The sequence below is a fragment of the Molossus molossus genome, unplaced genomic scaffold, assembly GCF_014108415.1.
Source record: "Molossus molossus isolate mMolMol1 unplaced genomic scaffold, mMolMol1.p scaffold_m16_p_10, whole genome shotgun sequence".
In the NCBI taxonomy this organism is placed as follows: domain Eukaryota; kingdom Metazoa; phylum Chordata; class Mammalia; order Chiroptera; family Molossidae; genus Molossus; species Molossus molossus.
In genome coordinates, this window is record NW_023425345.1 from 70,692,631 (window position 1) to 70,836,809 (window position 144,179).

At 34.7% G+C, this 144,179-nt stretch overlaps 1 protein-coding gene and 1 long non-coding RNA gene across 2 annotated transcripts; one reads left to right on the top strand and one right to left on the bottom strand.

The window, feature by feature from the left end:
- The first annotated feature begins 35,488 nt into the window (after positions 1-35,488).
- Positions 35,489-36,015, top strand: LOC118624340 (60S ribosomal protein L13a-like). Its single transcript, XM_036252522.1, has one exon. It carries the CDS (start codon positions 35,662-35,664, stop codon positions 36,013-36,015), a length of 354 nt encoding a protein of 117 aa, XP_036108415.1. The 5' UTR covers positions 35,489-35,661.
- Positions 36,016-49,200: 13,185 nt separating this feature from the next.
- Positions 49,201-100,620, bottom strand: LOC118624341. Its single transcript, XR_004958353.1, has 3 exons — positions 100,509-100,620; positions 50,477-50,697; positions 49,201-49,244 (listed from the first exon to the last, which is right to left on the bottom strand). It is a non-coding gene; the product is annotated as an uncharacterized LOC118624341 (long non-coding RNA).
- Positions 100,621-144,179: the final 43,559 nt, after the last annotated feature.

Here is a 144,179-nt window from a genome sequence, read left to right on the forward strand (position 1 = left end):
GGAAATCTAAATAAAGAATGGATTTGAGTTAATAATATATCAATGTTGGTTCACTGATTATAATAAATGTACCATACAAATGTTAAGATGTTAAGAATAGAGCAAACTAGCCATGGGGTAGATGGGAACCATTCACACTACATTCACATTTTTTTTTTTCCTGCAAATATAAATATAAAGCTGTTCTAAAAATAAATTCTTTTAAAATAGAACCCAGTTCTGAACATGTCATTTTCTGTTTAAAAGCTTCATTTAAAATCTAATTTGAAAGCTATCAGATTCTCAGTAAATATTACTGACACCAATTACCACCGACCATGATTGTCGTGCCCCTTGGTCTACACTTTCAGCTGGAAGGAGTTCCTGACTGACTCCCAGGGTTAATTCAAATGTTGGCAGAGATGGGAAAATACCAGTTGGACAATATCTGGAGAAACTTTAAGTCTGTAGAATTCCTGTTGTTACCAGCCTCTGCTGAAATATTCAGCTTTCCATTAGCCTAGTAGCACTTTCATCCTCATGAGGAAGAAGACATCTATCATTTTCGGTTTCCAAAAATTTATTTTCCTCTGTGACCACTCCTTCAAAGCCATTAATGAGGAAATCATATCTTAGGCAATGAACCTTAAACTAATTATGTGGTTAGTGTCAATATCGCATGAGAGTTACTGTCCTTATAATTTAAAATACTAAAATATTATGGAAGTATTTTTGTGCTCTAAATCCAGAATGCATTGTGATATTGATCTTATCACAGGTAGCAAAAGATCAATAAGCATCAGGGAATAGGAACAATATTGAGAAAGCTCTGAAAATGGGCAGGTGCTATCAAAGACAAATTTTGCTTACATCTTCTCATCTCACAGGCTTGGTGAGCCATGTTCTTGACCTTAAAATAAATGCTATTCATTATATTAGAGTCTTAAAAGCAGAACTCAATTTATTACATCCCAAGTCTTTTTACTAATTATGATTTAAAAAATCATTTAATACACAAGTTTTTTTTCGAGACTGTGGGTTCCTCTAGAAAGAGATTGTTTTAGTACTCTTAGAATTTCTCATAATGCCTAACATTGCCACATGATAAAGAAAAAAAAAAACAAAAAACCCAACAATATTATTTTGCAGAAATTTCTTTTTTTTTTTTTTTCACCCCTGCATCTTTCATCCTATTGAGGTGTTTTCAAATAATGCCTTTATTTGAAAAACCTAATTATCTCAGTATCTGGGTCACTTTGTTTATGAATAAATTTCCTGAAAGGTGTATAATTTAACAAATAAACACCTTAGCTGGTAATCTATCAAGATTCTCCATCACTGTATATGCTCTTTCTGCCTGTGTTGGGTCCTATTTGAGTGTCAGCTGACAACTTTAAGATCTTATGGCTGGCCGGGCGGTGTGGCTCAGTGGATTGAGTGTGGTCCCATGGACTGAGAGGTCCTGGTTTGATCCCTGGTCAGGGCACATGCCCAGGTTGTGGGTTTGAACCCAGTAGGGGGTGTGCAGGAAGCAGCTGATTGATGTATCTCTCTCACATCGATGTTTTTATCTCTCTCTTCCTTTCTCTCTCTCTAAAAAATCAATAAAAACACATATATCTATCTATCTAGTTATCTATCTATCTAAACTTATGGCTAGGTCCTGGCTGGGTAGCTCCGTTGGTTAGAGTATTTTCCAGATGCACCAGGGTTGTGGGTTCAGTCCCAGTCAAAGCACATACAAGAATGTGTATCAACCAATAAATGCATGGATAACTGAAAAAACAAATCTATGTCTTTCTCTTTCTCTTCTTCTCCCTTTCCTTTCTCTCTCTCTAAAAAATCAATCAATCAATCAATAATAATAATAATAATAAAAACTATGGCTAAATCTCCTTTGTTCTTGTCTCAAATAATTATTCTGGCTACACTGTTTTCCACAGTAGCCTTAAGTAAATCCTGGGTTTAGGAGGAGGTAGTATTGCCAAATGGTCAAGATTCCAATTACTAAGTTCAAATTGCCTGCATTTAAATTCTAGATTCATCTCTACTTATATGACTGAAATAACTTGCTAAATGTATCTGTGTCTAGTTTCCTAATCTGTACAATGGTGGCAGTAGTAGTGCTTACTTCATAGGCTGATGGAATTGAATAGCATTATGCATATACAGCATTCAGAACTATTCCTGGGACACACAGATTCTATGTCACTAATGAATGATCATCCCGATCTAATGCTTTATCATTCTAAGAACTGTGGTAAATATCTCTTCTTACTACACTTTTCTTTAAACATCTGGACTATCACTAAGACCCTGAATGTCTGTTTTCTTGAACTGTTTCTGTGTTGCTTATTGCTGAACTGCTATCATTGCACATGATGGTGTTTGCCTTTCTTTTTCTTATATAGTTAGCTTTTGGCTTCTGTCAGTGTTCTAAACATCACAATATTATCACGTACTCTGGTGAGGACACATTCAAACATTCAACAGATAAAGCCTTAACTATGTACCTACTCTCTATTAGATATTTAACTCTATGTGTCTTATGTCATTAAACAAATAATTCATGACCTGAGAACAAGGCCAATATCATTAATTTTACATTTTTGTCCTGATTAGACTACTCATAGGCAGTAAGATATAAAATCTCTTACCATTCAATATTTTCCTCATATCTAAAATCCATAGAAAGTGTTTGTGATGCAACTAGTAGGTTCAGTGTGTGCTTCCTTTTTAATTTTTTTTTAAATTTAGCCTTAACTTCAGAGAGAAATATTTTTTATGGTATAGGATATGTTCTTTAATAATATATAGTTACAATCTCACTTTTATATGTGAAATCTAAAGCAGTCAAACTCATGGAAGCAGAGTAGAGGAAGAGTTCTAGTGGCTGGAGGGAGGGGAGTGTGGTGTTTAATGGATATACAATTTCAGTATGACTGAGTCTAGAGATCGGTTATACAAGATCTTACCTATAGTTAATAATACTGTTGTGAACTTAAAAATTTTGTTAAGAGGGTTGGTCTCATGTTAAGTGCTCTTGCTACAAAAAACAAAGCAAGAAAACCAAAGGCACACAGGAAACTTCTGGCTGTGAGAGATGTTTATTTCCTAGATTGCAGTGATTGTTTCACAGGTGTGTGCATATGTCGAAACACGTCAAATTGTGTACACTCAATATGTGTATTTTTTGAGGCCAGGTATGCCTCAATAAGGCTGTTAAAATATAAAACCGTTTCTTTAAACAATGCTTTTATCTGGACATTATATCATCCAATTTTGTATTGATTCTCCTAAAGTCACACATTTTATTTCAAATTTTGAATCATTAGCACTATATTCAGGATTGTTTTTTGTCTATTAGTCTTCTATAGGGCGATGTTGAGTAAATTTTGAGCAATGACCACTGTTTTTGTTATTAGTATGCCGAAAGTACACAACTACATTGAGGTAATGAGAGGAAGCCTAAAAATCAATCTAATGTTGTTTCTGAATGGTCAGTGCTATCTCCCATAATGACACATTAATAAGCACTAAACCTCAAAATCCAATTCCTAAGTGAAAACATTTTCTTACATTTTCATTTTCTTTATGCTCTTTTGCTTAATTCAGGGAATTTTTAGAGCTTAAAATGAAATATAATGTACAAAAGGGACATGCATAATCAATCTAATCTTCTCAATGTAGAAACTAGAACATAAATCTATTTAGTATTTAAAATGATGTCTTAATCTGTTTGTGCTCCTATAACAAAATACCACAGACTGGGTAGCTTATAAACAACATAAAGGTACCTCTCTCAGTTCTGGAAGCTGGGAAACACAAGATAAAGGTGCTAGCACGGTCTCATTCTGGGGAAGGCCCTATCCTTGGTTCGCAGCCAGCACTTCTGACTGGGTCCTCACATGGTGAAAGGGCTAGGGATCTGTCTGGGGACTCTTTCAGAGAGATTAATTGCATTCATGAGGGTTTTACCTTCATGATTTAATCACATCCCAAAGGCCTCACCTACTTACTTATATCATCACCTTTGAGGGTTGGAGTTTCAACATATGAATTTGGGGAAAAACAAGCATTCAGACCATAGCATATGAGCTAACAAAATAAAAGGAAATGAGATAGCATGGTAGTGATTTAAACACCAAAGATAAACTCTTGCTTCCTTACTCTCAGTGTCACATGATGCCAAAGTAATGATGTTGGGTTAAATGCAAGTTCTGAAGAATTTTATTGGTTCATGCTAGCCTTTGAGTCATTTCTTTATTGTATGCATTCCAGCTGTACAGTTCTTCCTAGAAACCAGAAGTCTTCTGGTAGACTAAAGATTATAAACCCTAAGATCTAGAAATAATGTTGAAAACCACACTGCCAATGCATTCGCATCATATAGGAAGTCAGGTGCGTGGGTAGCAAGAACCAAGCTTTACTTGAATCTATGATTTCTACAATACAAAATATTTGTGCATATTTTAGAATTCATAAAATTCTGAAATAAATATATAGCCATATATCATCTTGGGCTCTCAAAATACCTGATAACCAGCATTACCCCAATCCTTCTAAAGACTAAGCTTATGAACATAGGGGTGCATATATTCTTTCTGATTGGTGTTTTGAGATTCTTAGGATATACTCCCAGGAGTAGATCGCTGGGTCAAAAGGTAGTTCCATTTTTAATTGTTTGAGGAAACTCCATACTGTTTTGTACAATGGCTGCACCAGTCTGCATTCCCACCAACAGTGCACTAGGGTTCTGTTTTCTCCACATCCTCAATAGGACTTGTTTGTTGATTCACTGATAGTAGCCACTCTGAGAGATGTGAGGTGATACCTCATTGTAGTTTTAATTTGCACCTCTCTGAAGATTAGTGACTTTGAGCATACTTTTATATTTCTATTGGTCACTTGTATGTCCTCTTTGGATAAATGTCTATTCAGGTCCTTTGCCCATTAAAATTTTTTTTTTTCTTTATTGATTTTTAGAGAGTGAGAAAGGGAGAGGGAGAGAGAGATAGAAACATTAATGAGAGAAAACATTGATTGCTGTCTACGGCATGCCACCCACTGGAAATTGGGCCCACAACCTGGGCATGTACCCTGACAAGGAATCGAACTGGCAATCTCTTGGTGCATGGTTGGTGCAATCAACCACTGAGCCACATCAGCCAGGCCCTTTGCCTATTTTTAATTGATTGTTTGTCTTCCTCATGTTGAGTTTTATAAGTTCTTTATATAATTTGGAAATTAACACCTTATCAGATGTATCATTGGCAAATATGTTCTCCCATACAGTGGGTTCTCTTTTCATTTTGTTGATGGTTTCTTTTGCTGCGCAGAGACTTTTTAGTTTGATTGGTCTTGTTTGTTTATATTTTTTTCCTGAGTTTCCCTTGCCCTCAGAGATATATCAGCAAAAATATTGCTGCAAAAGATGTCTGAGGTTTTATTGCCTAAGTTTTCCTCAAGGACTTTTATGATTTCATGACTTACATTTAAGTCTTTTATCCATTTTGAGTTTATTCTTGTATATGATATAAGTTGTAGCATTATTTACAACAGCCAAATTCTGGAAACAGCCCAAGTGCCCATCAGTAGATGAGTGGATAAAAAAGCTGTGATACATTTACACAATGGAATACTCTGCAGCTATAAAATGGAAGGAACTCTTACCCTTTGCGACAACATGGACTGGATCTGGAGAGTATTATGGTAAGTGAAATAAGGCAATCAAAGAAAGACAAAAGCTTATGATCCCACTAATATGTGAAATATAATGAACAAAATAAAGTGACAAGAACTAAAAGCATGGATACATGGAACAGACTGACAAATGTCAGAGTAAAGGAGTGTGCGGGATTAGATAAAGATGGTGAAGGAATTGGCTAAAGAACATACATGCATAGCCCACGGACACAGATAACAGTGTGGTGAAGGCCAAGGGAGGAGTAGGTAGGGGCTGGGTGAAGGTGGGCAAATGGGAGGAGGGGGATGGAGGACATCTGCAGTAGTGTCAACAATAAAAATTTAAATAAAAAAAGAAGAAGCCTATGTAAGAAGAAGAGACAAAAATTAGTATTTCCTGAGAACTAAATCAATGTATGCTGTTTTGAAAATAATAGATTGAACTAGAGACAAGGAAAACATTCAGTGACTTTATTGCTATTAGTATGCTCCTATGGGTAAACCTACGTTTTTCCTACGATGGTTATTATGACAGCCTTAGATAATTTAAAATTATAACATGAATATCAATATTTAGAAACTTCTGGAATTGTTTAGTCTTGTTACATTAAATACTCTTTGCAATCTTTAAAATACATATATTGTTTTATTTGTCCAAGTCAACTTAATAATTTCCCATTGAGAAAAGCAATCAATATTTTTATACATTTTACTTAATTTGTCTAAAAGACATTTTAATTTTAACTAAATATTAAATACATAGATTTTCATAAAATTGTTTAATGTTTTAAACTTTGTAATATGGCTCTTTGAAATTGATAGATTCCAGGAAAATGTGATTAAAATACAGTATATGTCAAGTTAATAGAAGAGCAAAAAAAACCCCTAGTATTTATAATTTTATTCAATAAATGTTACTTTAAATCTACATGTGAATCATTTCTATTATTGGATTATTTTATAATAATACCTAATATTTGAACTTTCAAGAGTATGGGTCTCTATTGGCTTCATGGTGATTGTTCATACTGCAGAATTTTTAGAAAATGTTCATTGGAGGAAGCTTAACTTTATAGTACTTTCCAAATTTAAATAAGAAATGAAAACATGTATAGATAAATAAGTACCATGCTTTTCTGTCTTAAGGAATGTCCTAGGTGACTGCAGTAAGGCAATTTACTTGGGTAATTTAAATTTTATTACTTTTGCTCTCAAAATTTGTTGCTATAGTATTAAATACAGTAGCACATGAATTGGTGCTTTTAAGGGGGTTCAAATGCCATTTTATAGAGCAAACCTATAGACCAAATTGAAACCTTACTGCATTGTTTTTACAAGCTGGTAATTATCATTCTAATGTGTGTGTGACATTTCACCTGCTCTATTTGCTCTGTAGCTGGTGTCAGAGTATCATAGAAAACGCTGTCTCATGTTTATGAAAGCATGTAAACTGAAGGGTAAAAAAACATTTATTTGAAATCTGTATCTATTCTTTTTTCATGATTATGTTAATCTAATATTTCTCATTTTATTTGTTGTCATGTCATCACTCATAAATTAAATGCAGTAATGAACTAAGAGACATTAAGTAAACAAATATATGCAAACTCACAATTTCCTCAAGTAAAACAGACTTTGAAATACTTTTTTGTTTTTCAGATAAGGATTGCCTGTTTAAAAATTTAGAACTTTTATGCATATATGAATTACCCATGGACACTAATAATAGGGGGTGAAGGCACATTTGTAACTGGGTTTTTGAATTGAGATAGAGTTGTAGAAGGCCTTACTACACCGTGGATATAAGTCCTTTGTCAGATATATATATATATATATATATATATATGAACATTTTATATAAATCTGAGAATTGCCTTTTCAGTTTTATATAAGTGTTTTTGAAGAACAAAAGTACTCTATTTAATTAAGTTCGACTGATCAATTTTGTCTTTCTTGAACTTAGCTTTATTTATTTTTTATCTTATCTAAGAAAACTGTCTACTCTCTTATCATGAAGATTTCCCTTATATTATTTTTCAATATTGTATTTTATAGATTAGAAAACTGTCTACTCCCTTATCATGAAGATTTCCCCTATATTATTTTTCAATATTGTATTTTATAGATTAAATTTTATATTTTTGTTTAAGAACAATTTCAATATTTTGTGTTTGTTGAAAGTTAAGATTATTTTTTTAACATATAGATAGTCAATGCTTTCAGTACTATCTGATGAAAAAAACTATTCTTTCCCCATTTAATTACCTGGTGTGTTTATAAAAAAAGAAGAAAAAAGCATATTTACCTGGTTCTATTATTGGACTCTGCTCTGTTTCACTGATCTGTATGAGTATCTTCATGCCAATAGTACACTGTGTTGATGACTGCAATTGTATATTAAGTTTGGAAATCAGGCAAATATCCTCCTACTTTGTTCTTCTTTAAAAAAAAAAAAAATGATTTTTAAAAAATCATTTAGCCCTTCTAAGTGTTTTATATTCCTACATACATTTTAAGATCAGCTTTTAAATTTCTTCAAGAAAATAAAACTACTAGAATTTTCATTAAGATTGCATTAAATTTATATGTTGATTTGGAAACAAATGACATCTTAATACTGAAATTTTCAATTGATAAACATGGAATATCTCAATATGTTTAGGCCAGCTTTATTCTCTCAGCAATGTTTTATAATTGTAAGTGTACATATCTTGCATATATTTTGTTAGGTAAGTTCTTAAATAATTTTTAACATTTTGATAATATTAAATGGTATTTTTGTAAAATTATTTTCCAGTTGTTTGTTGTTCTTTTTGGACGTTTAGCTAAATTCACTCATTAGCTCCAGTAGCTCTTTTAGAGTTTCCTGGTAATATTCTATGTAAATAACTGCAAATAGAAATAATCTTGTTTCTTTCTTGACAATCTGTATAGATCTTACTTCCTTTTTTTGATTCATTGCCTTTTTTAGGACAATGTTGAATAGAAATGGTCAGAGTAAGAATTTTATCTTGTTTTGATCTTAGAAGTAAAATATTTTGTCTTTCACCATTAAGTATGACATTAGCCATATGGTTTCTGTAGATGTTCTTCACCAAGTTTAGAGTTATATGCTTGTCTTACATCTAGGGACACAATCATATCATTTTTCTCCTTTATTCTGTTAATATATCACATTGCTATTTCTTGAATATTAAACAGATCTTGCATTCTCTCTGCTCTATGTGATCAGAACTCAAGCGTCTGCTAGGCGATGAGCTTCAGAATGTGTTCCTTTTATAACTTCTTGCTCTTTGCTAAGTCTAGTGTAGTCTCAGCTTACCCTGTAGATACTTCACCATCTAAAGACCCAGGGTGTTCCCTATACAGAGTTCCTTCTTGATTTGGATTTCTTCCCTCTATTATTCTACCTTCTAATTCTAGCTTTTCTAAGGCCCCCACAAATTCTGCATTCTATCTCCCCAGTTCAGTGACAGCATTACGCTCAGCTTGGGTTCTCTCTCTGAGGAAAAGAGAAACCGAGTTGTTTCCTTTCTCTCAGGGCTAATGATCCTGTGCAGCCTGTTGACCAATGTATAAACCAGCCTGTTCATTTATTTTGTCCTTTTTTTTTTTGTTTGGCATTTAGCCTCAGATAGAGCCGGAGGGAGAGAGGGGGGAAGAGACAGAGAGAAACATCGATGTGAGAGAGACACATTGACTGGCTGCCACTTACACGACCACAACCAGGGCCGGGGACAAACTACAACTGAGGTACATGACCTTAGTGGGAACTGAACCTGGGATTCTCTGGTCCGCGGGCTTACGCTCCAACTGCTGAGTCAAACTGGCCAGGGCTATTTTGTCCTTTTTTGAGAAAGGTATGATTGGTGTGCAAATCCAGTACTGGTTATTATTCCACCATGTCTAGAAGCCTAATTTCATTTGTAAAAAAACTGTTTAAATGAAAAATATACTTATTTTAAAATACTTTTTTTCATTCTGCAGAAGAAAGTCTAGATTAATAAATAAATTATTGTGAGTTCTTATTCAGATTTACCAAGTTGTATACTTCTGAATTTCAGAAAATATAGGCAAGAAAATTTAAATATCCATAGCTGGTTTCCAAATTCTTAGATTTTAAATTTATTATTATTATTATTTTTAATCCTCACCCGAGGATATTTTTTTTTTTTTTTTTTTTGCATTTATTTTCAGACAGAGCAGGAGGGAGAGAGGAAGGAAGAGAGAGAGAAAAACATCAATGTGAGAGAGGCACATGGAGTGGTTGCTACCCATAGGATACCAACTGGGACCAGGGACGAACCGCAACCAAGGTACATGCCCTTATCGGGAATGAAACCTCGGGCCTCTGTGGACTGCAGGCTGATGCTCTCTAACCTCTGAGCCAAACCGGCCAGGCAGATTTTTGTTTTGAGAGTTGTTCCAAGAGTGGTTTGTCTGAAGCAAGATGTACCATACTACATGACTAGATACATACCATCCCCCACCTAGAATTCTAGAATTTTAACTATACTTTATAGATTTTGTGTTTATTGGCCTATTTCCTTCATAATCTGTGTGTATATCAAGCTGTGTCATTTGTGTAACACATGCTCATGCATAATTTTTTTTTTAAGAGTAGCAGACCCACACTGGGCTGCAGATATTTACTGGAGGTAGATAAGAGTATGATTAGTTTCTCACAAAAATATGCATGCAGATTTTTTCGTAAAATTACTATAATTTCAATAACGGAAAAGGAAATTCTATGTTTTTACTTTTATTTTATCAGGAAAATTGACTATATTTTACCCTTGTGAAAACATAAATAGGATGTGAATAAAAGTGAATTATTTGGGGAATACTTTTTCAAAATAATTTGCAATTTATTTTAGTAGAAAGAAATAATTTAGAGAAGAAAGCACGTGTCCTTTGTGGAATTGATAACTTTACCAATTATTTGTGATTTCCATTCAGGAAGACTCTACTGGAGCTAACATAAAAAACTTCTTTAAATGTAGTTGTTTCTAATTTTTAAGAGGAAAAAAATACCCTCCATGTTTATTACTAGAATGCAAATTTCTATTGGAATGTACAAGTCATTTTATTCCGCATAAAACCATACAAGTTTATAAACATATGTGTTCAATTTTGTTCATTTTAGCATTGTTTGAATTTGTGAAAAATTGCAGAAACATCAAAAAGTTTATATAACTTAATAAAAAATACTAAATACCATTCAGTAGGGACTCTCTAAACAGAACCTGGTATACTCTACAGCAGTGGTTCTCAACCTTCCTAGTGCCGCGACCCTTTAAAACAGTTCCTCATGTTGTAGTGACCTCCCAACCATAAAATTATTTTTGTTGCTACTTTATAACTGTAATTTTGCTACTGTTATGTTTTAGGTGACCCCTGTGAAAGGGTCTTTAGACCCCTAAAACGGTCGTGACCCATAGGTTGAGAACGACTGCTCTGTAGCAATGAAAATTGATGCACCTCTTAGAACATATATTCAAAAATAATATTAAGTAAAAAGGGGTTGTAAAAAATATTTGTAGTGTGATATAATTATATAATTTTCCAGATATCATAAAACCATGTCATATATTGGTATATGTTCATACATATATACTATATATGTATATTACCTATGACCAAATTAATGGTAGTGTTTGCCTCACAGGAATAATAGGGATGTGTGGATTAATATAAAAGTAATCACATCTTTATCAATTTTATTTCTCAACAATTAAAATCAATTATTGAGTATATATCAATATTATGGTAGTGGACATTCAAATGTTTATTATAAAATTCTTTCCAGGTTTTTCAAACATGTTCCTATAACCACTAACTATGTATTTTTAAATAAGTAGGTATTTGCTACTCAAATTAACTAATTTTTTTTTTTCCAAAACTGGTTCAAATTAAAATTTGGGATCGCCACACTTACTACTTTCTGAAATGCCTTTTAATACATGACAATTATTGACAGTTATTATAATTTTCATTTCAGTTAGACTACTATGAGATAAATTTCTATGGCAATATATTTAAGATTATATGTAATATATACTAAAATATCAATTATGCTGGTAAAATTAAATTTTAGGATGGGGAAGGACTCATCAATGTAACAGAATATGTATGTATTCTGAGAAATATTTTAAATTAAAACAAGGAAAAATCATTCCACATAACTTGAAATATAGTTTCCAAGAGATACTTAAAATTACAACTTACTGATACTTTCCAATAATCAGTTTACCATCAAAGACTTATCTCTTTGTGCCATAATTTAATACCTATGTCTATAGCATTATTTTGTTCTCCCAACAATTCCATGAAACATCCCCAACTGACAGCAATGTAAGGAAATAGAAGCAAAAATATTTTAAGTAATTAGCTGAGAGTGACAAGATAACATGTAGTAGAACTAGTATTTTAACTAAGTTTCTTTAAAACTGACATCATGCTCTCAACTTTCATACTCTACTGCCCATCAAAACATGTCCAAACAAAAAATATGTACTCAAAAGATAACTGGCTTCAATGAGAGAAACAATTTCTTCATTTAAAGTCTCCATGTTTCCTCCTCTAGTCACATTCCTCTCCCAAACTCAGAAGAAATGAACTTTGGGACAATCATTTATTTGATTTTCTTTATGATATTGTGTAATTATTTGTATCCCTAAACTTCATATAGCTTAGTTTTGACAATTTCTATAAATTAAGCCATTCCTTATTTATTCCTCTATGACTTGTTTATTTAAGGTTCAATTTCATGTTCATCCATGATGATGTATAAATCTTCAATTAATTTTAACTGAACAAAAAGTATATATTTTTATTTTTAAATGATGCAAAGGCTAAGAACATTTTTATACACATTAACTGTTCACATGCACAATTTTTTTAATAGTGTATTTATCCAGGAGAGAAATTGTTAGTTTCTGGATATGGATATTTCAACTTTAAAAGATAATGCTGAACTATTTTCTATAGTAGCAGAATGATTTTCACTTAAAATACAATTTATTTTCACCTTATAGCTAGTCTTCATCAAAATCATAAGTGTGAAAACACTTATTCAAGTGTCTATCCACTGGCTTATGTGATTCATGATTCATCACTTTAGTTAAGCCATACTTTATTTTTTTTCTATAATACATGTATAATTTGAAAGTTGATAGCCTCTGAATTACTTTTTATTCTAGGTTTATCAGTGCCCTGTAATATTCATTCTTTTTAACATCAATGCACAGGCTGAGTAAGTAATTTTCTATATAGAATAACTTCAGGAATAAAAGAAATATCGTGGTATTCCTCAGATTCCCTCTATTCCAAGTGTGGATGTTTAAAATTATGCAATCATATTTAATTTCTATACCTCAAACTTTAAGTAATATTAGAACAAAAACCCAAAGGTGTTGAATGAAATATATGATTAGCTTTAATAGGACAAAGTTGTAAGTGCATGACTTGGGATATGTAAACAGTAGAACAGTGCCCATGGAAGGGAAATTGATAATACCTTAAGGATAAGCTTTGGGAGTTGAATATGGACTTGGCTTATTTTATGCTCAGTATTTGTTCTGAGGTTGAGGGTATTAGAAATCAGTATTTGTTTCTGTATTTTATTTATACCTTGCTTATTACTAAACATGTATATATTTTTCCCATATTCTCTCCATTCTTAATCTGTCCAGGAAGCAACTGACTACCTACTCTCTCAAACTATCAACATTACTAAAAAAGAGTTCCTGTTATTAATCTTCATATATGTAACCATTTGACTGAAATAAATATAACTTGCAATGCTTGAAACCAAAACGATGACTTACAAGTGAATAATTTAGGAACAGAAGCTGACAGCGGAAAAGCATTCTTTGAAGGGAGAAGAGACTTGCCCACTTTTCTAAAATGATGTAAAACTATTTTTAAATTATTTTTCTCACAATATAAATATAATTGTATTTAAATATTTTTATAAATTATCATAGTTCGGTTTCTTATGAGAACAAGATACTCAGTCTTATCATTATTTCCTGGAATAAATATAATTTCTTTCTCTTTTTTCTGTTTGCCTTTATGGTTTTCTTTATATCATTGATTTTAAGCAATTTCATTATACATTTTACTGTAATGTGCTTTGGCATTATTTTATGTTTTTATTCTGCTTGAGGTTCATTGAGCTTTGTGGACCATTGTATGAAGAAAATGTTTAACTATTAGTTCTTCACATTTTTGTGATTCAACCTCCCTATTCACTTACTCTAATGCTTCAATTACATCCACATCCAACTGTTTGACATTGTTCCATGGGCCTTGTTGTTGTTCATTTTATTCAACACCTTTCTTTTTATGTTCAATTTGTATAACTTCTACTTCCCTCTCATCTTTTCATTTGAGGCCACTCTTTTATTAGGAGCATCCAGTAAATTTGTCATTTAAGAGATTATATTTTTCCTCTCTAGAATTTTTGACTCTTTATTAAATCTTTCATTTGTCTGTTTATATTCCTGCTAGTTTTCGTACTATGTTCAGGTTTTCTTTTAAATTTCTAAATATATTCTTAACAGGTAATTTAAAGAATTTAATCATTCTAATATCTTTGACCTTTCTTGTCTTTCTATTTATTGATTTTTATCCTAATTATGGGTCACATTTTATGCTTCTTCTATTGTCTAATAATTTTTGGACATTATGAATGTTGTAATTATTGTTTTTCAAGAGACTGCATTATTGCTAAAGTAGAGTATTCTATTTATTTACGTGCAGATCAGTTTGATCCTCTAAAGGTATGTTTCTAAACTATGTTAGGATGGATCTAAAGTAGTCTTTATGTATAGATTAGCCCTATTCTCAAGGTATTGCCTTTCTGAATATACAGAATTCTTGGCATGCCAATGATATTTCTTTATATTCATTAGTTGAAAATTAAATATCTCACAAGTACATGTGAACGATAGTACTTGTTAAGTTTACAGGTTCCAATAGTTATTCTTTTATTGGCAAATGTTTACTTGGTAAATTGTCCTTGGGTTGGCCTCTGGGAGCCTTGCCTTGAACATGAGCAGCTTAGTATATAATGAGAAACTCAAAGGAATCCATATAAAATGTCTGGAACTCTTTTATAAGAAATCCCTCTCTGGCATACTTCTCATGAGTACCAGCTGATTCAATAGCCTCAAACTTTTATATCTTTCTCATGAAAAAGCCATCATGCTCTGGACTGGCGTTCTGTCTGGACAGAACTTTGACAGAAAGCCAGCACAATTATCTGACTCATCATCAAAAACTGTGATGAGTCTCAGATTCACCCTACTTAGAATCTAATCAGTTAACCTGCCATAGTTTCATGATTCCTATGGAAGACACCAGATTCCTAGGTCAATGACAATAGACTTTATTACCCATGGTACAGCAGGCACAGTGAACTTTATGTTCATGTGAGTTCTCATCCCCCAAGTTTATGGGTTATATGGAGTTTGTAAGCAAACCTGCCCAACCTTTGCCCAGAAGAGAATTACTCTCTCTGTTCCAAAGCTGTCTGTTATACAAATGTGCATAAAAAGAAGGACTGGGACAAAAGTTGCCACATTTCTGTTGACAACATGTGCAGAAATGTGAGACACTCATGGAGAACTGACTCCCACCACTTGTTCTACTCCTATTAAGGATCACCCTCCTCTGCTACTTTCTGTTCAAAATCTGAAAACAGCTATTTCATAACTTATAATTGATTTTCTTTTATAAGTGTTTTCTCAGGGAAAACTAGTCAGGTGACAGTCACATCAAAGGGGAAGTCCCACTTAATATAGTTTTGAGGTTAGCAATTTAAAATAATGTAAACTGCAGTCCAGATGATAAATATTTTGAAAAATATGACATGTAAGATAACACCAAGTGCAGTTAGTCTTCTTGCATGAATTAAATAATTTAAATCTATTTTAATTTGTTGTTTTATAAAAATGTATGTGTATATATCCACATATAATATTTATTAGATATAAGCTAATTATGCTTAGAGTTAGGAAATCTGTTACAGACTTATTAAAATTCTAATTTAAAAAAATATCTTTTCTTTCACAGAATGTTTTAAGCCTAGAATATCCTTCCCCATGTTTTCTACTCAGATAATACCTTTTTGTCCTTTAAGTTCAAATCTTCAAACCTAAATGTGACTTTGTTGATATAACACATAATTCGGAGTCTTTAGTCTCAGCCAGAATATAAGATTTCTAGGTGAATCTCATGAGATTCACTTACCTTTATGATGAAAGATATCTCTTGGATGTTAATAAGCAATACTCCATATTAGAGGCAATATAAAGAGTTATTTGGAGAGAATGTTAAAGGCAGTGCAATGAGTTAAAGGCAAGAGATAAGTAAATGCAACAATGGGATGCAGGTCAGTAGTTCTGAAAATGTATCTGGAGATGAGTAACAACGTGAATTGATATTTAAGAAAGAGGAATCCACTGGACTTAGGCATTGCTTAGATGTAGGTAACAAATGAGAGAAAAGACTACAGGGTGACTATGAGGTTTTACTGGTTCCCCAGGCAGAATACTATTTGTGCAGCTGTAAACTTTCCCCAACATATATTACAGAATAATATTTTAATTTATTTTATGTTCCCTTATCTTAGTTAATATTAAGATGATGATAATCCTAGGCACAGGCTGATGCAACCTCCTCACCTCTTTGTGCTGTAATGAAAAGACCAGGGACAACTTAGCTACACATTAACTCCTTCTTTATTCCCAACATATAACCATGCCACTTGAAGGGACTTGACATGGCCCGGCACCACTTAGTTTTCATAAATATAACTGAACGACCAGCTTTCATACTGTTGCCTTCATTTGTAACTTGCTAAAACCCAGCCTATAACATTTCCCCTTTGTTCCTTTTGTCCCTCAATCCTCACTTCTCAGCAATTATTTTATTACTATCCATAGGATAAAAAACTCAGTTAAATAGCTTTAATCCTGTTCTCAATAGAACATGAATCTTAGTTGCATTTCTTGCAGTGATAGTAGAGATTCCTAATGCTGCCTATAAGAAATATCTACAAGCCTTATATAGTAAATATGAAATCATGAAGAATAGGCTGACAAGAAAGTTCTTAAGATGTCAGACTGCTGAACATAATTCTCAGGAAGTTAACTATTTCCTTAGACATTACATCACTTCCATTCTTAAAACATCCACCATATTTCCCATACCCTCTTGCCCACAAACAACTAAAAAACAATAAATCTAGTCACCACAAAGAGTTTGGTCAAGTGAGCAGATTTCCCTCAAGCCTTGCATGTGGTGTTAAACAAGTGCCTAAAGTTAATGACTGTCAAACTACTGCTTAAAACCATATACTAACTACTTGAATTAAGTAAAATATGAAAGCCCAAAGAGAAAAATATAAAATACATATCTGCAGAACAATAGTTGGAATATTATTGAAAACAATGACCTTGATTATCACCCAGCACATGTCAATTATCCAAGTTTTATTGTAAAGAAGGACATCTAAGCAGCTTTAGGGAAATCATTTCCTGCAAACCTACAGGGAACACTATGTGCCTCTATTGCCCAACTCTCTCCAGAGCAGGTGTTTTTAAGGAAGGTGGTATTATGCTAATTGAAATAAGCCAGTCAGAGAATGACAGTATCACATGATCTCACTTATAGGTGGGATCTAATAAACAAAATAAGTGGATGAATAAAACAGAAACAGAGGCATGGAAACATGGAACAGACTGATGAACCTCAGAGGTAAGGGGCAGGGGCAGAAAGGGATACACCAAGGAACTTACTTGTATATGTGTGTAACACATGAACACAGGCTATAGGGTGGTGAAGGCCTGGGGTGGCACAGGAACCAGGAGGAGGGAGGCGGTGGGGTGGGGAGTGAGGGGTGGGGGGGAAACAAAGGGGAGCATCTGTGATACTCTCAACAATAAAGACAAAAAGTAAAAGAAAGGTAGTATAGAAGCAATTTAGGACAGGAGGTTTCCTGAAACCTATAATCAGTAGGCTTAGTTGACTACAGGGTCCAGTCACCAATTTTCACAGAGTCAAAAATTCTCTGTGCTAGAAAAAAGAAACTACTATTAGATTTTTTTTCCCAGTTGTAAAAAGTACTACTAAAAATTGCACTAGAATTGAAAATAAACATAATTACATACACAAATATTGTGTCTTATCTTAGAACTAAAAGGACCAATTTCCTCTACAATATAGAACATCAAGAGATAACAACAAAACATTTGACGATGACTAAAAAATAACAAAAGAAAAACCAAAACAAAAAAACAAAGAAACAGGGAACAACCTTAGTACTAAACTTTCAGAAGAATAAACGTCTGTCAATAGTTGTATGGCATGAGTAGCTTACTTTACTTTTCTAAACCTCAATCTCCTCAATGTTTCAGTGAAGGGTTTATCCAGAAAATTTCTTAGTTTTCCCCTAAAGCACTAAAATGCTTTGACACTGCCTGATTAGATCATTTTCACCTAGGAAATAAATTCAAATTAAGTCACGATTTTAGCTGCAATTTCATTTTGACTTGACTTAATAAAATTTTGACCATCTTTCATGAGTTGTCCTAATTGACACTCTTATTCTGAGTTAAAGTACTTGCCTTAAGTAAAATATGACACATGGGGAATGGAATAATTAACCAGTTTAATTTGATATATGATATAAAGTTTAAACTATAACCTCCAGTTTCCAACAAGAACTCCTTAGCTGCCTGCTACTCTTTCCTATCATCACCGAAGTTCATCTTCTAAGAACAGACACTGCCATATAGCCACACAGATTTATAAACATCTTGGACACCGCTTTCAAAATATATTGCTTTGATTCACACACACAGCTTGCTTTACACATATAGTGCTTTATTTTATGATGAAGTGTCAAACTTAGGGGATCCCTTGAGAAAAGTAAATAAATTGTTATCAGGGAAGTATGACTTAATCATTATTAATGCATAATATCCTTCCCTTTTATGTTTACTTAAAAATCCAAAATATTTCAAGCATTTGTCATTTTTTAACTTGAATAAGCATACAGTCATGGAAGACAAAGAATAAAAAAAGTGTTTCTTATGTAGCTGAAACAAGCTATTAAAAACATACATGGATCACAAATAAGTAGAAAGTAATTAGTAGTTTTATTGATTAAAAAGTAGATTTACTGCTGTCTTCGTTTGTCTAAAATTATCTAGAAAATTTATAATCTGACATCATTTAGTCTCTGATAAGAAATATTATTTTGAAAATGTCAGTTATCATTCAACCTATAAATTGTATGACCATTAGAAATAACATAAAGGACTTAAAGAAAAAAATACATAGAAACAGGTGGGTAAGCCTGGAGAGTGATACCTATAGAGAAAAAATAATATTGGAGTCTGCAGTGCATGGAGTTTATGAAAAGGGAAAACCCTGAATAAAAGAAAATGGTTAATATTGAAAAGACATAGAATTCAGAATCTAGATGTTATAGATGGTCAGACTGTTCATGGAAAAACTATCCGTATAAAACTAGATAGCACAGCTCTGGCCGGTTGCTCAGTGGTTAGAGCATCAGCCCGTAGATTGAAGGATCTTGGTTTTAATTCTGGTCAAGGGCGCATACCTGGGTTTCAAGTTTGATCCCCTGCCCTGGTCAGGGTCATGCCTGAGGCAACCAGTCAATGTGTCTCTCTCACATCAATGTTTCTCTCCCCCTCACCCCTGCCACTCTCTCTAAGAATTCAGTGGAAAAATATCCTCGGATAGGATTAACAAAAACAAACAAAAATAACTATATAACACAATGACTCTATAAAAGCCTAAACATCAAAAAAAAAAAACTTTATAAGATATAGCTCTGGCACAACAATGTTATATTTGCAACCTAACAGGTAGCTAAACTTATTTAAATCAAATTAGCAATGAACTCTTATTTGTTATTTGTTATAAAACAAGCAAAAACAAAGCAAAAGTAAAATCCCCAAAAGATCTCAAATAAACTAACAAAACTTTAAAAAATATATTGAATAAAGAGGTCTCTTACTAATTGTTATGGGGCTAGTTTTTCAAAACAAAAAAAATATGAAACAAAAGAAAAGATAGATTTCCAAATAAAATATTTGGATTTTTATGGAAAAAGTAGTTAAAATGATCTTTAATGATCAGTTGAAGAGGTGCTATTTACATTGCTGTTTATTAAATGCTTAAAGGTACTAATATAGTGAACACGCTTGCGTCAGTTTAGACTAGATAATTCCACAGTAATAAATTATCTCCCCAAATCCCAGTGGCTTCACCCAACATAGCTTCATTTCTTGCTTACATAACATGTCTGTCTTGGGTCGATGGGACTCTGCTGTACACTGTGACTCAGTTATGCAGGAAAGGAAAGCTCTGTTATGTTGAAACTGCACCATCTGAAATACATGGTCTCTGTGGCTGCTGGAGGCTCTTGTATCACCAGCCAACACTGGTCCAGAAGAACACATTATTTTTACACATATTTCATTGACAAGAACCAGATATTGAATCCTATATAAATAAACACAAACACATAGAATCTTCTCATGTGCTCAGGATAGAACAGTAGATATAGGTGTATGTTAAGATCTCTACTATGATGCTCAGACTGACATTAGTTAACAATAGGGTAAAAGAATATCCAATCCCAACAGCTGTGTTTGTGGCCTGATAAATCAAGAAGCTAGGAGTCCAATTTGTTTTGGATCGTGGTTTTCAACATAGCCACTTTTTAAGTGTACTAAGAAATATATGGAACACATTATTTTTTAAATACATGAAAGTGTCATCTTCTCTGACTATAAATTTCATGAAATTTAGGAACACTGAATCTCACCAGGTTTTCCTCAAGTTGGAATATTATAATTCAAGTGTTTTTAGATATGACTAATGCTTTATACTTACATAAAATTACTGAATTTTTTATTTTAAGATTGTTTCTAATGTCCTCTTAATGAAAATAATTTATGATGCTTTATATAAAAAAAAAATAAAGTCTTCCTATGGTGAATATTTAAGTTAGAAATAATTTATTAGAAACAACAAAAACAAAAGGGATTTTCATTAAACCAGGCGCTTTGGGCAATAGGTCTTAGATCTTACCAAAAAACTGACTCAGAGCAATCAACACCGATGTTGTTAAGCAAATTAAACAGAGAGCAAATTTTAAAAACATTATCACTTAATATTACTAAATATAATCTAGATATTAGACATATTTTTCAATGTTATATTTTCTTTAATTTGCCTAGGCAAAAATAAATTTAATAATTAACATAATTTTAACATTCTGTTTGATTTCTTTCTAACTCATAAACACAATTTTAATAATAAAATACTTAAAACTATATGTTTATACTCTTACATTTTATATATATAAACAGGGTGGGGCAGAAGTAGGTTTATAGTTGTGAGTATGCAAAACAGTTTATTCTTGTATTATTATTTATTAATTATCATACTATTTTCCATACAAATAACTGTAAACCTACATTTGCCCCATTCTGTATATACTGTAAAAAAAAAGCTTCTGAAAATAAAAAGACAGAAATAACCTAATGTTCCTGTGAAACATATATTTTCAGATTAAATTTTAGTTTTGATAAGTTTGTAGGAAAATTATTTTAACTTCCTTCCTCGAATCTTAACTGTAAGGTTACAGTTCAGATTTTCTTATGAGTGCATTTGTCTACATACATAAACTCCATTGTTCTGACCTGATGCTTTTGTTACCGGATGAGATGTATTCACCCTTCCTTCCTTTTCCTGGAGGATCTGAGCAGAAAGAATGCTGCTACTGTTTGTGGGTGGTTGGGTTTTGACAGGAGTCCTTGCTGGCCATGTTCTAAAAGCAGGATTTGGAAATCCTACTGGGCCTAAATTCTGGAAGGGACCCTGAGTAGTAGGTACTGACTTAGATATGACCATTTTATGCCCTGAAATCCTCCAGAATAACATTTACAGGACTTCTATCAGAGGGGTCAAAGACTGGTTGTCAAGCAACCAGGCAGCCCCTAGAAAAAGCATGAGGATGACACTACTCCGCTATGAGGCTGACTTGCCATGCTTTTTCGAAGATTTGGCTGGTAAGGCTACAGTAAGGCCAAATGAGTTTAGAAAGTTTATTATTGACACACTGGTTATACTTATTAATTTACTGTTTACTCCCTAATTAGAATGCAAGCTCCTTGAGAACTGAGACTTAGCCTGAGTCCCTGCAGTATCTTTGAATGACTTGATTAACAACCATATCTCCAAAGATCAGGAGATTGTGACTTCTGGATTCCGCCTACTGAGATGGTTAATTTTATGGTGTCCAGACATTTGGTCAAACACTATTCTAGGTATGGTGTAAGGGTATTTCTAGAGGAGAGTGACAATTAGATTAGCAGTCTGGCCGGTGTGGCTCTGTGATTGAGTGTTGACCCATGCACCAAGAGGTCACTGGTTCGATTTTCCGTCAGGGCACATGCCCAAGTTGATGGCCAGATCCCCAGTGGGGGGCCTGCAGGTGATGGCCAATCGATGTTCTCTCTCATAAATGTTTCTATCTCTCTCTCCTTCTCCCTTCCTCTCTCTATAAAAATCAATAAAGAAAAAAAAAAAACCAAAAACAATCGGATTAGCAGACTAAGCAAAGTAGATTGCCCTCCCTAATATGAATAGATCTCGTTCCGTCAGTGGAGGACATGGCTAGAACAAAAAGCCTGGGTGAGAGGACACTTCTGAGAGCTTAAAGTGGGACACTGGTTTTTTCCTGCTTTTGGACTTGAAATGAAAAGCTGCTTTTTCTTAGGTTTTGAGCTTGCTGGTTTAAGGACTGAAATTTACACCATTGACTCTCCTGAGTCTCTAGTTTGTCAACTACAGATTGTGGGATTTCTCAGCCTCCATAATTGCATGAGCTAATCCCTTATAATAAATCTCTTTACATTGGTCCTATTTCTCTGGAGAATTGTAATTAATACATCTCTATGTCACTTTGTAAAAAAAAAAAGATAAGGACAGTTTAAGGATGTTGCCAAACAGGAGAACAAATAGCCATCCAAAGGGCACAGGCACACTCAATCCCTTTTGATTCTTGATGAGTAAGAGTGTAGAACAGTAAAGGGCACAGTTCAATGATAACCTCCAAATCTTATTTTTATGCAAAATATCTTTGTCTTAAATATTTGCTGTTTTTTTAAACTTTGTGCCAAACACAGATTTTGCATATTTATGATAGGTTTATGGTCTCTGTAATTATTTCTTTCGAGCTGAAGTCTAAATTTTAGATTTAATTTCTTCTCCATGACTCAAGAGGTAAGGGTCCCTTCTGAATTATTTCCCTTATTGCTTGCCATAGTGTCAAGGAAAGCCTGAAAGATAGGCTCTGCTGTTTCTGATGCTGCAGAAAGGCAAAGGGATGAAACGTCAATAATTGGTCATAATATATTACACCTGAGGGACCAGGTACCGTCTAGGAGGAGATCATGAAGTGTCCCCGGTGTACTGGAGACCTCTTTTTGTATTCTGGGGATGAGCACCCTTCCTGTATTTATGATCAGTTCATCAGAAACAGTTCCCCAGGATGCAAAGTTCTTTTTTACTCAGGGGTCTTAAGTTCATTGATCAGAATTTTGAAAAATGCTTAGAGTTTACAAGAGGCTAGTTAAAGCAAATGGGTCACAGAAAAGTAAACTCTTCATGGAGTTATCTGCATTTAATAGCTAGGGAAGTTCAGTTTGTAACTCAAATATTATCTGAAGTGCTACTGAAATAGAGAAAGAAGAGGTGAATCAAAGGCAGGCATTAACTCATTACTATTTCAATTAAGAATGTACCCTCTCATTCACTGTCAGGTGCCTTTTCTTTAACCCCCTGACCTGACTCAGTCTTGTGAGGCTCTGAAAAGGAGGGGTGTAATGGTTTCCTCTCATTTCCTCCTTTCATCACTCAAAAGTGGCTGCTTCTGATCCCTCTATTGTTGGGCAAAGGGAAGAGGGAAAATTAAAAGAAAAGAGAACAATATTATAGGGAAAGTGCTGTTAGTCCTCTCATCAGAGCTTTCTATGCATCACACATCCAGATATTGGTTCTTTTGTAGGTATTTTAATGATGAGTTTCCATCATAAAATCTTACATTTGCTCTTCCCTTTTCTGGCTGGCTATTTACAACTCCTCATCTGGGCCTGACATCTTCTAATGAAACGTCCATAATCTCTTTTAATAGAATAATTCACAACTCATTATATCATTGGAAACAAGACTAAATTTCCTGAAGAGTCACTCAATAATACCACAAGGTCACAAATTAGTGTGCACTTGTCAAATTGAAACAAGCCATTAAGTTCGGACAAGTGGAATAGGGAAACTGAGACAGCTGAAAAAACTGACAGAGTAATTTACAGAGGATACAGAAGGTCACCTCCCTAGAATTAACATTAGGTCTCAGTTGTATTTCAGCTCCAGACCCAGAAGAGCACAAAACCAGGTAGACAATACCAGGACCAGCTGCATTGACTAACAACCCCCTGACACTAACCAATCATTGAGGACCATGACCCTGAAGGAGCTCACCTAGAAAACTGATGCCTATTCTGTTGAAACCCTCCCCTGAAACCTCCCCTAAGATTCCTGCCTACAAGAGAGAGATAAAAGCCTCAAGACAAGGACCCAGTGTGCTCCCCTTACTAGGAGCACACCCATCCCTACTTTTCTTCCCCCACATGCATGTATCTCCTAAACTCTAAGGGACCCCATGAGTCTGGCAACCAGGGCAGCCGTGGGCAGTGGCAGTTTATCCCTGGCAAACCCCCTGAACCCGACCCCAAAGCCCCCTTTTCTCTGATTTCTCAGTGAGTCAAGCAGACCCACCTAGGCTCATTTCCCCAGCTGTTTCTGTTTCACTGTCCCCAGCTTTAATGAACATCCTCTAAAATTCACCTGGACTTGTGTTGTGAAACTTTCTGCGCACGCAGTTAAGGACCCACACACTCCCAGCTGGCCCTAGGCAGACCCGTTCAGGGCTGGGTCCTCTTTCAGATAACAAAATAAATGATGAAATTAAATATAAAGCGAAAGTAACTGGTAGCTTTAAAAACACATACTATAATTACCTGACAACTAATAGGTCATTAACATTTTATATAAATTAGGACATTTCGTTGGGGTTTTACTTTTTTGTCTAGTTGATTTTGTCAAAACTGTTGACTGAAAAAATAGATATAAAGTTATAACATCTGTTAAGCAAAAAAGTTTTGAATCTGTATTGTAATATGATACCCTATTAAACCATGCTTTTCCACAGAAATATTTGGAAGTTGCTATGAGGTCAAATATAACTGTGGTTATGGTAATGTAATTTGTGACTACAGTAAACCATAGTAACAAGTCCAATATATAATTAATTTACTAATAAAAAGAATGCTCAGCAGTTGTTGATAGTGATTAAAAATTATGATTTAAGAAATCAATTCTATGCTGGTGTGGCTCAGTGGACTGTGTGTCGTCCCCGGTCTGAGAGGTCCCCGTTTGATTCCCAGACATGGCACATGCCTGAGTTGTGGGCTCAGTCCCCAGTAGGGGGCATGCAGGAGGCAGCTGATCAATGTTTCATCTCACATTGATGTTTCTTTCTCTCTAAAAAATCAATAAAAACATATTTTTAAAAATTAATTCCATTCTAACACAGGAAAATATTGCGAAGAAGAAGAATACTATGATAAATTAAGCTGATGTATATATAAAATGAATAAAAATTCTGGGTCCAGAAAAATTAGGCCAAAATTAGACTTTTTACAACTTTACCAAGATAAAACATATTTGGTTCCCGGGTAATAAAAATGACCACCATTTTGCACTGCCTTAACTATTTCTGAGAAAACTTGCTCTGAAGCTGTATATACCTTTGAATAAAGTTGCACCAATTAGACATTTCCCCCTAGGAAATACAATTTAAGAACACAACTTGAATCTGTCAAACTCTGATAAACATTGGATCCATAAAGTCTTATAGTCTTAAGACAAATGTCTACCCCACAACAATCCCCAACAATATGTAAAAAGAAATTATGGAAAACTAGAGACTTGTACCTTATAGAAGAAGGTAGTTGGTCTACAGAAAGGAGGATGAAGCAGCCTCAGAAAGGAGGAGATTGAGAGGCTTCTTATTGTAAGGATTTCTAGTTTCTGTGAAATCTCAATATTATTTTTAATAGGTTTAATAGTCTTAATCTAAGTGTCCCTTTTTTAAAAAAAAAAAATTGTCTTTGAATTTTAGAGAGAGAGGGAAAGGGAAAGGAAGAGAGAAATATCAATGTGAGAGTAAAACATCAATCAGCTGCCCCCTGCCCGCCCCCTACTGGAGACCAAGCTCATGACCGGGGCTTGTGCCCTGACTGGGAGTCAAACTGGCAACCCTTTGGAGCATGGGATGATGCCCAGCCAACTGAGCCACACTAGCCAGGGCTAAATGTCCCTTTTCTTAATTAAGTTTGAGTATATTTCTTGCAGATACTGTATTGGATGATATCTCAAAAGATAGTGAAAGGGAAATTGAAAACTAAGGAATTACAAAAGCAGTCTTCATAAATTTTATGTAAAGGAATAATAAAATGAATTTCATAAGTCTATTCTTACAAAGTCCCATTCAATATGACTTGTCCTTCAGTGTCTATCCTTTGAATAGATTCTGGTAACTGAGCACTCTGAACTTAATGACACAGACATAATCATGTGATATAAAATGTTATATTGAAAAGATTAAAAACTTGAATACTTGGTACTTTGGCTTTTGTTCTAAGAATATTTCATAAAGCTGTATATTTTTTGAAAAAAATTATCTTTTTAATTTGACCTTTACTGTGCTATATTTTTTATTTAACTGTGTTAAAACTTGTTTGTAGAATAATGCTTAAAATACTTGGTATTTGAGGCCAATATGTTAAATTTTTCTAATGAAACATACACATTTGGATGTGTTCTATCTGTACATTATCAGTCATTTTATGTACAGTCATGTGATTTAACACAATGTTACTGATCAAATCTCTCAGGAGCAGATGTAACTGACAACCTAAATTGATATTTTATGAAAATGTACTCTGGATATGCCTGAAAAGATGTCTTTGATATGCCATCAGTCATTAACCTGTTATCTTTGTAACTGATGATTTAAAAGTTTAAAAGGTTCAAATGTATCTCTAAAGAAGGCAGATCTCAAAATAACAGGGATGGTTTAAGTATTTCCTGATGGGAGAATCTTGATTCTTATTCAATTTTTTTCTTTCTATAGAAGAAATGTTCTCTTATAAAAACCAGTCATTGTAATTCACTTATTCTTAGTGAATTCTTAGCATTTATTACTCCTTTTCTTTTTCCTGTATTAGTTATATGATAATCTAGATGTTCTATATCTCAAACCTATAAAAATAATCAACCTAATTGATCTTCAAATTCGATTGTATTTTCTCTCTTATAAATTTCATATAACAAATATATACATTCAGTAATACTTTGTGCCTTTCATTTCAAAACCTACAGAGAGGTCATCTTCATAGATTTACATGAATAAGAGTAATTGAAACAATCCTCTTGAGAAGATATGCACATAGCCCAGCATATGGCAAAGATGGGGGGTGGGATGTATCTATGTATTTTCTGAAATTAAATGAAGCCATGATTAGATAACAGTTTGGCATCTGCTGTTTCTCTTTCTCTCTTGACAATCTCCACGGAGTTGGATAAGAAAGTGTGGGCCTGGATATGAGTTGGGGGAATTGAGAGAGTTGGATTGCTCTATATGTTAGATTGGAAGAAGTCAAAGTTCGAGAGGGAGGCATGAGGCTGTCTGTGAAAACTGGCAGGAGACTAATCTGAAGCACAAAAACAAAAGACAAAGATATAAAAATTAATAGCAGGTATATTGAACATTTTTATAAATTTGTACATTTTTTGTGAAATGGTCCATTTTATTTCATAGTGTAGCATCACAATGTGTCGTATTCATTTTGTGACTCACACAGATTATTCACCCATTCTGCTATTTGATGGACGTTTGGTTTGTTTCCAATTCAAAATTACTATTAGTAAAACTGCTATGAACGTTCTCGTACAAATCTTTTTGTGGACATTAATACTCACAATTTAAAAATATATATGTTTTGGAATACATTTGTGAGTTTTAGGGAATATGTTTAGAATGTAACTCCTACTGAAAATGTAACAGGGGTGCATCTGCTCCACATCCTCACCAACACTTAGTAGTGTCGCTTTTCAGACTGAGCCAATCTGCGGGGTGCACTTCTCACATGAATAATGATGTAGAATGTTTTTTGTTTATTTATTGGTTCTTTGGAAACCTGCATTACTGAAGTGCCAGTTCAAGTCTGTTCAAGTCTTTGGTCTATTTTTCTTTTCTCTTTTCTTTTTCTCCTTCCCTCCCTCCCTCCCTCCCTCCCTCCCTCCCTCCCTCCCTCCCTCCCTCCCTCCCTCCCTCCCTCCTTCCTTCCTTCCTTCCTTCCTTCCTTCCTTCCTTCCTCCCTCTCTCCCTCCCTTTCCTTCCTTCCTTCCTTCCTTCCTTCCTTCCTTCCTTCCTTCCTTCCTTCCTTCCTTCCTTCCTTCCTCCCTCCCTCCCTCCCTCCCTTCCTTCCTTCCTTCCTTCCTTCCTTCCTTCCTTCCTTCCTTCCTTCCTTCCTTCCTTCCTTCCTCCCTCCCTCCCTCCCTCCCTCCTTCCTTCCTTCCTCCAACCTTCCTTCCGTCCTTCCTTCCGTCCTTCCTTCCTTCCTTCCGTCCTTCCTTCCTTCCTTCTTCTTTCTTTCCTTCCTTTTTCTCTCTCTCTCTCTTTTTAAATAGAGTGAAAGGGAGGAAGAGAGGGAGAGAGGGAGAGAGAGAGAAACATTGATGTGAGAGACATTGACCGGCTGCCTCCTGCATGACTACCACGTAGGTCCATGCCCTTGAGGGGAATGGAACCCGCGAACCGACACTCTAACTGCTAAGCCAAACCAGCCAGGGCTCTTTTGTCTATTTTTAATGGTCTGAGTACATAGTAAAAAAAATAATTTTGTTAGATTTCTCATATATTTTGGATATGAGCTCTTTTTCAGCTATATATACTGCTAGTATCTTCTTACAGCCTGTAATTTATATTTATCTTAACTGCCTTAATGGTGACTTTTGATGAACAGTTGTGCTTAATTTTATCAAAGGCTAATCAATCATATTTCTTTTGTTACTGTTTTTTATGTCTTGTTTGAAAACTCTTTGTCTATATCAAAGACATGTATTCTCATGTATATTTATTTAAAAATTTTTAGTCTTACCTCTTAGAGTTTAATCTATGAGTCAGATGCTACCCAGCCAGGGCCAGATCAGATTGGTTTCTTTGTCATGCAAAGTACGAGATATACAATTGAAACAGCACCAATTTTGGGAAAAGTCTAGGTCTTCTGAATTTTCATATAAAACATAAAGCTAGGTGGTCAATTTATACACACATACACACATATGCACACCACAAACACAAAAGTTACATTTTGATTAATATTGCATAGAATTAATAGAGTATTTGGGTAGAAATAATACCTTAAATATATTGGCTTTTTAAAGAACTAAAGTACATGATAAATTCTTGTTTTTGTGTAGGTCATAATTAATTTTTCTCATTAATGTTTTATTATCAATATGGAAGTTTGCACACTTTTCATTATACTTATTGTTAGTAGTAAATACTTTTGACTATATACAGTATTATTTCAAGATTAACTTTCTAATTTTATTATTTTTTTTAAATCCTCACTCAGGATATTTTTCCATTTATCTTCAGATAGAATAGGAGGGAGGGAGGGAGGGAGGGAGAGAGAGAGAGAGAGAGAGAGAGAGAGAGAGAGAGAGAGAGATATCGATGTGAGAGAGACACATTGATTGGCTGCCTTTCGCATGACCCTGACTGGGGCTGGGGCGAACCGCAACCAAAGTACATGCCCTTGGCTGAAATTAAACCTGTGCCTCTTTGGTTCTTGGGCCAACACTTTAACTGCTGAGCCAAACTGGCTAGGGCTAACTTTCTAATTTTAGTTGCTAATTTATAGAAGAACGTTTAAAAATATTGACCTTATATCCAGAAACATGGCAAAATTTACTTATGATTTCTAAGTGTTTTTGATTCTCGTGGATTTTCCCTATACACAATCATACCATCTATAAATATGAGAAAGCATTTTTTTTGCATATGTGGATAAAATAATATTTTTTTTACTTTAGAAAATCATATTAAATGATATTTGAAGTATAAAATAATTTTCATTCCTAGAATAAATGTGGCTTTGTCATGATATAATTTTCTTTAATATATCTCTTTATTCTGTTAGTTAACAGTTTGATGATGATATTTGTGTCAATGTTCATGAGAAGTGTATGGCTTATTTTCCTTTCTTCTAATGTCAAATTAAGGTTTGGTATCAAATTTATGCTGGTCTCATAACTGTTCTCACTTTTGGTATGCTTGGAAAAACTTTGTGTAAAGTTTTAATTTATTCTTTAATATTTGAATGACTTCCTCACTGAATCCATCATGGCCTGGAATTTTTTTTTATGAAGGTTTATAATCATGGATTCATTGTTTCCACAGATATATGATTATTTATATTTTCTACTTCTTTGTGCGACAGTTCTGTTAAAATATGTTTAAAGTGACTTTCCATTTTACCTAAACTTTCAATTGCTATGTAATTTTTGTGTAATTTGATTATTAGGGCTTTATGAATTTTAATTAGTTTCAAAGAACTAACATGGGTTTGTTTATTTCTTTATTTTACTTTAAATTGATTCATTGCTTACCCTGGCTAGGTGGCTCAGTTAGTTGGAGTGTCATCCTGTATACCAAAAAAGGTTGTGGGTTCGATTCCCAGTCAGGGTATATTCTGGGGTGGGGATGAGCAACCAATGGATGTTTCTGTCTCACATCAATGATTCTCTCTCTCCCTTCTTCTCTCTTTAAAATCAATAAAAAAATATCCTCAGGTAAGAATTATAAAAAATTGGATTAATTCCTTTATTTGTTGTTATTATTACTTTATTTATGTCCTTCTATTTATTTCAGGTTTAATTTTGTTTATTTTTCTAGCTCTCTAATGTAGAAGCTTAGACTATTGATTTTAAACAATTCTTATTTGCTTCTATATACATTTAAAGCTATAAATTCCCACTTAGCACTACTTCAACTATATTTTACAAGTTTTAACATATTGTACTTTTATTATTTTTTAGCTATTCAGTATTTTCTAATATCTATTTTGATTTTTTTCTTCAAACTATGGATTATTTTTAATTCTTAAACATTTTCTAACAATTTTTTTCTGTAATTTAGTTCTAATTAAACTTCACAGTGGTCAGAGAACAAACACTGTATCAATTCAAGTTTTGAAAATTATCAAAACTTTGTTTATGGCCAGTATAAGATCTATTTTGGAAAATGCTCCACGTCCATTTGAAAAGAGTTTTTCTCTACTTTGATGTATGTGGACCTCAATATATTTTCAGCCTTGTGTAACCTCTGAAATCTCTCATAGGTATTCAACACGTAAGGTCGCTGTTCTCTGCTAAGCCTCAGAAATCCACCCTGTGTGTACTGGAATAGGAGCTAACAGAGAAACTATCAGAATGCTTACACAGATTTGTGAGATTGCTTTCCTACAAATCCCCCTTGTTTGGATTCTCACCCAGAGAGGATCCACGGCATCGAGCCAGACCTGACCTCCCACCTCTGCTTACTGAGTCCAGAGCGATGGCTGTGATGTGAAATCCTTGCTCCTGTTCGCATTTCCCGAACCATGATTGTCTGGAGATGCTCTGGGTTAGCAGAAGGAATCGCTGACTTTGTTACTTTTCTCCCTTTGCTTCACTGACTGTAGACTTGCCAATTATTGTCTAAATTTTGTAAGCAGTTGTTTCTATATTATGATTATCTTTTATAATTAGTTAACAGTAAGAACATTAGTAAGATTGCAGCTACTCCACATGGGGCATAACGGAAAAGATTTGCAAATTTTACGTTTGGACAATGTTCGTATGTTTACACTTACAGGAATTATCCAGCAGAATTATAAATATTAAAGATGTAAGAGGAAACAAAAGTTTCTTGGAATACACTATTTGAATAAATGATATAGTATAGGTAAAGAGAGCGACCTGAGCTATGAGAAAAAATAGTTCAAAAAAAGTAAATGGGTTAAAAGGAGAGAGATGTTGTGGTGAAAGATTCAGTGAAATAAGCAGCAATATCACCCGTTTGATGCGATGCTGGGCAAGGAAGGGCCGTATTTTGATGAAACAGGATATGTTGTGAAATAATTAGTAAAATGCGAATGCCTAAGCTCAATGGCGGTCTAATTGCCAACTACTTAAGGACACAAATAAGGTTTTTGATCATGAATTTAAGATGAAAGCAATCCATATGTTTTTCTCACCTATGTTTGCTCACATAGGTAAAGATAAGAGAGTAAACACTTAGGTTTACCCAGGATTGTGATTTAACTTAGTAAGGACTACGAAGCTAGAAAGGATTTGAGAGCTATATGTAATAAGGTGATTCTGATCATTTTCTTTGTGATGCAAGGTGGGTAAAGAGTGAAGTAAGAGTATAAAGCAGGCCATAGACAGTGAAAACCAGGAAGGATCTAAGGACTGAAGAAGGTCCAGATTTGGTATTGTTTAAGGATTGTTTGAGTTGGGCTATTAGAGTAGATGAGCTGGAAAGTAGAAGGTAATGATCAGACTATGACACCTTAAATGGATATAATAATACATTCTGCATCTTTCCTTGTCTCCTGACATTCCCTACACCACACTGCATACACAGTTGACCTAAAATAGTGGTATATTTGTGTGCTTATGTGTGTATGTGTGTTTATGGATGTGTACATACAAATTAAAGGACAAAGTTTTGTAGTTGGACAAATGTGGTGGAGAACAAGACAGTTCAAAGGTAATAGCATATGACTGCCTAATTGAACTAATTTAGCAAAAGCAAACTTTATAAGACATTGCCTCTTGAGAATTAGAGAGATCCTGTAAAAGTCAATGTATTTTCCAATACGCTGTAATAAAAGTTTAAGGACAATTTATTTCTATCTCAAATAGAATCAATTCAGTTGATACATGGAGTACATTTGGAATTTCCAACTGATTCATCAAAGTGAGTCACCGTATTTTTGAACAATAAAGCCCAGACAACAAAACACAGCTATAATTTTAAAAAGTAATTATGTTATCATCTGTAAAATGTCTAAAATTTTAATTAGAAGGTAGCTTAGCTATAGCTAATATTCTGCATTTCTTCATTTAACCGGAACATAAAGCTAGGGTTCAAAAATATTGGGAAAAGTTGTCATCCTGAGCATTTTTTACCAGATTTAATGGAACATATATTCAAACTTTTATCATTTAATAGGATACTTCAAAGTGGTTTTGAGTAAATTTTTAAAATTATAATTAATAATTAGATTATATGCATCGCATTGCCTGATGAAGAAACAGAGAGACATTGGCTACATCAAATAAAAAACTGCAATCATAATGACCACCAAAATTGTAAAATATAAGAAATGAAAAAAAGGAAGAAGGTAAATAATATACTATGTAACATACATAGCAGGCAAAGAGCAGTGTCCCTAATAAACAGTGGTTTTCTATCAATTGATGACATAAAGGCACACTGCATTATAAAAATAAGTAATTTAATGCTTATAGAATGATTTTTGTGGGGGGGTGATTTTGAAATTTTGATATAATTTTCACTAATTATAATTATGTTTCACATTGTTTTATATGTGTTTGAGAAATGCTTAATATGTCCACTATCCATGGTACTTTTGAGCTGTGTCCGTACAAATTTGTTGAATGCATTTTTATATACATTGATAATATTTTTAATTGTGTATTATGAGAATCTACTTTTATGATTTTAGTTTTCTTTAGTGTGTTTTTCCTTAACATAGAAAATTGAAATTCAATTAATCTTTCTTTATATGGATAATATTTTTTCCATTGCTACTTACTGAATAGATTTTATTTTCCCAACTTATCTACATGTCATTAAAACACTATACATGCATGGGTTCTCACTTATATTTGGTGAATCAGTTTATTATTCCTGTGCCTTATCATATTATCTTAAGTACAATAGGTTTATAACAGGTCATGGCATGTTATAAGGTAAGCCGTAACTTCCTCCTCTTCTTTTTAGAAATGTACTAATTAGCTAAGAAATACTGTAACACTTAGTAAAAATACAAAAATATCTTTAGAAACATTATGTATAATAGCAAAAACCAAGAAACAACCTATATGCACAAAAATTGATAAAGAATAAACTGAGAAAGGCAGCCCATAGACTATTATACAGCAGTCAGAATGAATTAATGAGGTTCTATGCAAATGCAATAGCTAATTTTTTGTGTTAACTTGACCAGTCGTTTTGTCAATCACTATACTAGATGCTGCTGTAAAGGTGTTTTGTAAATATGATTAACATTTACCATCAATTTACTTTAAGTACAGAGGATTTCCCTCCATAATGTGGGCAAGCTTCATCCAATCAGTTAAAGCCTTTAAAAGCAAAAACTGAGATGTCCCATAGAAAAAAGAATTATATCTTAAGACTGTATCATAGAAGTCATGACTAAGTTTTCAGCCTGCTGGCCTGCCCCATAGATTTCAGACTCAATACTGCAAATTCAATTCTTATCTCAATTTCCAGCTAGCTGACCTACCTTACAAATTTCAGACTTGAGTGATCCCATAATCACATGAACCAATTCTTTAAAATAAATCTCTCCTCTTTATATATATCCTATTGGTTCTATTACTCTGGAGAATACTGAAAAAAATATACTATGTATGACGATGAATCTTAGAAATATAATACATATGAATAAAACAAAATATGGTGATTCACAAAAGAAGAAATCAAAATAACCAATAAACTAAAAAAAAAAAAATGAAACCTCACCAGTGGTTAAAAAAGGGTCAAGTAAAGCCAATAATAAAATGACATTTCATATTTTCAAAAGATAATACAAAAACAAAGCCAACAAAACATGATGATCAATGCCATCTATTAGTGTTAGGAAATCAAGAAAAGGGGTAAAAAACTATTTTCCTACATTTTAGGGATACTGTGAACTATTACAATATTATTGGGAACAATTCTAACATGACCTATTAGTATTTGAGAAAATAACACAATGGTTGAATAAATAATATTTACTCTATCTATTATGTTATATAACTGTTAAAGCCACCTAAAAATTGGTGATTAGGGGGTGAGGGAGGTGGTGAGATTATTTGTTTTTCTTATACATTTGTATATTTTAGACAAGTAGCATTAATAATTAATTTGAAATTAAAAGTAATAAGAATTGCACACAGAACACTAAAGCATTTAAATTAAATGTTTAAGTAATAGTCTAATTAACAATTTATTATTGAAGAATATGCTAAAATGTGTTCAACTGAAATTTGACTGTATCCTCATCAACAGAAAGTTTGAAAAATATTGCCATCTTGAATTTGTATTTATCTTTTCTGTTTTTATTTCTTTCTTCTGTGAAAAGTATATAAATGTATCTACTTCAAAATAGACTCAGAGCTGCCATCCCAGAGGAACTGCCCTGCTCATTTTACTCTTCAAACCTTTGGAATGTTTAAACTAGACAAAATAACCCTTGGACTGGGACAATGCAACATTGTATTCCAAACAACTATTTGAAAAGCTAACAGTTTTCCCAGGTGGTGCTGAAGATGGCGGAGAGGCAGGTCCTGGTGCTTGATGGCTGAGGCCATCTCCTGGGCCGCCTCGCGGCCACTGTGGCCAAGCAGGTACTGCTGGGCTGAAAGGTGGTGGTCGTGCACTGTGAGGGCATCAATATCTCTGGCAACTTCTATAGAAACAAATTGAAGTACCTGGCCTTCCTCCGCAAGCAGATGAACACCAACCCATCCCGTGGTCCTTCCCACTTCCAAGCCCCCAGCCGCATCTTTTGGCGGCCGGTGCGAGGCTCGCTGCCCCTCAAAACCAAGCGAGGCCAGGCCGCCTTGGACCGCCTCCAGGTGTTTGATGGGATCCCACCGCCCTATGACAAGAAAAAGTGGATGGTGGTTCCTGTGGCCCTCAAGGTTGTGCGTCTGAAGCCTACGTGGAAGTTTGCTCACCTAGGCTGCCTGGCTCATGAGGTCGGCTGGAAGTCCCAGGCGGTCACAGCAATGCTGGAGAAGAGGAAGGAGAAGGCCAAGATCCACTACTGGAAGAAAAAGCAGCTCATGAGGCCATGGAAATAGGCTGAAAAGAATGTGAAGAAGATTGGCACGTACACAGTGGTCCTCAAGACGCTTGGACTCCTGGTCTGAGCCCAATAAAATTGACTGTTAATTTAAAGGAAGGAAGGAAGGAAGGAAGGAAGGAAGGAAGGAAGGAAGGAAGGAAGGAAGGAAGGAAGAAAGAAGAGAAGAGAAAGAAAGAAAGAAAGAAAGAAAGAAAGAAAGAAAGAAGAGAAAGAGAGAAAGAGAGAAAGAGAGAGAGAGAGAAAGAGAAGAGAAGAAAGAAAGAAAGAAAGAAAGAAAGAGAGAGAGGGAGGGAGGGAGGGAGGGAGGGAGGGAGGAAGAAAGAGAGAGAGAAAGAAAGAGAGAGAGAAAGAAAGAAAGAAAGAAAGAGAGAAAGAGAAAGAAGAAAGAAAGAAAGAAAGAAAGAAAGAGAGAAAGAAAGAAAGAAAGAAAGAAAAGAAAGAAAGAAAGAAGGAAAGAAAGAAGGAAAGAAAGAAAGAAAGAAAGAAAGAAAGAAAGAAAGAAAGAAAGAAAGAAAGAAAAGCTAACAGGAAAGCAGACATTCTAACTACCACATTGAAAATTAAAACATTATTTAGAATTAGCACTACCACATATAGCTGCAGAATAGCTTAGCTCATTTGTACCTACTTAAAAAAATTCCTTGAAGGATTCTAAAATGGTGGCAGAGTGAATGAAGCTACACAGACCATCTCCCAGGACCAAACTGGAATTACAACGTAAATAAAGACAAATTGTCAGGAAAAAAACAACAGAAAAGCAGCTTGTGAGGACCATATAACCAGGGACACTGAAAAGACTCTGGTAGGATTGCTGAGGTGTGAGAGGGGGGCTGGGGGCCCACAGATAGCAGTGGCCTTAGCTGTGAGCAGCACCTCGGGGTTAAACTCCCTGCTCCAGAGTGCAATACCAGGACAGAGCACTGAAATAGCCACAGCCACTCACCTGGGGCTCTGGCAGAGGGAGGGTAGACTGGATTGGAACTGTGTGGGGACACTCGGCATTTGGAGGATGCTTGGCATTTGGAGGATGCTCAGAGCTTTTGCTGACATGTGGCCACACAGGACTGTGGCCATCTTACTCCTTCCCAAGGCCCTGGGGAGAGGTGGTGGCCTCCCACTCAGAGATTCAACCCCACCCTGTAGGCCATTAAAATAAAAATTGAGGCTCATTAACAATCAGCATCTACCCCACCCTCGGGAAATCCCCTTACTCTGAATGCCTGAGGGATTTTTTCATTCAACTGAGAATCCCAGGCTCTTCAAGTAACCCACTAATAGCCTCCTGGCAAAAAGCTAGAGGATAACTGAACCTTTCCTGGGTTCGAAACTCTACCCAGGAAAGTAAGACTTGACAGTGATGTTTAACGTGGGCCCACCCAGGCTCATTCAAACCCAGTAGAGGGAGCCACAAACAGCAGAACACCAATACCCACAGAAAAAATTTGGCAGAATCCAAAACCCACTGAGATAGCCAAAATGGTGAAACAAAATAATAAATCCCAGATGAATGAAAAAGAGACCTCTACCGAAGATGAGACAAATGAAACACAGTTAAGCAAGTTAACAGAGCTAGAATTCAGAGCCATGATCTTGAGGAAGCTCAACAGCATGGGTAGGGACATGAGCCCCACGAGTAAAGACATAGAAACATTGAAAATCAATCAATTGGAAATTAAACACCATCAAGAAGAAATGAAGAATGACATAGCAGAATAAAGAACACATTGGAAGGACTAAACTGCAGAGTAAAGGAAGCAGAGGACTGGATCAGTGAATTAAAAGACAGGGTAGAAAAAAAATCAACCAATTAGAAAACTGAAAGGAAAAAAAAAAAATTAAAAAACAGGAAGACAGCTTAAGAGAACAGTGAAACAACCAGAAATGTAACAATATTTGCATCATAGGAGTCCCTGAAGAAAAAGAAAATGGACAAGGGTTAGAGGATATATTTGAAGAAATAGTGACAGAAAACTTCCCTAATTTGGTGAAGGAAGAAGGCATTCAAGTTCAAGAAGCACAGAGGGCCCCAAATAAGAAGAATCCAAACGGGCCCACACCAAGACACATAGTAGTTAAAATGCCAAAAATTAAAGACAAAGAGAGAATCCTAAAGGCAGGAAGAGAGATAAGCAACAGGTTACCTACAAAGGAAACCCCATAAGGCTGTGAGCTGACTTCTCAACAGAAACACTACAGGAAAGAAGGGAATGGCATGAGGTAATCAAGGTCATGAAAAAAAAAAAAAGGATCTGAATCCAAGACTACTCTACCCAGCAGGGCTATTATTCAAAATGGAAGGTCAAATAAAGAGCTTCTCAGACAGAAAAAGGCTAAGGGAATACATTCACACCAAACCAGCCCTGCAAGAAATGTTATAAGGACTGCTGTAATTAGTAGAAGAAATAGGAAGAAAAATATAACCACACTAAACAAAAATGGCAATAAATAAATACATATCAATAATCACGTTAAATATAAATGGATTGAATGCTCTCACAAAAAGACACAGAGTAGCTGATTGGATCAGAAAGTATGACTCATCTATATGTTGTTTACAAGAGACCCACCTGACAATAAAAGACTCATACAGGTTAAAAGTGAAGGGATGCAAAAAAATCTTCCCAGAAAATGGAAAGGAAAAAAAAAGCTGGGGTAGCAATACTCATATCTGATAACATAGATTTCAAAATGAAGGCCATAACTAGAGACAAAGTAGGCCACTACATAATATTAAAAGGATCTATCCAACAGGAAGATATAACCTTGATAAACATATATGCACCCAATATAGGAGCACCAAAATATATTTAAAATCTTCTGGAGAACTTCCAAGGAGAAATCGATAGCAATACAATCATAGCAGGGGACTTCAACACCCCGTTGACAGCACTGGATAGATCGTCTAGACAAAAAATTAGCAAGGAAACAGAGACCCTAAATGAAACACTAGACCAAATAGATTTAATAGATATCTACAGAGAATTATACTGCAAATCTACAAAATTCACATTCTTCTCAAGTGCACATGGGACATTCTCAAAGACACACCACATGTTAGGACACAAAATAAGTCTCTACAAGTTCAAGAAGACTGAAATCATATCAAGCATCTTCTCAGATTACAATGGCATGAAACTAGAAATCAATTGCAACAAGAGCATGCAACGACATTGGAGCACATGGAGGCTAAATAGCACGTTATTAAACAATGAATGGGTTACCAAGGAGATCAAGGAAGAAATTAAAAACATCCTGGAAACCAATGAAAATGAACACACAACAACACAATATCGATGTGATGCAGTGAAAGCAGTTCTGAGATGGAAGTTCATAGTACTACAGGCCTACCTCAAAAAACAAGAAAAATCTCTAATAGACTATCTAACCTCACAACTTAAAGAACTAGAAAGCAAACAAAGAGAAAACCCAGAGCATGTAGAAGGAAGAAAATAGTAAAAATCAGAGCAGAAATAAATGACATAGAGACAAAAAAAAAAAAAAAAAAAAAATTTCAAAGAATCAATAAAACAAAGAGCTAGTTTTTTGAAAAGATAAACAAGATCAATGGACCTTTAGCTAGACTCACCAAGAAACAAAGAGAGAGAACCCAAATATACAAAATTAGAAACGAAAGAGGAGCAGTAAAAACTGACACAACAGAGATATAAAGGATTGTTAACAAATACTATGAACAATTATATGCCAACAAATTTGACAACCTAAGTGAAATGGACAAATTTCTGGAATTACATAGTCTCCCAAAACTGGACTGGGAAGAGATAGAAAATTTGAACAGACCAATAACAACTAAGGAAATTGAAGAAGTAATTAAGACTCTCTCAGCAAACAAAACCCCAGGTCCGGATGGCTTTATGGGGGAGCTTTATTGAACATTCAAAGAAGAACTAACACCCATTCTCCTCAAACTATTTTTAAAAATTCAAGAAGAAGGAAGACCTCCAAACATGTTTTATGAGGCCAGCATAATTCTAATTCCAAAGCCAGAAAAAGACACTACAAAGAAAAAAGCTACAGGCCAATATACCTGATGAACATAGATGCCAAAATTCTGAACAAAATAGTAGCAAATCAGATTCAGCAAAACATCAAAAAAAAATTATTCATCATGACCAAGTAGGATTCATTTCAGGGAAGCAAGGCTGGTACAATATTCACAAATCAATAAATACCATCCACCATTTGTTGAAGAATAAAACTACACGATCTTAATGAATAATGAAGAATAAAAACCACATGATCTTATTAATGGATGTGGAAAAAGCATTCGACAAAATCCAGCACCCATTTCTGACTAAAATGCTCAGCAATGTGGGAATAGAGGTATCATATCTCAACATAATAAAGACCATATATGAAAGACCTACAGCCAACATCATATTCAATGGGCAGAAACTAAAAGCATTTTCCTTAAGAACAGGGACAAGAAAGGGAAGCCCACTTTTGCCACTCTTATTTAACATAGTACTGGAAGTCTTAGCCACAGCAATCAGACATGAAGTAAAAATAAAGAGATCTAGTGGGGAAAGGAGGAAGTGAAACGGTCATCACTTGCAGATGACATGCTATTTTATGTAGAAAACTCTAAAGACTCCATCAAAAATCGACTAGACTTAATAAGTGAATTTGGCAAAGTAGCAGGATACAAAATTAACATCAAGAAATTGATGGCATTCTTATACACCAATGATGAACTCACAGAAAGAGAAACTTAAAAAAAATCCCATTTACTATCGCAGCAAAAAAATTAAGATACCTAGGAATAAACTCAACCAAATAAATAAAGGACCTCTTCACCAAAAACTACAGGATATTGCAAAGAGAAATAGAGGAAGATGTGAAAAGTCGAAGCACATACCTTGTTCATTGATTAGAAGAATTAACATCATTAAAATGTCCATATTACCCAAAGCAATCTATAGATTCAATGCAATCCCCATAAAAATACCAATGACGTATTTCACAAAACTGGAACAAATCCTTCAAAAGTTTATATGGAACCAAAATAGACACTGAATAGCCAAAGCAATCTTGAAAAAGAACAAAGTAGGTGGGATCACAGTACTGGATATCAGATTATAATACAAAGCCAATGTAATCAAAACAGCCTGGTACTGGCACAAGAACAGGCATATAGACCAGTGGAACAGAACAGAAAACCCAGAAATGGACCCAAGACAGTATGCTCAATTAATATTTGACAAAGGTGGCAAGAGCATACAATGTAGTAAAGAGAGTCTCTTTAATAAATGGTGCTTGGAAAATTGGATAGCTACATGCAGAAAAATGAAACTAGACCATCTACTTACACCCTACACAAGAATAAACTCAAAATGGATAAAAGACTTAAATGTGACTCATGAATCCATAAAAATCCTAGAAGAAACTATAGGCAACAAAATTTCAGACATCATACGCAGCAGAATTTTCAATGGTACATCACTTAGGGAAACAGAAACAAAGGGAAAAATGAACACATGGGATTACATGAAACTAAAAAGCTTCTGAACAGCAAAAGAATCAACCACCAACATGGAAATGCAACCCTCTGTATGGGAGAGCATAATTGCCAATGATATATCAAATAAGGGGTTAATTTCCAAAATATATAGAGTACTCATACAACTCAACAAAAAGAAGACAAAGAACCCAATTAAAAAATGGGCAGAGGAACTAAATAGACACCTCTCCAAACAGGACATACAAATGGCTAAGAGACATATGAAGAAATGCTCAACATCACTAATCATCAGGGAGATGCAAATTAAAACAAAAATGAGATATCACTTCACACCTGTCAGAATGACCGCCATCAACAAATCATCAAACAACAAGTGTTGGCGAGGGTGTAGAGAAAAGGGGACTCTAGTACATTGCTGGTGGGAATGCAGACTGGTGCAGCCACTATGGAAAACACAATGGTGTTACCTCAAAAAATTTAAAACTGAATTGCCATTTGATCCAGTGATCCCACTTCTAGGAATATACCCTAAGAAGCCTAAAACACCAATCAGAAAGAATATACATACCCCCATTTTAATAGCAGCAGTATTTACAATAGCTAAGATCTGGAAACAGCCCAAGTGTCCATCAGTAGATGAATGGATAAAAAAGCAGTGGTGCATATACACTTTGAAGTACTATGCAGCTGTAAAAATGAAAGACGACATGGAGGGACCTGGAAAGTGTTATCCTAAGCAAAACAAGCCAAGCAGAAAAAGACAAATACCACATGATCTCACTTATTTGTGGAATATAATGAACATAACAGTCTGAGGAATGGGGTAGTCCCAGAGACATAGAAGTGGGGTACAGACTGACAATCCCCAGAAGAGGGGGTGGTGGGGAAGAGATAAACCACAGATCATATATTCATGTATGCATGAACAATGGACATGGATAACAAAGCAGGGGACAGGGCAGGGAGAGAGAAGGAGGGGGGAATCAGTGAGGGGAAAAATAAATTAATAAAAAATTATTAAAAAAAAATTTCTTCCTTGACTTATTAACACCAATACAAATTTCTTTGGTCTATTTGTGTAATCACTTCCCTTCCCTTTTTCATAAAAACACTGTGGCTTCATGCCCTAATCGGAACACTATTCTGGCTTCTGCCTGAGTCAGTGCTTCCCCAATAGTTATTCTTTTGGGTCTCATATAAAGGCTTGTTGAGTCTCACGATGGCTCTTCCTTTTTAGGTTAATACTCCTTACATTATTTATTTATTTATTTTTTAAATTTTATTCATTCATTTTTTGTTACATGCCCCTAGCGGGAACCAAACCCTGGACTCTCTGGTCCGCAGGCCAACGCTCCAACCGCTGAGCCAAATCAGCCAAGGCACTCCTTACATTATTTAAAAGTTGTTAGTCTCTTTAAATGTTCCACATTCCTTTTTTAAATCATCATTTTTATAGTAAAAGAGTCCTTGAACTGAGGCAGGAGAAGCAATGCAAAAATAAGATGAAAAATTACAGGTTTCTCAGATTGTGTAACATAGATGTAAACAGGCACCTTATCATTCAGATGTCTGTCTTCTCCAAATCAACACAAAACATTATGATTCTGTCACTTAAGTGCTTCTCCATCTAGATGAAGACTCTTGGGGCTATACCTGTTTCAGTAATAATTAGGAAAATATATTTTTAAAAATATTTGGATTTAGATAATAATTTGACCAGAAAATAAGCAGATATTTTATTTTTTTAAGTTATTGAAATATTTTCTTTATATAGAATACCTTAATGGTTTTTTAAATGTCTTATAAATATTCAATCTATTTTAGTGAAGGGAGAAATACATCTCTAGATTTTTATGTTAAAACTGTATTAGCATTGATCTTTTATCTTTATCTTTAGTGACTATAAGAAAAGAATCTCAAAAACATACTTTGTAAATTTCAAAACCTGTTTGAAAATTTAAAAAATATGAGATCCTTATAGCTGTATAAACTCTGAAATTTATAAAAACAAACTATATATGGTGAGAATAAGCAAGTCAAGTATATATGTCAGACAATTTTTGAAAATTGTGACTTGTAATATTGTTAAATAAAACAGCCCAATTATCTAATGAACAACAGATTAAACAATATATTTGAAACATCTAGCAACAATGTTTTATACAAACATGCTTTCCACTATGAAAATATTGATTATTATATAGACAATATGTAGGTAAGAAAATGTTTCAAATAAAGAAATAAATAATGCATCTTAGATGTCAGATTTTAATAATTTGGTGAGGAAAACATTGAACTATGGCTAGTACAAGTGACTAAGCCTTTAAAAAATTACAAATGAAAAAAGTATAACAGGAAGCTTTTGTTTAGAGCTGAAATATTACTGCTTTAAAATAGCCAGAGACAAGAAGGACCCCATAATAGATGTGTCCCTAGAATTTGTGGGAAGTGGCTCTTTTCTGCCTCAATTATCTTATAGACAATTTGCTGTGCATAATTCTGCTACCCTACCTCAAATATCTACTTCATCTTTAACATTTTAAAACCACAATATGTGTGTTCAAGAAGATTAAATTTATAATGGCTATAAAATGATTTATAAGTCTTTGGGGGTAGCCCTGGCCAGTTTGGCTCAGCGGTTAGAGCGGCAGCCTGCGGTCCAGAGGGACCCAGGTTCGGTTCCCGCTAAGGGCATGTACCTCGGTTGCAGTTTGTCCCCGGCCCTGGTTGGTTGTGTGGGTGGCAGCCACTCGATGTGTCCCTTTCACGTCGATGTTTCTCTCTCTCTCTCTCTGTTCTTTTCTCTCCCTCCCACTCTACCTGAACAAAAAAAAAAAAATGGAAAAATGTCCTCGGGTGAGGATAAAAAAAATAAAATAAAAAAATAAGTCTTTGGGGGTAAGGCCCATGTAAACACAAAGAATTGTGAACAATTATAAGCCTAGTTTTCCTCCCATCTCACATTTATCTCCCTCAGAGATAGTCAATTTAGAAAAATGAACAATTAGATTCATATATTGACAAATGGATGACTGATTTTGCTTCACAGAAAAGTTGTTTTTTGTGTGCTTTGTTTCAATTTGATAATCCAGCATCAATGGCATGAAATGCTATGAAATTTTATCCTGAAGGTCATAAACCAACCTTTCATTAAATTAAACCAATCGTTCAAATGGAGAAAAGTAGGTTTGTGAACAAACAACTTTGTCTTCCTACAAACCTCATGAGAATTCATTTGCGCTGACTTCTGATCTTAACATGTAACACAATCGCCAATTAGTGTCAAAGTTATTGGAGACATCACATTGCCAGCTGCATTAACCTTATGTACTGGTTCAAGGAAAATGCAACTATTAATTTTCTAAACTAATCACTAATTTTAAAGTTATTATTAACTAATTTAATCTTTAAATTAGCATAACCTGTCAAGCTACATGTCAAATTTATTGCTGAAGGTAAAGGAAGAATATTTGCTTATATGTATTAACAAAAGCAAGTGGAAAATAGGATTTTCTTAAATTCAGTTTACAGAGAAACTGTGCTTTTAACCTTGTCCAGGTCACAATCACTGGAAGCAAAAAAAGAGACGTTACTCATGTTCTGGAAGACGGGGCAATTTTTCTAATTCTATGGCATATTAATGACCAACAATGAGTAAGCCCCTTAAGTACCTCATTTATTGTCTTAAATATGAAAATGTTTTAGAGATTAGAGAGGAAATTGTTTGAATTAATTAATAGAATTGGCACTCAGGGGATCTAATACAAGATTTTCAGACAAAAGCTGAGAATTTACAATAACGACATTTCTTTCATGGTTAGAAAATATAGCACCTGTGGGATTTGGAAGCACTCTTAACATTTCAGCTGATGTCTGTTGAGGGTTGAAGAACCCTCTGTAACCATTTATTTTATTCATTGGAGACTTCTGTCAATTACATTATAAAAGGCATCACATTAAAATAGCCATGAGGTTCACAAATTTCATCATGTAAGTGGAATTGGATAACTAGGACAATGAAAATTCAGAATGCAAATGGAAGCTATTAAAGTAATAGTATCATTTGAAAAAAAAATTTTTTGCAGGAAAGGTAATGTGTAGAAAGATAAAAACAGAACAGTGTTGTACATGCTTAGCTTAATCACATTTTTATTTCTCTGTGGGTTATCAGTTGCAAATGAGACTACTCTGTGCTTAAGAGTCCATCCACATGGTGATTCTAACTATTGGCATGGCAATGGAATTTGAAAAAGCATTTGGTTTAATGGTATTATGTAAACACCTCAAAAATGTAAGCTTCAAGATTAGACTAACATGTGCATTTACTAATTCATTTATCTAGCTATTTATAATTATTTCCCAATTCCTACATTCAACTATTGATTTATCTATTTTATGTATGTATCCATCCAACCACTCACTAACTCATCCATCCTTTATGAACTCTATCTAGATTTATCAATCTATACTATATAAAAGCACATCTGATACCTGCATTCTTTCTAACAAATGAACTTTTAAAATGTGCTATATATTAAAGCAGAATTTGCCTTATTAGACCCAATTTGGTAAGCAACACTCAAGCATTTTCATGTGTCATTCCCCACTCTATAATGATAACTTTATCTTTTTCACATTCAAACATCTAAAGTTCAAAGACTGATATGTTCCAAAAATCAAATTTGTTCCAATTGCAAGAGTGTATGGAGATATGTTTTACATAAATTCCATATATTTAAAATCTAAATTTGATAAGTACTGACATGTGTACATACCCATGGAAATATCTCTGCAATCAAGACAATGCATCACCCCAAATTCCCTCATGAACCTTAATAATTCCTCTATCCCTCCTTCCCTACAATGTTCTCCTATCCCATCCCCAGGCAGCTTCTGATTTTTTTCTGTCGCTATAGATTATTTTACATTTTCTAAAAATTTATTTAAATAGAATTATACAATTTGCATTCTTTTCTCTTGCTTCTTTTAATCAGCATAACTACTTGACATAGGTCCATGTTGTAGTTTGTGTTTAAATAGTTCATTATTTTTCAGCTGGCCAGTGTGGCTCAGTAGTTGAGCACTGACCCATGTACCAAGGGGTTGCTGGTTCTAATCCTGGTTGTGGGCCCAATCCCCAGTGGGGAGCATGCAGGACATGGCCAATCGATGTTCTTTCTCATCGATGTTTCTCTCTCTCTCTCCCTCTCCTTTCCTCTCTCTCTAAAATCAATAAAGAAAAAAATTAAAAATAAATTAAATAAATAAATAGTTAATTATTTTTATTACTGTCCAGTATTTCATTATGTGCATATATAACAGTTCATTTACCCATTCACTTATTGATAGACATGGGACTGTTATTAGTTTTTAGCTATGAACATTTATATAAAGTTTTTATATAGATATATGCTTTTTTAATTATAATTTTAGGATTTCCATTTAGGTCTAAAATTCATTTTGAATTGTATGTTGAATATGGTGCCAAGCATAGATCAAAAATAATTTTTTTCCCTTATACAAACAATTTGCATAAACCAATTATTTCAGCAAATTAATTTTTTTTTCTTTATTACTTTTATAAAGAGAGGGAGAGAGAGATAGAAACATCAATGAGAGAGAACATCGATTGGCTGCCTCCTGCATGCTCCCACTGGGGATTGGGCCCACAACCTAGACATGAGTCCTGACCTAGAATCGAACTGGTGACCCCCTGGTGCATGGGTCGATGCTCAACAGCTAAGCCACACCAGCCGAGCAACAAATTTTAATAAGAAGAAAATCTGTAATACCTACAACAATGAAGATAATTTTTTATAAATTTAAGAGACTTTTCTTTCTCCACTGAAGTGCCTATAAACCTTTGCTTATATATCAGTTGCTCATATTGAATTCTGTTCCATGTTTTATTCATTTATCTTTGTATCAACATTAAACTGTTAAGCTATTTAGCTTTATAATAATTCTTGTAGCAGGTAATACTAGTTGCCGGTTTTGGTTTTTAATTTTCAAAGTTGTTTCGGCTAATGTGTGTTCTTTGCTTTACTACATTAATTTTAGAATCAGTTTGAGAATTTCTACCAAAAAGTCTGCTGGCAATCTGAGTGAAATCTTATTGAATCTATAGATCAATCTCTGTAGGATTTACATCTTAAGATGACTTAGTCCTCTAATTTGTGAATATGATATCTCATCATTTATTTAGGTCTTAAAAATCCAGTCATAGAATATATGTCTTTTTGTGGCTGCCTTTTTTCACTTGGTAAAATGTTTTCAAGTTTCGTCTAAATTGTAACATATGTAGGTAATTGATTTCTCTTTATGGCTGAATTTATATTCCATTTTATAGATATACCACATTTTCTTTATCTATTTCCCCAATGGCAGAGATGTGGGTTCATTCCACTTTTGGAATATTTGAATAGTGTTGCTAATGTCATCTGTGTACAACTAATTGTTTGAATACCTGATTTCAATTCTCTCAGGTATATGTACCTAAGTGTAGAATGTCTGGGTCATAGGTTTATTCTATGTTTAGCTTTTTAAAGAACCACCAGCCTGATTCACAGTAACTACACCATCATACATTTGCACCAGAAATGGACACAAGTTTTGATTTCTCCACATTCTTATCAATATGTGTTATTATCCATTTAAAATTATTATCATAGCCTTTCAAGTAGTATCTCATTGGGAGATACTGCTTCATTTGCATTTTTAATGACTAAGGTTTTTTTTTTCATATGCTTGTTGGCACTTGTATATCTTCTTTGGAGAAATGTCTATTCAGTCCTTTGCACATTTAAAAATTGTATTTGTTTTGTTATTGAGTTGTGTTTTTCATATATTCTGAATACTTGACCCCTCCCTATCAGATAGATGATTATAAATATTGTCCTCCCCTTTTGTAGACTGTAGTGTCTGTTGTTTGATGCACATATGTTTTTCATTTTTATAAAGTCCCATTTGCCTATTCAACATTGTTTTTTTCATGCTTTTGTGCTGTATCTAAGAATTAATCAACAAATCCAAGATTTTATAAACCTCTACTCTAAGCTTGCTGAAGTAGATTTTCTCACCCCTGTTTCTTTACTTCTTATTTTATTTTTCCTACAAAACAGCAGGGCTGATCAGCAAGCTCTGTAATCCATAATATGCTTTCCTGTATCTGCATCTATGACTGTACTGATATACTATTTCTGGAAGGAAGCAGTTATGATATAGAATGTTAAACCTGAAGCCAACAGAACACTAACAAATAATATACATTTAATTACTTAGTATGTTAACTTTAAAATGCCAATTTCCTGTAATCCAGAAATGTCATTTTTAGAGACATAGAAATCCCAGTCCGTAAAGATATCTGATGGCATTTACTGAAACAATCTTCATGGTAGAGGGAAAAATAGAAGACTGAATGAGTGGTGGATATAGTGGAATGAAGTACAGTAAAAAAAAAAAAAAGTATAATTTTAAAAAAGAATTAGTAGAATTATATGTATTGAAATGGAGCTATATCAAGAATTATTGAGAAGTTAAGAAAAAAAACAAGTTGTGCCCACCTGGTGTGACTCAGTGGATTAAGCATCATCCCATAGACCGAGAGGTTGCTGGTTTGATTCCCAGTCAGGGCACATGCCCAGGTTGTGGGCTTGATCCCCAGTATGGACCGTGCAGCAGGTAGCCAATCGGTGTTTCTTTCTCATTGATGTTTCTACCTCTCACTCCTCTCCCTTCTTCTCTATCTAAAAAAATCAATAAAAATACATTAAAAACAAAACCAAACAAACAAGTCGAGCAACTATTCTCAGAAGTTGTGAAAGCCCATCTAAAGTAAAAAATATTTTTATGTCAAAAAACTTCCATGTCAAAATGAAATACTTTTACTCGGTGGCATTGGCCCATGAACCGAAGGGTCTCAGGTTTGATTCTGGTTGAGGGCCCATACCTGGGTAGCAGGTTCAATCCCCCTTCCCAGTTGGGGTTGTGCAGGAGACAACTAATCAATGTGTAATCTCTCACACCGATGTTTCTGTCTTTCTCTTTCCCTTTCTCCTTTCCACTCTATCTAAAAATCAATGGAAAAATATCCTCAGTTGAGGATTAACAAAACACAAATGTTCAGTTGATCTAAAAAAGCAAAGCTTCCTGAAAATCAAAACAAAAAAGTGAAGAAAAATCAAGGAAGTTTAAAAAAACCTGGTGCCAAAGAGATGTGACAATCTTAGTGAAGAAAAAACTGGATTTCTGATACAGTGTATATTGTGAGAGTCATCGGATACTAATAATAGCAAGACAGAATTTATCAAGAACCTCAGATAATGTCATTATTAAACAGAATCTATAAAATAATTATGTTAAAGTACTTAAAATCTTGAAGAAAAATGAGAGTCCTATGCTCTTTCCACTCCCCCACATTGTCTCCCATTCATACAGGATTTGTCCTATACCCATCCAATTTTTCACTGAAAAAATAAAAATAAAAGGAACAGTTAAAATACTGTTATGATCAGAAAACAGGTAAAAAAGAATTGAGATGAACAAAAAATGAGTTTGCCACAAAGAGACAGAAAATTAAAGATTCACTTCAAGAATAAAAATTTGAACCCAGGAAGATATCAAAGGGGTATTTTGCCCTTTCAAGTACAATGGACAGGTAAGGTCTCACGTTGACTATAATGCATGAGGAAAGAAAAAATATATATAAGAAATGAAGAAAGTATGAGGATGACTGAGGAGAGTATTCCAAAAAGAGAGGCCTGGGCAGACAGGGAGGAGGCCTGAAGCAGGGCATCTAACTTGTTCTCGCTTCTGCCCGGCAGCTAGAAGGTCTGAGTGAACTGGGAAAGGAACACAGGGAATGAGGAGAGAGAATGGAAAGCACATCAAATCTTACATAATCTTATAGACCCAAGTAAAGATTCACTTCTTAACACTAGCATGGGAAGAGGTTTTAATAGTGAATGGCATTATTCACCTTTGAGAATATGCCACCAAGGGCACGTGCAGAGGACGACCAGGGAAGGAGACATGTCGTGTCCAGGCAGGGCAGGTGATGGCTGTGGCAGGCAGTGACAGGCAGTGACAGCGACAGAGGTGGGCGAGTCACATCCATACTGGATATACTTCCTCAGCAGTGATGCCAGTCCTTGTTGAGAAAGTGTGTCGTGTGTGAAAGATGATTCCAAGAGTTTGGCCCTGGCAAACACAAAAGAAAATACCGACTCAGATAGAGAAACCAGGAAGAAGAGCAGTTCTGGAAATAAATAGCAGCAGCTCAGTTTTGGGCATTTTAGTATTGAAATGTCTTCAGACACTCAAGTAGAGATTTGGGGCAAGCAAAATGAAAATTAGACAAGTCACCTAAAAGAAAGACCAATTAAAATATCAATGAGATAGTGTTTCTAATCCAGAGAATTGGAAAAAGCAAAAACAACAAGAATGGACAATTACCTGAATGATCCAGAATGTAAGAGAAAGCGGGATTGTTATTTTTACTCATTTGAAAAATAAACCATTACAACCCATTCAATAGAAATTGGCAGAATCCAGAAAGTTGCAGAAACTTGTTCTTCATGATCTAGGATTCCATTCCTCTAGCTGAAATACTTTGTAATGATATAAAAAATAAACAAGGACAACCTTGGAAAGAATCAACATTTAAAAAAAAAAATTTTTGCCTTTATTGATTTTTAGAAGGAAAGAAAGGGAAAGGGAAAGTGAGATAGAAACATCGATGAGAGAGAACACTGACTGGCCGCCTCCTGCATGCCCCCCACAGGGGATCAGGCCCACAACCTGGGCATGTGCCCTGACTGGGAATCAAACTGGTGACCTCTTGGTGCATGAGTTGACGCTCAACTATTGAGCCACACTGTCTGGGCAAGAGTCAAGTTTTAAAATATAAACACAATTAAACCTCTTTTAATTATACAGAATTAGTTGATATCACTTTTATAGAGAAAAGTAAAAATCTATTTTTAAGTATAGTTATCTGAACAAAGAAATGTCTTAGAAGATGCACATGACATATTAATTAGTGGTTATTTAAGATGGCAGATTGTGGCGTATATAGTAAGACACTGGATTTTTATCTCCCACTGCATTAATTGAAAAGTTGTTAATCATTAGGCATATTTAGGATTAAAAAATTAATTCTTAAATGCTGTATTTGCAACATAATTGCTTATAAATATTTTTAGTTTTATATTTATTGGCTCCCCTTGGTAAGAATTGATGCAAGCATTGAAAGAGATTACAAACAAACAGTATTAAATATTACTTCTAAATCTACTAAGATTATTTCATGTGACTAGCAAACTTCATTTCCAAAAAATATATTAGTTACTAGAGGTGGGATGCATTATTATTTATTCAACATATTTAGGTGTAAAATGTGATGGTTTTATTCTTAAAGTCCTATCAAAAGTTGTGTGTTTTTTTTCCCCCAATGAAATCAAATTTAGATTTTATTGAATACTGTTCATTGAGCACATAGGTCCTAAGGGATGTTTTGAAAAATAAACCTTTCTATTTGATAATGTATCAGAACTAAATTAGTTTGAAGAAGACAAATTGAACATAATGCTTTAAAATTTTTAAAGGAATAAAATTTCTTTCTCTTTCACTTTATGTTGACATGTGTAAAGCATTCCACAGGGAACGTCCATAGAGATTCATTGCGTGCTAAAAGGCAGGTTTTTGGTCCACAGCACTTGGAATTGAATAAAACATCACAGTCTGAGTGATATCTGTACAAGGAAGGACAGAGCAGGAAAACTGCACCATCCACTTCAGGGGAGTCGGCCAGACAACAACGAATGCACACCAGGTAAGACTGCATGACTGGAGCGCAATGAAATGATGGCCTATTTTTAGCTTATCTTCTTTTTCTCTATTTAAAAAGACATGGCTTAGCTTTATGGTCATGTTTCCATAAAATGATGGCTAAATAGCACCAGCTAGAGCCAAAAACAGAGAAGGCAAGCATCTCTCTGTGTCTCTGCCAGCAACGTCTCTGCTCTTCCCATCCTGGATCTGTTTTGAATAAATCCTGCCAAATATTCAGAACTGTGCCAGACTACACAGAGACTCTTTTATGAACCATTGACCTCTCAGACTCAGAATTATAACCATCAATGACTAGACTTCTAAGGCAGTCCCTCTGGTTCTAAGCTGAGTGAAAAGAAATACTGTCATATCAAGGAATCACTGAACTAGAAAACATTTAAAATGTCATTCAGTTCAATTACACTCTAATTTCTATTTTAAAAACCACAGGAAGGAAAATATAACACTAGTGTCAAATTACTTGGCTATATTGTATTGTTCTGTAAATAGTCATTCTGATTTCTTATAAATAAGAGAAACTTTCTTAATCTTGGTCATGAAATTATTGTAAATCATCTCCTTAATCTTAATCTATTTCTCCCAATCAATCAGTTACAGAATTAGATTCTTTGATCAAATCTCCTTTCTAAATGAGTCTCCCAAATCATGGACTAATTTATAAATATGTCTGTAATTAATTTTTTAAAAATCCATCAATAACATAGTTCACATTTAAATGTTAGGTAGTAATTTTTAAAAGAATAGTAATGTTTCATTTAAACACATTGAAATTGAAATTTTTTTCTCTAACCTTGAAGTTAAAATGCATCAAGTTGATGGCAGGCAAGTTATTTTTTTATTACACATATAAAATCTTTCTCTTTTACACTGTTTTTATGTCTTTGTAAATTCTTACATGTGGATCTCAGAGTACAGATTAACCTGAGAGTTTGCTTCAGTAGCATGTCATTGAGTGACTATAGGTGGTCACATGGCTATGCAACAAGGTCATGGCCATTAATAACTTATGATCACTGTATTTCAGGGAGAAAATGATCTGATTAGACAGATAAACATGTAGGTAAGTGGTCACAATCGCCATTGCTTCAATGAACAGTAAGGGACCATAAGATAAGATGTGAGGCAGGGCAGAATATGTCACTTGTTTCATCTGCTTGAGGAATTTATTTGGGGTTATAAATACGTTCCTGTTGCCTTTCATTGGAAAAATAAATGACAATGTGTTTATTCTTCCTTTCTTCTTTTAGAATGCTATGATGCCATTTGAAGTTTATGGTGGAGACAACAAATATTATTAAAATTAAAGTAATATTTAGAGCTCAGGATGGCTGGCAATGGCAGTCATATGAGCCAAATGTAAACAGACTCAAATTCAGTCATGTTCATAACATCATCGTGAATGTTCATGGATGAGCTAACCAAGGGAAGTACTTGGGTCTCAGACTGATACATGTCTGTGGCAACTAATGTGGCACTTCTGTACAAGGTTATATCTGATTTGTGACCTGCTGAAATATGGCAAGAAGTGGGCAATTAGAACAAAATTTAGTTATACTGAAGAAATGAGAAAGAGAAATTACTTAGGGGGAAGTAAAAAAAAAGGGGGGGTTGTGCCCTCGCTGGTTTGGCACAGGGATTAGAGCGTCGGCCTGTGGTCCAGAGAGACCCGGGTTAGGTTCCGCTGAGGGCATGTACCTCGGTTGCAGTTTGTCTCCGGCCCTGGTTGGGTTGTGTTGGTGGCAACCACTCGATGGGTCCCTTTCACATCGATGTTTCTCTCTCTCTCCCTCCCACTCTATCTGAACAAAATATTGAAAAAAATGTCCTCGGGTGAGGATTAAAAAAAGGTTGTTCTAACAAAACAGCAATTTTTACAGCTGTGTTTTCCAAAATATACTCTATTTTTGACAAAATATATGTTAGGAATAAAAGTAGAGTTTCATAGTCAAGTAACTTAAACACTGTAATAAACTCTGCTGAACGGATTTCTTTAGAACAAGATTGCCATGGATCTGTTATAATAATTTGGAGGAGAGTGATGACTTGGACCATGGTGGTAAAAGAAGCAAATGGTAAAATATTAAAAGCAACATACACTTGGAAGTTAAGAAGAATTTCTGATCAACACTCTGCAGAGGGTGGCCCCAAGGACTTTTCCCCTGAATCCATGGAAGGATGGTATGTTGTTTACAGAAGGAAGATGCGTGGGGAGAGATGTAGCAGGTGGAACAAGAGTCTGGTTTAGAAGATATCAGGTGTAAGTTGTGTATGAAACATCTAAGGGGAGGTATCCCGTGGTCATGGATGTGAATGGTGGTTTGAGAGAAATCTGTGAGGCAGCTGTGGATTTGACACGACCAGCATACACACAGGACTTAGAGCCCTGGATGGGTGAGCGCTCCTTCTCTGTAGCCCTTCTTGAAATGAGCAGAGAAGAGGAGCATGGCAGCTGGATCCCCAGGCCCTCCTAGGTTCACAGACTGAGGAGGAAGAATCTCTGAAGAAAACTGAGGGGAATCAGAGATAGCTGCCTCCCAGCAGCCGGCTGAAGAAAATGTTTTCGGAATAGAATGCTAAGCTTCTGAATACTTAATATTTCGTGGGACAAAACATAGGGAAGCCTTCTGCAGTGCCAAAGGAGGCTTGATCATTAGAACAGTCATTGAGGTTGCTGTGAAGAAGCAGACTGTTGTAAGGAGAGCTGGGTGACACTGTCCGGAGAGGAGCCCGATAAACGCATCCTGCCCTGTGGTCAAGGCATACCCACAGAGAGGGAAACCAGCAGAGGGGATAGGGCACTCACAAATCCAGCAAGAAACCAGTTAGTGATAAAGATGGCATTGAAGGGTATCCGGAGAGCAGTGATTAAGCGTTTAGGACATGTGTACCTAACGAAACATTTTTCCTTTGTGCGTACGACACCTCTAATTAGCCCACTGAATTTTACTGACTTACCGTTTTCGTCTATTCTCAGGAAAGTAGTGTTATGTGGGCTGTAAACATAAAGCCTCTGTTACTTTTTCCATCTTGCCTGAAAGTTCCCCTCACTCCCCCTACTCAACTCACACATCTGATTAAGTATCCAAGTTTCCTTGCACATGTACTCTAACGCTGCTGCAGTAAATAGGGAAGGGTAATCATAATTTTTCTCTCGTCAAATAAAAAGATAAACTATTTTATATTTAATTAACATATATATTATACAAAACTAAATATTATGTAATGAATAATTATATATCACATAATAATTATACATTACTCACTTGTAATTTTTCTGAGTAATGCAATTATGGGGTCTGAATTTTATCCTTATAATACAGATGAAGATATAAAAATGAAAGGGTGACAAAAGCTTCCTTAAAACAAATAAGTAGCAGTTGTATTTCATGATGAGATAAAAAACATAATATTGCATTTTATATGCAGAGTAAATATAATTCCCCCTTTTCATGGATATTTATGTGATGTCAAAAAAAAATCTCACTTATTCCTAAAGCAGTAGTACATTCTGTAAATGCAGGGATTTGGTTTGTTGTCTGGGCTTTTATAAGTGTGAGGCCATTTAACTTGGAGAAACATCCTTCAGGCTGTGTTCCTAAGTATAATGACTGAAATTATTTATATTTATAAGACAATAAATAATATTTTATTAAGCTGATGTATACTAGAAGGACATCAGAATGGTCAGGATCTAGCTATCTCCCAGTATCTAAGACAATTGTTTCTTTTTCTTTCTTGCTTTCATTCACTTATGGCAGATATTTACAATATAGTCATACACCACCTAATGACAGGAACACATCCCAAGAAATGTGTCCTTAAGTGGTTTTGTCGCTGTGTGAGCATCACAGGAAGAGTGCACTCACACAGACCTAGGTGGCATAGCCCACTGCTCACCGAGGCCAGATGGTGCAGCTCCTGGGCTGCAAGCCTGTATAGCATGTTCCTGTACAAAACAACACATCATTGAATCAAGCACAGGAGAAGATGATGTGATCAAGAGACACAGAAAGCACAAGATGTGAGTCAGCTCTGTGCAAGAGGGCACACTGTTTTACAGCCAATGTTTTTTATAAGTAGGAAGAGTATCCTCTAAAATAACAATAAAATATAGTATAGTGAATACATAAACCAATAACAGTCATTTGTTATCGAGTATTAGATACTGTACATAATTGCATGTTATGCTTTTACACAGCTGGTAGCACAGGTTTGTTTGCACCAACATCACCACAAACATGTGAGCAATGCCCTGAACTTTGATGCCATGACGGAGACAGTGTCACTGGGTGATAGGATTCTTTCAGCTACATTTTGGTCTCATGGAAACGGTTCTGTATGTGGTACTCCTTTGTCAGGCAGGAACATTGTTATGTGGTGCGTGACTACTATTTAATCTTGGAAATGATCAACATTCTTCTAATTTCTATCTTATATTGACAATTATAATTTTCTAGCCTTTTATTCCTAGGTAAATTTCAAAGTATAAGCATATATTTTTTGAATTACTAAATGAAAAATAATAATAGGGAATAAAGTGAGCACATCAAAAAAGAACTCCACTGTCAACTCGTAGCCATGTTCTTTCACTATCTGAATCTTCCTCCTTCTGGAGAGGAGCTCTGGGTGTGAGGGGAGGCGAAGGAGCCCGAGGCTCTTGCAGGGGTGTCCCCTCTGATTTGCCATAACATTCTCTAGTCTGTGGGCAGGCATGGCAGCCAAAAACCTCTTCATTCCCTATAGATTCCAATAATTCCTCCGAGAGAGTTAAGATTCTATCTTCTTTTCAAATTTCTCTTTACTATCACGAATGTCTGAGCTAATAGAAGTAAACTATTACTTTAAGCAGGGTACTTTTATACTCTTAAACTTATCTCTGATAAAATAGGAAAACTGTATAACTTGCTTAACTTTGAACCTATAATACAGGACAACCTAAATAAATTTGAACAGTAATTTATTGACTAAACAAGTATTTCGTGAGTACCTGCCCTGTGTTAACTCTTTTAGACATTGGGACTACGAAGTCGGCAGGTACTCGTTACACTTACATTTAGGAGTGAAACTGTATGCTAAGTAAGCAAATGAATAATTATTATAAGTTAAGAGAGTGTTAGGTACTATGTGGTGAATCGCAGACTAATGAACTAGATAAAAACTAGAAACAATGGGGTAACTATTTTGATTTAAGCATTCCTTGAAGGTATCTGATGAAGCGACATTTGAACTGAGACTTCAATGGTGAGGTCAAGATTTGTGGCACTATTATGCTTACTGCATTTGTTACTACAGATGGTTATTCATTGAGATTGACTAGACTGAAACGTTCATACTGAAAATGCTGGTGTCTTTTAAGCTCCAAAATTAGTGGTAAGTCATATTTTGTTATAAGCCATATTTTGTGGCAGGGGGGTGTTCTGCCTATGTGATTTATTTCAGATCTCCATAGTTACGTTTAAATGACCTTGGTTGCCTAATTTCAGCTCTTTGGAATAAAGTTTTTTGTTGTGGTTTCTTTGGGTTCATATTACATACTTCGTATAGTTTTTCTCTCAAGAAACTCTTACAGAACTTGGAAGTTTACAAACAGGAATATCCTCTGGGTACGTGGCAAAGTTATTTCTGTGTCCAGCACTGTTTGTGTCTCATGTCACATTATTAAGCACCTAATTTTTTTTTTTTCCCTTAACTCTGCACTTTTCAAAATAACCATTCCAGTTGTGCTGGGCTATAACATTTATAATTTTGATGGCTTAACTGACTGTTCAATGTGGTTTATGCCATATGAAAATAATAGATGAAACTCCTGTTTGGCATCAATACAAGTTCGAATAGCAAACTACCCATGGTGAGGCATTGTTCACCTGCAAATCTTTCCTTGGCCATAGATACAGACACTCATGATAAAGCATTCTGTTTACTAGCTTTGGCAAGGTGTCTTAGCTATCCAGGTGTCATTTTATGTTTATTTTTTTACTATAACACATCATTCAACAGCATGTTGTAAAGCCAGAACAAACCATTTACAGTTTTAAAACTAGGATTTACAGTGATAATATTAAAAGTTATTATTGATTGGAAAAGTTGATTTTTTCAAATGTGCCTCATAAATACATAAGCACTCAGATTAACTGTTAATTTTTAAGGTTAATTTTTAATTTTTAAGTAATTCCTTTTATAGTCAGATCTTCACTGTTCTCCTGCACAGTGGTTCAACTGAAACAATAAATGAACCCAGATAATTATAATGTTTCCACCATAATCTAACTTATTAATATATGATCCAAAATATTTTGACATCTTTAATCTAAAATCTGCAAAATTGCTTAATAATAATTCTCTATCTCTCTTTGTCCTTCTTTCTCATCCTTTTATTCAATGTCTTCTTTCCTCTCTGCTTTACATCTGTTATTCAAATTCTTCCTATTAACCTTCACTAATTGGTGGCCTGACATTTGTATAATTTAAAACACAATTAAATAAACAAAAGGAATCTAACTGAGCAGAAACATGTTATCAGGGGCTCTACTGACCTGGGCATTTTTATTTCTATTCTTATAATTTTCACTATAATAATACTTATGTAATGTAATACTTATGTAATGTAATGTAATAGTTATATAATGTAATACATACATTATATATGTATTGGAGTTAATGTATTTTAATAATGTGTTCAAGTACTTTTAACATGTACTGATTGGAAGTGATAAAATAATTTCTTATGGTAATAATTCCACATTCTGAAATCACATACATGAACTATAGAGAAAAAGTATTGATGAACAGTGTAATATGTTTTTTTCTCAGAAAAGAAATTGAAAACTCTTGGCATGAGTAACAGGATAGAGTCTCTCATGATAGCACCTTTTATTACTTGCTCTCTGGTCATCCCTTGTTATATGTTGTATGCAGTCTGGTCCCACAGTCTCTTCTACTGGGATTGTGTGTCTTTATATTTATGTCTTTTTTTCCTCCCTTCCTTTATTTTTATTTTATTTTTTTATCCTCACCTGAGGACATTTTTCCATTTTTTGTTCAGATAGAGCAGGAAGGAGAGGGGGAGAGAGAGAGAGAGAGAGAGAGAGAGAGAGAGAGAGAGAGAAACATTGACATGAAAGGGACACATCGAGTGGCTGCCACCCGCACGACCCAACCAGGGCCGGGGACAAACTGCAACCAAGGTACATGCCCTTAGTGGGAACTGAACCCTGGTCTCTCTGGACCGCAGGCCAACGCTCTAACCTCTGAGCCAAATAGGCCAGGGCCCTCCCTTTATTTTTAATCTTTATGGCTGCAAGTACTCAATTGACTTTTCTTATTGTCTTTTTGTTGTTGTTGTTGTTGTTTTTATCCTCACCTGAGGACATTTTTCCATTTTTTGTTCAGGTAGAGGGAGAGGGAGAGAGAGAAACAGAGATAAAGAGAAACAACGAAACCGCAACCGAGGTACGCGCCCTTAGTGGGAACCAAACCCGGGTCTCTTGGGACCGCAGGCCGATGCTCTAACCGCTGAGCAAAACTGGCCAGGGCAGTCTTAAATGACTCTCCAGGGAAGCTTCTTCCTACAACTCTATACCCTAAAATATTTGTAGCTACTCCTTGAGTTAATAAATTCCCTTCTCTTACCATCAATTTCCTCTCTCACATGACCGAACTAGCTTACTTAATTAGGGTGATGATTAGAGACAATTCATATAAAGCCCTAGAATAAAGGCATACAACGAATTGTCATTATCTCAATTGTTAAAGGAAGCAAAGGGTGAGGAAAATGGAAGTTGAATTTTACATAAGTGACTTTGTGCAAGTTAATCTGCATTGTAAATGAAGAGGATTTTTAGTATGCAGATTCTGAAGTAAACATCTGTAGTTTCTGAGATGGCACCAAAGGAAAACTATTTCAGGATACAGAATTTCTGCTGCTAAAGATGACTTATTAATTTATTTAAATATGTTTTATTGATTTTTTTTTTTTTTTAGAGAAAAAGGAAGGAAGAGAGAGATAGAAACATTGATGTGAGAGAGCAACATCGATTGGCTGCCTCCTGCATGCCTCCTACTGAAGATCAAACCCACAACCTGTGCATGTGCCCTGACCTGGGATGGATCCGGGACCTCTCAGTCCATGGGATGACGCTCAGTGCACTGAGCCACACCGGCTGAGCTAAGGATGACTTTTCAACCATTGAAATATTGAAGTGAGTTCAGGAGCAATGAATAGTGTAGCTGGAAATTTTTCTCCTTTTTTGCAAAATAAAGTACTACACATCTTTTTTCTTGTTGTTGTTTTGTTATCTAATAATAAGCATATTCAATTTACTTTTTAGGAAGCTGACTATACACATGCATAGGTACAGTGATCACAAACTGAAGTTATGTAACATTCAGTAGTATCAGCCCTGGTCTCTGCATGGCGTATGTGATTGTTTCTTGGGGCAGGTGGCTAAAACTGGGACCCTCAGGGAATTGGATCATTTGATGTGGCGAGTGAGCAATTTTGAGGTAATACCCTCTTAGAACAGCACAGGGAAATTTTTCACTGTGGATAAAATGAGTTGATGGGCTCCCTGGAGGTGAGAGGAGATAGAAAGGGAAGGTTAAGGTTTGGAAAAAGTTTAATAAAATCAAACTTTATCCATTACCTAGTTTTGCTAGAAACTATTTTCTATTGACCATCACACCTAACTTCTGAATCAGATAGAAAAATTTAAATCTACTCTACTTTAATTCTTTCAACACACTCATGACCCTTAACTAGAATGAAAACCTCAAAATGCTAGTTTAAAAATAAATAGAGCATATTTATTGGGCAACTGGATGAAGAAGAAAATAAAGGGTATGAACTGTTGATCCCTCATGTTTCTTCTTATGTGTGCTGACTCAGCATTCTCCCTAGCAGAGGTGTTCCTGATCCCTTAAAACTGGGTTAAGATTACAATGGCCTCAGCATGAGCTCCCTGGTAGATTAAAAGGACCTGAAGCTGGGAACTATGAGTCAGTGCTGCCCTGTCTTATCAACAAAAATCTATCATTCTTTATTGATAGATCAATATAAAATATAACTATGCCCCTCCCTGATATGTTTTAATTTCCAACTTCAACCTTTTAAATATATTTTTAGGGTTTTTTTTGTTGCTATTATTATTGTACCTTGTTTCTTTTATGAAAATTCAAAAATATTTTCTTTATTAAATTTTTTTTTCTTTTTTGATTTCTAGGAAGAGAGGAGGAGAGAGGGAAAGAAAGATAGAAACATTGACAAGAAAGAACATCGATTGGCCACCTCCTGCATGCCTCGGGCATCGGGCCCACAACCTGGGCATGTGTCTTGACCGGGAATCAAATCAGCAACCTCTTGGTGCATGGGTTGACGCTCAACCACTGAGCCACACCGGCTGGGCTCAAAAATATTTTAATAATCCAGCCCTGGCCAGTTTTGCTCAGTGGTTAGAGCATTGGCCTGCAGACCAGAGAGTCCTGGGTTCAGTGTCCGCTAAGGGCACGTACCTTGGTTGCAGTTTGTCCTCGCCCCATTTGGGGTCGTGTGGGTGGCAACCACTCGATATGTCTCTCTCACATCGATGTTTCTCTCTCTCTCTTGCCCCCTTCTCTCCTGCTCTATCTGAAGATAAATGCAAAAATGTCCTCTGGTGAGGATTAAAAAGAATATATTTTAATAATCCACACTCTACTATATGTTATAGTTCATGTTTTATCATTTTACTAGGCTATATTTTTACTACATTTTGTCAATACTCTCATGTAATCTGTTTTATTTTCATCATTTAGTAGATATTTTTATAAACTTAAATTTATTTTTAAAACATACTTTTTTGAGATTATTCTAAAAAATATTATAAGAATGCTTTGTTTTCTGAATATTTGTGGATCCAAAATGCATTTACTTTTTTTTTTTTTTAAACAAAAATACGTTTTTATTGATTTTGGAGAGGAAAGGAAAGGGAAGGAGAGAGAAACATTGATCGGTTTCCTCTCTCATATGCATCCAGCCACTGTGACCAGGGATCATGCAGCCTGGGCATGGGCCCTGACTAAAAGCGAACTGGCGACCTTTTGGTGCACAGAACAGCACTCAGCCAACTGATCCTCACGGGCCAGGGCCACCCTTTATTGAATGATGTCATAGCTATGTAATTTATTCTTAAATTACCAACTACTTCTTTCAATAGTCCACTATTAACTCCTTGATTTTTATTATACTCAGTATTGCATGTGAAAAGACTGATGATGTCTTGTTCTCTTTCCAAAGTATATTTTGTTGTGTCCTTCCGGTAGCTTTGGCTTTTATTTTTCTTAATTCTTTAACCATTTTATTAGAATATCACAATAGAAAACTTATGTGATACTTTTATGCACCCAGTATTATAAGGAATTTATATAAGAACAAATTTGTTTAATTCCTTTAAAATACTCTATCAACTAGATAAAGCAATTTTATACATGAAAACACTGACATACTGAGGCATTAAGGAATTTTCCAAAGCTCATAATGGTGGAGCAGAAAGTTAAACCTACTCATCAGGATGTAGAGTCAGTCTCCTTGACCATAGCAATACTCACTGGCTGAGCTGAGTTTCTTGATTCCCTTGCATAAATGGCTTGTGTTCCCTTTTTGCCTATTTAAGTCCGGTGTGAGATTACTCCGTCCTCAGGTGGTTATGCCTGTTGAGGTAGCTGAGGACTTGTGTGCAATAGAAGAGAGTAAGCTCTCTTTGTTGTTAAGTTTTATGGAATTCAGCGTGGGAAGCTCTGACCTCTGGTCGAGGTTTATAGGGGGCAATATGTCTACATTCAGGGATAAGAAGGGACGAACACCTCTCAGTACAAACAGCTGCCTGCAATCTGCCAGCATTGTTAGAGGCAGTAGAGGCTACAGGAACAATTCCGCAGAGAGAGCCCAGCCCAGTTCATGAGCACTAGTCCAAAGCATCTGAGTGATTCCCCCAAATCCTGCTCCTAATGGTGGGATCAGTGGTTTACCTACCTACTTCCATTCTAAGTCTTTATCTATGCTAAGAATGGTTGTTTCTCCCCTCTGGCCTATCTACCCCTTATGCACAATTGTCCTCCATATCAATAATATGCATCACCTACTGGGTCACACTTCAGCGCCCCCACAGGTTCCTTCCAGGTTCCGCCAGTGGCTTACTGCTGTTTTTGTGCCTCCAGCAGGATAAAGGAAGCAGGTAGTTAGGTTTATGGGTTCCTCCCAGAATCCCTATCACTCATCAGTTTTCACAGAGGCATTGGATGTAACAGCCTTGAAGTTCATAAATTTACATAATGCTTTATGACTTAACTTATTTTTCAGGAACATTTTATTTTTACTGTATGCTGGCTATAAAGACCAAGCCCCAAGCATTGTATTACACTTTTAAGCAGTAATATAGGTTTCCCATTAAAACAAAGTTATTCATTTCGTAAAAATTTACTGCAAACAGTGTTTCTATAAATCCAGGGCAACAAATAGTACAATCTCAAAATATTGCCTGGTTCCAGTTGCATAATATTTCCACTTGATTGTGAAAGATACATTTTTATTTACTTTCATGTTCTGTTTCTCAGGAGGTCCCATTTGTCCCTGGTGTAATTTTTTTTATAACAAGGAAAGAAACATGTCATTCCTCTTCAAGCATATGGCTTGCTGGGCCTGATGATCCGTCAGACCCGGGAGCTTGAGTGCTGCAGCTTCATGGTGTGAGTGTGGTTTTCAGGAGCTTCCAAGTAATCCTACTGTGTGAAGTGTCCGGTATCATATGAGTACGTTAGAGAAGAAATGATTCTTTCCTCAATAAGAGCTACAGACTTTACTTTTCACTCCTTTTTGAAGGATTCCTTTAAAATTTCTTCTTGCTTTGAACACATATTTTGGGTAGCAGGCATCATTTTAGGGTTGGGCTTAACACAAAGCGCTCAGGGGCTTCACTTTATGTAAGTGAATAATTATTGTCATGTTGGCAGTTCTCCATGGTGTTTTCCTTCGCTCTTATTCAGGTTGGATTTGTCCCCAAGCAAATACAACTGACCGGCATTGGAGACTACTTCTATATGGTCTACTTATGAAGAAGATACCAGATGGATTTATTTTTCTCTATATTTAGTACTACCAATTATATTTTTAACCTAAAATTTTCATTTGAACAAGAAAATTTCACTCAATTTACTGTTTTCCACTTTGGAAATTTCTGTTTCTGGTGTTTACTTTTGGCTGGGTGTTTACTAGTGACTCTACTTAAATATTTGGGAGGAGTTCTAGTCAAGTCAACATAGATTTAATGAGTGTTTACTTGGTTCTTAAAAAGTAAAGTAAAAAGTGATGTTAACCTTCCTGTTAGGAAAGAAACTATCATTCCAAAATGAGAGAGATATTAGCTTAAATTTGCATAAATATTATATTACAAATTCATATGTAATTATATAATGTATGTTTATATATAAATATATGATATACAATATATAACACAACATAATATACAAACATAATAGAGCATATGTTGTATATGTTATATATTTTATTTATAAATATAGTGATGCTTTTAAAAAATAATACAAGGGCTTTTAAAGAATAAAAATATAGCGTGAGCACAGGTCAACTCTGTGGGGAGAGCAGAGTAGGAAAAAATGAATGAGTTTTAATATAATTTTTGAAGATGGAGGTGTGTACGTGGACAAGAATAATAAAAACATTCCAAAAGGAGGAAGAGCAAACTCAAGCCCTAATGTATGAAATGGCACCAGAGACGTAGACCTGTGGCGTGCCCGGTCCAGTCTAATCAAGCTGGGCTACTGTTTCCTGTCCCTGAGGGATGCATCCTGTGACAGGAACCAGATGAAACAGATGGTTGCTTACATCAGGTCATTCTATCTTCCTGACAGAGCAGATATTTTAAGTGAGAATTTTATGAAAAACACATTTTTTTTTTGTAAGAAATGAAGTTTATTGAATGGAAATTATATTTAACTACCTTAAATTTACTTTAAGTATAAAGATCCATGCATCAGTTTTTAATACTAAATACTGTGATTTCATTATGTAGTTTTAATTTCTTCTCACTGACTACTGAATTGTATCACCTAACCCCAAGGCCAAAATATAGTTTCTTAATACAACAATGGAGGTGTGAACTAAAAATGGTTAATATGATTTCTGTGTTTGATTATAATTCCTTTATGCTAAGATTTTATACTTTTGTGCCTCCTTTTTATCAGAGCTCACATTCTAAATTTATCGCAATGCATTTATTCAAAGTTTAAGTACACGCGACTGTACATTGCCATGTAGTGCTTCTCCTCAGATCTTCAAATTTAGATTGCCTCTTCTATTAGTTACTTCAGGAATTGAGTTCTTTGTGTGGTGATGTGGAAAGTGAACATCAAAGTGTATCTTGGGAATAATTTACTATGTACCACAAGTTACATAAGCACACAACCTAAGCAACTAACTGTAATTCCAATAAATATTCATGGTCATCGAAGACCAGCTTGTTCCTCTATATAAATATAAGAGCTGTCAGTGAGGTGGTCTGTGAATCCCCTATCAACTCGGTCTTTATGGAATTAAATGTCTGTCTATATTATTAGATCTACTTATAAATCAATGTCTACTTTCATAGTAATGTCCTGCTTTTGTTGGGGGGGAGGGGTTACTTTTGTCCTGAAATACAAGTTGAAAGGATTCATTGGGCAGAAACATAGAAGCCTTAATACTTTCTACACAACTCTATTAAACAACCAGTTTATCTACAAAAACTCAGGCATTTTTTCTTGCTCACTCCTTTCAGTTCATTATTATTTATTCAGTATTAGCACTGTCTTGGAAATATATTTTTTAGCTGAGATAATATTGCTTCTTCCTGTTTATTGAATGTGCAACTTGACAGTACAGTGAATGTCCAAAGCTGCCAATATAAATGCACCACTATGCAGTAGTAATATCTAAATTGCAATGTGACTACAGTCATTAGATCACATTTATAACTTGTGAATTAAAAAAACTGATACAAGTCTTTGAAATGCAGTGCAGTTACTCATGTTTATACTATAGTAGTTTAAAGAGTAGCTTAGCTGTTGACCCCTCAGAAGAAAAAGGTAATAGATAAATCGACGTAGGATATCTTCAATAGAGAGAAGTAACTACTTTCAGGGGCATCATGAAATAGAGAAGGGACAAAAATAACCAAAAACAAAATGTGTAAGTGGCAAATAATAAGATTATCATTTATCTTATAGTAGAATAACTGTGTTTGTACTTAGGCAATTATCAAATAGTCTATCTATTGTATGATGTATGTTGTTTAAAACAGAATGTGAGATTTTTGTCTGCCCCATGCCAGATATTTTTCATTACAAGATTGAAAGAACAGTAGGGATTCAAGATGCTTTGACTGATTGTCTCACATTATAACTTATTCAATTTTTATTGAATTTCTTACCCTTATGTTTCAGAATATTTATTTCCTTGTCTCATTATCATTTATCCTTTATAATGAAATTTATAAATTTATCTAAATGTCGGTGCTCTGTAAATACCTCTCCTGTTATTTTTCTCTATAACTCCTGCATGTCAAGGGTTCCTAGAAAACGTTATTGTTGTGCAGTAAAGTCTTACATTTTAGAATTATACCTTCAATTCTGAGTTAGAGAGCTTTTTCCCCTGTTCTGGCAGGGTAGCTGATTCAGGATGTCTGATGGAAAATTATAGCTATTCATCAATGAAGGCGAGGGAGTCATCTTTTATCGTAAAACCTTAGGCTTCTGGATGATTGTAAACTATCACAGACAGAATTACTCCCATTGTACTCCTCAGGGGCGTCTTGCTTCTCAGAAAAGAAAAACAGAGATAGTAAAGTTTGTTTGTTTCTTAACCACTCTCTATCTGGAGACTTCAAATATGCCCTTGCTTCAGATTTTAAATCCTTCTCTCTCAGAAGCATTAAATTGTGGGATTCAAATCAGTATGACTTATAATGTGGTCCAGTCTACTGGTGAATGTACTGTGTGGTATGTACCCAGGAAGGGCTTTTGTTTTTGAATGGATGTTGTAGTTTGCTACTGGGAGATTAAAGGGACAAGAAAGAAGGTTTTCATTTTGCTTTTATTTATATATATATTTTTTTTCTTTAAGGGTAGGTGGCTTATATATAGCAATTTATCTGATTAGCTACCCAAGAACCATAATAAACCACAGTGTTTCTTCTACTTGCAACACTGAAGATAGTCTCCATTTTTATAGAAACTCTTGTATAACAACCTATTTATTCCTTTAATTGGCCTGGGAAAGTTAATGGTTTTGCTACAAATGATTGACATATTGTAGCTTAGTGTTCTTTCTCACCATATTTCCTCTCCTAGTCCCATCTATTTTTATTCTCAAAATGTGCAAATCTAAATTTTTAGTACTCGTAGGAAAAAATAAATTGTGTCATCATAATTCAAGAGAAATATAATTTAATATTAAATAAGTAAATATAACTAATTTTATGCCTGAAATGGGTGTCTCCTCTTTTAAAAGAATGTTTGGAAATTTGGTGTAAAAAAACAAATTTTATTTCAGGTTAGAAAATTTCTAAAGTCAAGACCCAACCAATTTTACTATAAACTAAAGGAATACAACTTTACTGATAATAACAATATTATCATATGTAATAAATGGTATCTTAAATTTTAATAGTTAACAAGGTTTTCCACTCCAGCAGTCCAGAGCCATCATGGAATAAAACTCAGTAAAACCAGAGTGAGAGGGAAAAAAAGTAAAGAGGAGCTGCTTTATATGTATCTGGCCAAGAAAACAAACTTAAGCTGATTGCAACACCATGGTCCTCAAAAATTCATTTAAGACAAATAACATTTATGGGTGTCATTTATCAACAGCTGACACACTTTTTCAGGTATTAGACAATTTCTAATATTTGGCTTTAGCCACACATATCAATTCAAGATTTGTTCTTCCTTATAGACATTTTTCAGACAAGAAATTCCTTTTTAAACATTTATTCAACGGCCCTGGCCGGTTTGACTCAGCGGTTAGAGCATCCGCCTGCGGTCCGGAGAAACCCGGGTTCGGTTCCCGCTAAGGGCATGTACCTCGGTTGCAGTTTGTCCCTGGCCCTGGTTGGTCGTGCGGGTGGCAGCCACTCAATGTGTCCCTTTCACATTGATGTTTCTCTCTCTCTCTCTCCCTCCCACTCTATTTGTGCAAAAAATGGAAAAATGTCCTCAAGTGAGGATAAAAAAAAATAAAAAATAAATAAATAAATAAACACTTATTCAACAAATATATATTGAGCACATCTTATGTTCCACTCAACCAAGATAAAAATAGATAACAATACCTTTCCTCAGGGAATTACATTCTAGGAGATGTAATAGGTATATATGTTTTTTCATGTACAAAGACAATTGTATAAGGTAGAGTTTATTGTTTCACATTGACTATGAAAAACATTATGATACATAATTTTGACATTTATTCTAGTTCTAAAAGTTTTTCATTCCCATTTCTCTTAATTCCTTATCACCGATTTTAATCAAGATTATGTTGAAATGCTTCTTGTATTCTTATGGACTGTTTTAAGTTATTTCTGAAACAAAGTGAGCTAAAAAATATAAACAAAATCCCTGTGAACAACATCACACCACTAATTTGAGAGTCAAATTAAATCAAATTAACTGAAAATTTATATTCCTCATTATCTTGGGCATTGACATTTTCACAAACTACATAAATATATATATTTATATCAAAGAGGCAGGATCATTCATGATAGAAAGCTTTACTACTGTAGAAGTCAAGAGAACTGGGATTGATTTATTTCTCTTTTATTGGTTTTATATTTAATCATGCATTAAGCATGAGCACTACAGGTTACAAATTATAAAAACCTATTTTTACCAAATTGAATGCATACATTTTACATACCTTTTTAGTTTATTGCTGATATATGCTAATTAATTTATTATTTTGCTCTTTTTTAGATGTCAAAGTTTCCCCAAGTTTCTTACACATATTGCTAACTTAATTGTATATTAACTAACTTAATTTTATTGATTATTAACCAAAAGTAATGCTAGGTTATAGACAGTATTATTATCTTCATTTGATAGATGAGGAAAGCAAGGTTAAGGGAAGCTAAGTCAGTTGAGTAGGTATCGCAATAGTAAGTGACAGTCCTTAGATTTGAACACAGACAAACATCACAGCTAAAATAATCACTACGCAGCTCCAATATTCACTCTGGGAGAAATGGGAATAAAAAAACATTTGTATTGCCCTGGCTGGTTTGGCTCCGTGGTTAGAGTATTGACCCGAGGTCATGGGTTCAATTCCCAGTCAAAGTCATGTTCCTGAGTTGCAGGTTAGATCCCTAGACCTGGTTGGGATTGTGCGGGAGGCAATCAATCAATGTGATTCTCTCATGTCAATGTCTCTCTCTCTCTCTCTCTCCCTCCCTTCCTCCCTTTCATTCTGTCTGGGAAGCAATGGAAAAATATCCTCGGATGAGGAAAAAAAATGTATGATATATTCAAATGCAGATATACTTTTAAAACATATGTTTCATACAACAGGTGACAAATGAGGCAAAAAAGTTTAGCCCAACTAAACTTCTTTAGAGTAAGAAGAGAAACTCTCTTTGACGATTGTCTAAAGGGGCATTGAGGGGCTGGGGAAAGTAGAACAAGTCTTCTCAGAAAGTTGAAAGATAATTAAGGAAGCAATATAGTTGAATCTGGTGCACAAGAGATAATGGTCTTCAACTGACAGCCAGCAAAGAAATAGAGAGCTAAATTCTACACTAGCAAGGAACGTAAATCTGTCAACAATCTGAATGAGCAAGGAAACATTCTCTCCTAGAGCTTCCAGAAAAGAATGTTACCATCTTACGTACTTGCTATCTCCCCATGTTGGACTTCCAACTTACAGAATTATAAAATAAGAAGTTTGCATCATTTTAAGCTCCTTAATTTGTGGTAATTTATTATGGCAGCAATAAAAATCTAATACACTACCTGAAGAACATCCCTTCACAAGGGCAGGTAAACTATTTGTCTCTTCTGTGTGTAAGGGATTGTATCTTAGATATGTCAAGTGAGAATTTTATACACAACATAGCTGGAGCATGGTTACTGCACTTGAGAAATTCCAGAATGAAAAGTAGTTATCCTGGTTTTTAAGATCATTTAGAAAAGACATTGCAAATCTTTATTGATATATATTCTAGCAAATAAAACTCTTATTAGAAAAAGCTTGTCTCAGTAAGAAGTATTTCAACTTTATATAATTAAATTTTTCATAAAATCATAGAATGTTTGAGCTGGAGGCATTTGATGATAATCACAGTCATTTCTGTAATTTTAGAGGTGAGGCTGTGGAGGCATAACAATTGTGTATGTAATCTTTAGTTATCCAATTTAGGAAATATGTTTTCAGATTCAAAACTGATTTTTCCTTAGTGTCTGTGTTTATTTATGTTCTATCATCAAGTCATATAGAGAGCTCAACTCTGCCTCAAAAGGGTCTTCTCAGTCCTTATCTATAGCCTAACTGTAGAACCACACACTAAAGAAAAGTGTGAACCATAGAAAACTACTGTAATGATTTATGGTGAACATGATTCATTATATTATCACAAAGATGGGAACAACAATCTGTATTACAAGGGCTATATGGCCTGCACTTCTCACGTCATATTTTAGGAACCTTAAACCCAAATTGTGACAGGTATGCATAAAGGGAATTGATTTAAACTCCCTTATAAATGCAAATGCATTCATAAATTTAAGTCTGCACATATATTTTACCACTGACTTGGACTTCTGAACAGTTTAAATTTTCTTTCAAACTTTCTTTTATGAATTTTTATACTTGTTTTATATAAGTGGCTCCGTTTTTTTCATTAGAGACGCAAATGCATCCTTAGGAAACTTACATAGATGGCAGAAGAGTTTAGTAAGTTATCTTTGACAGATAAGAAAATCTTTATAAAATAATAATGAAAAGACAGATGAGTATCAACATACTTTTTCTCTTAGTCTTCCTCAAATCACTGATAACAGATTTAAAGTACATCACTTATTCTTTCCTCCAGCTTATACATAAAATAGGGGGAAAGGTAGGGGATAGCATTCCAACTGTAGGATTCCTGAACCTCATCATTATTCCACTAATTCAGGTAGGCATCTGACATAAAACCAGATTGGAATCCAGCAGTAAATCATTTCCATGTTCATAAATGCAACTCTTTTTGAGAGAACTGGGTCAGGAAAAATTCTTAATGATAATTTAGGTTCAAAGTCCTTGGTGTTATAGTCAAAGTCACTGTAAGTGTATATGATTGTCGCCTTTTTGAGGCAGTATTTCTCTTTGAATAGAAGGCTGTGTGTGTGTGTGTGTGTGTGTGTGTGTGTGTGTTTTAATTAATCACAGTGATTTATAGATGCTGTGAAGTATCAATGCAACTAAATTAGAAAGTGACTTTGTATGACACTTGATAGTTCCCAAATTTTCTAAAGTAGGCCATAAGACAAATATACACACAGACATTTTAATATGTAAAATCATAATATTAAAATATACTACAGAAGTTGTTTGTTCCTCTATTATATTTTTTATAGCCAACTAATTATTAAAATGTTTTTCATCACAGAGAGTTAAGATGGAGGGAGAGAGAAAACGCAGTTTCTTCCAAAAGAGTTGGCTCTGTCATCTTTGTAATTGGTAAATGAATTCAAAAGCAATTAGCAGTCTGAGGAATTTTGATGTTGCTGGTGATCATAGAGCTATTTAATGATGATGATGATAATGATGGCAGCAGCTATTAGTTATGAAGTGCCCTTGTTAGGCCAGGCTTTCCAAAAGTTCATCTCATTTGATAGAGAATTCAGTCATGGGAAATATGGAATAAAATGACATTGATTATTAAGATAAAAACTAAGAAAATATCTTATTAAAATTTGAGACAATACAAATACTAAAAATAATCTCTGAAAGTAACTCCATTAATACAAAACTACATTACTAGCAATAGTTTTATTATCAAAGCAAAATCATTGGTGAAGAGAAAAATAAGCAAAATCATGTTAAATATTGAAAATATCAGGAGTAATAATCTTTTTGAAGTAGTATGGGAAATCATAGTGATAAAATCTTAGATTTTTCCAATAATAGGAAAACATGCATAATTTTCAAGTTATTGCTAATAAGGTGAATTTGAGGAGGGTAATAGAAAACAAGTAGGTATTAAAAGTAGACAGGGACGTGGATAGAGCCTCCACAATGTAGCAGGTATTGGACCTATCCTTCTGCATAAGTAACTAGGAAGCAAAGATGTATACAATCCTATAACACATCATCTGTATATTGTTTTGGGTGTTCACCACCCCAAGTCATTTAAACCCCCTTTACTTTCATCTCTCTCCCCCTTCTCCTCTTTCCCTAGGCAATCACCACACTGTTGTCTGTGTCTATGAGGTTGTTTTTTATTTATTTGTTTGTTTGTTTTTCTTAATCCCTTCACTTTTTCACCCAGCCCCCCAAAACCCTTTCCACCTGACACCTGTAGTCTGTTCTCTTATCTATAAGTCTGTTTCTATTTTATTTGTTAGTTTATTTTGTTCATGTTATTCTACATCTAAGTGAAATCATATGGTACTTGTCTTTCTCTGACTGGCTTATTTCACTTAGCATAATACTCTCCAGGTTCATCCCTGCTGTTGCAAAGGTAAGATTTCCTTCTTTTTTTATGGTTGAGTAGTATACCTGAAACCCATATAATTTTATTAACCAATGTCACCACAATACATTCAATAAAAAAAGAAGCAAAGATAGTAAGCATACATGAAGTATCTGTTTACTGGACATTGCGTAGCACAAAACTGTGATGCTTGAGAGAAAAAAAAACATAAGAGGTGACCTTCATATCCACACCAGCTTTCTGTGGGGGTCACAACCCTAATTGTGACACAGGAAATTGAAAACTAAACAATATAGAGACCTAGTTAGAAGATACATGGTTTGGGGCTTTGGATGCCGGGGCTGCTGAATCACCTGGAAAGTGAAGGACAGAATCCAGTGGAGAAGGAGCGGAACAGACAAGCAGATCAAGAACACCGCAGTCCCCCTGGAGGTTTAGTCTGACTAATAACCTATGTGTGCACTGGGATGGAGAAGAGCTAATGGGAGACAGTGAGATGAAGGCACATTCTGTACATATCACATTGTTGGGAAAATCTGCAGGTGTGGCTGGCAAAAATGGAGATATCTCATTAAACATCCTGGTATGCTATTGTGCCTTGAGTATGATGTTTTAGAAGTAGGTCATCTCTAGTCCCTAAGTAAGGAATAGATTGGCCCCTGCCTAGCAATGCCTGAACCCAAGGTTTCACACGATCTAGTTGATCTGCCTGTTTGCCAGAACAAAACTCAATAGATTTAGATGGACGCAATAAAATAAAAAATATAGGATCTACCTTGTTCAAAATTATGTAAAATAGATGCCAAAAATTTATGTGACAAATAGAGACGATATATCAAGCACCAGTAGGAGAATCACAGTTCAGACCAGGCGCTATTTCTCTCTCTCTCTCTCTCTCTCTCTCACACACACACTGATGGTTTAAATATATCTTGTCAGGTACTCTAAACATTTTCTAATGATTATTGTAAGTAGCTACTCAAAATAAACATCAGCATCTGTCTTTGTTGCTCTAAGACCTAAATTCATAAGTGGCCTACAATATAAATGACTTAAATCTTTCACACCAATTTTAGTGCTATACTTTTCAGAATATATGTTTCATAAGGGTTTCAAATGTATTGCATGCATTATTTTGTCCTGTGAATGTACCCTTTTTCATTCTTTATTTTGTTTATTTCTGTCTGTTCTCTTTTACACTTTCTTTACCACTGTCACAAAATGCCGTATCACTTCTTAATTTTTCTCATGTTCCTATCTCTCCATTGTTTTTCTTTACTTGATTGTTCATTATTTCTGGTCATATCACAAATAGTCATATTTTATTGGCTCTATCATTCTATAGAATACTAGTTAATTTCTGTGCAAATAAATTCAAAATTTGTGTTTAAATGTCCTTATTACTAAAGGGTTTAAGACTAATTGAAAGTGAAGAGTATATACCATTTCTTTTTCATCTACATGCTTGTTTTCCAAACAGAGAATAAGTAACAAACACCAGATTCTAAGAAAATTGAACTGTACTTTCTGTGGTCAGTTGTACTGAACAAACTGTAACTGCTGAAACAGAGAATTTTTTCAACTAATCTGAAAACTAAGGATTCATTTCACACAGACCCCTACGGTAATTTAACCTTATTTATTTTATTTAATGTTATTGTTATAGTTCTTTTTTTTTTATTGATTAATTTTTGTTACAGATGATTCTCCTTTTTTCCCCCCACTGATTCCCCCCCTCCCCTCCCTGCCCCTTCCCCAGATTGCTGTCCATGTCCACTGTTCATGCAAACATGTGTATAAGTTCTGTGGTTCATCCCTCCCCCACCTCCCCACTCCTTAGGGGATTGTCAGTCTGTACCCGCTTCCGCGTCTCTGGGACTACCCCATTCCTCAAACTGTTATGTTCATTATATTCCACAAATCAGTGAGTTATAGTTCTTTTTTTTTTTTATCCTCACCCGAGGACATTTTTCCATTTTTTGTTCAGGTAGAGTAGGAGGGGGAGAGAGGAACAGAGAGAGAGAGAAACGTCGATGTGAAGGGACACATCGAGTGGCTGCCACCCGCACGACTGACCAAGGCCGGGGACAAACTGCAACCGAGGTACATGCCCTTAGCGGGAACCGAACCCGGGTCTCTTGGGACCGCAGGCTGACGCTCTAACCGCTGAGCCAAATCGGCCAGGGCTATAATACCTTTTTAAAAGAACCAGGATATGATAGGGGTTATGCAGAGCAAATAAAAATAGAAATATATCAGGAAGAATTCTTCTAGGAAGGAAATGGGCTCCTTTTTTTCCGTTATTGATTTTAGAGAGAGCGGAAGGGAGAGGGAGAGAGAGAGAAACATTGACGAGAGAGAACATCAAATGGCTGCTTCCGCATGCCCCCCACTAGGCATTGGGCCCACAACCTGGGCATGTGCCCTGACCAGAAATTGAACGGGTGACCTCTTGGTGCCTGGGTCAGAGCTCAACCACTGAGCCACACCAGCCAGGTGGGAATAGGCTCCCTTTACACACATTCATTAAGTTGCATTTACTAAAGCTCAGTATTTGCATGGGTTGAAAAAGTTCCTATATAGAGGCTGTATCCTTGTAAAATTTGTGTGTAACTGTTATTGTAAACCACTAAGACTCAGGGCAGTAATCATAAAACAATTTTATTTTTGCTTCCACTGTTCTTTTAAGCCCCCTCAATTGTCTAGTTTTATATATGTTTCCAATGATAACTATCGTCTTCAATAATTTTATGATGTTTTTTACTTTAAAAAATAAATAAGCAAACTGAACAAATTAAAAAAAAAAAAACCTGTTTACATCTGAAAGCACAGTCTATGTTCAGTATTTACTATGTCCAGACAGGACTAATAATCTAACTGCAAAGTTAATTTAAGAGTAAGTTTCTCCCCTACCTCAGCTCTAGCCAGTTATAGGCTGGTGCCTGCAGTAGGGAGGATGGCGTGCCTTACTCTTTCCTGGGAGGAGAGTACCTTGCCTAAGGGTACACGGCTAAGTGAGTCTAGGCAGTCTGGTTCTAAAATTTGTGAATATAAGCACTACACTATGTTGTCTACTTAAGGATTTGCTCAAAAGTTTTTTTAACTGAGTTAGGATTTAAACCTGTCTCCTAAACACTCCCAGCCTCAACACAATGAGATTGCTATTTATTTTATAACCCATCATTCTTGATTACAATATGTATTATTAGTGTAACTATAACAACAATTCTTAATGTTTAAATTTTGGTCTCACAAGAGATCAGAGACACACATAAGAGTTTCTTCAAATTTTACAATAAAAATCGTTATGACAAAATATTTACAATAGCTGAAAATGACAAGTAACCGAGAACTAGAACTTGCCTAAGTTTTCTGGAACTTATTGTCTAAGAAAATCAAATTCCTATTTGTTTCTACTACACAAGTAAAAATAACTTAGATTTCAAAACTTAGGTTTCAAAGAAACATACACAACACAAAAAATTGGTGTCACGGTTGCAGAAAGGACTCAGTTACTGGTTCTCAACTTTCAGAATGTTTCTTATGTCTTTCACTTCAGTGAGTGGAGAATACCCAATAAGACTCTTTCATTCATACATCCATCACCAACCTAGATGCAATGCTAAAATGTCTGTTTCATCTTCTACTCAACTTATATCTAATGACAGATATGTCAGTTTGGCCTGCAATTTCACAGTGCAAAATTTTTAGTTTATTTCTGCTTTCTATTTATTGCTGCTCACCCATTTTGGGTGGCCAAATGCCCTAAGTACTAATTATGATAATGGACAAGTAAAATGCTTCTATGCATGGAGCAATCAATGAATGAAATTATTTGTATAAATATATGCTGCTTTATCACAGGTTTCCTTGTATCCTTTTCATATAATTTAAGATCGGTCCATTATGACTTTTGTTTTCCTGTCTAGTTCTCAAGCGAGATTCCAAAAGCTGGGCAGATTGCAGAGTCTGACCAAGTACAATTAGAATATGGAATACAGAATACGGAACAAACCTTGTACCAAAAGTTTTGTCCCTGAAAATGAAGAAGAGTCAGAAAAGGGTTCTAAGTAACATGAAAATTGCTACTTATTTTATAACTCATCATTCTTGAGAAAAAAATTCATATTAAGTATTATAACCCACTTATTTATTTATTTTTTGTATCCTCACCTAAGGACATTCTTGCATTTATCTTCAGATATAGCAGGAGGGAAAGATGGAGGAAGAGAGAGAGAGAAACATTGATGTGAGAGAGACACATCGACTGGTTGCCACCCACACTACCCCATCCAGGGCGGGGGACAAACTGCAACTGAGGTATATACCCTTAGCAGGAACCAAACCCGGGTCTCTCTGGACTGCCAGCCAACACTCTAACCACTGAGCAAAAACAGCCAGGACTATAACTCACTTTTAATATGATAATCTGTAATAGCAATATAAATAAAATCTATAAACCAAAGGGAGTGTTAGATTTATGGAGACAACAGTGTATTAAAGGTTTAATAGATACCATTAAAATAGAAAGTTTTTTTCATAATATGCACAGCTTGTTTTCAAGTCAATAATAAAACAAAAAAATGCTTATATGCTCTAGAAATACATTCTAAAATTGATATTTTACTTTAGAAAAAAACTAAATTTATTTGTTAATAATGAGTATAAAACAGAGAAGTGTAAAGTTACTCAACAAAAGAAAAAAATATTTTTGTTAACAGAGGACCAAAAGAAAATATATACAAGATCAGTGAATAAGAGATCATATAGCAAATAAAATGATTAAATAATGGCATGCTTTCACAATATAGACTCATAAATTTGCATTCAGTCATAGTTTACATATTAGTCTTTGATTTTCAGTACTATCAAACTGAGAATGCAAATAATAACTTGCATAATGTCTACAGCTTCACATCTGTCTTGCTTTCATTGCTTGAGAAGGCAAATGTGTAAAAAATGAAAACTGAAGAGATTACAAAAGTTTAATCTATAAATACTATCAAAGAGAAAAACTACAGGAAAGGAGTTTAAATTTAGATTAACATTTTTAAAGAAAAAAAAATATGTATATTGCATTGTGTGCCCACCACCCAAAGTCAAATCATCTTCCATCATCATATATTTGGTCCCCTTTACCCTTTACTACCCCCCAAGCCCCTTCGCTTTGCTAACCATACTGTTGTCTGTGTCTAAGAGTTTCAGTTTTATATCCCAACATGAGTGAAATCATATGGTTCTTAGTTTTTTTCTGACTGACTTATTTTGCTTAGCATACTATTCTCAAGGTCCATCCATGTTGCTGCAAGTGGCAGTATTTCATCTTTTCTTATGGCCGAGTAGAATTCCATTGTATACATGTCCCACATCTTCTTTATCCAAGCCTCTATTGAAAGATACTTTGGTTGTTATAGATTAAACTTTTAAAAAGCAAACATCAAGTTTAAAAAAGCAACACAATCCAAGTGGCATATAATTTCAATCAAGTCATCATATAAAGCATGTTTAAATTATATGTACATAAAAATAAATGTAGCTAGAAATAATCAAATATATTTCAGTGAACTTTGCCAATACATGTATAATTCTACAGATGAAAGCAGTGAGATTTATTTGTTATCATACATATATCACTTTTTTTTTCTGGCCACCCCCCAAAAAGAAATTGACCTTGCCAAGAGCCAAACATTAAAAATAATAAAAGTACTCATAGTGTTCTGAGTAGGGAAGAAACATGACTAGCACTTTCAATGTCATTTTTTATTTTGTTTTATTATGTTCCATCTTATTGTGTTTAAAAGAGAGGTTTTTATACTGCAAGGTAAGCCAGTGGTTTATGGTTTACTTTACTTCCATAAGATCTAATTTATTATTTGTTTAGTAAATTAGTTTTGACAGGCAACTTCTTCAATTTGGAATCTTTCATTTGTTGACAAAACTTGCATATTTGCAAAATTCCTCTTTTGCACAGAGTTTTACTATGATATATTTTTATTATTAATTATAATCTTTGTGTTGAATTTATTATATAATAAAAAGTTTAGTAAATAATAGTAAAAAAATTATTAATGTATAAAAGGAACAGTAGCCCTGGCCAGGTTGGCTCAGTGGTTGAGCGTCGGCCTGTGGACCAGAGAGTCCCGGGTTCGGTTCCCGCTAGGGGCACGTACCACAAAATAAATAAATAAATAAATAAATAAATAAATAAATAAATGGAACAGTAAAGAGCATGTCATCATCTTGAAGAGGCACTAAAGTTTATTATCATGAAATAACAAAGATATAAGGCAACAAGATGGGTTGTCTTTGCCCATTGATTTTAGTCATTCAATATAACTGCTTTAAATACAAGTTTTTTCATCAGTGGAACTTCAAGATTTTCTATCAGAAAGAATCACATATCAAAGAGCATACTTCTTTTTAATTAATCTTATCAATTCCAAATAAAAACGTCTACAGTTTACTTTCCAACGTAGTGTCACAGAGACTAGTTGAAGATAAAGTGCAAGTCTTATAAAGAGTTTGTATTAGACTTTTAATATCTATCTAAGGTGTTATTGTAGTTTCTGGAAATGGTCCCTGTAAGAATGGGGCCAAATTATTGTTATGGCAGAATAAGTAATCCAGACTTGAACATTTAAAAGAGAACGAGAAATATGCCGAGTGGTATATCTGTCTGTGCCAGTTTACACACTTCTTCCCCTGCCACCTGCACACCCATTAAGACAAGACTTGTTTGTGTCACCTCCTCCTGAAAACCAGGCCTGTTCTGCCAATCTGAAATGAATGCAGTTTTACTCTCATTGCACCGTACATTGTCTTCTATCAAAACAGTTGTTACAATGCAATCTGGCTTAACCCTTCTGGGAAGCTATATAAAATACCACAGACTGGGTAGGTTATAAATAAAAGAAAATATTTCCCACAATTCTGGAGACTGGAAGTCCCAGATCAGGGGTCCATGGTTTGACAGGGACTCTTCCAGGTAGAGTCTGCTACCCTCTTGCTGTGTCCTCACCTGGTGGAAGGAGCTAATGAGCTCTGTGGGGTCTGTTTTAAGAGCACTCATGCATTCATGAGCTCTACTCTAATGAGCTAAGCACCTCCGAAAGGCCCCACCTCTGAAAACCATTCCCTTTTGGGAGGGTTAGGACTTCAACATATGAATTTGGGGGGACACAAACATTTAAAGCTTTGCACCATGTTAAGCCATGTGAAGTTGCTATATGGAAACAGATTTTGTTTACAAAATAGCACTTCATATTGTTCACCCCAATATGTATTATGGTCACTGTCAATTAACTTTTCTATCTACATATCTATTAGACTAAATCCTACTTGAAGACATGGATATTGTCTTGTTTATTTTTCTATATTTAGCACCTTTAAAAGGTGCCCAAAGAAATTAGATATATATAACTGAAAAATTAATGAAGAAATACTCTATTAAAATGTTTAACAGCAACCTAGCAATTGATTACTTCCATTTTCCAAATACAAACACTAAAATATCACATTCATTCCAAGATTTCTCTAAAAAAATATCAGAGGAAAAATGGATTACATTGAGGCTAAATTGTTGCTAAATACAATGATTTAAAAACTGTTTTTTCCAGCCAGCTTAATCAAACATATTTTGTGATATTCTTTAATCATCTCTTCTCAACTTTTCTCTTGAAGACTTCCTTTATTACATCCTGATAACTAAATGATTTCTTCAAATAGACCTTAGCTACTTCCTAACTTTATTTTCAAACCATATTCTCTACTCTAGAGTTCCAAGAATATGTTCTTTAACCCCTGCTTCTCCTTCAGATGTTTCCTCACAGTAGGATAAAGGGAACATAACTTCTGTTCCTCTCAATATTTCAAAAGTCACTTAAGTCCCCTCCTATTAGGTTACTGTCTTTTTCATTTTAAAACTAATTTAAAAATGATTGAATCATTTTGTGCTATTTTTTACAATTATCAAAATGAATCCTAGGATGTTTTAAGTTAAAAAGATTTTTCACATTAATTATATATTTTCTAAATTAGGGTATGCTATGTAAAATCTTTAGAACAAATGTAATATAGCCAGTAATCTTACACACTCTACATAACTAAAGGTAAGTCAAAGGGATAAAGAGAGACAAGTGTCCAAAGATTAAATTGAGAAGATAAAAGATTTTAAAAGAAAGGATCTTCTCCCTTAAAAAACAGAATTACTTCAACTCTTCTTACATAGGTTTAAAAAAGCAATTGAGTTTCTTAATTTTTATATCTGGCTTCTCTTTACTAATATGTTATTTTGGCAATTACTCCTGTTTTTATTTATAAAAAATATAGCATATACAGAGAATATAAATATAATTCAAGATTCATTTTTTCTCAAATGAAATTTCATAATAGCTAGACAATTTATAATAAGTTAACTTAGGTACATAATTTTTTATTAATTAATTTATTATTGTTACAGATGTTTCTCCTTTTTTCCCCCATTGATTCCCCCCTCCCTCTCCCTCCCTGCCCTGTCCCCAGCTTTGTTGTCCATGTCCATTGTTCATGCATACATGCATATAAGTTCTGTGGTTTATCTCTCCCCCACCATCCCCTTTTCTGGGGATTGTCAGTCTGTGCCCCAATTCCACGTCTCTGGGACTATCCCATTCCTCAGACTGTTATGTTCATTATATTCCACAAATAAGTTAGATCATACAATACTTGTCTTTCTCTGTTTGGCTTGTTTCACTTAGGATGATACTTTCCAGGTCCCTCCATGTCCTCTCAAAAGATAAGAGATCTTTCTTTCTTATAGCTGTGTATTACTCCATTTTGTATATGTATCACTGCTTTTGTACCCATTCGTCTACTGATGGACACTTGGGCTGTTTCCAGATATTAGCTATTGTAAATAGTGCTGCTACAAACATGGGGGTACATATATTCTTCCTGATTGGTGTTTCAGGCTTCTTAGGGTATATTCCTTGAAGTGGGATCACTGGGTCAAATGGCAGTTCAATTTTTAATTTTTTGAGGTAACACCATATTGTTTTCCATTTAAAGAAGAGGACCTGATAGCTCTGAAATTGGAAATATTTAATGAGCTGGAAAATAACGCTTGAGTACTGTATAGTACTGGACCAAGAGATTTTATTAAGGTTCACAATTGAGCAGCAATGTTTTTAGAGTGCCCTTGCTTCTTTAGTTCATGCCTATCTTTCCCTTTTCTATTTTATTCATGATATGGGAGCCACGGAATTTATTCTTTCACTGAATACGTACTAAATATACAAACTACTATTATTCCTATTAATGAGAATGCAAAAATGTCAGAACAAGATTTAATTACTATTTTAAAGTCTTTCCACATAGATTTTAGAAGTAAACACATTTAATATATTCTGTTCCTATATTTTTTGGAAAAAAATAGTGTGCTTACCTTGAAAAATAGCAGTTCATAAATATGAGATGGAACATTATTTAATTGTAAGCTAATATAATGTCAAGTATTGAGTGTATATGATCCTTAATGGCTATATAGATTTGTTCAATTTGTTTTTATTGAATACACACACAATACACAAAATGTATTTCCTTAGATCTAAATGTTAATACATTTTACATGCAAAATGCAGAGTAAATAAGCTCCTCATTTGCATACATAAAAGTGTTTTTTAAAGAAAACAGTAATTACTAAGAGTTCCTTTTTTAGTGTACATTTTTCACTAAAATTTTAAATATTTCAATCCAAGCTATGTACAACACAAGTTTACATTCAATCTGATGATTGGGAGCCATTTTTGAAAATGTGATGCAATTGGAAGCAAATTTAATAAAGTAGAATTTTCTCTAAGTGCAGAATGTCATAAAATTGCTCAGAGTGCCCATAAAACAGCTGGCAAGCCTGTCAAATAAATTTTTTTCAGGTAGTTCAATATATTTATGAAAATAAACCAAAACAAAGAAAAGCAAAGCCACATCATAATGTTGTCCATTGATTTAATTACATCAAAATATTAACTAGCACACCTAAAACATAATAATGAATCGAAGCCATGAATATTTAATATGAATCCCAAATTATGTACTCAGTATTCACATCTTATTTTGCAATATGTCTTGAACCATTGGTCTATTCTCTCACCTTATTGACCTACTTCTTTTTGTTTGTTTGTTTGTTTTTTTATCCTCACCCGAGGACATTTTTTTGATATTTTGTTCAGATAGAGTGGGAGGGAGAGAGAAAGAGAGAAAGAGCGATGTGAAAGGGACACATCGAGTGGTCGCCACCCACACGACCCAACCAGGGCCGGGGACAAACTGCAATCGAGGTATGCGCCCTTAGCGGGAACTGAACCGGGTCTCTTGGGACCGCAGGCTGATGCTCTAACCGCTGAGCAAAACCGGCCAGGGCTTAACCTACTTCTTGAACATGATTAATTAACGTGCCATAAGTATAATCTGATTTTTTATCTTAGATTCTGTTGCTTACCTACAACTGAGCATGAACTGAATAGTCCTAGCAACTGCAAATCATGATTTTAGCCTGGCCAGTATCGTTCAGTGGATTGAGCATCATTCCAAGGACCGAGAGGTCCCAGTTCTATTCCCAGACAGGACACATGTCCAGGTTGTGGGTTCAGTCCCCAGTAGGGGGCGTGCATGAGGCAGCTGATTGATGTTTCACGCATTGATGTTTCTATCTTTGTAGAAAATCAATAAAAACATATTTAGAAAAAAATAATGACTTTACTGTAATATATTTCCTTAGAAGGAATTAGTTCACATGTAAATTCTCATTCAAAAAGTTTACTACGTAAGTCTTGTTCTCATTCTTGAGTTTTCATATTAGGAAAACTATAACGTATTAAATTGGAATGAATGACATAAATTATAAATAATTTAGTTATTTTAATACTAAGGATATAAAAATTCCAATGTAGGTTGAAATAACCACCTATTGGCACCTTTTCTACCTAAAAGTAGACCTTCTTATGAATTCCATCTATCTAGTGTTATAAGTAATTTGTTGAAATATTACACTTGCATATTATTCTTAAGTAATTAAAATTTTTTGTGGGTGAATATAGTATTACCATAAGCTATAGATTTTAAATACACTTATTTTTATTAAATAGTAGTATCCTTAATGTATTTAAAATTTAATCTCAAAAACATTTATTTTAGAAAATATTTTATTTATTTATTTTTCAATTTTTTTTTTCTTTATTGATTTTTAGAGAGAGAGGAAGTGAAAGGGAGAGAGAGATAGAAACATCCATGAGCGAGAACATCGATAGGCCGCCTCCCACACGCCCCTCACTGGGGGGGTCAGGCCCACAATCTGGGCATGTGTCCTGGCAGGGAATTGAACCGACAACCTCTTGATGCATGAGTCAATGCTCAACAACTGAGCCACACTGGCCGGACTTTAGAAAATATTTTAAAAATATATATGTATGTAAGTAGGCAAGAATATTTTAAAATGAAGGAGAGGAACTTTTAGATTACTTGCACAGCCTCTGTCTTGTTCACTGACATTTATGTAAATAGCAAATGTAGTACAAGCAAATTTGATATTCCACTAGTAATTACGAGAAAGAAAAGTATGATGGGAAGTTTGTATTCCCTAAGGAATCTTGTAAAAGTTTCTAATTGCAGAGACCTGGGAAACACAGTATGATGATATAATATTTGATGTGCAATATGATTACCAAAATTTGAGAAAGAGCAATAATATTCATAGATTGAATAAAGTTTTCCACAGGTATATGTTCTCTATGAAGTAAAACATCTCTGAGAAATACCATTTTAAAACTAATTTAACCACAGAAAGAATGACCAAATTTTCCACCAGCAAAAAATATCTAAATCAATTAACTTTCCACTAGTTTAAAAGCTAGTCCATCACTGTACAAACCTTAGGAAGGCATGAAAAGTGATCAATCAGATATGTAAACAACAGTAGGCTTTTAACATATCGTTATAGAAGGCAATAGGAAAATGTTGCTGTATATCTATGAAAGCAAACGTATTAGTTATAACCAATAAGGAAATATTACAATGCAGTACTAATTTGAGATTCTAAACTCTCCTGTAAAATGATTTAGATATTACCAAGTCAGAACTTTTAGGAAAAAGGTGAAGGGATTGAGTAGTACAAATTGGTTGTTAGACTGACAAACCTCAAAGGAAAGGGGGAAGGGGATGAGAAGAAATAAACCAAAGAACTTATATGCATATATGCATGGCCAATGGACACAGACAACTGTGTGGGGAAAGGCAAAAGGGGAGCAGGAGTGGGGAGAAGGGGGCAATAGGGGAAAACATCTGTAATACATTCAACAATAAAGATAAGTTAAAAAAAATAAATTCCAGCCCTGGCTGGTTTGGCTCAGCGGTTAGAGCGTCAGCCTGCGGTCCACAGAGACCCGGGTTCGGTTTCCGCTAAGGGCACGTACCTTGGCTGCAGTTTGTCCCTGGCCCTGGTTGGGTCGTGTGGGTGGCGGCCACTCGATGTGTCCCTTTCACATCGATGTTTCTCTCTCTTCCTCTCTCTCCTTCCCGCTCTATCTGAGTAAAAAATGGAAAAATGTCCTCGGGTGAGGATAAAAAAATAAAAATAAAAAAAAAATAAATTCCAACTTTAGATCAGTATTTTTAGACAATTTATTTTTAGTTTACGTTTCAATTCCATTTTGGTTTTTGCAAATCAAACCACAATGAGCTATCACCTGACACTTGTTAGGATGGCTATAATTTTTAAAAAGTGATGCAATTGTTGAGGAGGGTATAAAGAAAGTGGAACACTCACTCCTACACTGTTGATGGGGATGTACATGCGAAGCTACTGTGGAAAACAATATGGAAGTTCCTAAAACACTTAAAATAGAACTACCATATGACCTAGCAATCCCACTTCTAGGTATATCCAAAAGAACTGAAATCAGAACCTGCACTCCCATGTTCAGTGCAGCATTATTCATAATTGCTAAGACACGGAAGCAACCTAAGTGTCCATCCACGGACGAATGGGTAAAAAGAATGTGTGATATGCATATGATGGGATATATTCAGCTTTTAGAAAGATAGAAATCCAGTCATTTTCACCATGGATGACCTGGGGGACATTATGCTAAGTAAAATAAGGCAGTCACAAAGGCCAAATACTACATGATTCCTCTTATATGCAATATCTATAATTATCAGATTCATAGAAGCAGAGTAGAATGATGGCTGCCAGGGGCTGAGGAAAGGGGGAAAATGGAAAGTTGTTGATCAATAGGCATCAAGTTCCAGTTATGCAAGATGAATATGTACTAGAGAATTGCTCTACAACATAGTGCCTACATTTAACAGTAACATACTGCACGCTTAAAACTTTGTAAGAGGGTAGATCTCATGTTAGTATTCTTACCACAAAAACAAAAACAAAATCCCCCTATCATATCTGCAAATTTATCACATTTTGCCCCCGATTTTTGCAGAAATATTTTTAATGTTAAATACAACATTATAATTTTCAATGTTTTTGCTTTCTTGATCCATATAAATCTGAACAGTTATATGAGAAGATTAACATGAACCAAGACATAACAGAAATTTTATTGGGGCTTGAAAATTTTATTAGGGAAGCACTTCTGAAGTAGATGTTGACTCAGCACTTTCAACTTTATCCTCATTTTCAACATCTATGAAAACCCAAAACTCTACCTTGTCATTCAGTCTTTAGCCTGAAACAAACCTCATGTCTTATCTTACGTCTGATTTTATATTACCTACAGAGCGAACAAAAAATGGGCACTAAATATATCTTTGACTTTTCATAAAAGTCAGTTTATATCTGCATTTAGTCATGTAACACAGCATGCACTTAATATTTTTTCCTAATACTTTTGGAAATGTTTATTTCCTATGCAGTTGAAAAATTCACTCTATAAAACTGACTGTCATGTACTTATAGTATAGATTAAAATTGTATATTCTAATAACATAACAGTTCTGAATTGTTCCACCTTTTATTTTACATACATAATGTAGTTTGCAATAATCTGAGACAGTATTTGATACTAATAAAGTAGATACATACTAGTACATTTAAAAAGAGATGATAATTCTCATATAAAGTCAGAAAACCTCTGTAGTTAAAAATATAATTCTAAGCAATTTTTTTCCTACTTAGAGAAGTAAATGATACAAAAATATTGTTTTTCTGGGGCTAGGCTGTTTTACTTTGTGTTGTGTTTGTGCATCTGTGTGTACAATTTTATGTCTAGGGATGCCTAATATGGGAAGAAAATGTTCCCTTTGAAGTCACATAATTCTACATGCAACAGCTACATGGTAGATTATTATAAATACATTAAATAAATATTGTAAAGCACTCTAAAGCAAAAAGATGAATATAGTTTTAAACTTAAAAATACATTACAAAGAGCCCCCACTGGGTGGCCTGGTTGGTTGGAATTTCATCCCATACATTAGAAAAGGGTTGTTCATTCAATCCGATCATGGCACATACCTAGGCTGGGGATTACATCCGTGGTCAGGGTGTTTCTGGACAAGCAACCCATCTATGTTTCCCTCTCTTTTTTCCTTCCTCTCTTTCTAAATAATCGATACACATATCCTTAGGGGAGGCTTAAAAAATACCTTACTGTTACAAACAGTAATGTAACTTTACCAATTTTAAAATTTCACTAGTAGTTCTACCTAATTAGTTTCTTCCCAATTTTCTGACGTTTCTAGATAATATGTGATTGTCAAAATCTCAGCCTCTGGAGTTAAAGAAAATGTCTGGATTACCATACTTATGCTCTCCAATTCAACTTCCCATTCCAAGTATTATTAGTTATAATTTGGTATTCTGTCTAGTTAGAATCCAGAATTTTCTCAAAAGAAGAAACAAGTAAAGAAATTAGAGAAAAGCAAGGAAAACTCAAGAACCCTAAAATCAGTAATATAGGCCAAAAATAGAAATAGTGTGGAATTTAATCTAATAGCATTGAAATATTAATCTTTCGAGGAGAGAGACTAGAATAGCTATATTCTATTACATTTAGAGTAAAAGTTAAAATGCATTCAATTAGCCCTGGCCGGTTTGGCTCAGCGGTTAGAGCGTCAGCCTGCGGTCCTGAGAGACCCGGGTTCGGTTCCCGCTAAGGGCACGTACCTCGGTTGCAGTTTGTCCCCGACCCTGGTCGGTTTTGCGGGTGGCAGCCACTCAATGTGTCCCTTCACATCGATGTTTCTCTCTCTCTGTTCCTCTCTCTCCCTCCCACTCTACCTGAACAAAAAATGGAAAAATGTCCTCTGGTGAGGATAAAATGCATTCAATTATACAAATAATTAAAGGAAAAAAAACTTGCTGACTGGAAAATTATGTTATTTTCCAACATTACTGAAAACACTCTTTACATTGGTAAAGCTGAAATCCAAAAGCATCTACCTGACATAGTTTGGATTGAAATTGCCTTAGGAAATTATCTGCTCTGTGAAGAACACCATCATTGTCATTATCATAATCCTTGTTTTTTTTTTTTTACCTGTATTTATGATTATTATATTCTTATATTTATGTATATAGTACCATGTTATTTTCTTTTTTATTTCTTTTTAAAATTAATTCATTTTTGTTATAGATGTTTCTTTTTCCCCCATTGACACCGTCCTCCCCGCTCCCGTCCTCCCTCTTCACAGTATTGTTGTCTAGGTCCATTGGTTGTACATATGTGTACATATATGCACATAAGTTCTTTGGTTTATCTCTTTGCTTCCCTCCACCCCCCTCCTCTAAGGTTTGTCAGTCTGATCCCTACTTTTATTGTCTCTGGGTCTATTTTGTTCATCAGCTTATTTTGCTCATTATATTCCACAAATAAGTGAGATCATGTGATACTTGTCTTTCTCTGACTGGGCTACTTTGCTTAGCATAACACTCTCCAGGTCCCTTCATGTCATCTCAAAGGATAAGAGAACTTTCTTTCTTAGAGCTGCATAGTATTACATTGTATAAATGTACCATAGCTTTTTTATCCACTCTATTTCCATCGTCTATTGATGGAAACTTGAGCTGTTTCCAGATCTTAGCAATTGTAAATAGTGCTGCTATGAAAATAGGGGTGCATATATTTTTCAAAGTTCAATTAAAGATATTATGTTACATATTTTATTAATCATACTAAAATTAAGTTCTGGGTGGCAGATATAAAATCTAGATAGGTACATAAATACATATATAGATACACAGGTCAATTATATCAACAGAAAAGCTCAATAAAAGATGAAAACTGTAAAAATGTATGTCTAAAATGCTAACATAAAAGGCAAATGATCCAAATCTACCATAAAGAGCTGGAGAAAGTCTTTGGTTTAAATTAAAAGTAACTCAAAACAATTTTTCCCAAGATCTAAAGTGGTACCTCTTGACAATCATTTTATCAAGTATTTCTCAAAAAATACTAAAAAAAAAAGTTTATCTGAGGATAGTCCAGATACTGCATTTTAAAGAATCTTAGTTAGAAAACTCACTCACCTTTATTTTTCTGAAAATTTGTGTTTAAATAAGGCAATTTTGTGTTTTTACCATCTTTGTGCAAGGCAGAATTAGAAAGCAAGAAGTAGCTGTTTTTCTTTCCCTCAGAGAAATTTTAGCAATTTACAGATTTCAAGTAGCTGTCTGAAGGTTGATATGTCCTAGATGATATGCATATTTGTTTATCTAGCCATATGTATGTATATATAAATATATATGTGTCTGTGCACAAATATATGCAAATATGTATAAATATCATTTCATATATAAATGTTTTATTTATTTACTTATTTTTACTTTAAAGCATTACTTGAATGAGCTGGGCATAAAAATTATGTCATGTGTTTAAAATGTCTTTCATGGCAGATACAGAAATAACCGATGAGATGTAATTTTGGACATAGCTGGGGAAGCCTGACTCTAAAATCTTCCAGGCAAAATTAAAACCTAGGTTTTCTTTAACGCACACAACTCGGTTAATTGTTTAAAAATGAGTTTTCTTAGTCGATGTTAATCGACTTCCTATCAAGTACTAATATTTGAAAATCCTGAAAATTATTACCAGAGCTCAACACTTTTTCCCAATGATTATAACGTGTAGAAAAGTGGTTGGTAATTAGTCTGGTGGAGCTTTTTCAGTGTAAGGTTGGTGGTACAGGCTGCCCTGATTACTATTCTGCTATTTTTGTTGTTTAAAAATAGTTTATGCTCCAACATTCATGTTTGGATGACTATGACAATTTAATTAAAGTTTAAACTCTAGTAGCTGTTGAAGATCATACATAATCCAATTATTTTGCTTTTTATTCAATTAATTTAATAGCAAACCACTTTGCGATAATTACTGCTAATCTCATTTTTTTCTTAGTTATTTATCAATTGTATCTGAGCTATCATGGAGGAAATCATTTTGGGACACAATTATCAGCAGTCCCAGCTGGATTTAATGACTAAATAGTATTTAATTACCATGAATTCTATCTCTACAACATTTAGAAAACAGAGACAGCAGTAGTACAGTTAAGAGACTTGCATTTAGTCTGACTTGAAAGATTTAGGATCCCTGGACTTAACAACATCACTAGCCCAACTTCAAATCCAGTGAACATGTAACTAAAGTACCATATCCAGATGAGGGTGATGTAATGGTACCTAACACTTCATATACAAACAGACACATTGGCAGGGAGAGCAAGGGAGGTTTTCCTCACTCCAGGCATATTTTAAAATTTTATGTACTATATATGAAAAAGACATATTCCCCCTTTGTTACCATATTTTATTTTTAATGAAATTCATAACAATTTTCCAGCTCTAAAAGTACTACATATCAATTTTTAGAGTTACATTATGTACTGATAACTACTGTCAAAAATGTTGATTCATTTCTTTCCCATCCCCATGTACATGTTTATTATTATTTAAAGGAACTGGGGTAATGCATTATTTAAAATTCTATATTGCTTTTTCTCTTTATAAAAAATATTTATATCATTGACTATTCCTTTACAATATTAGTTTAATGGCTACAATATATTTTATTTTATGGGTGATGATTTATTTTACCAATCTTCTACTTATGAATGTTAAATTGTTTAAAAAAATTATAATCATAAAAATAACTGTTCCTTTGAATATTTTGTTTTTTGTTATTTTTTTCTTGAAACTAAGATTACCATGTCAAGGATTGTTTTAATACTTATAACATATATTAAAAATTACCCTTCAGAAATATTGTACCAATTTATATTCCCTCAGTATTGTATGAAAGGCTAGAGCTCTAAACCCTAGTTACTAATTTTATATCTAACAGTAATTTCTGATATTATACTACATGATACTAGAATTAACACAAGATTATTGTATTTTTTGTAATCCAATCTGTAATGCCTATGTGCTTGTATAACAAAAACACTGAATTCCATCTTTGCATTAAATTATTTTTGGAAATATGTTGTTATAAATCGTAGGCTAAGTTATATTACGGTGGAAAAAAACAATGAGCCCCAAATTTTGATGGCTTACATGTGAACAGATTTTGCCTATTCTCTTTTCAGTATCCACTTCACTCCAAAACTAGGCTAAGAGAGCACTCGTGTCTGGAATATTGACAGGTTCATGACTGTGGGAAGAGACAGGATGGTATCATGCTAAGACTGTCAAGGCTTCCACTTAGAATTTCCACATGACACTTGCTCAAACATTCATGCTCAAAGGCAATAAAATGTCTAAGCCCAATCTCTTTGAGAAGGTAAATATAATTCTCCCAGAGAAGGAATCCGGGTAGAAGAAATAGTAAATAGTTTGACAATACTATAATCTATCACATGTAGTTCATGAAATATAATAAAAATGTATTTACTACTTTTTACTACAATGACTAGACCATTTAAATAAATGGAATTTTGATCCAGTGGTTTATAACTTATCAAACATCCCAAATAAATAGAACCGGTCATTTAGAGAGCCCTGCTGCAGTTTCTTCTGTGAATTGTGGATCTAAATTAGGAATTTCCACAAACATATATTGCAATGATATCTCACTGAAAAAATAAGTGAGAATCAAATGAACTATGTTACTGTATTGTATGAAATACCTGCTTTGACTGAAATAGTTTTGCAAGGTAATTAACCAAACTAGACCCACATTTATAGTCACACACACCCTATAGATGTATGTGTACATTATAATTATTATTATAATTATATATTACAGACAGTAAATTTCCTATTACTAATACTTTTGCCTTCCTAAGTAAGATAAATCTCATTGGAGCCAATGATCCTTTTAATTCTCTTAGGTCTTAGCAGTAAGTGAATAATGTTTCTGATGGAAGAAATTTAGAAGACGAAAGTAAGAGGTAGAACTACTTCTGATCAACAGAGGTAAGGCTATTAAAAAAAGAATTACAAGATAATTTAGCACCATAAATTGGGTCTGAGGTGGTCGTCTCACTACATTCTAGTTATTCAGAAGATCTTCTGATACAAAGTACAATTTCCTCAGCTCTCCCCAAATAGAAACCCTGATGCAATTTCTAACCAGCTGAATCAGAATACATAAACACTATTCTCTCTTTTCAACTATCACTACCCTGAACAAATCTAATAAGGTCAATATTTTCCTCACTTGAGCTCTGAGACACACATTTTCACATAATCATGTTCCTAAGAAGAACGGTCTATACCTAATTGTGCTGACAAATTCTAACCCATGATAAACCACCCAAGAGAAATAGGCTGACAACTGAAAGGCTGAGAAGCTATATTATGTAGAACAACGATATGCATAACCCAGATGTGGTAGCAATCTAGCCAGTGTATCTATTATTTTTCTAATCAAATAATTTGACTGATCTGTCGAGAGACTGTGTCATACTAATGTCCCTAAGCTTTCCAGAAAGATAAATACTATTTTTGGGCAAGAATATATGAGTTCCTTTTACGTCAGACTCAAGACTTTGGCTGGTCAGCAGTACCAGGTTTAGGCTAACTGGTTGACCAATGATATAACTTAGATCCTACTTTGCCAGACACTGTTCTCTTATGTCACTTAACCCTAACATCGATATTTTTTTTCTAGACTACCAACACCATAGCTTCAGAATTCTCTGTGTCTCCATCTTCAAAACTTTGAAACTTTGGACTTTTAGGGGGCAATTTCCTAACTTTACTAAACTTCTTTCTTTGAAATAAAATATCAATCCATGTTAATGTCACCATTGTAGATAAATTCACTGATGCCTCTTCATCTACATCATTATGTATGAAACCTACTTCCTTAAAATTCATGTTAGGTCAACAAGAAACATTTACCTAAAATAGTATCATTTATCATTCTTCTTAATTTTTAATAATATGTTATTTGGGGCAATGTACATGCAACACTAACCTTATTTACCCTCTGGCTCTTGACAGCAGCAACATCATCACCCTTCTTCCTAAGTGGCTTCCAATATCCAATATGCCATACAACAATCAGTGTAAAATAATAGTTTTTACAGGCCAATACCATCATATTGGGCATCAAAATGTCAACATATGAATTTTGGGGCAACACTTTCAGATCATAGCAGTAGATATAGTCATTATATAAGATCAAAATGTAGGCCTTTTCTTCATTTATTGAATGAATTCACTTTGCTAAACACTTTTTGAGGACTTTAAGAGCATTATCTTATTTAATGCTCAGAACAAACATTTGAAGAAAGTGTTACTACTATCCACATTTTTCAGATAAAGGAATAAAATTTCAGATAAGGTTAAATAATTTACAGGTTCACACACTTGGTAGATGGCAGAACTGGAAGATACAAACAGATCTATCTGTCCAATGTCAGAAACTCCTTTTGATAACTAGATAATTTTACTTTAGGGTTTTTAATTAAATTAATTAATTAATTAATTAATTATTTCCATCCTTACCTGAGGACATGCTTATTAATTTTAGAGAGAGGAGAAGGGAGAGAGAGAGGGAGAGAGAAACATCGATTAGTTGGCTACCCATATGTGCCCAAACTAGGGGTTGAACACATAAACTAGGTATGTGCCATGACCAGGAATAGAACCTGCAACCTTTCTGCCTATGGGAAGACATTCCAACGAAATGAACATCTGCCAGGGTCATTTTAGTTTCTTTTTTTTTATCCTCACCCGAGGATATTTTTCCATTTTTTGTACAGATAGAGAGGGAGGGAGAGAGAGGAAGGGAGAAAGAGAGAGAAACATCGAAGTGAAGGGACACATCGAGTGGCTGCCACCCGCACGACCAACCAGGGCCAGGGACAAACTGCAACCGAAGTACGTGCCCTTAGTGGGAACCGAACCCGGGTCTCTCCAGACCGCAGGCCGACGCTCTAACTGCTGAGCCAAACCGGCCAGGGCTAGTTTTTTTTTTTTTTTAATACAATAATAATCAATCCATTTTTTCTGTTCTCAATGTGTTCCAGTGACCTAAATACACACAAGTTCAAGAATTATTATTTAATTTATTACTTTCTTTTTCTTTTTTTTTTTTAACTTTCGGGAATAAATTATACACATGGACCATAATTTCATCAAATATTAACAAATTTAACAAGTTATTTGCAAAGGCGTATGCAAATTTATCTGTATTAAAGTGAAGGATTGATGGACAAAAAGCTATTCTAGCCCACTGATACAGATAACAGTGTGGTGAAGGGAGCGTCAAGGTGAGGGCTGGGTGGAGGTGGGCAAAGGGGAATATCTGTAATAGTGTCAACAATAAAACAAAAAACTATTCTAAGCCCAGTATAGATAATTCAAGAATAGAGATATAAGTAACATTCACAGAAGTATTATCCTATTTTTTTGTTTCCAATACATATTGATACTGTCTTTGATAGTGCAAAAATGCATAATGCAAATGGAAATTGTAGGTCTTTTGAAAGCAAAATTGTATGAATTTTTGATTCATGATATCCACTACTAGATATGTGTCATAAGGCAATTCATTATACGTTTGTAGGCTTTTCTTTTCTTAATCAAATGATAATTAAATACCTATATTCAATGATCATAATAAGGATTAAATAAAATGTATGTGTGCATGTGTGTGTGTGTGTGTGTGTGTGTGATAGTAGTTCAGATCTCTCTATATAAAAAAATCTATAAGTATTAGTTTTTGTCCATTTTTAAAAAATCTAATAAACCAAAGTGATTTTTTTTTTTTTAAATATCCTGATTCAAAGAAAGATGACCAAGTACAATGGCTTAGTGTAATTTTTTTCTTTTATTTGTGCCTAACTGCCTCTTACTTTTTGAAAGTGTTAAAAATATTAATTCAGTGCTGGCTGGTTTGGCTCAGTGGTTAGAGTGTCAGTCTGTAGACCAAAGAGTCGCGGGTTAGATTCTGGTCAAGGGCAGTATTTCAGTTGTGGTTCGTCCCTCATCTGCTTGGGGTTGTGCAGGAGACAACCATTCGATGTGTCTCTCATTGATGTTTCTCTCTCTCTCCTTCTCTCTGTATCTCTCCCCCTCCCTCCTCCTCTACCTGAAGATAAATGGAAAAATATCCTCGGGTGAGGATTAAAAATAAATAAATAAATAAAAATATTAATTCAACTTCTGCGATAGGCAATTTCTTTGAAATTATCATTTTTCCCTTGAATAGTGTGTCCAAGCAAGGATCATGAAATATTTATTTATTTATTTATTTATTTAATTCTAACTTGAGAATATTTTCCCTTTGATTTTTTATTTTTATTTTATTATTTTTTTCACTTGATGCTTCTATTTTTATTTATTTATATATTTCTATTTATAATTTTTATTAATTTATTTTTGTTACAGATGTTTTTCCTTTTTGTCTCCTATTGACACCCTCCTCCTCATCCCCCAACCCCATACCTGGCTTTGTTGTTAGTGTCCATTGGTTATGCATATAAGTTCTGTGGTTTATCTCTACCCTCCCCCGCCACCCCCTTTACAGACTGACAACCCTTTGATTCTTTAGAAGAGGGAGAGAGAGAAACATCTATGTGAAAGAGAAACATCGATTGATTTCCACCTGCATGAACCAGACTGAGCCCAGGGATGAAACTTGCAACCCAGGTATGTGCCCTTGAACCTGAGACACTTCTGTCCATGAGCCAATGCTGTAACTGCTGAGCCAGACTGGTCAGGGTGGATCATGGAATTTTTTATTTTATTAACTTCCAGCTACAATTAAGATATTTTATAGTAACTTTAAAGTTTGAGGTAAATATAATAAAATTCCAAACTTATTCCATGTTTATCTGCCCCAAAGAATTTTTTAATGAAAATGCTTACATTGTTATTATATACAATTTCACTTCAAAATATTCTCTAGAAAACACTTTACCCCATAGTTATCAGGCCCTACTCTAAGGTACATATAGTTAGCTGAGATTTCTGAATTATCTCAGAAAAAAACAGTGATGGGCCTTCTGAAAAGAGAAACTCAATCTGCTAATTTCAGAGTGCTAAAGTAAAACAAGCCTACCATTTATATAGTGATTATGCCAGGGAAATGAAGTGGCAAATTGTCGTAAGTATATTAATGTTTGCCTATATTCAATGCCACTCCGTCAGGGAGAATTATTTGTATTTGTCACAATGATTTCAGACTTCATAAAATAACTTGCTTTGTGCAATGAAATAGGAGTGGAAGTGACATGTATCTAGAACAGAAGATTTAAAAGCCAGCTTATATTTCATCACATTTTAAGCTTCCTCTCAAGTACAACCAACAAAGTTCCAGAAAGAGGCTCTTCACTTAGCCTAGGTCCCGAATAAAGATTATATCGAACAGCACCTAATCCAACCAATGACGGACATACAACAGGAAATAGGTATGTGTTGTTGTTGTCTTTAATATTTTACTGTTCAATTTGGAATAATCTATCATTAATATAAACTTAGCATGAAATATGAAATAGTTTTAAAGAATTAAAATTTAGATACTATTAAATATTTATCAGAGATTTCTACTAAAGTAGATCAGGCTGTATAATAAAGAACCTTGAGGTTATCTCTTTAAATAAATAAATAATACTATATATTTTGGTTGTGAATTTTTAATATTTATTTCTAAAGTACTTGAGGCTAATGGAAACTGTTATTCCAAGTACTGCAAATGCAACCCTTACAATCATGCATGACTTAATTAATAAACCATTTACTGTGAGATATTTCAATGACTGGTTCATCAACATTTGGTATGAATTACCAAAACATCGAATAAACCAAGACTAGATGTATTACAGATAAACTATACCTTTTATTAATTTTTCTCTCTAATACCTAGAGCTTTATAAACAATAAATAAACTTCAGTATGGATCCTAGTTCTCCAGTTGGTCATCAGTTGTATAATTTTGTGAAATTTATTTCATTATCTTCCTCAATTTTCTTCTTAAGAATTAATCCAATATAGTTTGTGAGTACCTGTAAGCTTTTAGCATTGTATTAGGTTGTAGGTTATTAATATGAAATAAATAAAGTTCTTGTGTTGACCTCAGAGGGCTTATATTATAGTAGAAGTGACTGATAACAAACAAGTAAATTAGTAAATGTATATTTGTATAAAGTGACAGTAAGTAATGTAAAGAAACTGATATGGGACCTTACTTAAATAAGGTGTTAGGGTGGGAATTTATAAATAAATGACTTTTAAGTCAAGACCTGAAGGTTGAGGGGTATAAAAGGAAAGTGTCAGGAGGACAATGATGATTGAGAAGGCTCACAAACAGAAAAGAGCTTGGAACATTGTAGAAAAAGAAAAAGAAGAAGAAGAAAAAAAAAACCTAGATGTCCTGTGTATAGAAAAATACAATGTGATACCTGAGAAATAGTTAAAATATTCATAAGCTCTGATAAGGTGTTTGATTTTAATCTAAGTGCAATGGCATGACATTAAAAGGTGCTCAACTCCTGAACAAAGAAAAAATTAAAGGGAAAATTTAAAAATTTTCTTGAGACAAACGAAAATGAAAACACAATATACCAGAACTTATGAGATACAGCAACAGCAGTTCTAAGAAGGAAGTTCACAGATAAAAATGCTTACATTAAGAAACAAGAAAGATCCCAAATAAACAACTTAATTCTAGGCATTAAGAAACTAGAAAAAGAAGAAAACACTGAGCTCAAATTTAGCAGAGGACAGGAAACAATAAAGGTTAGAGCAGAAATAAATAAAACAGAGAACAGAAAAACAATTGATAATATTAACCAAACAAAAATTTTGTCTTTGAAAAAATAAACAAAATTGGAAAACCCTTAGCTAGACTAAACCAGGAAAAAAGAGAAAGGACCCAAATCTATAACATTATAGGTGAAAAAGGAGACATACAACTGGTAACACAAAATTTCAAAAGATCATTAGATGCTACTGTGAACAGCTTATGCATCAACAAACTGGACAATCTAGAAGAAATGAAAAATTCTTAGAAACATACAGCTCTTCCAATGAATTAAAGTCCCAAACCACATGGCTTTGTTGGTGAATTGTACTGAATATTTAAAGAAGAAGTAATGCAAATCCTTCTCAAACTCTTCCAAAAAATCAAAGAGGATGGAATACTCTCTAACTCATTTGACAAGGACAGAATTATCTTGATACCCAAACCAGAAAACAATACAACAAGGAAAGAAAAAAATTGGCCAATATCCCTGATAAATATAGATTTAAATATTCTCAATAAATACTTGCAAACCAAATTAAGGAGCACATTAAAAAGATCATTCACCATGATCAAGTAGAATTTACCCCTGTGATGCAAGAATGGTTCAACATATGCAAATGAATCAATGAAATATATCATATTAACAGAATGAAAGTAAGGAATCATATGGTCATATCAATAAATGCAGAAAAAGGCATTTGACAAATTTCAACATCCATTCATAAACACTCTTAACAAATTAGAAGAAGATATCTCCACATAAGAAAGACTATATATGACAAGCCCACAGCTAATATCATATTCAATGGTGAAAGAGTGAAAACTTTTCCTTTAGGATTAAGAACAAGTTAAATGTATAAAGCTCAATTTTACATACTGATTACCTTTTCAAATAATAATATTTTGACTACATTGGTTAAAATAAAATGCATTATTAAAAATTTTAAAAAGTAAACAGGACAAAGTGTCTACTCTCATTCCTATTCAACATAGTATTAGAAGTCACAGCTAGAACAATCAGGCAAAAAAAAAAGTCTTAGAACTGGAAAGGAAGATATAAAATATTTTCTATATGCAAATAACATGATTATATATATAAAAAGTCCTAAAAACCCAACCAAATAAATATTAGAGCTAATTAATAAATTCAGTAAAGTTGCAGGATACAAAACTAACATATAAAATCCAGTAGCATTTCTGTATACTAATGATAAATTTTCTGGGGAAAAAAATTAAAAAATTGATCCCATTTACAATTGCATCAAAAACAATAAAATACTTATGAATAAATTTGACTACAGAAGCAAAAAAGCTCTACTCTGAAAATTTCATGATATTGATGAAAGTAAAGAAGATAAATAAATGGAAAGATATCCTAAATTCATGGATTAGAAGAATTAATACTGTTAAAATGTCAATATGACCAAAAGCCATCTATAGATTTAATGCAATCTCTATCAAGATTCCAATGACCTTTGTACAGAAGTAAAAATCACACTCCTAAAATTTATATGGAATCACAAAAGGCCTCAAAAGCCAAATACTCCTGATCTAAAAGAACAAAAGATGAAGCATCACACTACCTGATTTTAAGCTCTACTATAAAGCTATAGTCATCAAAATAATAGTACTTGCATAACAACAGACACATAGATTAATGGAACAGAGTAGAAAGCCCAGAAATAAACTCAAGCATATATGGTCAACTAATATTTGACAAGGGAGCCAAAAATACTCAATGTAAAAAAGACAGACTATTTAATAAATGGTGCTGGGATAATTGAATATTCACATGTAAAATAATAAAACTAGACCCATACCTTACACCACTCACAAAAAAATTGACTCAAATGATTAAAGATTTAAATGTAAGACAATAGAAATTAGGCTCCCTGGCATGGGTCTTGGTAATGATTTTTTGGATATGACATCTAAAGCACAAGCAACAATATCAAAAATAAGTGTCACTTCATCAAAGTCAAAACCTTCTGCATAGCAAAATAAACCATCAACAAAGTGAAACCTACAGAATGGGAAAAATATTTATATGCCATATAGCATATTAGAGATTAATATCCAAATATATATAAAGAACTCATATAACTCAATAGAAAAAAAAAAAACAAAATAATTTAAAAAGAGGCAAAGAATCTGAATAGTTCTCTAAAGATATATGAAAGGCCAACAGATACATAAAAAGATTTTCAACATCACTAGTCATTAGGGAAACGTAAATTAAAACCACAGTGAAATATCACCTCACCTCTGTTAGAATAAGTGGCCATCATCAAAAAGATCAGAGATAACAAATGCTGGAATGAATGTGGAGAAAAAGAGACCCTTGTACACTGTTGGTTGGATTGTAAATGGCTGAAGCTACTATGGAAAACAGTATGAAGAATGCTCAAAAAAGTAAAAATAGAACTATATATGACCCAGCAATTTTACTTCTGGGAATATACCCAAAGGAAACAAAACCACTAACCCAAAAAGATATATGTAACCCATGTTCATTGCAACGTTATTCGCAATATTCAATACACGAAAATAATCTAAGTGTCCATCAATGGATGAAAGGATAAAAAAATGTGATAAGTATATTTACAAGGAAATATTGTTTAGCCCTAAAAAAAATGAGGAGATCCTACCCCTTGTGACAACATGAATGGACCTCAAAGGTATGCTAGGTGAAATAAATCAGGCAGAGAAAGACAAATACCGTATAATTCCATTGATATGTGGAACCAAAAAAGAGAATAAATCCTAAGAAAAGAAGATATCAGAATTTTTGTTACCAGAGGTGGAAGGTTGAGGGAGAGAAAATTGGATTAAGGTGGTATAAAGGTATAAATTTCCAGTTATAAGAAAAATGAGTACTAGAAATGTAAAACATGTTCACAATAGCTCACACTCTTACATGATATACAAGAAAAAACTGTTGAGACTAAATCTTTAGAGGTCTCATCACAAGGAGAATTGTTTTCCTTTTCTTTTTATTGTTTCTATATGAGAAGACAGATTTTAGCTGAACCTATTGTGGTAACAATTTCACAATATGTATACATCAAACCATCATGCTCTATGCCTTAAACTTATACAACAATGTGTGATTACTATTTCTCAATAAAACTGAAAAAAGGTGCTGAGCAGAGAGAATGTTATTAAATTTACATTTTTTGAAAACTATCTTGAATAATATATAGAAGAATTTGATGAGGGGGAGGGGTGTATTGGACAGTTTTTACATTGTAAGGTACAAACACACATAATCGCAGTGGCAAAGAGTACGCATTTATTACTCACTAACATAACTGTGTCAGCTGGTCAGCTGGGGTGGCTTTGCTTCTTCCTGCATATACGGAGTTCAGACCTACTCCACATTTCACATATTTGGGGCAAGTATGTAGGGCCATTAGGTACATGAGGTGTGAATTTCCCATGGTAGACCAGAAGCTCCCAGAGAGGTAAATAAACATCAAGTTATTTCATAATATATTTCATTAGCCATAGAATGTCACATGGACAATGCCAATGTTATGGTGTGGGAAAATACACTTTTTCTACAGAGGAGTAGTAGGAAAAAAGAAAGTCCATATGCTGGGCTTATCTAGATGAGACTAAGTTTTGTTCTTTATGAATATTTACTAAACAAAAATTTAAATTTTACATGAGAGCAAAAAACAAACAGTAACAAATTTACCATAATAATTTGAAATAGAAGTAATGATGGTAAAAATGAATATATTTGAAAACAATACTGTATTAGATTTAATAACATACTGTATTCCTGAAAATATTTATGAACTTTACATTTATTTGCTTTTATTTATAAAGCATATGCAATGTGCTTAGGATCAGACCTTGAATTTAACTTGAGTATGAGCTGAATTCAAGTCCAGGGTTTCTTCTGTGACTGCATGCTGGGCAGTATTATTTTACAACCAGCAGGTAGTCACAACAGAAGAGAGAATAGACATACACAGCCATATAAACTTAATTATTCAACTTTATCTATCTCTCTGCTATTCTAAGAAACACCGAAGATTCACTGTGCTGTAAAGCATGTATATGAGATATAACAGTGTGAGATTGTTGTGATTACTTAGCATGTCATCAAGCAAGGAGACTATACAACAGGTGCATGTGTAGTTTTTATGATGATAATGATCCCAGTAGTAATATTCTGACATGGAAGATAACTCCTCATCATCCATCCCAAAATGCCTTTTCTTACCAGTGGTTCTCAACCTGTGGGTCGCAACCCCTTTGGGGGTTGAACAACCCTTTCACAGGGGTCGCCTAAGACATAACAGTAGCAAAATTACAGTTATGAAGTAGCAACAAAAATAATTTTATGGTTGGAGGTGACCACAACATGAGGAACTGTATTAAAGGGTCACAGCATTAGGAAGGTTGAGAACCACTGCCTTAAACCAAGGCTTTGATCATGAGTCTTGGGTTTCTCTGAATGTGCTAGGTAGAAAGTCCTGGTGCATTTCTTAGGTAGATGATGTACTATTCTTGCTTCTTCAGGACTGATCCTCTCTGTTGACATGGTAGTGACTATAATGGTGCCAGAGTTCTGCCAGTTTAAGTTATTTAAAAGCAGTACCTGAATTTGTCTTGCTGCTTTTCTAGAAGAATGTAGGCTTAGAAATGTGCTTAATGAATATTTTTTTAAATGAATTAATTAAGGAAAAAATGAATCCTTCAGTTCTTATGTATAAGATCTGTTGATACGAGTATAGGCTATTGATATATGCTTTAGACAGAAAGATACAGTGTGCACAGGCAGAAAGCAGAGTGGTGTAGCACTAAGTGAGCAGCTTTGATGCCTCAAAGGGTCTGAAGACAGTATTTTTCTGCTTCCTACTCAGATATGAAATTTCTAATCTTTTGAATTACCTCACATACTGCAGACCAGGTATTAACTTTCATATATTCTTTCAGTACCAGAGAATACATGAGAAATCATTCTGCCCAAAATTTATCTCTCATAGATAATGATCAATTTGGAACGTTTTGATATCATTGCATTCATGGGTGGGTGTGAGAAATACTGGAGGTGGAAGCTATGATTGCTAGAAAGGATAGTGTCCTGCTTGCCAGGGTATAGCAAGTTATTAAAATAACATTTTACAAAGGTGACTTAAAAATATAAGTTTCATGCTTGTCAGAAATATTGTTTTCATACATGGATTATCTTTTTCAGTTGGCACTGGGTCAGTCAGGGGTGACACACAACATGGACACCTTGAATGATATCTTCTTGACCAAGTACGCATTATTGGTGATATAATACTCCCCTATTCACACACTCAACTTGAATAACCATATGGGTCTTACCAATAGTGGGAGCAGATCCTGAATGTGAAGGGTCTAAAGCTAGCACAGTTTTAAACTCGTCTTTAAGAAAAGCAAAGTAAATCATGAATATTTAGGTTACAAAAGCAATCACATAAAGTTAAAATTATCTCACCATTTTACAAACATACATGAATATATGTATACATTGCTAGGGTCCTTTCCAGGGCCACACACAGAGTCCTTCCCAAGAAGACATGAAGTTTAAGCTTCCTTTGCTCATAGTAAATCCATCTCTCTCATTAAAGAATGTCCATCAACCATGTCCAACCACCCTGTCATATTCTTGGGTTCAGATAATAAGTTGGACTCAATAGAGCAAATCTTGAGTTTTACAAATCTGTCCAGTATTACGGATATTGAGAATTTTCATGTGGATCTGATGTAAGAAAAATGAAAATATAAGACTTGCCCAGAATGTGTTTTATGCAACCATGTGCTTAAACAAATAAGGGGCATGGCATTTGAGCAGTTTTGTAAAGTTACTTCCTCACACTAATACAAGATGCCTTCTTTCAAACACTGAGTTTTTGCAGAAGTTATTGATTTGTCTATTCTATTGCCAATAAGCTATACAGCTCCAGAATTCAGAGTCATGTAGTCGTTTGCATTTGAGAATTAGTAAAGATGTAATTGCTTTCACTTTTGATGTCAAATTACTAAATATGGCTCTTCATATTTGATGTCTTCCCCCATCTCTTCTCTATACCCTAGAAGTCTCAGAAGGCTAAATGTATATTTTACATTGATTTTGATCAAATGGCTTTTGCCCTGTATAGTATTAGATGGCTAGGTCATTGCAGCAATTACACAGCAGTATTCCCCAAGAGAATTTTTCATCTACTTATAATGTAAAATCAATAATGTCTAAACAAGGGCTAGATGGCATTTTAATGTTTTCCAGAGAGCATTTAGATATCTGAGCTGCCTCAGAAATGGTCTCAGGATCCATTTTGAAAATAGGGGCAAAAAATATTTTCTATGTCTTCCTTGTATCCAGATAGTTAAAAACAGTTTTTTATTAATTGTAGGGTTCATATTCTATGCTAATAAACTTTGAACAAACTCTGCATTTTCTATTAAAAATGGAAGACATGAATTACTTTTACAAGACAATATTCTTTCCATAGAGAAATACATAATTAAAAATGCAAAAATTTCCACCACAAATTCTGGGTAACAATAACTAGTAGTATATTTAATCACTATTTATTTTACATCACACATTTAAAATTTTAAATGTCCGTTTTATTCAAATTTCAGTGACAGATTTCCTAACACCCTTTCTACAAGGTCATTTATAAACCTGAATACTTTTCTCCTATGAAATGCACAAAATCAGGTTACATATGAGGTAAACAGTATTAATTCATTTTTCATGGCAAAAACCTTTTAACATTGTATATTTTACTATCTATACTCCTAATTACGTAAGGAGAAATATTTTTCAACAGAAACCTCTTAAACCATCTTCTTTGTTCTACTTCATCAGAACTCTAGAATGTGAGGCACTTGGGATTGATGTGGGCACCAGTTTCATCACTGGTTGCACATTTCCTGTATTATCATGGAAACTTAGAATAATGACTGGGAAGTAAACTCAAAATAAACTCAGTATGTACTTCGAGCCAGTGACCTCTCATTGAGCAGTGTTAAACTGACAAATACTGTAAGAGGTACAAAACTCCTCTGAGAAGCCCTTCATTTCAGTCTGTGCAATCAAAAGACCCAATTAATGCTTCAACTCATGCAATATTTACAGATTCTGTGTAAGCAGGTCAGCTTGTTAAACTAACTTACCTCTGTCAAGCACATCATTACATCACAAGCCAGTGAACAGATATAAATTGTCCAGTATTTCCTTAAGGAATGACTAAATCAACTCAATTCCTGGCATATCCCAAAGGGAGCACTTCTCTTTTTACATAGAGATACTGTATGAAGGCTTGTAAAGACTTTACTATTGCCATACCTCTTTATTTATGAGGCATAATGAGTTACCTAAGTCCCTAATAATTTCAATTCCTAAAGCTATTCAAACTCAACACATAGTTGGTTCTTTCATACTATAAAGGTCACCGTATACTTAAATGATTGTACACATTTGATTATATATATTTTAAAGATCAATAATTAGGCTCTATCTAAAACTATGGCTTAGAAAATTTTGAAAATGACAATATTAAAAATGTCACTTTAAAATCTTTAGCATTTCCAAAGTGTCTATTTACAGCTTTTTTGTAAAAATATTTTTATTGATGGTTTTAGAGACAGAGGAATGTAGAGAGAGATAGAAACATCAATGTGATAGAGAAACATGTATTGGCTGCCTCCTGCACACCCCCTACCGGAGATTGAGCCTGCAACCCAGGCATGTGCCCTGACCAGGAATCAAACCAGGACCTCTCAGTCCATGGGACAACCCTCAATCTGCTGAGCCACACCGGCCAGGCCCAAAGTGTCTTATTATAATCTCAGTAAAAATTTCAGGCAGTGATAATGTCTGTGTCAGCACTAAATTGGGTAAACCGAATTATTGATATTTTCATTATTAGCCATCAATTCATTTATTTACTATAACTCCCATTTGTAACTATGAAACTCTCATTAAGTGACTTGGCTAAGGTTATACACGAAAGAGAGTCTTTAGACCTTAATTTTTCTGTCTATTCAAAAACATGCTTGAACTTCTGTAATTGGATATTTCTATAGCTATTTTTTAGTTACCTTAGGAAACAATTACCAAGATATACTGTAACCCATCTATCCATCAACATGTATCTATTTACTAAGTATTGATCATGCCATAGTAATTGTGGGAATAAATTAATATCTGTTTATCTTTTATTCTTTCTTAACTTCTCCCTCTAATTTATTATTGACCTTTTTATGTAGCTGTTTCTTGATTGCAGGGTGCTCTTGGATAGTAGAACTATATCTTCAATATTGTGCTTAATATAGGTACCATAATATTTTAGGGGCTTGAAAAAAATAGAGCATAATAATAAAGTTATAATGTTGGAATTTACCTAATAGGCATATAATAATATATTTCTAGGAAAAATAAGGGTACGAAGAAATTAAAGTTAATTTAAAACACAGTAATTAAAAGTTATAATGTTAGAATGAACTTCAGTGCGGCTCAAAATCTTATAAGTATTTAGACAGTATTACAAAAAAAAAATTTGATTTAGTAAAAAATTAAAACTAAATTTTTAGCAATTTAAAATTTTTCATAAGTAAATTTTGAATCTGTAAATGACTTCAAATAATATTCAATTAAATAATATTTAAAAGTGAACCAAGAACCCAAAATCTTGAAAAAGATTGACAGATTTCTGCTTACGTACCTACAGAGAGTAAATTTCCTTGCTTATAAAATGTCTTTCACCCACACCAATATTTCTATATTACCAAATGATATTATATTGTAAATATTCAATGTGTATACAAAAATCTCTGCTATTCAAGCAATATGTTTTTCACGTTCTGTGCTCTTTTAATTGTTGAGTAGAACTGGCAAACATCCAAAGTGTTATCACACACTTATTGACAAACATGTAGTTAGATTACTAGTTACTTTCTACTTTAGGGTTAATATTATATGTCATTAATTAGTATGCTGGAATCAAACGTTAATACATGGAGTACATATTAAAATGTGTTACAGTGAAAAATAAAAGAAAATTAACCTTGCAATAACAATGTATAATGCATAGAAGTTAATGTAGACCTTAATGCATCTTATCTTCATTAAATTTGACCCTGCTAATGACCAATCCTGGCAAGAAGAGCTTTCAAGTGAGTAGTTAGCACAAGACTACTAAAATAAAAGAGGTGGATTATGAGAGTTACATAAAATGCGTACCAAAAATGAGGATTCTTCTAAAATTATGTTGCCATTTGTTTCTGATTCCAGTTCAAGATTACAACATAAGAAGATCCTGAACTTATCTCCTCCCAGGGACACACTGAGTCTACAGCTATATATGGAACACTTTTTTCTTAAGAAAACCTAAAGACTGGACAAATGATAAGAAAGAAATAGAGAGAAACTACAAAAATACCTAGTAAACAATTAACAAAATGGCCATAAGTACATACCCACTAATAATTACTTTAAAAGTAAATGGGTTAAATTCTCAAGTTAAAACCCACAAAGTGACTGAATGGATAAAAAAGGTAGAGCTATCCATACGTTGCCTACAAGACTCAATATGTAAGAACAAATGAGACAGAAGGTAATGAAATGGAAAAAATTATATTATCATCTCAATAGAGGAGAAAAACGCATCTGACAGAATTCAACACTTATATAGAATAAAAATTATTTAAAAAGTGGCCACAGAGAAAAAGAACCTCAAATTAAAAAGGTCATAATGAAAGATTATAGCTAGCATCACGCTCAAAGGTGAAAAGCTAAGAGCCTGTCCTTTAAGATGAGAAACAAGAGAACCACCCACTCTCACCCCTTTGTTCAACGTGGCACGGGAAGCCCTAGTCAGAGAAAATAGGCAAGGAAAAAAACACAAACAGCCAAATTGGAAAGAAAGAAGTAAAACTATAACTATTTTTAGATAATGTATTATATATAGAAAACCCCAAAGCAGTGGTTCTCAACCTTCCTAATGCCGTGACTCTGTAATACAATTCTTCATGTTGTGGTGACCCCTAACAATAAAATTATTTTTGTTACTACTTCATAACTGTAATTTTGCTACTGTTATGAATCACCATCAGAAATATGTGTTTTCTGAGGTTCATAGGTGACCCTTGTGAAAGGGTCATTTGACCCCCAAAGGGGTCACGACCCACAGGTTGAGCACTGCTGCTAAAGACGCTAATAAAAGAAAACTATTAGACTAATAAATGAATTCAGTCAAGTTATACGCGCACACACATTAATTAAAAGGAATATTATTCAGCCATAAAAAAATAAACTCTTATTTGCTAAAACAGTGATGGACTTCAAGGCTTTTATTCTAAGTGAAATAAGTCAGAGAGAGAAAAAACAATACTTTGTGACATAAGAGTGTGGAGCTAAAGCAAGCCAACAAAAAGAAGCTTATAGACCAAGGGAACCGTGGAGTGCTGGTTGCAAGAAGTGGAGTTAGGGTTGGGAGTGACAAAAGGGATGAAAGGATATCATTTTATTTAAAAAATAAAATACACATATATTTTGAACCAAGGCAGATTATTTTTTTAAAGTTTCCTGCATTTTCAAGGTATAAGCACATAGTTTAAAAATCTTGTTGGGACATGCATCACAAAGTAAGTAGGGTCCACATGCCCTTGGACGGAAGAATACACGCCACTGCTATGGATCATTTTCTTTCTGGGGAAGTTCATGGATGAGTTAAATCAAAGACCATTTTTAGTTTATCATGAAATTACTGGGTTTCTTAACTAATTTTATTATGACCCAGGGGCTAAAGTTCTCAGCAAAATTAATCACTATCAACTTGAAAAACAATTATCAGGCAGAAATGTTGCTCTCTGTTAGATTCCTTTCAATATATTATAATATTTTGCCTTCTAAGAATGATCCAGGAAGAAATTAAGCATTTGGGATAAAATAAAGCAAGTTTCTCCATCTGATTTATAAAGTTATCTGTGGCCAGATTCCATCACAATGCTGGATTATATCAAGAATATTATTTTAGGATAAAATATGCTACTGGTCTTGAAAGTATTAGAGTACCAAAACTTGTTTCTATAAAGTCCATAGACAGTTTACAGATTATGAAATTATAATTTTGACTAATTTGAGCAGGAAGCTTTTCTTCCTTGAGCTCACTGTTGTTGGGTTAGAATATCAAATAGAAAATATAATATTGAAACATCATGTAGCTATAGAATACTGACACTTTATTTCATATAGTGCAAATTATAAAGAAAATAGTGTTGTATAAATAGCATTCTCCACATGGTACTGTTTATTCTATCCATGTGAAATTTGGCCCTCACAGATCTTACAATTTGGAGGTTGTAGAGCAAAATGAGGGAGATTGATTTTGATTTTAGTGTATCTACAGAACAAAGACTGAGACCTGGCCTGGTTATATTCTTTCCAGATTTCTTATATATCATTTCTATACTGATAGATTCTATGATATACTCTACTTCTTGGCTATATATGAATAAATTTATGTTCCTGGTTAGCAGTTTGTGGATGCATTCTTCAGGATTTATCAGCTCCAGCTACAACAGTATAAGTACAGAAATATGAACTGAGTGCCATAAAACCTCTTATATATTTCTAATGCCATTTTGTTAAAATCTTTTCTTGATAACCTTCCCTTCTGTTCACATCCCAAGAACATTACTATCCTTTCTGTTTTCACTCAGTTCACACGAATTATGATTGTGGTGCATAATGGTCTTCGGGTATGATATTCTTTATGTCTCTCTTAATACCTGACATTCCCTTGGGGTGGGGACCAGGCAACATATTTTCACTGATGTGTACTTTGAGGTGTTTGGTGATGATTTGTGGATAACTTGTATATTGACTGAAACATCTGAAAATAAGCAGTTGTACAACCTTGTATTACCTAAATAACACCTAAATGTTTCATGGAATGTATTACCTAATAACATGAACATAACTACAAGTGCCTAAATAAAATTTAAACTTTTCAAAAAATGATAGAGATATTTTGCTACATACAGCTAGAAGGCTTATTTTAGAACTGTTTAGATGTTTGATATACGTACTTTTGAATATCCTGTCCCCATATCTGGTGACACTGACATAAATAAAGGAGATTTGTGATGTTACCAAATTCACTGCATATGTAGAAAGCAGATATACTTCATATGAAAATATACCCAGTGCTATAACATAAAAACAACAGAAGTCTAAAGTAGTTAGCAAGTTATTTACCAGTAATTTAGGTCAAATTCTTGTTCACATATGAAGTCATTATATATTATTTCTTCCAAAAATGGACATGCTTACATAAATTAAAAAGAGCTTGAAAATGCAAATTGGTTCATTTTTTTAGCCTCTTGGAGATCTGAGTCCAGTGTAATGCATTCAGAATTTTAGAAACCTTGAAATGGAATGAATGTATTTTGTATCTGGGACAGGTGTGAATTTTGGGGAGCCATAGGACAGACTATGATAGTCATAAAAATGGTTCCTCCAAAGATGTCCGTGAGCTAATCCCAAAACCAACAGATATATTTTGCTACATGGAAAAGGAAAATTAAGGTGGCTAATCTGCTGGATTTAAGAAAGAATATCATCCAGATTGATTTCAATAGGTCCCATATACCAAAAAGGTACATAAAAGTGGGAAAGGGAGACCAAAGAGGAATGCAATTTGAGAAGGATTCAGCTTTGAAGATAAAGAACCCACTGCATCCTCTAGAAACTGGAAAAAAATAAATGCTACCCAGAAATAAATGCTACCCAGAGTCTACAGAGAGAGAACAGCCCTGGCAACATTTTAGTTCCAGCCCAGTGAGATCTGTGTCATGCTTCTGGCCTCTCTACTGTAACACAATAGATTGTGTTGATATATAAGTTGAAAAACTGACCTGGAATCTAGGGAGTGACAGGTATCTATAAGGAGCAAGAGTACTCACGCTTTAATTCACCATGGTAGATGACATTGGAAATTATGTGAGTTTGTAAAAAGATTCAGCTATACTTTCTTAAACAAATTGCTAAAGGCTAAATGTAGAACAGCATGAAAATTTGAAGTCCTGGGTTGCTACAGACATAGAAGGACTTGTAACTTCTTGCAAACTCTTTCCTCACAAACTTTACAGACAGTCATATAGAAAATCACTGAGAAACATGCTCTTGTGATACTGGCTAGGAGAAGGGAAAAACAACTACTGCTGAAATTTTGCTAAGAGCCAACTTCTATATCTCTCCTATGGAAGAAACATTTTCATTTCCAGGGGAGAGAGGAACAAATTATGCCACCTCAGAAACCTGGTGAAAACCCCTCAGAACTATATGCTGTTTCAAAATAAACTATTTTAAATATAAAGATGTAACTTAATTAAAAGTAAAGAATGAATGAGTTGTGCCACACACACAAAAACATATAACAGGTATATGATATTAAGATGGAATAGATATAAACAAGAAAAAAACATTAGAGATAAAAAAGGAGGATGGCGGCAGGCAGGACCAGAAGGAGGGTGACTGTGTGAGAGAGTGAGCTAGTGTGTGAGAGAGTGTGAGTGGACGTGAAGGTTGACAACCAAACTCGTGCAGTGTAGAGACATGGAGCAGAAGGTTCCTGTTTTGTGGATGGAGCAACTGGCTACTGTGGTAAGCAGCTCTTCAGGGCACTTCTCCCTGTGCCTTGAGGAAGTCCCACTATTTTGGAAGATCCTGGATCTTCCCTGGGAGGAGGCGGTGGGAGCAGCTAGGGCCCAGCAACCCGAGCTACCAGTGCACCTGGCACCATCGGACCAGTGGACACTCTGTGTCTACACAGACCAGTGCACAGTAGTGGAGCTGCCAACGTGCCAGTTGCAGAAGCCTCGGACAGCCGGGAGCCCAGCATCATCCCCCACCGTAGCAGCTTGATCAGAGTTGACATATACCCCCAGCAACAGAGGCTGGGAAGCAGACATCCACCCCCAGGCAACAAAAGCACAGACCAGAAGCTGAGACCCACCCCCAAAACTACAGCAAAGGTGGAGCAGGAGTTGAACCCTACTGGGCAGCAGCACTCCCCAGCTGCCAGCAGCAGGACCTGGGGCTCTACAGATGCCTGTGTGACCCAGCGGCCCACAAGAGCCATGGGAAGCCTGAGCCCAAGAGGGACTGGTGCAATCCAGCTGCCTGCATGTGGGACCTGCGGGGTGCTGGGGCACCAAAGAGGCCTGTGAGACCCAGCTGCAAACAAAATAGGTGTAGAGGATGTGAATGGAAGCTACACAGATGATCTACCAGGACAAAACGGGAATTATATCTAAAATAAAGACAAATCTTCAGAAAAAAGCAACATAAAAGCAGCAGGATAGGACCATATAACCAGAGACACTGGTAGGATCTGTGGAGGCACATGAGAGGGTGGTGGGCTAGGAGCCCGTGGACAGCAGCAGTCTTAGCTGTGAGCAGCGTCATGGGGATTAAAGATCAAGCCTACTCCACAGTGCAGAGAGCCTGAACAGAGCGCTAAAATCACCACAGCCACTCACCTGGGGCTTCGGCAGAGGGAGGGCAGAGTGGGCTGGAACTCTGTTGGGACCTGGGATTTGGAGGGGGCTCAGAGCTTTTGCTGAGTTGCAGCCACAAAGGACAGTGGCCAGTGTGCTCCTTCCCAGAGCTGTGGGGAAAAGCAGCAGCCCTCCCACACGGAGATTCAGCCGTTATGCAGGTGGGGCAAAGAAATGCAAATTGAGGCTCATTAACAACCAGCCTCTATCCCACCCTCTGGTAATCCTCTTATGCAGAACACCAGGGCTACATTCCAAAGCACTGAGTAACTGGGACTACTACCCACCAGGAAAAAGCTAGAGGATAATTGAACATTTCCTGGGCTTGCAAATCTACCCAGGAAAGTAAGACTTGACAGTGGTGTTTACCGTGGGCCCAACCAGGCTCATCCAGACTCAGTAGAGGGAGCCACAAACAGCAGAACACCAACCCCCACAGGAAAAATTTGGCAGGCTCCAAAACCCACTGAGATAGCCAAAATGGTGAAACAAAGAAACAAATCCCAAATAAAAGAATGTGAGAACTCTATCGAAGATGAGAAATGAAATGCAGCTAAACAAATTATCAGAGGAAGAGTTCAGAGCCATTATCTTCAGGAAGCTCAACAGCATGAGTAAGGACATCAACACCATGAGTAAAGATATAGAAAAATTGAAAATCAACCACATGGAAATGAAGAATGACATAGCAGAAATAAAGAACACATTGAAGGATTAAACAGGAGAATAGAGGAAACTAAGGATCAGATCAGTGATTTAGAAGACAGGGTAGAAAAAATCAATCAATCAGAAAACCAAAAGGAAAAAACAATTAAAAAACAGGAAGACAGCTTAGGAGAACAGTGGGACAACTGAAAAACCTACTAACATTCGCATAATAGGCGTTCCAGAAGAAGAAGAAGAGGCAAGGGTTAGAGAATATATTTGAAGAAATGGTGCCAGAAAACTTCCCTAACTTGGTGAAGAAAGAAATCATTCAAGTTCAAAAAGTACAGAGAGCCCCAAGTAAGAAGAACCCAAACAGGCCCACACCAAGAAATAGGAAGGAAAATATAACCACACTAAACAAAAATGGCAATAAATAAGAACATATCAATTATCAACTTAAATGTGAAGAGTTTGAATGCTCCAATAAAAAGACACACAGTAGCTGATTGGATAAGAAAGCATGACTCATCTATATGTTGTTTCTAAGAGACCCACCTCACAACAAAAGACTCACATAGATTGAAAGTGAAGGGATGGAAAAAATCTTCAAAGAAAGCAAATAAACAAAGCTGGGGTAGCAATACTCATATCTGATAAAATATATTTCAAAATGAAGTCCATAACTAGAGAAAAAGAAGGTCACCACATAATATTGAAAGGATCTATCCAACAGGAAGATATAACCTTGGTAAACGTATATGCACCCAATATAGGAGTACCAAAATATATTAAAAATCTTCTGGAGAAATTCAAAGAAGAACGCAACAGCAATACAATCATAGCAAGGGACTTCAACACCCCACAGACATTACTGTATAGATCCTCTAGACAAAAATTAGCAAGGAAACCGAGACTCTAAATGAAGCACTAGACCAAATGGATTTAATAGATATCTACAGGGAATTACACCACAAACCTACAGAATCCACATTCTTCTCAAGTGCACACAGGACATTCTCGAAGACAGACCACATGTTAGGACAAAAAAACTAAGTTTCTACAAGTTTAGGAAGATTGAGATCATATCAAGCATCTTCTCAGATTGCAATGGCATGAAACTAGAAATCAATTGCAACAAGAATATGTAAAGACATTTGAACACATGGAGGTTAAATAGCATGTTATTGAACAATGAATGGGTTACTGAGGAGATCAAGGAAAACATTAAAAACTTCCTGGAAACCAATGAAAATGAAAACACAACAACACAAAATCTATGGGATGCAGTGAAAGCAGTTCTGGAAGGGAAGTTCACAGCACTACAGGCCTACCTCAGAAAACAAGCACAATTTCTAATAGACTATCTAACCTCACAAGTTAAGGGAGCAAACAAAAAGAACACCCCAGAGCAAGTAGAAGGAAGGAAATAGTAATATCAGAGCAGAAGTAAATAATATAGAGACCCCCCCCCCCAAAAAAAAAAAATCCAAAGGATCAATGGAACAAAGAACTGTTTTTTTGAAAAGATAAACAAGATTAATGGACCCTTAGCGAGACTCACCAATGAACAAAGAGAGAGAACCTAAATACACAAAGTCAGAAATGAAAGAGGAGAAGTAACCACTGATACCACAGAAATTCAAAAGATCATCAAGAAATACTATGAACCAATTATATGGCAACAAATTTGACAATCTAAGCAAAATGGACAAATTTCCGGAAACACATAGTCTCCCAAAACTGGACCAGGAAAGGATAGAAAACTTAAATAGACCAATAACTACTAAGAGAATTGAAGAAGTATTCAAGACTCTCCCAGCAAACAAAACCCCAGGCCCAGACAGCTTCACGGAGTATTTTTATCCAACATTCAAAAAAGGACTAACACCCATTCTCCTCAATCTATTTCAAAACATTCAAGAAGGAAGACTTTGAAACTCGTTTTATGAGGCCAGCATAATTCTAATTTCAAAACCAAAAAAAGACACTACAAAGAAAGAAAACTACAGGACAGTATCCCTGATGAATAGATGCAAAATCCTTAACAAAATACTAGCAAATTGGATCCAGCAATACATCAAAAAAATTATTCACCATGACCAAGTGGGATTCATCCCAGAGATGCAAGGCTGGTATAATATTCACAAATCAATAAATGTGATACAATACATAAACAAAATTAAAGATAAAAACCACATGATCATATCAATAGACACTGAAAAAGTATTTGACAGCCCTGGCTGGTTTGACTTAGTGGTTGGAGCAACGGCCTGTGGACCAGAGCATCCTGGGTTCAGTTCCCACTAGGGGGATATATATATATATATATATATATATATGACAAAAATCCAGCACCCATTTTTGATAAAAATGCTCAACAATGTGGGAATAGAAGGATCATATCTCGACATAATAAAGACCATATATGAAAAACTATAGCCAACATCATAGTCAATGGACAAAAACTAAAATCATTTCCCTTAAGAACAAGAACAAGACAGGGGTGCCCACTTTCGCCACTCTTATTTAACATAATATTGGGAGCCTTAGCCACAGCAATCAGATGACATGATATTATACATAGAAAAAGCTAAAGACTCCATCAAAAATTTACTAGACTTAATAAATGAATTTGGAAAAGTAGCAGGATACAAAATTAACGTCAAGAAATCGACAGCATTATTATACACCAATGATAAACTCACAGAAAGAGAAACAAAAAAAAAAAAAACAATCCCATTTACCATTGGGGCAAAAAAAAAAATTAAGATACCTAGGAATAAACTCAACCAAAGAAGTAAAGGACCTATTTGCAGAAAACTACAGGACATTAAAAAAAAAAAAAAAAAAGAAATAGAGGAAGATATTAAAAAGTGGAAGCACATACCTTGTTCATGGATTGGAAGAATTAACATCATTAAAATGTCCATAGTACCTAAAATAATCTATAGATTCAATGCAATCCCCATCAAAATACCAAGGACATATTTTACGGAACAAGAACAAATACTTCACAAGTTCATATGGAAACAATACAGACCCTGAATAGCCACAGTAATCTTGAAAAAGGAGAACAAAGTAGGAGGGATCACAATACTGGGAATCAGGTTATACTACAAAGCCACTGTAATCAAAATAGCCCGGTACTGGCAACAACAACAGGCATATAGATCAATGTAATAGAACAGTGAACCCAGAAACTGATCCAAAACATTATGCTCAATTAATATTCGACAAAGTTTGCAAAAGTATACAACGGAGCAAAGACAGCCTCTTTAATAAATGGTGTTGGGAAAATTGGACAGCTACATGCAAAAAAATGAAACTAGACCATCAACTTACACCATATACAAAAATAAACTCAAAATGATAAAAGACTTAAATGTGACTTTTGAATCCATAAAAATCCTAGAAGAAAATGTAGACAACAAAATTTCAGACATTATATGTAGCAGAATTTTCAGTTACAACACCTAAGGCAATAGTAAAAAAAGGAAAAAATGAACACATGAGACTATATCAAACTCAAAAGGTTCTGCACAGCAAAAGAAATAACCATCAAAATGGAAAGGGAACCCACCATATAAAAGAGCATAATTGCCAATAATACATCAGATAAAGGGTTAATTTCCAAAATATATAGAGAGTTCATACAACTCAACAAAAGGAAGACAAAGAACCCAATTAAAAAATGGACAGAGGAACTAAATAGACACCTCTCCAAAAGGACATACAAATGGCCAAGAGACATATGAAGAATGCTCAACATCACTAATCATCAGAGAGATGCGAATTCAACAACAATGATGTATCACCTCACACCTGTCAGAATGGCTGCCATCAACAAATTGTTAAACACCACATACTGGTGAGAAAAGGGGACTCTAGTACACTGCTGGTGGGAATGAAGACTGGTGCAGTCACTATCGAAAACAGTATGGTGTTACCTCAAATAATTAAAAATTGAATTACTATTTGACCCAGTGAAATCATTTCTAGTAATACATCCTAAGAAGCCTGATATACCAATCAGAAAGAATATATGTACCCCCATGTTGATAGCAGCACTATTTACAATTGCTAAGATATGGAAGCAGTCCAAGTGTCCATCAATAGATGAGTGGATAAAAAAGCTGTGGTACATATATACAATGAAATACTATGCAGCTGTAAGAAAGAAAGATCTCTTATCCTTTGAGAAAGCATGGAGGGACATCAAGAGTATTATGCTAGGCGAATTAAGCCAATCAGAGAAAGAAAAAAATACCACATGATCTCTCTTATTTGTGGAATATAATGAACAATGTGGGCTGATGTATGAAATATACTCAGAGACATAGAAAAAGGTATGGTTCAGACTTATAAACCTCAGGGTTTGTTGGTGGGAGGAATGGAGGAGATGAACCAAAGAACTTAAATGCATGTATGCATAACCAATGGACAATAGACAACAATCTGGGGGGGGGAGTGAAGGGGTGAGGAGGGTGTCTAGGGGGAAAAAGGAGAAGCATCTGTAGCAAAAATAAATTAATAAAAATTGAAGAAGAAAAACAGAAGACACTAATTGCCAATATTGAAAGGAAAATAGATATATATATTTTTTTTAATCCTCATCCGAGGACATTTTTCCACTTTTTTTGTACAGACAGAGTGGGAGGGAGAGAGAGGGAAACATCGATGTGAAAGGGACACATCGAGTGGCTGCCACCCGCACGACCAACCAGGGCCGGGGACAAACTGCAATCGAGGTACATGCCCTTAGCGGGAACTGAACCCGGGCCTCTCCGGACCGCAGGTGGACGCTCTAACCGCTGAGCCAAACCGACCAGGGCGGAAAATAGAGATTTTACAGTAGTACCCACAGAGATTAAAAGGAAAAGGGATATCACAACAAACCCTGTATCCATAAATTTGAGAATTTACATAAGATGTTAAAATATCTTAAAATATATGACTTACCAAAAACTAACTCAAGAAGCAATAGATAACCAAAAAAGTAAGTTACCCCTTCACATTGGGCAAAGGAGAGAAAAACAGAGAAGTGACTGCTGCCAGGGGACACCTCTGCATCACCTGGCTCTGGTAACCAACCAGGCTTATGATCATGGGCCCACAGGTCCGTAACCAATGTAGAAAAAGTTCCTAAATAGTTACCACCCCCAGGACACAGCAAAAGGCAACAGATCCAGGAGATTAGTATTTCTGAGAAAGAAGCTTATCAGATTATTATTATAGCTACAGCCTGAGAGGCAGGCTTCTAATTAAATACAAATATGAGGGCTAATTATAAACATTTATGGAGACCTAAGAGGACAGGTAGTATTTTTGTGCTCTTCTTCTACCATGCTCCAGAGTGCCAGCATCTCTCAGAAGGAAGCTCATATATGTGCCTGGTGGGCTGGTTTTTGTGGCTGTCACCCAGGGGATATCCTTGAACCCCTGTCTCTGATGACCAGAGGCATGCATTCCTGGATGGTATGAGACTGTAACAACTGGAGAAACAGTTCTTGAAAGGCTACAATGCCCAGGGTACTGCTAAGACAGGAAACTGAAATACATCCCCAGGTTTTCTGTGAAAAAGGCCTACTTGCTTATCCCAAAGCTTTGGTCTGATCCATAGGCTTCAGGTTGAGCACAAATCTAGAAGTTACTATCTGGGAGGTACTCTCAGGGAACAAAGACCAAGTAATACTATCTTTCTGCTCTCTTTCTGTCTCACTAGAGCTCCTTGGTATCTCCTCAAAACATATTCATTTAGTCATCTGAACCCAATAATGCAACAGCAGCAAAAGGGTCATCTCCAGATTGCCTGACTATGGTGGCTTAAAGTTGTAGTCCCTCAGGACTAGATATATTTGCATTCTTTAAAAGCTTCTGCATGAAAGTCTGGCTTCTGATTAGCCTGAATCTAGATGCTGATCAAGATCCTTCCACTCTGAAATAAATAATGGTCTTGGCACAGCTGCAGTTATGGAAAACTGTTCAAATAAATTAGGCTGCTTGAACAATCACAGAGGTTTTAGAGAAAACCAAAAGATAGAGTATGGTTGAATAATAATGCTCATCTAAACAAGACCACTATAAGACTGGGAGAGGTGGTTGTCTGTCTAATGCATAAATATCAACACGGTGTCAAGCAAAATGAAGAAATAGAGGAATATGTTCCTAACAAAATAAGATAAATCCTAAGGGACAAGGGGGAGCAGGAATTTAATTAAATGAAAATAATTAATTTATCTGATAAAGACATCAAAGTAATGGTCATAAAGATTCTGACCACAGTTGAGAGAAAACTGAAAACAATAATAGAAAATATAAGAAAGTACAAAGGGGAGTCACAGACCTGAAGAATACAATGACTGCACTGAAAAAAAACATTACAGGGGTTCAACAGCAGACTAAATACAGTGAATAAAGTATTAGTAAATGTGAAGACAGAGCAGAGGAACTTACCAATCAGAGCAGTAAAAAGAATAAAGAATAGAAAACAGTGAAGATAACTTAAGAAAGTTATGAGACAATATCAAATAAACTAACATTCACATTATAGACATTTGAGATGAGAGGAGAGAAAGAAAGGGTCAGAAAATTTATTTTAAGAAATAATGGCTGAGCCCTGGCCGGTTTGCCTCAGTGGTTAGAGCGTCGGCCTGTGGTCCTGAGAGACCCTGGTTTGGTTCCCACTAAGGGCATGTATTTCAGTTGCAGTTTGTCCCCAGCTCTGGTTGGGTAGTGCGGGTGGCAGCCACTCCATGTGTCCCTTTCCATCGATGTTTCTCTCTCTCCCTCCTGCTATATCTGAATTTAAAAAAATGGAAAAATGTCCTCAGATGAGGATAAAAAAAAAAAAGATTTAAAAAAAAGCAGAAGAAATAATGGCTGAAAACATCTCAGTGTAGAGAAGGAAACAGAAATCCAGATACCAAAAGCTTAGAGAATTCTAAAAAGGATGAACCTGAAGGAAGACACACCCGAACATACTATAATTAAAATGCCAAAATTTAAAGACAAGTAGAGAATATTAAAAGCAGCAAGAGAGAGCCCAGCCAGTATGGCTCAGCAGTTGAGCATTGATTCATGCATCAAGAGGTCGCTGGTTCTATTCCAGGTCAGGGCACATGCCCAGGTTCTGGGCCCAATCCCCAGTAGGGGGCAGGCAGGAGGTGGCCAATCGATGTTCTATCTCATTGATGTTTCTATCTCTCTCTTTCTCTTCCTTTCTCTCCCTCTTAAAATCAATAAAGAATAAAAAAGCAGCAAGAGAAAAACAACTGATCTTCAATATTACTATCATCATAATTTTCAGCAGAAACTTTGCAAGGCAGAAGGAAATGACACATGTTCAAAGTACTGAAAGAAAAAAACTATGACTTCCAACCAAAAATACTTTATCCAGCAAAATTATCATTCCAACATGAAAGAGAAATAAAAAAATTTTACAGGTGAAAAAAAGCTAAAGAAATACATCACCACTAAGCTTGACATATAACATATGTTAAAGGGACTTCTTCAAGCTGAAAAAAAGGACACTAATTAGAAAAAAGAAAACATGAAAAAATAAATCTTACTGGTGAAAGTAAATCTATAGTAAAGGTAGAGAATTAAACTCTTATAAAGCTAGTGTAAAGGTTAAAAGACAAGAGTAGTTAAAATAACTGTAACTACAATAATTAGTTAAGATATACACAAGGTAAAAAGATTTAAAGTGTGACATTAAAAACATAGAGGAGGAGAATAAAAATGTAGAGGTTTAGAATGCCATGAAACTTAAATGGTTATAAATTTAAAACAGAGTGTTATAAATGTAAGTTTTTGTATGTAAGCCTGATGTTAACCACAAAGCAAAAACCAATAGTAAATACACAAAACATATGGAAAAGAAATCTAATACCTCTAATGAAAGTTAACAACCCATGAAGGAGGAAAGCACAAAAAAAGAAAAGTAACAGAAATACTACAAAAGTTACGGAAAAAAAAAAATTAACAAAATGGCAGTAAGTACATACCTATCAATAATTACTTTAAATGTAAATGGACTAAATATTTGAAAAATAAAAAAAAAGACATAGAATGGCTAAATGGATAGGAAAAAAAAAAAAAAAAAAGACTGATGAATATGTTGCCTAAAAGAGACTCATTTCACATGTAAGGACACACAGAAACTGAAAGTGAAGAGATGGAAAATGATATTACATGCAAGTAGAAACTAAAAGAAAGCTGGGGTAGCTATACTTTTATCAGTAAAAATGGTTTTTAAAACTAAGATGGTGATAAAAAACAAAAATAAAAACAAAGAAAGGCATTAGATAATTAAAAGGGAGTCAATTCAACAAGAGGATATAACATTTGTAAATATTTATGCACCCAGTATAGGAACACCTAAATATATAAATATTAACAGACCTAAAGGAATAAATAAACAGCAATAAAATAATAGGAGAAGAATTAATACCTTACCTGCATCAATGATTTGAAAATCATGACAGAAAATCAATAAACACTGGCCTTCAGTGACATGTTACAGCACCTGAACTTAATAAATCCATACAGAATATTCAACCCAAAAGTGAAAGAACATACATTCTTCTCAAGTGTACATAGAACATTCTTCAGTATCGATCATATTTTAGGTTACAAAACAAGTTTTAATAAATTTAAGAGGACTGAAATTATATTAAGGTCTGTTTCAACCACAATGAACCTGAAATGTTAAAATATGTGGAGATTAAACATATGTGGACAAGCAAGGAGAAATAGAAGAGATTGAAAGAGAAGTAAAAAGAAACCTTGAAACAAATGCAAATGGAAATACCACATTTCAAAACTCATGGAATGCAACAGAAGCAGTTCTAAGAGGAACTTTCATAGCAATAAATGCCTACCTCAATGAGTCAGAAGAAAAAAAGCCACAAGTTTAATAGAAGGAAAAATGCTGAAGATCTGAGAAAAAAAAATAGAGAGAATAAAAAGACAATAGAAACAATTGTTGAATCAAGAGAGAGTTCTTTTCAAACATAAACAAAATCAACAAACCTTTAGCTAGCCTCTAAAAGGAAAAAAGTGAGAGGATTCAAATAAATAAAATAATTAATGAAAGAGGAGTCATTAAAACTGATACCACAGAAATCCAAAAGATCATAAGAGACTACTGTGAAAAATTATACACCAACAAACTGGACAATCTAGAAGAAAAAAAAATTCCTAGAAACATGCAAACTTCTAAGACTGAATTATGAAAAAAACAAACAACAAAAAAGAAACAAAACAGAATATCTGAACAGATTGATCACTAGTAAGAAAATTAAATCAGTAATCAAAAACCTACAACAAACAAAAATCCAAAACCAGGTGGACTTCCTGGTGAATTCTAGCAAATATTAAAGGAAGAATCAATTCCAATACTCCTCACACCCCTCTAATAAAGAGAAGAGCAGGGAACACTTCCAAACTCATTTTATGAGGCCAGCATTACTCTGATACCAAAACCAGACAAGGACACAACAAGAAAAAGAATTACTACCGAAATCACTGACAAACATAGATGCAAAACTCCTCAATAAAATACTAGCAAACTGAATTAAATAATATATTAAAAGGATTATGCTTCATGATCAAATGGAAATGTGTTCCAGGAAAGCAAGGATGGTTCAATACCCACAAATCAGTCAATGTTATCAAACACATTAACAAAATAAAAAATAAAAATCATCATCTGAGTAGATGCACAAAAATATTTGGCAGAATTCAGCACCCATTTACATTTTTTTAAAAACTCTTAGCAAATAGGGTGTAGCAGGAATATACCTCAACCCAATAAAGGGTACTAATGAGAAGCCCAGAATTAACATCACACTCAATGGTGAAAAACTAAATGTTTTTTCTCTGAGATTAAGAGCAAGAGAAGGATGCTGACTCTTGACACTTTTACTCAACATAGAACTGGAAGTCCTAGCCTGAATAATTAGGTTAAAAAATAAATAAATAAAATGCATCCACATTTGAAAAAAAGTAAAACTGTCACTAACTGAGATAACATGACCCTAAAGACTCCAACAAAAACTATTAGAACTAATAAATAAATTTAGTAAAGTTGCCAAATACAAAATCAATACACAGAAATCTGTTACGTTTGTATGCAGAAATAATGAACTATCAAAAAGAAAACAAAATTTATATTCCATTTACTATTGGATTAAATAGGATAAAACACACTGGAATAAATTTAACCAAGGAGGATAAAGACCTATACACAGAAAACTATCAGACACTGATTAAAAAAACTGAAGAAGATACACATAAATGGAAAGATGTTCTATGCTCATTGACTAGACGAATCAAATTGGTTAAATGTTCATACTACACAAAGAAATTTACAAATTTGATAAAATTACAATTACATTTTTTACAGAAAAGTAATAAACAATCCTAAAATTTGTGAGAAACTACTAAAGGTCCCACATAGGCAAAGCAATCTTGAAGAAGAAGAAGAAGCATATTACAATGTTATAGTAATCCAAACAGTATGGTATTGACATAAACACAAAAATATAGATCAATATAAGAGAATAAAGAATCCATCTAGAAACTCGCACATGTATGGTCAATTAATTTATGACAAAGGATTCAAGTATATACAATGTACTCGAGGAAGAGATAGTCTCAAGGGTATTGGGAAAATTGGAAAGCCATAGCCAAATAAATAAATAAATAAATAAATAAATAAATAAATAAAACTGGACACTTATTTTACACCATACACAAAAATTAACACATAATGCAACAAATACTTCATTGTAAGACCTCAAATCATAAATCTTCTAGAATAAACAGGTGTTAAGCTTGCCATTGAGTTTGGCAATAATTTATTAAATTTGACACCAAAAGCAAAGGCAACAGAAACAAAAATAAACAAATGGGACTGCATAAAACTCAAAGGTTTCTCTACAGCAAACAAGAAATCAACAAAATTAGAAGGCAACCTTCTGAATGGGAAAAAAAAAATTTTAAATCATATATGTGATGAGGGTTTACTATCCAAAGTATACAAATTATACTATTGTAACTAGCCAGTTGTTAATAATAGGAAAGGAGCAAAGAGTAGGCCAGACATTATAGACATGTTGTTTGGACAGCTTCACCAGAAAGCTGCAATTTCACACTCCCCAGGGAACCACCGGCCTATCCCCTGCAGATACTCAGGGAAGGGACTGTACAAAGGGGAGATGGGCACATGTGCAGTGAAGTTGGGGTGACTAGAGAAGGTGTGTGTCCGTCACACCGTGGAACAGAAATCATTGGCCAGAATGGGTATGGGCACTGCAAGCCTTCAAAAATTTGGGAATACATAATTCCTAAACAAAGAAGTTCACTCTCTGCTTTTAAAAAAATATTGATTGATTGAATTTATCTTAGAGAGAGAGGAAGGGAGAGAGAGATAGAAACATCCTTGTGAGTGAGATACATCATGCCCTGCATGCCCCCTACTGGGGATTGAGCCTGCAACCTGGGCATGTGCCCTGACTGGGAATCTAACCGGGACCTCTCAGTCCATGGGACGATGCTCAATCCACTGAGCCACACCGCCAAGGCAGCAGTTCACTCTCTTCTGAATCTTGGCTCATGAAGCTCTCTCGTTCCTGCTTCCTTGCATTTGCCCATATGGCCTGCTGCTCTGCAGATCCCATATGCAACAGTGATGGACTGTAGCTGGGAATACAAACTAAGTTACCCTGAAGATGAATCAGACTGCTCCAACATGGTATGGAAACTCCAGACACTGGCTCTGATTCTGGTCCTGCTAAGAGAAAAATGGGACTTTTACCTTGGGTGGACAGAAGGAGAGGGGAACTTTGAGACTCAGGGATTTAATTCCACGCAACTAAAAATCACTCATTCTCTCGTGCGAGTGTCATAAAATTCTTTTTCTTGGAATATTGCAAAAATTCCACTCTGATGAGCAACAAGGGGGTGATGAGGACCTCTCTCCATCCATCAATAACATAAAGAGCTTATACAATAAAAAACAAAAACAAATAAAGCAATGTCCTTTAAAATGGGCAGAAGAGTCCTGGCTGGTTTGGCTCAGCAGTTAGAGCATCAGCCCGTGGACCAAAGAGTTTCAGGTTCGATTTCAGTCAAGGGTATATACCTCGGTTGCTGTTCGGTCCCGGCCCTGGTCAGGGTCATGCAGGAGGCAACCAATCGATGGGTCTCTCTCACATTGATGTTTCTCTCTCTCTCTTCTTCCCTCACACTCTATCTAAAGATAAATAGAAAAATATCCTCAGGGGAGGATTTAAAAAAAGTAAAATGGGCAGAAGATCTGAATAGATATTTTTCCAAGAGAGACATAAAAGTACACGAAAAGAAATTCATCATCATTAATGCAAAACAAAATCACAATGAGGTATCACCTCACAACTATCAAAATAGCTATCATCAAAAAGATAAGAAACAAGTGTTGGTAAGGGAGTGGAGAAAAGGGAACCCTTGTGCTCTGTTGATGGGAATGTAAATTTGTGGAGTCACTATAGAGAACAGTATAGAGAGGTTCCTCTACAAATTAAAAATATAACTAACATATGATTCCACTATTCCACTTCTGAGTATTTATCCAAGGAAAATAAAAACACTAACTTGATAAGATACACATGCACCCCCATGCTCACTGCAGCATTATTTATAATAGCTGTGATACAGAAACAACCTAAGTGTCCACCCACAGATGAATGAATAAAGAAGAGTCGGAATAAATATATATATATATATAATCTCATTTACTTACATCTGGAATCTTAACAACAACATACAAAATAGAAAGGAAACAAAAAGAACCCAAGAACCAAGGGCATATATGAACAGATTGCTGGTTGCCAAAGTTGGATTTTTTTTTATTTTTATTTTTTTTATCCTCACCCGAGGACATTTTTTCCATTTTTTTTGTTCAGATAGAGTGTGGGAGGGAGAGAGAGAGAGAGAGAGAAACATCGACGTGAAAGGGACACATTGAGTGGCTGCCACCCGCACGACCAACCAGGGCCGGGGACAAACTGCAACCGAGGCACGTGCCCCCAGCGGGAACCAAACCCGGGTCTCTCATGACCGCAGGCTGACGCTCTAACCGCTGAGCCAAACCGGCCAGGGCACCAAAGTTGAATTTTGAGGTGTGGGTCAGATGAATGAATGGAATTAAAAGGGACAAATTTTTATTTATAAAATAAATAAGTTATGGGAATATAATGTACAGCATTCGTTGATAAAGTTGACTATAGTTGATAATACAGTATTGCATATTTGAAAGTTTCTGAGAGAGATTTCAAAAGTTCTTACCATAAGGAAAACTATTTCTTACTATGTATTTTGAAGAATGTTAACTAGACTTATTGTGGTGATGATTTCACCACAAATATCAAAATATTATGTTGTACTCCTGAAACTAAAATAATGTATGCAAATTATACCTCAAGAAAAAAAAAAAAATCAACCAGGAAGTCAGGATGTAATGGAGATTACGCAAAGTGGATTAACTGTTCTCCAAATGTATTACATAACATCTCGGCGCTAGGGATGAGGAAGAAAGTGACCAAAATCATTTTGGAACAGTGATTTGTCCAGATAATGTAAGGTTAAAGACAAACAGTATACTCTAGTTGGTAATTTTGTTTCTCTCAGGGATATAATTTAGCAAATTGTGAAAGTAACTCACATGTATATTAGGCTTAAACAAATGAATGCATGAATTGTAGATAATGAGAACCAATTTTCTCACTCACTGAGAAAGAAGTTACAAATAAATAAGGAAGAATGCTATAATGCACCCTGTAGTGTTACAGATGGAGATATCAATATAAATGCATGTTCAGCTATAGATAAATTTAGAAATCCATATAGGCATTTGTTTAGAAAGGAGTTAGCATACTTAGTGTTCTGCTTCAATACACGCTCACAAAATTGTTGGTGTACCTCCCTCTATGAGGTGGAACTTAATTTCCTTTCCTTCATATATGGGCTGACTCAGTAACTCACTTCCAAAGAAGAGAGAATGGAGGGGGAATAGTAACTTATCATGGGGGAAACTTGACAGACACCACTTGAACCAAATAATCAACATTTACATTATGAGTAATAACTCACATTGATAGCATGTATTCCCTGATGTGATGTGATAAGAAGGGTAGTTGCTTCTGTCAAATCATGTGGAAACAGACAAATTCAAATTAAGGAACATTCTACAAAATTCCTTAAAACTTTCTTTAAAAGTGTTATGAAGTACAAAGAAAGACTGAGCTTCATAAAATGGAGAAGACATGACCAATACAAAAATTGTCAAGAAAAACCCTCCTGGAACAGAAAAAAAAAAAAAAATCAGTGGAAAGCTAGTGAAATCCAAATAGAGTCTGTACTGATTTAATTGATAGTATATCAATATTAATTTCTTAGTTTTGAGAGAAGTACCAAAGTTGTTGAAATTAATGGAAGATGGGTAACAGGTATAATATAGGAAACCTCTGTATTGTCTTTACAACTTTACTATAGATATAAAATTATTTAATTTTAAAAGAAAAAGTGGTTTCAGATAATCTATAATAAAATGTATGTGTAAAGAGAAAGAGTCCTATCAACACCAAAGCAATAAATGCTTGTCCTAGGCAATTATAATAATCTCATTACAATGCTTAACTACTTGTTGCCACAGTAATATAAAGCATGCAGAGGATTTTAAATTAGTTTAGGAGAAAAACTAATATTTTTAAGCAAATACATATTTTTCAGTATCATCAAACTATTTAGCAAGCTCAACTTATGTATATTCATGTGGTCATCACCTCTTTACACTTAGAAAAAGTAGGATTAGATCATTGACACACAAAAAAACATGTTGATCTGTTTTTACTGTTGCATGTTAAACACTGAAATATAATACATGAATAGTATAATAATTGCCATCTGAGATGGCCATTGTGAACTTATATGGTACTCAAATGATGATTTTAAAACTAAATTAGTCTCTAACTTATAAATTATTTTACTGAACGTTTTCTGTATTGAATTTTTATTTTACTTAAATTTTTCAATTACAGTTGACACTCAGTACTATTTTGTGTTAGTTTCAGGTGTACAGCATAGTTGTTAGACAACCATCTACCGTATAAAGTGTTTCCTCTGATATTTCCAGTACCCACCAGGCACCATACGTAGTTATTACAATGTTGTTGACTATATTTACCGTGCTCTACTTTCCATTGCCATGACTGTTCTGTAACTACCAATCTGTACGGCTGGATCCCTGCACCTTTTCCACCCAGTCCTCTGATCCCCCTCCCTCCCGGCAACCCTCAGTCTGTTCTCTGTACCCGTGACTCTGTTTCTATTTTGGGGGGTTTGTTTACATTGCTTTTCAGATTCCAAACATTCATGAAATCATATGGTACTTGTTTTTCTCTGCCTGCCTGATTTCACTTAGCATAATGCCCTCTAGGTCCATCCATGCTGTCTCAAATGGATTTTAAACGGAGGCACAATTATTAGCACATACACAATAAAAAAAATTGTTAATGTTTTATGTGAAAGTGGTTTTAAAGCACTAGAAATATAGTATATAGCTTAGACATAAAACACCACTTTAAAACTTCTTAGTACATAAGTACCAGGGAGAGAATAATTTGTATTAAATTTTCAATGGTATAAAAATATATAAATTATGTGTATAACCAATTTTCTCACAAAATGAAATAATGGCCTATTATCGGTCATGATCTTTTATTGTAATCATGAAACTTTGATATTTTTCTTTTTATGCTACTAAGTTATATGTACCATAATATAATATGAATATCAATATTATCACTAAGTGATAATATTTCCTTAACCCTAACACTATATTGTAAAGTCTACATGGTGGGGTTTTTGGGTTTTTTTTTTACAATATTCTCAAGTGTTACCCTAAATCCATAAGGAAGTGACATTCACAATGGGATTCAATAATTTTAGCAGACTACCAGACAGAACTCTTGAGAATATTCTTAAAAGGGGGGGGAAACATTTCTCCTGAATGCTCATTTGTTAGCAAATATTATATCATGGAAAAATATATATAACCTTGAAACTTAAATTGTGTGATTGCATAGCTGTTTGTGTGACTTCTTGGATATAGGTACTAATTCTGCCCTCACTTTAGAATGTAGCTCTTACATCTTCCCTTTCTCGAGCTACATCAATAGCTAACCCATTGTGCTGGTAAACTGAGCTGAAAACTTTAAGCCTTCCAAAACAACCTAACCAGTGGTAGCTAATCATGACATCTGTCTATGAGTATTTGTATAACATAGATTTTTATGATTTCAGAAATGCTTGCTGAATGATGGAATGATGTTAAGAGGCAAGAAAAACACATGTAAGATCCTCAATGTTAGTTTTTTGATTACTTATTAAACACCTTATGTAGGCGTTACACAGATGCATTAAATATCTCTAGATGTTGTATCTATTCATTCAGCATATGTGGTGTTAGTTATATAACTTATTTCATTGATATAGAGTACAGGCAACTCTATTACATTTTTAAACTGGAAATTTTGTTTGTTTTCTCTTTGCACAATAAAACAATAACCAGCTAGGACCGTATATTGGAGACTGGCAATGTTTGAACCATGACATGCTAAATTTGTGTCACTGCCTGCTCTGTGAGTAAAAGTTCGTTAGAACACCTTCACACTCACTTGCTTGTGTATCGTCGAGGTGTTTCTGTGATATAACCAGAGTTGAATAGTTTCCACAAAGACTATATGGCTTAAAAAGCCTAAAATATTGCCTGGCAGGTATCACTCAGTGGTTGAGCATCGACCCATGCACCAAGAGGTCACAGGTTCAATTCCAAGTCAGAGTATATGCCCAGGTTGTGGGCCAAATCCCCAGTGAGGGGCATGTAGGAGGAAGCCAGTTGATGTTCTCTCCTATTGATATTCCTATCTCTCCCTCTTCCTTCCTCTCTCTCTAAAATAAATAAATAAATAAATAAATAAAATTTCTTAAAGCTTAAAATATTTACTATTTGGGTCTCTGCAGATAAAGTTTGCCAATCCCTGTTATATATATTATAGCATCAATATTGATTCGAACACTTCAGAGACAACTTCTACCTCTCCTTCAAAGTACTGTGGTTAAGAGAGCAAGCCCTTAAGTTACATTAACTGATAAATTCTGACTAAGCAACATGTGCTGCTGCTAAACAACCCTAGTCAAATTATTTTTTAAGTTGTTTCATCATTTGCAATTAAAAAAATACTTATTTATGGTATTTACTTATATGACCCTTGTAAAAATTAAACTACCCAGGGAAAAATGACTTATCTAAGCCCAAGTCACTCAGTAAATATTCATTAAATATTAATTTTTATTAATAAATATGAACTCAAATGTTGTGTTCTTCATGAGGCCTTCACTAGTAATTTCCAGATTCTTAGCCAGTTTTGTAATCCTGACCTAAAAGCACCTAGTTTGGTGCTAATTTTTTCACTGAATTAATAATGTCTTACTATTAAATTTTTAAGTGCCAGGAAGGCATGATCTATATCCACAAATAATAAAAATAATAATTTAATATCTTCATCAAAAATAACTAGTGGAAAGAAGAGGGTCAACCAGTAAAGTTTTATCCAGGAAAAATGTTAAGAGTAGGTTCTCTTATTTGGTTTCCTTGGCAATTAAAAAATATCTGCGAGTGTTAGATAACTGAGGAGACGTACTTTACCAACTCCTATGATAGACATTCCAAGGAGATAAAGGAAAAGGCTGATCTAAAGTTCAGTCCAGACAGGCTGGTGTGGCTCAGTGGTTGAGCATTGACCCATGTACCAAGTGGTTGCTGGTTCAGTTCCAGGTAGGGGCATATGCCCAGGTTGTGGGCCAGAATTAGATTTTATAAAAAGATAATAATAATCAAATAAGAAAGCGTGACATCACCAAAATGGCAGAGCAGGAAACGCCAGCCGCCAGCCCCTCACGGAGAACAACAATTAGATAATTATCCATGAACAAAGATAGCTCTGGGATAGCTTGGAAGTCCACTTAAAAAGCTTCAGCAAAGCGGTGGAGCAGAGCACCTGAGAATAAGTGCCTGAAAAGGGTAGGAGGAACAGGTTCATTTCCCTGGTGTCATCTCATGCCCCAGGCCAGCACGACTCCTCACCAGGAGAGAATTTCCCCGCCCGAGAGAGTTCCCGTCACCAGGAAAAGGAGAGCAGGATGGGAGACCTGCTTTCCAGTTTCCCAGTACTCTCCAAAAGGATCCACTTTGGTGTCAACCCTCTTAAAGATCAGCTAGGAGTATGGAAGAGAAGCACAGGGGTGACCGGTATCAGTCACGTAGAGGGAGTGACCATGGTTCCCAGTGGCCTGCTCCTCAGAGGACCTTAGCAACTTTGCCACTGAGGAGCTCAACAGCCCTGATGGACACTGTAGACACCCCCAGCTTTCACCATTGAGAACTTCTTAAGAGACCCTAAACTGCTCCACAAAAGACCCAGGCAGCTTTCTCCACTCATGAAACCAAAGGCCAACAAAGCCACCACAGACCCTTTTCAGATTTTGTCATTGAGGTTTGCACTCCACAGGCTTTCCCCTTTGCAGACAACATCTATGTGAGACCCTCCTAATTCCTTCCCCCCACCAGCCCTAGCCAGGCATAACTACCAGCTCTCATCCTGACCTCAGTTGCTGCACTTAGGCAAGATGTCACAGAGGCCCTTATGGAAACTCCCCAGCTGTGTGTACAACGGGGCAAGCTCCTACAGATACCCAACGGCACTCCAGCAGGCAGAGCTCATACAGTTGCTTGTGGGCCCAGTACCTCTCCTGACTCCTATAACTGACCTGAACCATTGTGCATGCCTGCAAGTTATGCACCTGAAAGCCATTGGTCCCTGATCTCGTCACTAGCATCAAATCCTGTGCAAACCAGGGGCTTGTCCGTACAGCCACCCATTTGTACATATAGACAGCCCAGGCCCTGCAGCTGATCAGGATCCCAAATCAGCCTAAATAAACTATTGTCACTGGGCTGCACCAATGTGCATACTTGCAACTCGCCCTGGCAGCCACACACCTGCATGCTGCCAGACTCAATTCCTATCATTAGACCCAACCATCTTGCACGTGCATGTGGCTAGCCCCTGCAGTTATGCAAGTACTTGCCAACATTCAGGAATCCCAGAGTTGCATGTGGGCCTGCACTTGTCCCTGTCCCTTGCTGCTGGGCCAGACCTTGACACTATGTGTGTGTCTGCAGCTGGCCTCTGCCACCATATAGGCACATTCAGTCACATCCCGCAGAAGCATCTAACAACAACAGAATACACACTCCTCTTTTTTTAAAAAATTAATTAATTTATTTTTGTTACAGATGTTTCTCCTTTTCCCCCACTGATTCCCCCCTCCCCTCCACACTCTTCTTATATGTACACAGACTACTTCCAAGAATAGATCATATGATAGGTTACAAAACAAGTCTCAGCGAATTTAAAAAGACTGAAATCATACCAAGTACCTTTTCTGACCACAGTGGGATGAAAGCAGAAATCCATAACAGGAAGAAATCTACAAACTTCACAGATATGTGGAAATTAAAGAACCACACTCCTGAACAACCAATTGGTTAAAGCTGAAGTTTTAAAGCACCTTGAAGCAAACAAGAATGGAGTCCCAGCACTCCCAAACTCGGGGATGCTGCAGAAGCAGTGCTAGGAGACACTCATAGCGATGCATTCCTACTTGAAAGAAAAAAGAATGGTCTCAAATAAATAACCTAACTTTATCCTTGAAAAAACTAACAAAGAATAAACTAAGTCCAAAGTTAAAGAAGAAAGATAACAATGACCAGAGTAAAAATAAATGAAATCATGAATGAAAAACACTGGAAAAGATCAATAAAACTATGAGCTGAATTTTTTTGAAAGATAAAAATGACATATATAGCTAGATGTACCAAGGGGGGAAAATGATCCATTAAATACAACTATAAATGAAACTATAAAATTATCATTACAACTAATACCACAGAAATATAAATGACCATAAGACTATTATAGCAAATATGTATCTATAAATTAGACAACCTAAAAGAAATGTATAAATTTCTAGAAACATATAACATAACAAGTGAATCATGAAGAAATAGAAAATCTGAACAGATAAATAACAAGTTAGGAGTCAGAAACAGTAATAAAAAATCATCACCCAAGATTTGGATCTGGGAGGGGAGGAGCCCATCTCTTTATCATACCACCCAAAGCAGAATTTCCATCACACTGAGCTGGTGGAACAGGGAGAGGGCTGTGGTTTAAATGCCATAGGTTATCAGTATTTTCTTAAATTCATGTCTTCATTTGCTCTGTGTTCTTAGGAAATTTTCTAGAATGTAAGTGATATCTAAAAATATATATAATATTCATCAATTTTTGTTTTTATGCTGGGGAGTCTGTGGAGTTTGTCATATTGCCATTCAGAAGTCATTTATTTTTAACTACAAGTTATATGAGAACTCAAGTAAAGAAAGCAAGCCATCAATAAAAAGATTAAATAAATTGACCTTTGAGTTTAAGAGAAAAAAAATCATATTTGAAGTAGATGTGAAGCTACTAGAGCTGTGAACAATAGCAGACATTTCTTTTTTTTTCCCCTTTATTGATTTTAGAGAGAGGAAGGGAGAGGGAGAGAGAGATAGAAACATTGATGAGAGAGAGCATAGATTGGCTGCCTCCTGAATGACCCCCACTAGGGATTTGGCCCACAACCTGGGCATGTGCCCTGACCAGGAATTAAACCGGTGGCCCCTTGGTGCACGGGTCGGTGCTCAACCACTGAGTCACACCAGCTGGGTTAGTAAGCATTTCTTTATTCTGTGTCTTTGAAATACACAGAGCACTTTGAGTTTTGTGTTCTCTGTTTTGAAGCTAATTATGGTGTTGAAAATGTCAAATATATTTTTTGTATAGTAATGTAACACTGGGCAAAACAGACATAATATTTTTGTCATAATTTATATTTTTTAACTATTTATCTCAACAAGAGTACAGAGATGAGCTGTTAAATGGGAAGTCTAAAGAAGCCACTGAATCAATCTGTGTCAACTACAGATAAGGATTTTCATTTCTTTTTGTGCATTATATCTCTGTTATCCCCAGGTATGCATCACAAAAACTGAGACAGCATTTAAATGTATTGGTAATTTGTGTAATCAAGGAAAAAGTTGTATTTTAAGAAAATCATGTAAATATGACAGAAATACTAGTTAAAAGACTTACAAGGAGACATAGATCAACTCAAATTAGTTGCTTGAATCCTATCTTTAAAACTATCTGGACAATGTGTTGCCTTAATATCAAATAATTTGAATTAATTTCTATAGTCCTTAATGCTATATTTTAAATTTAGAAACTCTAATTTAAATAGTAGTCTATGAGCCTATATGAGGTATTGAAATTTTACTTTTAATCAAACATCTCTTTTCACCATATTTTTAGGTCAAGAATTTATTGGAATCATCTCTAATCAAAGGGCTCACTAATCTCCATTGCACCTGTTTTCTCAGGCGTTCCTTCAGTACACCATAGTATCAGGCTGACTTTTAGCAAACGCTTAGATTTTGACATCTATTTAAAATATAATTAATTTATGCCCAACTTGTTTTGAGGTTTTTTAGTGGAAAAAGCTATCAGATCTGACTGAGGTGTAGTTTGATATTTCAGTCTCTAAATATACTAAGCCTCCCACCTCCTATTAGCTTTGATAATAGTTAGCAAAAGTATTAATAATGACTTCCAGAGAAGTGCACACAAATCTCAAAAACATTGAATAATGGAGGATACAAAAAAGCTCTGCAAAGTCAACCACAGCTTTGCAATATGATTGAAAATCTTCAACAAGGAAATGTTCTACTCAGTGATAGCAAACTGAACCATTTCTAAAATTTTGATAAGATCATAATTCTGAAATACATTCCTTTATAGGTCACATTTGTAATGCAATTTTTAAAAATGTCAAGACAACATTTCTTTCTGATAATGTATTAGAAAGACAGTAATTGCAGAATAATTTATTAATAATAACCAACTTCTTCCATAAATGACCTGAGGTAAAACTCTCTCAACATGCCTTTATCTATAATGGAACTAATTTTGTTTTTCTGTATTTTACTCTCTACACTTGCATTTAACAAAGCATGAGGGCTTTAGGAACTGTTTAAGTTTTAAATTCACAAACCACATGACAAAATAAATAAAGATAACTTATTCCAATCTCATCATTATACTGTTTAAGAGACTGAGGCTCAGAGGTTGGGTGTGAAATGCCCACTGTGGTTTATAACAGAACTATTTCTAAAAAGCAAGGCTCCTCATTCCAGTTCATTGTTCAGTCCTTTGTACCATTTTGTCTACATTGTAAACTGTTTTTGTAAGAACAATAAAAAAAATGTAGCTAGAAATACTTTTCTAGATATTTCTTGCCCAAATCATTGTTTCAGAATCCTTAACACCCTCTACTTTCAAGCATACAATCATTCATCTCACTTCACAATACTGTAAACCTCACCTGTACCTGCAAGTCTATGGCTATTGTTTAACTCCATTATATTAGCTCCAAAACACATATCGAGATTTGTTTTGCCTGGACCATCTGAATTGTCTATTAAGAAAACTTGAATTCAATGAATAATTGCAAAACTCTCTGCTTCCTTCCTTTGTCCAGAAATTATTTTTAATTTCTACTGAGACAAATAAAAATATTACAAGATATGATATCTGGTTTTATCAGATTACTTGTTATAGTTATCTTAGGATCTTTGTTTCTACATAAGATTTCAATTTTCAAATGAAATTTCCACAGTATTTGTACTAATTAATCGAAAGATTGATTAGATCACATCCTGGTTTATATTCTAATGGATTACAATACATAATAAAATAATAACTATGCTCACTTAAAACTGGTAGACATAAATTAGAAAATTCTCTTAATTCTATTGTTGGCTAAGATATACAGCTATGCTTTCCATTTTATTTTGGGGGGACTCAAATCGTTGCTTAACAATGTAAATTAAGTCTTTTTACTTCCTTTTCCATATGTCCACCCCATATTAAAATAAGTCTTTTTGCAATTTCAATTCCTTTAGATCTGAATTAGAGTTACATAAGTTATTTAGATAAGAAATTTAGTTTTAGATCTCTGATATAAAACATAATTTAACAAGCCTAATACATCTAAAAGTTCAACATCTGAAGAACATGAAGAAGTCTTAACTCTAATGCTGTTTTGGGGGCAGTAAAACCAATGAAGCACATTCATTCAGCTTTTTGGCAATTATTGGACACCTACCATGTGTATGTACTCTGTGAGCTAGGAGAGAGTGTATGAATATTAATTAGACAGGATCACTGCTTTCAAGGGAAAAATAACTATATATTTAAATGATGTGTAAAAGAAGTCTTTAACTTTATTGAGGTTCATTATGGAGAATGAATGAATAGAAAATAAGAATATGTGTTATCTGAAAACTCACCTTATACAACTGATTAGCTATTATTAGCTGAACATGTTTGAAGTGCCAGACTGCATGCATTAATTAATATTTCATTTTTTTATTAAATACTTTATTTTTAGGGCACTTTTTAGGTTTATAAAAATTTGGGAGAAAGATTCAGAGATTTCCCATATACCCCTTCCCTCACACATGCGCAGTCTCCCTCATTAGCGACATCACCAACAAAATGGTATATTTTTTTTTATCAGTGATGGACCTACCTTGACACGTCATAATCACAAAAAGACCACAGATTACCCTGAGGTTAAACATTGTATTACACATTCTATGGGTTTGGATAAATGCTTTGTCTTTATCTATTGACGATTACATTGATTGTTTTTTTTTTTTTTTTTTAATATTGAACACGCTTTGCATATCTGGAACTAATCCCACTTGTTCTTGGTATATAATTCTTTTAAAATGTTTTTTAGTCAATTTTCAAATGTTTCAATGAGAATTTTTGCATCTATATTCATAAGAAATTTCTTGTAATGTCTGTCTTGTTTTGGTATTTAGGTAAAGCTGGCCTCAGAATGAATTAAGAAGTATTCCTTCTGCTTCTATATTCTGAAAGTGATTATGGAGGATTGGTAAAATTTCTTCTTCTTTTTTTTTTTCTACTTACTTAGGATTTAATTTGCTCTTCTTTTTATAGTTTACAAATGATTTGTTTTAGATCTTTTTTCTTTTCTAATATATGTATGTATTCAATGCTATATATCTTCCTCTAAGCACTTCCTTCACTGAATCACACAAATTCTGATATGTTTTATTTTTCAAATAAATTAGTTCAAAACATTAAAAATTTTTTCTTGATATTTCCCCTTTTATCCACATGTTATTTATAAGTGTGTTATTTAATTTCTGTGTATTTGGGATTTCCCAGTTATCTTTCTGTTCTTGACTTGTAGTTTAATTCCACAGTGGTCTAAGAGCAAACATTGTATCATTTTATTCTTTAGAATTTGTTAAGGTGTGTTTTATGGCCCAGAATGTTCTTTACAATCATTTACTGTATTTGAATCTTGCACACCTGGGAAAAAATCACGTATTAATCTGAACTTTTGAATGAATAAACAGGGTATCAGAATATATCAGTGATTGATCAATATCCTTCAGTATTATTTGGCTTATCCAGGACTTGATTCCAAGTCTTCTAATTGTAGATGCCATAATATCATCTAGATGTGAAAAACATACTTTTGCAAACCATGTCTAATCTGTTATTTAATTACTGGCACCTCCCTAAAACATAGCATTCCTCTCTATATAACCATCACACAATATCTCAGACACCTACGCCACTCAAAATGCCCTCTCCTAATGCTGTTAGAAGGTTGCCTCCGGTCAATGCAGAGGCTAAGGAATTCCTGGGAAGTTTTAGTGGTGAATTTTACATGAAATGTTTCCATTAATTAGAACTTCACTTCTTGACCAGACATAATTATTATAAAAGTGTAAGTCTTCTCAGCTGTGAGAAACTTCCATAAAGCAGTGACTAGAGAAATTTAGGGTGGGCATACAGTGGTTAGAGGATCTGTCTGTTTCATTAAGTGATATTTATTTTACCTAAATTTATTTAATGCAATTCAATAGATTTAGAGAGGTGCTATTTCTACTATTTTCAAATATTTTGTATTCAAATATATGTTGCAATTCCTAGATGAGAAGAGTTTGAATGATTGCCATTTTAACATTAAAATGACAAAAAAATTTTAATTCATAGAAGATATTATAAAACTGCCCCTTTTAATGCTTATCAATACCTTTGTGTTTATACTTATACTTGATTTTGTTTTCCTAAAGTTAGCTCAGTTTTAACTCAGATACCTAAAGCAGTTATAAGTGTTCTTTACCAAATATCAGTAGTTTCCATACAATATATAAAAGCTAATCTCTAGTATTTTCAGTATTAAAGATAATATTAGTAATAATAGCCACATACGCTTATAGCTATTCAAAAAGAACACTTTAAACACATTCAGTTTGCTTTGTTGAATTACAGAAATCATGAGTCCTTTTCCTCTGCCAAGTCATCTTTGAAGTTATAGAGTAAGGACGTTACCAAACATACAAACACAACACTTGGACACATGAACTAAGGAACAGAAAATCTAGGAACAAATTTAGGAATAAAAAAAGAATTTGCAGTTCTGTAAAACTTGATTACTGGTACCTTTTCCCTTACTTCCCTGTTTTTAATACAAGTTCCTCAAGTAAATAGAGTTTAGTAAAACTCTATTCCATTTTTTATAAATAGTACTTTAGAGTTAATTTTGGAAGGCCTTTCTCCTCTATTAAGGAGCTATATTTTCTTTTGTGTTATTATACAGCAAAAAGATTTGCACAGCAGCAAATCTTAAGACAAACACTGGTGATCTTTTTGGTTTGTCAGAATTTATTTTGCTCAAGCAATTTCTAAAATTGCTTTTGTGGATTTATATTTTATTTTAATTGGGACAGAATGAGCAGTGTCAGGTAATATACTGATTGCTTTTTAAATATGCCGACAAGGAAATATATCTTGTTAGACAGTTGCTAGGATTTACTTTTTAAATAGACTTGTGTCTTGAACAAACCATTTAAAATATATTGATTAAATATTAAATATCTATTAAGACCTGTTTAAATGTATGTTTAAAACATCTCATTTTAATTAAAATGTTTCTCATTTTACTCAAGAAAACCAAAAATTTAATTGTTTTCCCTCAATATTTGTGTGTGTGTGTGTTTCACTATTCTGTAATTGCAAAAAGATGAAGCTATGCTCATTCAATTAATCTACTCTTAGAAAAACATATATGACTTACACAGGAAACTACATAAAAATAAACATCTAAAATTTGCATTCCTAGCACTCTATTAAAAGTAACTTCTGTATTTTAATATATAACTCAGTTAAGAAAAACTATTTCATGTTTTCAAGAAAATGTTACATTGTATAAAACTATTATTCATTTTAATTAGTTACATCTGGGAAAAATATGGTGAGAGGATTTAATCTCAGAAAAAGTTCATCATATTTACTTGATAAAGTAACTGCCTGAACAGTTCGTGATGAGGGGTCCTTTGTGCAGAAAGATTCTGAAATAGTAATTGTATCCTACTATGCCGTCCACGTCATTGAGAAAATAAACATCACCAAAACAGGAGTGAATGTCACTAAAGATCCCAGATTTTAAATTTCACATCTGATTTTAGACAAGTTTATTTAAAATGTTTTTTACAAGATTGACAATGAGGAGTGCCCAGAGCAGTCCCTCAGAAGGCATTGCAGTGGTCTCAGGAGCAGTGGCGTGGTTCTGCTGAAGGGTCAGGCAAGGGCTGGCTGCCTTTAGTCAATGATATGCTGGCTCATTCCTACCTCAACGGTCCTTCAGTTTTACTAGACAATATCGTAATGATTAAGAAGGTTCTCAACTGTTCTTTATTGGTAGATTTTCATAGACTGACCTCCAGGAGACAAGACTGTCTTCACCGTGCATCTGATAAGAAAATTAAAGTATTACCACTGAAGGACTGAAGTTTGAAAGACATTATTTTGGTCTAAGAATCCATTTTCCTTTCCCCCCCCCAAATGCTATACAGATCATAAAATACTGCAGAGACCTCTACTTACAATGCACATTGTTTCTATCCTTCTCCCTTTTTCTCTCCCTGTGTAAAATCAAAGCTTCTGGGACACTTATGTTACCCAGAAAGCAGCAGTATAACTAAATGACTCCGGAGGGAAGGTGCCTACACAGGTGCAGATGGCCATGCATAGACAAAAGGCAGTTACAACAGCATGCCAGCACATGAGCTCTTCCCACACTCGGAACCACTTCACATATCCATGGTTATGTGAATACCTCATGAGGAATATAGTTATGTTCAAGGTCTAATGGATGTGGGATGATGAATTCACCGGCGTAGCTCCTTTTTGGTTTCTCATTATGTGTAATATGTATCTTCTATAACTCATCAACTGCCTAACATGCTTTCCTTATTCAGGTATCTGATTCCTTTTCACACATGGACAGTTATTTTAAAATATGGATCACTGACTGCTTTTCATGCCACCTGGTACTTGGTCTTGGCCTGGCTGCATGCTCCCACAAAGCTAATCATTGCCAAACTCCCATTGAAGTCAGTAAAATTGCCTAATTTGAAGTAGATTAGAAAAGGTACTGAGTTAGATGATAAATTGATTCAGGCAGAATGGTTTCCTTTTGCACATATTTAAACAGATTAAATAATGTCTCTTTTCAGGCACATGCTGACCTCAGGAACTTTTTTTCTTTTTTTTTTTTATCCTCACCTGAGGACATTTTTTCCATTTTTTGTTCAGACAGAGTGGGAGGGAGAGAGAGAGAGAAACATCAATGTGAAAGAGACACATCAAGTGGCCGCCACCTGCACAACCAACCAGGGCCAGGGACAAACTGCAACTGAGGTACGCGCCCTTAGCAGAAACCAAACCTGAGTATCTCTGGACTTCAGGCCAATGCTCTAACCGCTGAGCCAAACTGGCCAGGGCTCAGGATCCTTCTAAGTAAAATATGTCAGCATTGCATTGACTTCATTAGTAAATCATAGATAGATAATATGGAAAATTGATTGACTAAGACAAACCTACCTACCTGGAAAATAGCTTATATTCTCTAATTATGTTCATGTAATTAATATTTCAGCCAAATGAGAATTTACTTATTCTAAAATTTCTAGTCTAAATATAATTCACCTTGAGCAAACACACCCTCAAAATGTGATATACTGTGGGTAGTTGCAGATTTGAGAACTTGCAAAATATCTTGAAACATGTCCTAGGTAACTCAGCAACCACCCTCCCCAACTCATCTGCAAAATAAGCAAATTGTGCAATATTTTAGGTTGAATAGTGTTTTATGAAAAATAAATAATAGTACATTTAACAAAGTATCGGTTACATACCCTCCTCTACACATACAAACATACGTACTAAGTGTCTGTAATTCAGATATTTGCAGTTTTCTGGCCACAGTTGCCTCCATCTGCAGCAGCATCCTGAACTCTTCAGGAGGGAAAAACACAATCTTCCTTTTCATCATACCTTTCTCCACTAAATGTTCTCAGGGTCAACTAGAGACATATACTATACGTTGTTGCAAAACACCTGCCAATAATATATGGGCTTGTTTTCTTTTTTCTATTTGGTTGGCTTTAAATGCGAGCTTATTTCTACCTCAGCCAGGTCATTTATTTACAGGAATTGTACATCAATACAGTTTAAAAGCTGATAGTGAAATTCACTGGTGTACATTTGAGAATATTACCATGTTTTCTCACCCTGAAATGGCTTTTGTTCCCTTCTATGCGGTTTCATCCAGTCAGAGGTAGGGACCTACTGTATAAGATAGGGCACATCAACACCAGGATGTAGTCAATGCTACCAAGACAGTCTGGATTTGGACCCATGGCTCAGCAGGACCTAGCGAGGACAGACTGGTGCCCAGATGAAAGACAAAAAGACACTAGCAAGCTTTATGTTGTTTTTAGCTCTAGGCTTTAAAAAAGATTGGTTAATGGAGCCTTCAGTTTCCATTTACTAGCTTAGTTTACCCTGAATAAAAATAAAAAAAAAAAACTCTACAAAAAAATAAAACAAAAAACAACTCAGCATCAAGATAGAGATCCCAATCAGAAATAAAGACTGCCTTTTTGATAACAGCCATTCTGACAGGTGTGAGGTGATATCGTATTGCGGTTTTGGTTTGCATTTTCCTGATGGTTAGTGATGCTGAGCATCTTTTCACATGCCTGTTGTGTGTCAATAAAAAAAGAAAAAGAAATAAATATTGTGTCATCTGTGGATGGTATTCCTTGTGTTAGAGTTCTTTGAAATAGATGTTGATTGTTAAGCTTTTCGGTCAAGCACAGAAGTGACATACACAGAAAGCAAATATGTTTGCTTTCAACGAATAACCAAGAATTCCTCTAATGCCAATAAATGTTATTTCCTTAAAAAAAAATTCTTCTAAATGATTTACTACTCCAAATGGCTCAGAAACAGTTTACATAATTATGGTTTTAAAATTTGAAACCTGAATGCTTTGAAATTTGGCCAAGTAACGGGTAAAAATAACTAAAATAATGGCTTAATTCTTTGCCCATTATGTCTTAGTACCGAGAGTCCCATAATTTCTCTGGTCTCTACATATTTTCTGAGACCTGATTCTTGAGGTTTTTCCTTTGATTCTATGATATAAATCAACCAGAACCATTATTTGTGTTTGGGAACCAAGAATCTTAAACTTACATGAATCTGATCTAGTATGTCGACACTAACTCTATTCTCTTCAGAACTGTACCAGGTTCCCTTTATTAACTTGCCATTTTGCTCCTAATTTTCCTTTTAAAACACTTGTCCTTCCACCTCTTTTTTAAATATATATTTTTATTCAGTGTCCATTTTAAAAAATCAAGTATAGTTATTTTCTGGGGCAAATAAAAAAAAAAATCTCCTCCTTGCCCTGGCCGGTTTGGCTCAGCGGTTAGAGCATTGGCTTGCGGTCCAGAGAGACCTGGGTTCAGTTCCCACTAAGGGCACATACCTCGGTTGCAGTTTGTCCCTGCCCTGGATGGGTTGTGCGGGTGGCAACCACTTGATGTGTCCCTTTCACGTCGATGTTTCTCTCTCTCTCTCTTCCTCTCTCTTCCTCTCACTCAATCTGAACAGAAAATAAAAAAATATCCTCGGGTGAGGATAAAAAAAAAGAAAGAAACAAACAGAGAAGGAAACAAAGAAAGAAAAGAAAGAAAGAAAGAGAGAGAGAGAGAGAGAGAGAGAGAGAGAGAGAGAAAGAAAGAAAGAAAGAAAGAAAGAAAGAAAGAAAGAAAGAAAGAAAGAAAGAAAGAAAGAATCTCCTCATAAAAATTAAGAATGGTACTCCTTTTATCAAGATCAATGGTCAGAGTCCCTCCACAGTTTCTCTTTTTCTAGAAGCCAGGCCAGTTCCTGCACGCTGCCCTCGGGCGGGCACACTGCAGAGGGGCCCTCCGCTGGCTGTGTGAGCCCCGCATCAGCACTGTGGCTGCAGACAAAGAATCTATTTAGGAGAAATTTAGATTAAAATCAAAGCAGAGATTATATGCTCTGGTAAACATAGAAAATAAATATTTACCCAAAAATAAAAT

Coding starts and splice junctions, on each gene's coding strand:
- LOC118624340 (XM_036252522.1), top strand. CDS start 35,662: ATGAACACCAACCCATCCCGTGGTCCTTCCCACTTCCAAGCCCCCAGC.